Source organism: Tachysurus fulvidraco, chromosome 21, assembly GCF_022655615.1.
Source record: "Tachysurus fulvidraco isolate hzauxx_2018 chromosome 21, HZAU_PFXX_2.0, whole genome shotgun sequence".
Lineage (NCBI taxonomy): Eukaryota > Metazoa > Chordata > Actinopteri > Siluriformes > Bagridae > Tachysurus > Tachysurus fulvidraco.
This window is the reverse complement of record NC_062538.1, coordinates 9,740,748-9,865,747: the sequence shown is the minus strand read 5'-3', so window position 1 is coordinate 9,865,747 and position 125,000 is coordinate 9,740,748. Positions and strand designations below refer to the sequence as shown.

The following is a 125,000-nucleotide window of genomic DNA, read 5'->3' as shown; positions in this document are numbered from 1 at the left end:
TACTGAAATTAAATTACACACATTTGCACTCTATTTACTAATTAGGTGACTTCTGAAGGCAGTTGGTTTCACTGGATTTTAGTTAGGGGTATCAGAGTAAAGGGGGCTGAATACAAATGCACACCATGCTTTTCAGATATTTATTTGTAAAAAAAAAAAAATTGGATACCATTTGTAATTTTCATTCCACTTCACAATTATGTGCCACTTTCTTTCGGTCTATTTCATAAAATCCCAATAAAATACATTTTTCTTTGTGGTTGTAACATGTCAAAATGTGTGTGTGTGTGTATATATATATATATATATAAAACCATTCTTACATTCTTAGTATACTAGAGTGGTTTCAAATATATATATATATATATATATATATATATATATATAATGAATAATATTATAATAATATATAATATTATATTTTTTATATATAATTCATTTACAACATGCAATGTGAGCGAGCAGAAGAACCATTAAAATCAAATCAATAATTGGTGTGACTATCCTTTGGCTTCAAACCAGCATCTTGTACACATTGTATACTTACACAAAGTCAGGGATTTTGTGAGATCAGAGTCAGGATTATGATTAACCAGTTTTACCAAGCAGGTGCTAATGATCATCAATTCATAAGAAGTTTGAAACACAGTCATTAAAAAATGGTGAGGGACAGCCAGACTCTGCTACTAAGGTGAAAACTGGGTGAGGAACAGCCAGACTCTGCTACTAAGGTGAAAACTGGGTGAGGAACAGCCAGACTCTGCTACTAAGGTGAAAACTGGGTGAGGAACAGCCAGACTCTGCTACTAAGGTGAAAACTGGGTGAGGAACAGCCAGACTCTGCTACTAAGGTGAGGCTGTGGAAGAGTGATTCATGTCACAGGTCATGGTGTATGACTGAGCATGGCAAGACTGAGCACAGCAACAAGACTCAAGATAGTTATCAGCAAAGTCTGTCAGGTATGGCTAGGACTATTCTCTTCCTGGACACTAGGAGGACATTCTGGAAGGTTTGTCTTGTGCCATGTGCTTTTGTTTTCGTGTATCACGTGTGGTACCCCACCCTATCCTTAATCTGTCCGCCTCTGAACACCTGTTCCTTGTGTTTCTCTAATTGCTTCCACTATTTAATCCTGTGAACTAGCGTCTGTTTTTTTATTGAGTCCTCTATCCTTTTTTTCCCTCTCTCCCTCCCTCCCTCCCTCTCTCTCTCTCTCTCTCTCTCTCTCTCTCTCCCCCTCCCCCTCCCTCCCTCTCCTCTCCCCCCCTCTCCCTCCCTCCCCCCCTCTCCCCCCCTCTCCTCCCCCCCCCTCTCCCGCCCCCTCCCCCCCCCCTCCCTCTCCCCCCCCTCTCTCTCTGTGTGTGTGTGTGTGTGTGTGTGTGTGTGTGGGTGTGTGTGTGTGTGTCTGTGTCTGTGTGGCGCTAGATAAAGGACATCCCTCAGATCACAGCGCACGCTCTCCAGTATTTTGTGTTTCCAGCTCTTTGTTATTTTTCCTAATAAACCCCCCTTTTTATGTTATCCATATATTTGGGTTTGAAATTTTAGTCACCAAGGCCTCTTTCAGGCAAAAGAAAGCAGACTTGGTTTTCAAGATGTGTTTTGAAAAAGTGCAAAAACTTAATGCAACATTTGAAATACACCATGCTTGCTTCCCTTCAACATAGAAAAATGTATTGGGGCTGTCAGTGAAGAACTGGCATAAACCCAGGTACAGCCATCTACTGTCTGGAGAGGTCTGGCCAGAAGTAGATTTCATGGAAGCCAAAAAGACTAACATCTGATATGGGAACAAGCTAAGCTACTCTACAATGCACAAAAACAGAAACTGAGGTGCAGAAAAGTGGTGATCTGGACTGATGAGACAAAATATAAAATATTTGGCTGTTGCAGGAGGCAGGTGGTTTGCACGCAATAGTAAAGCATGGTTGAGGTTCCTTGTGAGCTTGCAGCTGCATTTCTGCAAATGGAGTTGGAGATTTGGTCTGGATTAATGGTGTCCTTATTCCTGAGATATACAGGCAGGTACTTATCCATCATGCAGTACCGTCAAGGAGGTGTCTGATTGGCCCCAAATTTATTCTACAGCAGAACAATGATCCCAAACATACAGCCAATGTCATTAACAACTATCTTCAGTGTAGACAAGAACAAGGAGACCTGAAAGTGGTGGCTACATTTACAGATGATCTGTGGTTAGTTCTCCAAGAGTTTTGTGTACAAAAATGTGTGCAAGCGTTTTGCAGGCAAATTGTGGTCAGTCTAAAATGTAATTATTTGAACAGTGCATGTAAGAAACCACTCAAACATCACAAAGCTGAAAGAATTCTGCATTGAAGATTAGCAGAAACTTTCTTCCAGTTGATGTCAGAAACTGGTAGACGGCTATAAGAAATGACTCGAGGTTATTTTAGCCAAAGGGGAAATCACTATTAATCACTATTATCACTGCTAGCTATTAGGGCATAGGGTGTCCTAACTTTTTCCTCAGTCATTTTGTTGATTTCTTTTGTTTGTTTAGTGAAAACATAGTGAATTTTTTTTGTTGCTTAGATGTACAGTAATTGCATCACTTTTATCTACAGATTACAAATACAAATTAAAACAAGATCAGAAATCGACATGTTGACATTTCTTAATAAAGAACTGAATATTTGATGGGGTGTCAATTTTTTCACATGACTATATACTGTGTTTTGCTTTTGTTTTTTTGCTAAATTTATATTGATATTTTAAAAAATCATGCACATACAGGTCAGCAGTTCCAGGTAATGTTCATCAGAATGTGAGAATAATGTGATCTCAGTGATTTTGAGCCAGGCATGATTTTTTTGGTGCGAGCTTAGCAGGTTGGATTATTTTTATAACTGCTAATCTCCTGGGATTTTCATGCACAACAGAGTAATCAGAATGATGCAATAAAGAAAAGTTATCCCAGTAATCAGAATGGTGCAATAAATTAAAAACATCCAGTGAGCTGCAGTCAGAAATGCCCTGTTGATGTGGGAGGTCATAGAAGAATAGCCAGACTGGTTTGAAGTGACAGTAAGTCAAGCCTTGAGGCGGGTGGGCTACAACAGCAGATGATCTCGTCAGGGTTCTGCAGTGGGCACAGGCTCACCAAAACTGGGCACTGTCATGACTAGAAAAATGTAGCCTTATCTGATGATTCTCAGTTTCTGCAGCAAATAATCCATGCTGTCAACAGTCCAGGCAGGTGGAGGTGGTGTAATGGTGTGGCAAAATTTCTGACTCATTTTGGGCTTGTTAATACAATTATCATGTAGCTGATCATGTACATCACTCCATGGGCACAATAAAATTATTAGCCAACATCTTAGAATGATTAAACACTGTCATTTACATTTATGGCATTTGGCAGATGCCCTTATCCACAGCGATGTACAAAAGTGCTTTTAAGTCTCTATTAATGAATACATTAACACTGGTTCACTAGGTTATAGCCTTAGGATACCATCAACCTAAAACTCTGTTCAGGGTTTATTTTTAAATTTATTATTATTATTTTTTTTTTAATAAAATCTACACATACAACAAACAGGGAAAAAGTGCTAGTCTAGTGTTTCTTCACACATTGTTTGGAGATCGCCAGACATCTAGGAGAAGTTCATTCCACCACAGTGCGCCAATTACTGCCTGATGCACAGTCATAGACAAAGCACTCTATGATTGGTTGAGGTGAAAACTACGATCTTATTGGCTGAACAGAACCTTCTTTAAAAGAAACACAAATGTGTGACCTGGAGCCTGGCAGGAAAGTCTCATTATAAACAAACAAACAAATCCAAAGCCATATGCACACACATGATGATTTGCACATGCAGATTCCACAATTCATAAATGTAAATGCATTTACACATGTGTGTATTTATGAATTGTGTTTTGCATTTTTGAATTTTACTTTGCGAATTTAAATGTATTGATACACGGCAAATTGTATTTTTGAATAAGAAACAGGAAGGTTAGGAATGTGTGGATTGCTGTTTGCAAATATATTCCCTTTTTTATGAGTGAGTTTTGTGAATGTGAATTAGCTTAGGATTTTTTTTCACATTCACATATACCATCACAAATATCCACATTCATACTGAGATGATTCTATTTCCATATTCTTAGCTTCCTTAAAAGATCTAGATGAACTCTATCTGAGAGGGAAACACTCTGTTGTAGGGTAGACAATAGAACCTTTAAAGGTTCCCCCTGAGGGACAACTGAAAAATCCATTAATATGAATAGTGTAGGAAACTGGATATTTTAAAAGAATTCTGAACCTGTGAAAAAGGAAAACTTGCAGCTTATCCACCTGGAAAACATGAAAACTGGATTTTCTCCCTTTTCACTGTCCAACTTTGACGTGAAGGACAATATGCTTTCTGCTTTTCTGTTCTCAGTGTAGTTAAACAATAACCTTAACACCGTTATAAATCAGGAGCTGTTCTGAGATCAGTGTTCAAGCACACCAACCTCTCTGTCGGATTTTTATTATTAATATTCTGTCTGTTTTACGTGGCAGCGACGAGACATCAGAGCCTCAGAAGATAATAAAAAAGGAGAAGAAGGAGCTATTAATCCGAGGAAGATTTCCAGCACAGATTCTTTTATCCTGTTGGAATAAGAGCAGCACGTGAACATTTATTTACACTGAAAAACCTCCTTTATACAAAAACCAGACAAACACACCAGGGCTGTTTGTATGTACGTGTGAGTGTGTGTATGTGTAATTTAATACAAGGTTCTCAAAAGGTAAAAATCTGGATTTTTAAAGAGGAAAGGGTAAGAACCATTTAAGCCTATATCTAAATTGACCAGTTAGCTTCTAACTTTAGTTAGGCATGAAGGATGGGGCTAGGAATACCATAGCATTTACAGCTGCCAAATATAAAATACTAGCTTTTTTTCATGTAGAGTACTTTATGTTTTGTAACAATTTTGGAAAATATTATACCTACTGTATAGACTGATATGCTGATAGGCTGGTGCTGGGACTAAATTTAGGGCTTGCCATGTACTGAACAGGGGCTGGAAATAAGGGTTACAGGAAGTGGAGCATCTTCCAGATAACATGCGCAAATAGATGTAGAAGACAATTTTTTTTACATAGCCTACTTTATTGTACTTTTTAATGTAGCCACTGTAACAAGACACTTAGTAACAGGGGCTCGGGGTACAGAAACCAGAGCAGGTAAACGTCCAAGCTTCCAAAGATAATATTCTAGCAGATAAAAAGTAATGATTCTGCAACAGATTTTTTCATAAATTTCTTCTGTGTAGAGTTAATATGCAGTATAAATAGGTTTGGATGACTGGTTTTTCCACAGACTTTTATGATTGAACAAAATAATTGCCTTTTATTCCACTTTAAGGGGCTGGAGTTTGGGTTAGGCTTATGGTTCTAAAAAAACTGCCATGTACAGCTACAATACTTTAGATTGTAACAGGTAACAGTGCAAATGGTTTGCAATTGTCAGCACAGGCTTTTTCAGTAGTAGACTGAAACCCAGCCAGGTTTCCTTTACTTTAAGCTGAGAGAAAAAGAAGAAAAAAACTGATAAAATGGTAGCACAGTTACAATGGGGAAACATTGCATGCTATTGCCTATTCTGTGAGTTTTCCTGCGCTCTAAAGCCCGGCTGAATGATAGGCATGTCTGTTTTTGACAGGTTGGAGATAAGAAAGTGCCCTCAGGTATTAGATGTCATTCCTTTTTTTATTTATTTTAATTTTTTTCTCAGTCAGGAGGAAGCGGTTAGAGGAGCTCCTGCAGAAGAAAAGAGAATTTCGCAACAACAAAAGCCCTTCGTTTCTCATTAATTCGCTCCGGAGAGCGGCGTATCTTAGACGCGTAAATCCCTCCTGCTCAAACCTCGCACTGCGGCAGAATTTCAAATGTCCATAATAAGCCAAGTTCAAAATGAAGGGCACACCGTCTCACTCACTCACTCAGACACACACATACTCAAACACAAACAAGGACTAGAGATGTAATAGTAATACATTTCTAGTATGATAATCATTCTATGCAAAAAAGCATTTTTCAGAATTTTTCAGAATTGTGATATTTTGGCAATTTCCCATTTTTTAAAAAGAAAAATAAATGATTTTCAAAAAGTTACAGCTTTTTATTGAATTTATAAACAATAAATAAAACAAAACTGTTTTGTTTGTTTTTAACCTCAAATGCATTCATCTGACTGCATTATCACCAAACAATGAACGCCTCTCCTCTTGCTCTGACACATTAAATAAATATAATTTAATTTGTTTCACAAAAGCCCAAGCAATAGAATACAACCAAGCCTTCAGTTTACAATATAACAAATGGGATGATAAATCACTTCACAAAACTTCAATGTGAAGTAAAATCTTTTTAATTATGCTAGATTATTCCTTTTAATTATCTAACATGCAATAAATACACTATATTGCCAAAGGTATGTGGGTAGACCTTCACACCCGTATGACCTTTCTGAATATCTCTTCTAGGAAGGTTTTCCAATAGATTTTGTAGTGTAGCTTTGTGGATTTGTGTTCATTTAGCTACAAGAACATTAATAAGACCAGCCACTGATGTAAATGAGGGTGAGGAGGTCTGGGGTTCAGTCAGAATTCCAGTTCATCCCAAAACATGTTTAGTATGGTTCAGGGCTCTGTGCAGGAACCTTGACAGACTGTGTTTATGATTGACTGATGATTGTGAAATACAGTCCAAAAGTATCTTTTTCCCCTTATTCACTAAAAATATTTGGGGAAGTTAAATATGAGACAATAGATTAGAATATAAGCTTTTATTCCCTTTTAACCTAGATGCATTAGATAATGTAGAACAAGGCACTTTCAGCTGTTGTGTGTTTTGGGGTTTTTCCCTTCAGTCTTCAGGAGGTGAAATGTTGCTCAATTGGGTTAAGGTCTGGTGATTTACACAGGAAGTGTAAAACCTTTCAGTTTTTCCTTTGTTATCTTGGCAGTGTGTTTTGGATCACTGTCTTGCTGCAAGATGAAGTTCCTCACAAGTTCTTAATTAGATTGGAAACATTTCTCTGTAAATTAGCAGACAGAATGTTTCTAAAGACTTCTGTATTTATTCTGTTGCTACATTCCTGGCTTACATCATCAATAAAGATTAGTGACTCTGCCCCAGAAGCAGCCGTGCAAGCCATGACACTACCTCCACCATGCTTGACTGATTAGTCTTTTTTTTTTATTATTGCACACATTGGCCTTTTCAGCAGCCTGGTTCCAGAGTTTGGTTGCAGAGGTTTTGTAAATCAACTCTGTATTTCTTTGTGAACTACAATCTGACTTTCAGATTCTTATTGCTGATTTGCATTTTGTGGTTTGGTGGGAGGTGGGTTGTTGGTTATTGTTAACATGCCTCTGTGCCTTGTTTGGTCTTAATATGGGCCTGCTGAATGCACAGATACACCTCCAGATTACACAGTGATTAATTTGACTTCTTTGTATTCAGCCCTTTTTAAAACACAAAACACTACCAACAGTAGCTCCAGTGTGATTTGGTTATGTTCAGAAGCTGAGTTTGTGGGATGAGTCGCAGGAAGAGATTCTTTAGTACTCCTTAACAGCCTGTTGTTATGGAAACAGAAAAAAATGCATTTTTATTTGTTTATTTGTATTTTTAATACCCATATTTTATGCTGATCAACAGTCATCTTATTTTTTTGTTTTTTCTTTCATTGTGATAGATAATAAAGTGCTTTTAATTATGTGCAGCTGATTTATATTGTAAGACAAAATAGCAATAAGAATTAGGCAATAGGCAATAACAGGAAGCATTTATTTTAGTATTAAATGTTTAGTATAAATTTACAATATTATTTCAATCATTAATATGTTTGTGAGAGCAATAGAAATAGTATTAAAGAATTAATAGAAATAGTATTAAAGTATTAAGAAATAGTATGTAAAAAGTATTTTTTCCAGTTGTGTAAGTAAAAAATTAGAATGAGTGGGTTTTGACCATTCTTTTGTAAGGTGCCAATAATTTTACTCAGTGTGTGGAGAAAAGAACTGAAATAAAGATTGCACTGTAGGATTGACCTTGTGTGATGTTTCGTTTCATCATGCCAGCGCCTGTCAAACCCTCCACTGAATCTACAGCATTAGAGTGTGTGCATGTGTGTGTGTGTGTGTGTGTGTGTGTGTGTGTGTGTGTGTGTGTGTGTGTGTGTGTGTTTGAGGAAGTGTGTGAAGCACATGATGAGAGAGGGATGATGAATAAGAAGAAGAGATGAAGGGAGGGGGAGGAAGAGAGCAACAATGTCCTTGAGGTGAAGGTTCCTCTTGAGTGTGTGTGGTCTTCAGGATTTTTTGAGCGCTTCTACAGGAAAGAACTCCTTTCTGTGTTGTTTTGGAACAGTTCATGTTTAGGGAAAAATTCAAATTCTCCATGAAGGTACCTCATAAAAAAACATAATTTTTATCATCAGATCTGGTAGTAAAACCTCCACTATTTCCCTGGTTGTCACTATAATATCTCTGTGCTCAGAGAGCAATAATATTCTGTTAAGTCAGTCAGGGCGGTGTTCAATTTATTCTTAATTCTCACAAATCTTGAAAATATTTCTGTCTATATGAGTGCCATATATAAGAAATTTTGTTTCACTACGTTAGTGAAACAATCCTCCATTATTTCTGTATTGATTTAAATTTAAGCAGATCAGAATATGATTTCTTTCTGCTTCTTTTGAAGTGACACTGTAAAGAAATAAAAGAAAAATGAATTATATTTATCTGCCCTTAGAATTTTTTGAAATATGAAATGTGATTTGACTTTTTGCAGAAATTACAGACTCCAGATGTCACAGATGAGTCACTCTGAGCTTTTCCTGTTTTTATTTTGACATTTTCTTTCATTCCTCAACACAAGTCTTCTCCAGCTCTGTCTAATTAGATGGAGAATGGTGGTGGACAACAGCTACTTCAAAACCCAAACTTTTTTAGCTACTCCATTGTAGTTTTGGCTGACTGGAGTAGATTATCCTTTGCAATATGCTTATATTTCACTCAATCCATGATTTAGGGTCTATTTCATTTGCACCAAACTAAATTCCAGACCAGATTTTTTCTTTTTCTAAAATTGTTGAGAGTTTCTTACACAGTCTTTCTTAGAAATCGCTTTTGGCTGCTCTCTCACAGAGGCTGGTTCTGTGAAGAGCTGCTGATATTGTAAAGGTTTGCACAGTTTTAGACAGTCATCTCTGTAACTTCTTCAGTGTTGTAGCTGGACTCTACTCCACACTTGTCTTTCAATTGCTCTTCTTGCTCTTCTATTGTCTGGATTGTAGCATATTTTTCTACTTTGACCTAATGGATTTCAGAGTGGGAAAAGACAAAAGCTTCAAAGCTTTGTTGATATTTTATAGTTTTTTCAGTCAACTATTTTTTTCTTGAAGCATCATGGGTACTTCCTTGACCTTCATTAAAACAGGACTGATCTGATCAACCATTTTAGCTATGAGAGCACACAAAATTAGAGATATTTATAGTGCACACATACAACTATATGTGTACACTGTATAACAAATTTAGTGTGAACTCTTGAAATACTAGACCTAATTAGATTACAAAAAAAAAATGACAAAGGCTGTAATAAGCCCCACTGGCACTATTAATGCATACTCTGTACTACTAGTTCCATACAGATAACCTATCCGTAACACTTCACAAACCTATCCATCTAATACAACCAGAACCATACAGGTTTCTTCAGTGAATAAGGAAAAGCCCCCTGGCATAGAATTCACTGTTAAAGGCAGGGTCTCCGATTTTTGAAAGCCAATCACCAAAACAAACACGCCCCTAACCCAAATGGGTCCCACCCCTATATTATAGCTCCACCTACACATACATACTTAACCCAGGCAAATAATGGAAAGAAATGTGTCTTTAGCTGAAGGGAAGAACAATATTCATTCATTCATTTATTTTCTACCGCTTTTATCCGAACTTCTCGGGTCACGGGGAGCCTGTGCCTATCCCAGGTGTCATCGGGCATCAAGGCAGGATACACCCTGGACGGAGTGCCAACCCATCGCAGGGCACACACACACTCTCATTCACTCACGCATTCACACACTACGGACAATTTTCCAGAGATGCCAATTAACCTACCATGCATGTCTTTGGACCGGGGGAGGAAACCGGAGTACCCGGAGGAAACCCCCGAGGCACGGGGAGAACATGCAAACTCCGCACACACAAGGCGGAGGCGGGAATCGAACCCCGACCCTGGAGGTGTGAGGCGAACGTGCTACCCACTAAGCCACCGTGCCCCCGGAAGAACAATACGATTGCAGATAAACAAACAAGCAAAAATGACACACAAGCATAATCATGTAAAGGACAGCATATATTAGTTCTGTTTAACAAAGCAAAACCAACGTTACTCACCTATCGAGAAGGAAAAAAGCACCTCGGCGTCTTAAGTAAAGTTGAATTTCCCGAGTCAATAACTCCTGAGCTAAATGCAGTTACTAGCAAAACGCAGTTGTAGCTGCCTTTCTACATTACTACGATAGAAAAGAGGTGTTATTTGTGTAGTAACAGCGTTTAGCTCAGGAGTTATTGACTCGGGAAACTCCAATCTGTGAATATGCTGCCAACTTCCCGCTCCTTCAGTTCTCTCCAGCGCTGGAAAGCTGATCATATATTAACACGGATCCTGCTTCTTGCCTTATCGTAAGCCTTTCTTCGCTTTCTTTCTTTGTTTTTACTCCCCATGTCAATGTTAAAACCGCTTTCTGCTGATGTCACACATGCGCACTGAACACTCTCTCCGCCACATATTGACAAGCCCCGCACTTTTCTGCTCATTGGCTACACGTTTGTTTTGATTTTTGTTTTGATTTTTGTTTATTATCGGCACGACTCAGTTTTCTGAAGCATTTCTCAAAAATCAGAGACCCTGCCTTTAAGCTTTGCCTTAGCTTCTTTATGCTAGTTAGATTTTTTTCTATCACTCTTCTCTCCACAGCCACCTGGTTGCTGTTTCAGCCTGCTTACTGATCTATGCTACCAATTTCTTCCAAGCTGGAGAGTGATTGAATGATTGCCCTGGAAAACCTATGTGGCCCACTCACAATGTTGTCTCTCAAAGATCAGGGGCTGGTATTTCCTGAGCTTTTGCTCATGAACCCTCTTCCATCCGCTCTCCAAAGGCATTGTCAACTCAGTTAAAATCACCTTTTTTGGCCTTTCAAGCAGGGGACAGTGTCTGTTTGGAAGTAAGTAACCACAGGTTCCTCTGAGAATGTGAGCTTCTCAAGTCCACCTGCATCTCCCAGTCACCCAAATTGGCCAAGACCCATGGTTAATTAAATGCTTTTCAGATACTGTAGGTTTTAGAAACTGCATAAAGTATCACACATTCAATTGATGTTTTGTTCTAACCCAACAGCCAGTTGGGGCAGCACCTTGAAATGCCAACCCTAGAACCTCCCATCTCTCATGCTTCCCCATCTTCTAAAGAAGCAGTCTGTTTTATTAAACTGTACACTCATGTGCTTTGACTGTGTAACAAGCCACTTCATAGATTAGTAGTGGCCACAGGAGCCTGGGTAGGACCCCGCATTTATAGCCCTAAGCCTTGAACCTACTAGGTAACCTACTCTTCCCCAGAGCTCTCATTTAAGAATCTGCCTGGACCATCATTCTTTGCACTCTATCTATCATTGGTCTAAGTAATATATCAGTTCCCAAGACTCTTTACAAGCTTTTCAAAGACAATGGGGATGTCCTTACCAATTTTGAATCAGATCCACTCTTGAACATGGCCCCTTTTCAGGACAAGACTTTTAAACTTCAATAGTTTAAACTAAATTCTCATCACTTTGGTGATTTCTTCCAGAACTCCTAATAGACACATACATTCCAGGCCTTGTTATTGTCAGGTAATCCATAAAAAAAAACCCTGCTTGTAGCATCTTGGTTTCTCAACCAAATTGACCAAACTATTTATTGCTGTATAAAACAGAATCATTTAGATTTTGCTGGCACTGACAATTCTCCAGCCTCTGCCAGTCTGTGATAAAGTTGTCTGTAAGTGAAGTGCATCAAAGTAGGCCTGGAGAAGCTGTTAAAATTTGTCAGGTACATGTGGGCTCCACAAGCTTGACGCCTATTTTTTGGATTGAAGTGTTAATGTAACCTTAAGCCAGCAGGAAGGTGATTAGTATCTTTGCCAAGATTTCAAGTAAGATTTTCCCCTTCACATTTAGCAGAGAGAAGATTTAAAATGATGTGATTAGAGTCTTCTTCCTTAGTAATGAAGCAACCATCTTCATATAGTCAGTATAAAGATTATTTTTCCTTCATGCCACCTTCAATAGCTTCCACAGACATCTTCTTGAATGAATCACAACTCATATACACCCTGTATGGAGTCAAGTTAGGTCCCTGCACTGATATTACCTGGTTTTGTTAACAAATTCATTTACTTTTTACCTGGGCTTGTCTGCATTAAAGAGGGTTAGTGATTCGAGCTCTCAGAGTTCTAGTGTGAGTGCTTCTTCATTCTGGGCCTACCTGATCAATCCTGACCCCCTACAGTCTGGTTGTCAGGACTCAGCCCGGACTTCAGCCCGGACTTTGTTTATGTTTTGTGTCACGTGTCTGCCCCGCCCTTGTCTCTTCCTCCCTGCCTCTGCACACCTGTTCCTCGTGTGTCTAATTGTGATTAGTATTTAGTCGAACCGCGTTGCCTTAAGCAGCTCGGAATCCTCTGTTGTCGTGATGTTGTCATGTCTCTAGTCTGTGTACGTGTTTCGTGTTTTTTTAGTTATTAAATAATGTTCATTTTATGCTATACTACATTTGGGTCTATTTTATCCCTGAGTCCCTGACACTGGTTGGAGTCTCGTCGCTTGGTGGTGCACTCTGCTGGCAATAGATCTGCATGGACAGCCTCATGACCCATGGGATAAAACCACTAACATGCCATCTTTGAACTGCTGTTGCGTCAGTCAGCTTGTGAATATTTGAGGACTTTGACAGCAAGGAATTAGTGTGAAGTCTTTAATAAACTCAGAAAATACGCTTGACCTAAGTTCCTCATTGTTAAAAGCACTATACATATAAATTTAAATGAATTGAATTGAATAGAATTGTATTGGTTCATTAGGGTTGAATTGCTTCACTGCCACTTCTAGCACCTATTGCCTTGGGTCACTGTGGTCTTCACAGGAGTTTCTGGTTTCAGTAGATTTTGGTGCCTCCTTTGTCTGCCTCCTAACTTCCCGACAGTGGCACTCTGCCTGAAAATTTTTTTTTTCTGGTTTTCCTTCTCACTTACTTGAGTATAGGCCTTTCTAAGCCTGCTCAGTTCAGTCTGTAGTTTTCTGATTTCTTTCAGATGTAAGTGATCTTAACTCCATGTTCCAAATGATTTCCCTTTATTTTTCCACTAATAACTCAGCAATATTGATATCACTGCCCATTACATCATCAGCCCAAGATTCTTGGTACTGTCGTTAGACACCAGCTCCAGCCTCTCCTTTGTCTCATCACTTAACCACACTTTTACCCCCTGCGTCTTTTGTGGACTGGTTGGAACAACTGGTTGTTGCCTCAATTTCTTTGTCCGAGCATTCCCTTTCATGGAGTGTTGCAGATCAGGCCTAGTGGTTTCTTTTCATTTTCAAATAGCACCTGTCCTCACTGGGGTTTTGCCAGTTGAAGCCCAATGGAAACACAGCTCTGAGCTCAAGCAGGACTCCTTAAACACACAGACTGATTAACTGAACAAGAAAGGAATGAATCTCAGTCTTGGCTGAAATCATTCACTGACCTATGAGGATCATGTTACATACAACATGACAACATGTACAGATTAAAACAAATCAGGTTCATCAGACCAACAGTTAAATGATCTGATAATCATTGGGGGTTAAAAAAAGTCAGAATTTGTTACTGGCATCAGACAATTTCCTTTCTGATATCTAAAACATTTTATCTCCTTCTGCTTCATGGAGAAAACTCAAGCCAGAAGCAAGTGAAAGCAATTACATCACCTATTGTTAAACACACACACACACACACACACACACACACACACACACACACACACACACACACACACACAGGGTGCTGAAGGGGGAGAATACATTAACTCAAGAGCCAGGATGAGAGAGAAAAAGAGCACAATGTTGAAACCCAATGTGACGGAAAGAAGAAACTGCCCACCATCATGGCAGCAAACAGATGAAAGAAAGAAAGACAGGAACGCAGCATAAAAGAGAAGGAGTGAAACCTCAGACATGTCAGGGGGGCCTCTTTTCTCTGCGGCTGTTCATTCATTTAAATAAAATGTGAAAAAGGAGAAACACTCTTCAAAACTGTGCAGTTTGTAGACTATGGGTGTGATGACATACCATGATTTGAGGTCCCATGAAATCAGAAGTACAGAAGTATATAGCTATTCATTATCTACAGCTGGCCAGAATCCACCTTTCAGAAACATATCTAGTAAACCAAAGAATAGATTTCTACAGTGTTCTAAAAAAGAAAGAAAAACTAAGACGCTCCTCATCATTGAGGCCTTGAAACTGTAATATGAATAAGATATACGTTTATTCGTCCCACAATACAGTATAACTGACAGTATAACTACATTTTTACTCTATTATATTAATACCAAACAATATAGCAAGCTATGCATCAGACAGTAGAGCAGGTTATTTTATTTTTCTCCATGATGGCACCTTCTTGAAAAGAACATTAATAAGATCTGCCAATCTTTTCCTCAGACCACTATTTTTACCCTTCATTCCCCCAATCTCATCACTGTAACACATTTTCTTTTCTTTCTACAAAAGGGTTTCTGCAGATTCTCCTCTCCAGCAATCCTATAACATGTCCTTTAGATCTCATCTCTTCCACAGAGCTTAAGACCATCTCTCAAGACCTCCTGCCCTTCATCACTTCTATCATAAATAACTCCAGAACATCTGGTCACTCGTTATGCCCTGGGGTGGCTCAGCTTCCCCTGTCTTTTAAAGATTAAAAAACATCTGTATAAGTTTTCATTTTTGGGATCAACATCAGCTTATTTTTCTGTGAACAAACATCTTAAAGTTGATTGTTTTAAACGACTCAATGCTTGAGACGATTTCTTTCTAGCCCAGACTACAAATTCATGCAGATGATTAATGAAAATCATGTCAGGTGATTGCACAGAGTGACACACCCCTCAGATCTGATCTCCATTTCCCCATTTTATTTTATTGGACACATCTGTAATGGATCATTAGCAGTGAATGACAAGTGCATGTGAAATAAAGTTGTAGTGTGTATGTGAATGAGGTGGAAATTTGAAGTGGATTAGACTATGCACACATTGTCCAACTAAAAACAATTATACAAAAAGACAGAACCATAGTGAGAGTGTGAATTGGTTGCTGCTTTTTTGCTGTAGTCTACCATGTTTCATATTTGGAGGAAAATGTCATAAAGGCTGTAGAATCACTGATTTATTTATATGTAAGGAACATTTTGAAAATTAAAGCTCGATAAAATGATGCTCTTCCTCACACATTGGCAGACCACCCAATTTTTAGATGAGCAAAACTGTTGGAACTTCTTATTTTGGTTGTTGTTTGTTTCGGTAGTTCTCATCAATAGTATCTTCAGGAAGTGAAATGAGGCTACATTTGGTGTAACATATGGTGATTGAATTGGCCAATCTAAAAACTTCTTTTCCCTGAAATCCTTTTTTGTGTTGGAGTGTGTTTTAGGTCATTGTCCTGCTGCTTGGACTATGATGAAGTTCCTCCCAATTGGATTGGAAGCATTTCTTAGTAAATTGGCAGACAAAATGTTTGCACTTCGGAACTAATTTTTCTGAAAAAAAATCATGAATTATATAAACATTAATGAGCCCATTTCAGAAGCAACTATGCAAGCCCAAGCCACAACACTATCTCCATCAAGCTTAACTGCCTAGCTTGTATGTTTTCGATCAGCACTATCAGAACAGATCGTTGCAGATGGACTTTCCATCACTTTGGTAGAGGTTAATCATGATACCAGACGTTTTGTAAATCTCTGTATTTCATTGTATTCCAAATTCCAATCTGGTCTTCAGACCCCTGAACTGTTATTGGTTATCTTACTGTTATTTTAGGGTTTTGCTCCAGTGTTCTCACAATGAATCTGTCATCAACTGCTGTTTTTTCTTTTCCTTTTGCAAACCTAAGAAATGTCTGATTGTTAGAATTCTAGTTGTTTGTTTATTTTTCATGATATTACAAACTCTTCATCTACAAAATAACTTACATTTCTCACATAGACCGCTCTATAGTCTTTATGTTGGTTAATCCTTTTAAACAACAAATGCAGTCTTCACAGGTAAAACCCAAGGCTCAATCCAAGAACAGACATAGCTACTACTGTAAATGTTTTGGTAATCAATATAACAGAGCACATCTGCAAAAAGGAAAATATGTCAGTAATATGTTCTCATATTTTAATTGCTTGAAAAATGGGGGTGTTTAAATGAAAGGTGTCATGTTGTTTAATACATCTTGGGTGTAAATATCAGGAAATGAATGCTTAAATTCTGTTCTTGGTTAAAAGCTCAGGTTAAAAGATTTACATTTACGAGTTTGTGTTTGTTTGTTCTCATATCAGTCACATTTTCTTCATGCATTTGAATTGAGAATCCAGTGTCTATAGAGCCATGTCAGACAGAAGTGTGTCTCTGTGGGTCTGTGGGAGTCTCGCCTGGGGTTGTATTGTGTGTTTATGCGTTTGTGTGAGTGTGTGTGTGTGTGTGTGTGTGTGTGTGTGTGTGTGTGTGTGTGTGTGTGTGTGTGTGTGTGTGTGTGTGTGTGTGTGTGTGTGGCACGGAGGGGAGTTCTAGAGTCCCCCAAATGCTGGCCATAGGTTTCTGGAGAGATGTCAGTTTTAATGCCTGCTTCAGTTCATTGAAGTTGTCAGCCTTTGCTTTATCGATTGCTCTGCATTCAGTACAGGCTGATGGTGGATCTGGAGAATGTTACGGAGAAGCAGGGTGTGAAGTTTCAGAGCTACTGAAACACACCAAGCTGAGCGAAAATGCACATAAAACCTATTCACACCAAGACTCAAACAATGCTAGGTTCATGGATAAGTATGTAACATGCACCACATCCCCAATAATTTAAATGTGTCTGTATATGTCTGTATTGTCTGTGTGGCATGTTGAGCTGGGAAGTGTACTGATTAACGTTGAGAATTTCGATGAGACTTGAACACTCAACTCAAATCTTAGTGCTGCTGTGGATGGTCCCACATGGATGCCTTAATGATTTGCACTTTCAAAAATCCATCTGTGCTCAAGTCTTTCTTTTGCTTCTACGGATAATCTCAGCTAGATAGTGCAGACTTGTACCTTAGTCTGCCTGCTGTAATGATATGTCTGTCCTGTACTCATCCCAGGACAGTTCACAATTTACTCACACTGTACATCTTTTCCAGACATAATAATTAATACTTACAAACATAATAATTAATAAATATTATGTACCTTTATGCATAGTACACACACACACATACAGCCATGTACAAATTTCATTTTCAATGTCAATGTCAATGTTCATTTTATCTTTTTAATTTAAACCTGTAGATAAAAGTGATGTAATTGATTGTAAACAAATCCTTTTATTTATTAAACAAAATTATTTCAACAGAGGAAAAATTTAGGAAACCCTATGCCCTAATAGCTAGTGTGAAATAACCTTAATGAGACCTTTCTTGTAGCCATATTCCAGTTTCTGACATCAACTGGAAGAAAGTTTCCCCCAATCTTCAATGCAAAATTCTTTCAGCCGTGTGATTTTTTAGGGGTTTCTTGCATGCACGATGTCTGTTTCAAATCAACACACAGGATCTCAAAAGGATTTAGATCTGGGCTTTGACTTGACCATTTCAGAATTCTCTGTTTTTTTACTTCAGCCAGCCCTTGGTGGATTTACTGGTATGTTTATGTCATGTTGCTAGGTCCAGTTCCACATCAGCTTCAATTTTTTGACAGATGGCCTTACATGTTCCTCAGGCACCTTCTGAAACAATGTAGAACTCATAGTAGATTCTATGATGATGAGCTGCTCAGGTCATGATGCAGCAAAGCATCCATTGATATACATCCATTGCATATATATAAACTTCTATGTCTGAAACATCTATTTCAGAACAGGACGTCATAATCAGATTATGTGATGTACTGGGAACCATTAAACTGAATCAGTGAGTACTCTTTGGTAAATACTGTATGTGTATAATTATATGTATGCTAAATAGTGAGAGACACTATGAAGGCACAGAATGCAGATGAGAAAAACAACAGAAAAAGAAATCTTGATACAAAATAAACAAAAGTTTATTGCTATAAAGTAGTGACTTGAAAATTGAAAATATACATGTGCAACTGATTCATTAATAATTACAAGCCACAGGAATATTGATCTTTACGTTTCAGTGTTTGTGTTTTTACACAGAGCTGTGAGTCATTAACATTCTGCACTGATGCTGTGTGAGAGACAGAGATAGAGGAAAAGTCAATAATCACTTTTTCCCTCTGTACAGTGGCTGAGATGCTGAGATTTGGGGACTATTTATGAGATGGTGAATTATTGAGCTCAAATTAAAATGAAACAGCTGAGTGACCTAATTCTCAATATCCTGACTCTTTGTCTCTCCTTATTGACAAATTATAACTGTGCCTATGCCTTGCTCCCTGCGGAGGGTCCCTATGTAGGGTTCAATGTTTTGGCCCCTGGGAATGCACTTTAATGATGTGCTTTGAGGCTGAAACTGATCTGCTCTTTCAGCCTTATTCAGGGTCTATGCCTTAGGTCCAAAAACTATGTTACTTTTTATATCGATGTAACTGAGACAGATTCCAACTCTCTAAAAGCTTCTGAACAGCACTTAATTTTATGGTGACGTCTGAGGTATGAATACTGCTCCACTTTAACCCAACTCTGAATACAGCCATAGTGTCTGATTCTCTAAAGCAGGATGCTTCACAAACTGGTCAGAGTTCTCCCACTTGCACTCAGTGGCCATCTTGGTGAAGCTCCTGGATGGTTATTATTTCCAGTCCAACAAAACCTGACTTGTAGTGTATACATCCATAAACCAGAAATAGATCAAAAAGATAAAGAATTGAGATCACTGTTAATATATTATTATATCCTTTTATATAATTCTTTAAATTTAATTATACAAAAACATGTTTTTCTGAAAACGATTCTGAAATAATAATCCTTTGCTGTTTCTATGGCAATGTTGCAAGTATAATATTTACTTTTAGTGCTAATTTTATTCGATTCTCCTTTGCAGAAATGCCCAAGAACTATCAAATTGGAAGGGGATCACCTGTACACAGCCCTCTTCAAGTCATTCCACAGCATTTTGATAGGATTTAGATCTGGGCTCTGACTCGGCCAATTCAACACTTTGATCTTCTTTTTCCGAAGCCAATTCTTTGTTAACTTGGGTTTGTGCTTTGGGTTGTTATTGTGCTGGAAGGTGAATTTTTTCGTCATCTTCAGCTGTCTAGCACACGCCTGTAGGTTTTGTGCCAAAACAAATTGATATTTGGAGAAATCCATGACTTTCTGTAGTTTTTCTCTCTCTCACTGACTAATCCCCTGTCCCAGCTGAAGAAAAGTATACCCATAGCATGATGCTGTCATATCTCTACCAAACTGTACTACTTTGGTCTGATCAGATCACACTTTGCTACATACTTTGGGGTGATTGTATGTACAGTATGTTATTTCAAACTCAAAGTTTGACTCAACTCAAAAATTGAACTGTATTTTGATTTTTGATTTATTTTTTTTGTGAAAAAAACATCTATCCACTGTACCTCTTAGCTTAGACATAAAGAATATGAGAGATTGTTGTTACATGCAGGGAGGGCCAGAACTTCCTTGCAGACCCTTTAATGTTGCTGTAGATCTCTTGGCAGCTTCCTTGATCGCCCTGTTTTATAATTGCCTTTATCAATTTTGAGGTATGTTCTCTTATGGGGAACATCACTGCAATGCCTAATTTCCTTCACTTGTTGATGGCCTTCACAGTCTTCCATGGTACAGATAATGCAATGGGAATTCTTTTGTGCTCCTATCCTGATCGGTATCTTTAGACACTGAGGTCAAGTACATGCTGTGTAAGCTCTTCAGCAGCATATGGCTTCAGCAGTCAAATGAAACAAAAACCAAGACAAAAATCTTGAGAAAGCTTAGAAAAACAGCTGATCTTTATTTTGGTTAATCTGAATCACTTCATTGATGACAGGTGTATGATAATTAATTCCATAGTGTATTACTAAAACATCCATGTTCCCCAAAACAATACAATCAACCCAAACTATGAGGTAAAATTTGTGATGATAGCAAGGTTGAAGATCAGATTATCGCTAAAAGAACATCATATCTACATCGCCTGCATCAGGCCGTGGGGCTGCTGCACTTCACCTGGGACTGGGCCTCTGTAGTCAGGTTAGGAGGAGTCACTGATAGCTCCAAATACTGATGTATTTTGGCACAAATCCTGCAGTTTTAGAATGGCCCATTCAGAGCCCAGATCTAAAACCTGTGGAATGACATAAAGAGGCCTCTATATGGGAGATCCCATGCAAAGGTGAAAAAAGCTGACAAGATTCATTTTGGTTTCATTTTTTTACATCACAAAACCATGAAATTTTAACAAATTCATGTGGACTTTTTGTATGTACTGCCTGAGGTCAATTCTATTGCTCATTTGCTAAAAAATACAAATATGATGTAAGCTTTCCAGGCAGGTACACATGCAGGGACTAAAATCACAAGGATACTCTGGAAATAATTACATTCCTCACCTCTTCAGGCATAACTAATCCATGACTTTAATAGAAGTGTGTTGTATAAAGTGCTAAATAGAGTGTATGTTGTGGAATATGGTGCTGCTTTGTTTTTACATATATTGTATGTCAAGGTAATGACAGCGTCTTTATGTCTCTATCTGTCTCCTCGCTCTCTGTATCTTTCTCCAAGGCCCCCTTGAGGACGTAAAAAGTGCTGACATCACCTTCAACCCACCGTGTTCTAGGACGGTGGCATTTATTGCTGACACACTGTTGTGTCTCAAAAATCCAACAAAGTGCTGAAATTACAGCTAGCTCCCCCCCAACCCAATATCACTATCTCTATATCTCCTCTACATATCTTTGTATATCTTATTCAATACACAGTACATTCTTCTCAGAAAGTATTAAATATATATTGTTTGGCTTTCTCTGGAAATACAGTATTTGGGTTTGAGATCAAAAGATAAATATAAGATGAAATATGAGAATTTCATTTTCTGATATTTCTGATATTTAATTTCTAGCTGTGTTAAGCAACTTAAAACATAGACGTTTTTGTTTGAGCCCACTCATTTTTTTTAAGTGTTAAAGAATATTGAATTACATGTGTTTCTTTTTGCTCAGGTGTGCTCTGTCAAATTGATTATTTAAACAATTAACAGCTCTGAATGTCTACTCTTGGTTTAAACACTGGGTTTCTCATGTAAAGAATGTATTTGTTGTTAAAAAGGATAAACCAACATGAAGACCAGAGAGCTGTCTATGGGAGAAAAGCAAGCTACTTTTAAGCTGAGAAAATAAGAGACAAGCACTGCACATAGCTAAAAGAAGAAGCTGGAATGTCCTACAAAAAAAAGAGAGAGAGAGAAAGAGATGCACTGAATATGTCAGCCAAGGAAAACACCAGCAGTTGATGACAGGAATATTATAAGAGCTCTGAAGAAAACAGTCCTTTTCCTCTCCAGCTGTCCTTTTCCTCTCATGTTGCTAATGTGACTCGCTTATGTCGGTTTCTTCACTACAACATTGGAAGGATTCGGCCATTTTTGTCCACACAGGCTACTCAGGTACTTGTTCAGTCTCTTGCCATTTCAAGACTGGATTACTGCAATGCACTGCTGGCAGGTCTACCTATAAACGCAATTCGTCCTCTGCAAATGATCCAAAACTGCTGCGATCCCTCCACTGGCTTCTGGTAGCTGCACGCATCAGATTCAAAACAGTGATGCTGGCCTACAAAGCCAAAAATGGACCAGGACCCTCTTACCTCAAAGCCCTCATCACTTCTCGCACTGCACCTCACACCCTCAGAGCTACCAGCACTGCTCGACTGGTCCCACCATCTCTCAGGGTAAGAGGCAAGTATACAACAAGACTCTTATCTGTTCTGGCACCAAGGTGGTGGAATGTACTTCCCCTAGAGGTCCGGACAGCTGAGTCACTGGCTATTTTCAAGCGGCGGTTGAAGACCTACTTATTCAGGAAACACTTCAACTAGCACTTCTATCCCTATCTTTTGCATTAAAAAAAAACAACACAACATTTTAAACTCATGGTATCTTAAGTTTGTAACCTAGTGAGCCAGCATTAATGATTCAATGTTAGAGATTTAAGCACTTATGTACGTTGCTCTGGATAAGGGCGTCTGCCAAATGTAAGTAAAACCCCCAAAACAACCTTCCCGGCACAGAGGTTATCACAATCCACTGTTTAAAGATGACTTTGAGATCAGAAATACAGAGGCTGTAACACTAGATGCAAAACATTTATCAGCAGTAAGAATTAGAGACCAGATTGGAATTTACAAAAAAAGTACAAAAATCAACCACACAAGTTCTGGAATCAAGATCAACTTTGGAAAAGCCAAAGTGTAGAGAAAGAATGGATCTGCTTATGGTCCAAAAGACACAAGCTTCTCAGACAAGGAGGATGGAGGTAGTGTCATGGCTCAGCCTTGCATGGCTGCTTCTGGAATATACTCATTATTCTTTATTGATGATGTAACTCATGATGGTAGCAGAATGAATTCAGAAATCTACAGAAACCTTCTGTCTTCCAGTTTACAGAGAAATGCATCTAATAGAAGTGGGAGAACTTCATCATACAGCAAGACAATGACTCAAACACACTCTCAACATAGCAATGGACTTCAGGGGAAAGAAGTGGAAAGTTTGAGACTGGCCAAATCAATCACCAGATTATAACCCAATGGAGCAGCATTTTACTTCCTAAAGATGAGACTGAAGGAAGAAACCACAAAACCCACAAGTGAAAGAAGCTGCAGTTTAAACCTGGAAACGCAACACAAAGAAAAATGCATAATTCCACATGAAGATGGTGGAGTTACTTACAGGCCACATCAAAAACAAACATTAACAACCATATTCAACTCAGAGCTGAATAGCTCTGTGTGTGTGTGTGTGTGTGTGTGTGTGTGTGTGTGTGTGTGTGTGTGTGTGTGTGTGTGTGTGTGTGTGTGTGCATGTGTGTGTGTGTGTGTGAGTGAGAGTGTGTGTGTGTGCACGCATATGCAACCATTTTTCTTTTTCATTTTCTAATGTGTGTTTATCTGAAATTGTCACTCTTTTCAGGACAATCACATGCACACACACATACATACACACACACACACACACACATGCACGCACGCACGCACACACACACACACACACACACACACACACACACACACACACACACACACACACACACACACACACACACACAATTTATCCAGATGTGTCTAAAAGCTTTTCTGCATTTTCCTTTCCCGTCGTTTCTGACAGCAAAATGGATTAAATGTGAATCTCAGACGGCATTCATAACAAATCTGCAGAGTGACTGAACCTCCTGTCTGTTTGTCTGTCTGTCCTTCTGTCTGTCTGTCTCTCTCTGTCTGTGTGTCTCTGTTTCTTGTTTCTCTCTCTCTCTCTTTCTCTCTCTCCTAGTGAGTCACCTTGTAAATATATGAATATGAAATGTGGAGAGAAGAAAATGTAATCTGCCACTACATCGCCGTGATTTGCATATCTGCCAGCCGCTGTTGTTTTTTTTCCCCTGATGTTGTTCTTTCTTTTTCTTTTCTCTCCTTTTTTGGTCAATGATGGAGGGATGACAGCCAATACGATCTTGCCCTAACGTGCCCTCCTCCTCATTTTCCTTCCTTTTCATCCTTTCAATCTTTTTTCTTTCTTTTGCTGTGATGAAAGTTGGATTAATGTGAGCAGGTGGAAAACTAAACTAAACAAATGTGCCCTCATTCACCTTCTGTTTCCCCCCCTTCTTTCCATCCATGTTTTTTATTCCTTTACATTCTATTGTCTATGGATAGAGGGATGACAGGCGATGATGATCTAGTCCCTAATACCCTCGTCCTTTCTTTTTACGTACATCTTTCTCCCCATCTTCTCCTTTTCTCCATCCTTCCTTTTAATGCTGTTCCTGTCCCTGCTTATTTCTCTCGGTTTTTCAGGATAGAGGGATGATGGATGAGTTACTTGAAAGACAGATGAATAACATTGACATGTCCATTTTCAAATGATCTCCTCCCTTTCTTTTTCTTTATTTGGTGAAGGATTGAGGTGAGCACACAGAAAGCTAATGACATGACATTGACTTGTGTCCTACTTTTCCGCCTTCTCTTTTTCAATATTTTTTTTGTCTTTGTCCCCCTTTCTTCTTACCATCCCTGCACCCCCATCTGAACCCTCTCCACCTGTTCTCTTCCTCTCTTTCCCCCCACGGTGCCCCTAGTCCCCCTGTCCAGACCCTCTGCTGCATTCATATTCAAATCCACTGAGTGCTCTGAAAAAGAAAGAAAAGAAAGAGAGGAATGAAGATTTGAATCGACACTGCAAGTTTATGCCTCTTAATTTTTTTATTTGAGAAAATATTTTCTATTTTGATCAAATAAAAAAATGACGGCACAAACGTTCTTGGTTATATATTAAATATTACATATAAACAAAATATAGTATATATTTTCTGAAAGAACAAGCTGCTTCCTTTGCAGAAGAAGAATTTGCTTGGGAAACAATCTTCTAAAAAAAATCTTATATAAAATAGATTGGTGGCAGGAAATATTTTATTTACTTTGTAAGGATCTTCAACTACATGCATTTTTTCCCCTCTTAATTAGAATGTATTCAGTTATTTGGATCTATGGCTTGATGGCTCCATGCCCCCTCCATGTAGCCTCCATGCAGTCTTTATTACACTCTTATATATCATTATGTCATGTCACTAATAATGTGCTATAGAAATGACATTTAGTAAAGAATTTAGATGTCCTCAGGATTATTTGGGGAAAAAAAAAATCTAAAAACTGTTTAACTGATACTGTAAGTATTCACCTTTTAAATTGTATTTCCTATGGTATTTCTTCCCATTCCTCAATGCAAATTTCTCCAGCATTTTTTGCCACAGATTACCCATTGGGTTCAATTCTGGATTAAAACAGAAACTCTACAAACCTCATTGTCTTGTAGGAACAATTTTTGCAATAAAAGCATATGTTTTGCTGAGTAAAAGAGGTTCTTCTCAGTAATTTGCTTAGATTTAGCTCAGACCATGTTGCTTGTGATGACAGCAGACTTTCCATTCATTACGCTTTGGCTTTAGAAATGTCTCAACTACGTATCAACTTGTCAGACCACAAAGTCTTATTCCAAAAGCTCTCAGATTTTCTAACATAGACATAATTCTGGCCACTTTCCTATAGAGTGGATGATATTGTTGAGGTCTGCAGAGGTTCTGCTGTTACAGCTAGTCTTCTCTGCAATGCCTTCAGTGTTGCTGTACTCTTAGACACTTTTCTTTCTTACAATTGCAATTGCTGTGTCTGGGGTGTGCCATCATTTTCTTTCTTTAATATAATAGACTTCACAGTGCTCCTAATAAGGATAAAAGCTTGGCTGATATTTTAATAACCTTCTCCATCTTTTTTTCCCTTTTAACTTCACCTTGAAGGTTCAGTGGCACTTCCTTGGTCTTCTTCACAGCAATAGCTGATTTGATCTGCCATTTTAGCTGCAAGGCCTAACAATATGAGAGATATTTTGCAAGTGTACATGGATTTTAAATGAAAAGAGGTGTACCTGGTTAACATATTTAGTGTGAGCCAGCAAAAAATGAAATACTTAATTTTGATTTTTCTATAAAGAAATGATCACACTGGAGGCACTATGCAAAATGGAAAGACCAAATGTTTTGTTTTTGATATACAGTGAATACATTTGGGTTTGAAATCAAAGGATGAGTTGAAAGAGGTGAAATGCTGACCTAATTGGTTCAGATCTGCTGATTGACTTGGCCAGTCCAAAACATTCTACTTTTCTTGTGTGAGGGTTTGGGTCATTGTCCTGCAGCATGATGAAGTTTGGATGCATTTCTCTGTATACTGGCAGACAGAATGTTTCTGTACTTCTGAATTCATTCTGCTGCTACCATTATGAGTTACGTCATCAATAAAGATTAGTGAGCCTGCTCAAAAAGCAGCCATGCAAGCCTGAGCCATGACACAACCTCCAGGGGTGTAACCCTGATTTTTTGGTCAGTGTGTGGGACCTTTTTTTAATATTTTGAGCACGATCCACACAATCTGTCTATATGTCTACAATGTTCAGACATCGTTTTTATATTGTTTTTCATATTTTGTTGCCTTAGGTTTGCACACTTTACATGTTATTAAAAGGTTTAGAGTGAGAAAAGAAGGTTAATCACTGGCTTTTCTAACATATTGTTTCTCCTATAAGCCATACATATACAGGTAGGAACATGCAGACAACCACATGCACTAGCACTCATGATGTTACACACTACACAACATCGTCACCATGTTCTCAGCTGCTCTCTTAGGAAAACACTTGTGAGAAATTGTTTTCCTTTATTTTTCTCTCTTTTTTGGTTACATAATGTCATTGTGCATGTTGTGTCGGGCTCAATTTGAAAAAAACACACTTGATCGCTAGCTCCTCTCTGAGTCCATTCTCTGGCGCTCCATCAGTCACAACCAATTAGCATTTGGCATCGTTCCTATACAACCAATCAAATGATCCAAATTTGTGTGCATGCTGTTCCTTTGGGGAGGTGTCGACACAGACTTGTGGGTGTGCCGAAGCTTGTTAAAACAGCAAGAATCGGAATATTATGTGCAGGTACCTGCACTGTATACACTCATTTTCACAAGAATAATACAATAATAATAATAATAATAATATTTCAATCTATCACACTTCCCCCCCACTTAGGATGCCCCTGACTAACTCCAGCGTGCTTGACTGATATGCTTGTGTTTTGGAACATGAGTAGTTCATTTTTTTCTCCACACTTTGTCCTTTCCATTTCTTTAGCAGAGGTAAATCTTGATTCATTACTCTGATTCTTTCTGCTGTTGTTGTTCTTCTATATTTCTTCAAAGTCTTCTTCAGTGGTGAATTGTGCGACCCTAACTTCTGCACTGTGAAGGTAGTTGGTGATATCCCTGTTGTTGTTGTTTTTTCTTTACAACTCTCACAATGTTTCTGTCATCAACTGCTGTTTATATTCTTTTATTTTCCAAGGACATTGCACTGGCTGTGTCCAGTGGTTGTGTAGTGGCTCTGTTAAAGTCCCCCTCTTTTTGCACCTTCAAAATGTCTGGCTTTTATTATAGACAGCTCTCTAGTCTTCATGTTGTTTTGTCCTTTTCAACAAAAAGTGCATTCATCACAGGGCTCAAACCAAGATAAGACATTCAGAGCTATTAATTGTTTACACAATCAATCTAACAGAGCACACCTAAGAAACAAGAAACCATATTCATCTTTTGAGCAAGTGTCTTCAGAGTACAGCACCAACATAAAAATTTACCTTGCTGTTCCAATAGATTTGGTTGGGACCGTATATAAATTATATGGCATCGTATAGTGATAAATCAAATAACATAATCATAGAGAATTAGATTGAATAGAAGTGAAGCTGAATGGACATAAAAAGCTGATGGAAGAATACCTTTATACACGTCCTCCTTTTCTCCTCCTATTCATCCTTTTTTGCTGCTGAAGAGCGTGACCTACATCACGAGGAGTATTCAATCTGAGGTAAATTGCTTCTCCAGACATTGGCTAGTTCATTGATGTCTTCAGAAATGAGGCATGTCAAAAACGATGCTTTTTACTGACAAGAGATAAGAAATTTAACATCAAACATGCAGCCAGCTGATGTTATAAATGCTGAAGCCTCTGATTCTGTATTGCTGTTGCATTGTTAGCATTTTTTACTACATACTGCAGCAAGATCGATTGTTTAGTGAAGACATAAATTCTACATCATGCTTCTCTCAATCACATCAGCATTTACACTATTTATGCTAGTTTTTGGTTATTGTGTTTACTATAAAACTTGTTATTTTAAATGTGTAGCCTCTCAGGGACATATTTAGAGTCGGATTTTAGCATGTGTTGTGGGGATTCACTAACAAAATGTCTTAGTTATGTGTGTAAATTAAGCCCGGTTTTACTGCCAGATAAACTTAAGCAAGAAGCAGTGATAGTTCCAGCACCACTGTATTATCACAGTTTGATATACCCACAACATGTCGTACTGAAATGTATGTTTTGGTAGCAAACAAACACAAAACATATGGAATGCCAATTGGGCCATATTTCGAATATATAAATATGACTATTTATTAATTATGATCGGTGACATTGTCATGTTCTGCGCAAAATTTCTTCCTCATGTCGTCTCAGGGAGTTTTTCCTTGCCGCCATCACCTCTGGCTTTTGTTAGGAATAAATTCAAATATACTATTCTCAATTTTAAATATCCAGTATTTATATATTTAACGTAATGCTCCATTATGCCAATGTCTGTTGTTAAAGGTTCTATTCAAATCAATTGTTTCATTCATTTTATTTGTCATATTTCCTGTAGTTTTGGTTTTATTTTTAATGTTTATATTCTATATTGTACAGTATATTGTTTTTATTCTAGGTTTTACAAAACAAAAAGGAAACCACACTACTGTCATGACGTGGGGCAGGAAGCAGACCCAGACGCAGGATAGCAAAAACAACGATAATTTAATAACGAAAAAACACTAAACAGGACACGAACTGAAGACAGGACAAGACAACAGTAGATTCCGCGCTGCCATCGGCAACGCGGCACACTTAAATACAAAACAATGATGACACAATGAGGAGCAGGTGTGGTGACAGGGAGGAGCAAACGGAGGCGGGGCAGACACGTGACGAGAACAACTGCACGTGGCCAAAGTCCGGGCTGAATCATGACACTACGTCCTTCTTCAGTCTGCATTTTCTATCCCTGATTTTTTCAGGCTTAAATAAAAAAATATTCAAAATATTAAACTAACGCCTTTAGTAAACAATTTATGCTAGTTATTTAGCAAGTGCCATGTTGTCACCTCTGCTATGCTAGTTGACTTTAGTTGATACATGTTTTAGTTGCTGTAAATTACCAGGCCTTTTATGTTTCTCTTTGTGAAAGTGTTGAAAACACACATGACAGCAGAAACAAAAACATTCCTAATATTTTCTAAGAGAAAGTATGACCTGTTTCTTCAGACAGATTTTCTTTCCAATTGTCAAAATAAATCAGGTGGAAAGTAATAGTTTTCTCCTCAAAGCCTGAATGTGAAATTGCATTTAAATTACACAGCAGGAATCATTTTTTGTTGCTGATGTAATTTATTTATGATTTGTCCCTCAGAATGTTTTCAAGATTCTTGTTCTCTGCTTTGGAAATTCATCAGAAAAAGAGAACAAAACAACATGAACATCTGATTGATATTGAGTAAAAAACGTTTTTCAGACATTCATTTAAAATAAATAATTCTTGTTCTTTAAATATGTAAATAGTGATTTTTCTATTAAGTTGTTCACAGCAGTGGAGTTTAAACACCAAATGCAGTGAGAGCTTGGCTATTGTTCACCTTTCAAATATTTAATTTTGTATCACATTATAATACAGACATTTTTTAAATTTATTTTTCATTCACTTTTGCAATGAATAAACTGACACAACGTTCCGCATCCTGTAACACACATGTGGATTGGTCATGGATTTCATGCTTTATATTTTATTCAACACATATCAATTCAGTTACTAAAACCTACATATTTTCAGTGTAGCACTAAAATATATATCCCGACACCACATGTACGAAGTATTTTGTAAAAATTTCTGAAATGTTAATGCATTTCTAATTAAATGTTGTCTGAAAAAAAATGATTTCTGTGATTTGAAAATCAATTAAATATTAATCTTCGAATGTTGATGTTCTTGTAATATTACAATAAAGAATTGTGTTCTTAAAATATCTATTTCAAATATGTTGTTCTATTAATATTAATATCCATTTATCGATATCACTAAATATGAGATAAAACCAAGTTTCAGAAAAGATTCCATGGAGAAACCTTTTAAAACTCAGGACCCATTAACCCAGAAACCCTAAAGACATTCTTATATCAGCGGTATGGAACATTGACCTGGATGTTAATATTATAATCCATATAATCTACAATGCACACACACACACACACACACACACACACACACACACACACACACACACACACACACACACACACACACACACACACACACACACACAGCTTCCTGCAGATATATAATGCTGTTTTTGTCAGTTTTATTGCAATAATTGTTAAAATTAATATTAAATTTAATGAATGTTTTATTGTTTAGAAGAACAAATCTCTGCTTTGCAATGATATTAAGATAAACTGGGGTTTACTCTACAACAGTGTGATTATTTAGTGTACATTATTATGGGTATTATGAACTCAGTAACTCAAAATTATTAGAATTTTATTTGTGTGTGAAATTTTAAGTCATTTTAAGTTTTAATTTCTCGGCCAGTATTAGAATAAACCAGGATCAATCATTCTTCTTTCAAATTTCTCAACACTTTTTAGAACTAATCCTTGGTTTGTTCGTTCATGTAATTTTATATAAAGCAATATAGGTGTTCATTTAAACTGGCTAAAGGTCCAGGTTCAAAAAACTCTTTCAAAGGCCAGAAGTGTCTCAAATGACCGAATGGCCATTTATTAGTAGTTCATGGCCATTAATAACAGTAAAATAATAAAATAAGAAATATACATGACATACATTAAATATATTTTAGATTTATTTGTTTTGACATTACGTGTCTGCCTGTGTTGAGTGTTGCACCCAGCAGTGGATTGATTCAAGAAAAAAAAATCTAACAAAACAAAACTGGCCATAGTTCTGGCCATGACTCCAATTTTATAAATGTGAACCTAAAATTTTCTGCAGCAGATCTTCTGCAATGGCCAATTATTTGTTACAATCACTGAAAATGAAAACACATTGGTTAAAGATGTACGGACAAAGACATATGAATTTATACTCATCTTCTCATCTGAGACTGCTACAGTACTGTATATCTCATCTGTTGAGACTCTGTGGAATGAGTTGCAACATAAAGCAAAAAAATGTTGAAACAAAACATAACTAATCACTAATTATTATTATCATTCTCTATGGGATACAAAGAAGATGCCTCATTTTATATAAGTCTTACTTTCTCCAGCATTTTGAAACATATTAATTAAGGTACGGTAATATAAGAAAGTACGCCATCCTTCAGTTCATCTGAGATGAAACAATGTTGTAAAGAAGAGTGGGTCAGAATTTCTCCAAAACAATGTAAGAGGCTGATAAACACCTACAGAATACATGTAGTTCATGTTACTGGTGCTAAAGGTGTTTCTGAATTACATGTATAGGGTGTATTTACAGTACATTTTCTTGGTTTACATCTGGTTACCTTTTTGGGAACATACAGTATGACTATGAATTTAAATCTTTTGTTGTCAGCTGAGGTTGGCCCTGATGAATAAAGCCTAAAATTAAAGGATTGTGTACTTTCTTTTTCCATCAATTGTAGACCAAGAGGTGCTTGTCCTCCTGTTCAAAACTGATCAAAAATCGCTGTAGGTCCACACAGATAACTATAGTGATATTTGCATTGTAGGTCATGGCTGATGACAAGAGAAATTCTGTTGAACTGCTTCATTATTTTCTAGTAGGCAAATAAATATTTCAGGAATCTAGGAATAAGTAAGTGTTTAATTCTAGTGTTTAGTAATGAAAGGTGTGTGTGTGTGTGTGTGTGTGTGTGTGTGTGTGTGTGTGTGTGTGTGTGTGTGTGTGTGTGTGTGTGTGTGTGTGTGTGTGTGTGTGTTTGTGTGTGTGTGTGTAGTTCAGTATTGCAGTTCAGCAGTTTGATTCAGCACTTTTGAGTAAAACCGCCTCTCGCCTGCATAAAGTGCTTCACAATACACTTCATACTGCATTGGGAATTTATTAAAAATCAAATCAGTAGGTCAGCTCTTTACTCAACTACTGAGAAATAAAACAGAATTATATGACATTGAAAGTAGGAATTAAACATATTTTATAAATGTACCATATGTGCCTTATAAATAATCGTATAATAATAATAATAATAATAATAATAATAATAATAATAATAATAATAATAATAATAATATCACAAAAATAATTCTGCTTATTAATGTTTCATAAATAATTATATAGACTTTTACAAATTGCCTGACCCCATCCTGATTACATTCACTTGTATGTATGGTCTCCCAATCCTGAACATCTACACGTTTAGAGTCTAAATGACCTTTCTTTAAAACTCACTGTCACTTCTCCATCACTTCCAGACCACTCATCACTCATCTCAATGCTGCATGATTTTTCATTAGCAAATTTATTGGATATTAATAACATTCTGTTCCATTATATCATGTGACATGTATGTTTTTTATCCAGAGGGGTCAAGGAGATGGTTGGATTTTCCTGTAGCAGATTAATCAGCTTTCCCTCAGTGACCATATGCCATAACAGCATGAGTCTGAACTCACTTCTCTACTGATCCAGACTCAGCTTTATGTGACTGAATGGTAACAGAATGGGCAGTACTACTGATCTTGGATCAGCTTTCTGTGACTGAACAGTAACAGGAAGTACAGCACAACTGATCCTGGATAAGCTGTGTATGACAACCCTAACTGTGAGCATCACCAGTGATCAAAAATCATAAAAGTAAAGCACACCTGAGGAAAAATACTATCTGCCACTTTAATCATTGTTTTGTTCATGAATAATAATAATAATAATAATAATAATAATAATAATAATAATAATAATAATAATAATAATAATAATAATAATAATACAGTACCCACAAAGGTTTTGAACAATAGACTTATTTTATTTTATTTTATTTTTTTAGTATTTTTTAAGTTGTCATATTTAAAGTTGTTCAATGCATCTGGAAGCCATTGACCTGACAGAATGAATATGACCTGTTATTTCACCATCTTTTCTTACATACCTTAAAATGCATATACCTTTTTTGTAGTCATTAAAAAAAAAGTAATGTTTGTAACAATGCAAAAGAAAGAAAACCTAAGATCTCAGAGTAATAATATCTAATAAAGATAATTAAGCTGAGTAGAAATTTGTAAGTGGTAAACATTTGTTGTATTACACAAAGTTTCCTGTGAAACAGAATATTTCAGATACAATTTCTTGTAAATCTACATTCAGAGCTCAGTGTTACAAACAAACATTCAGATTCTACAGTATGTTACTTTCGCTTCACTTTTCTTTGATTTCATATTTCTTATTTCAAGCTTTATTTCTTTAGTTTTCTGTTCCTCTATATTCATGACAGAACCAAAAGCATGAAACGCAATACATTTTCAGGGCACCTGCAACAAACACACAAGCTGGAAATCAACAGAACTCATGGCAGCTAGCTAAACACAAATTTCAATTCTTTCTATTTAAACCTGCCAGCTAATCTTCAAGCTCCAAAAGCCTGTTGAACAAACATGCTATACGTTATTTTACTAAACATTCTCACCTTTTTTAAGTGAGGTTTCTCTGGGCCTTGTTCCATCAACTCTCACTTTTTATTGCCTTTACTCAAATCCTAATTTGTGGGCTTTTTTTTTTCAGACATTTTTTTGTCGAGTGGCAAAAAACAAAACAAAACAAAAAAACGTATTTATTTTTTATTTATTTTAATTTATTTTTGGAAAAATTAAACATTAATATTTCAGCAAAATTGCGTAATCATCACCACATTTCACCTACTAGTGATAGAGCTGGCCACAGTTTTGATGCTGATGTTTAAGAGAAAACTAAAAATGTGATACATCACTCTTTCACTTTCACTTTAGCGGGACTTTTTTTCATTTGCTTAAATATTTATATTTATTATTGGAGAGCCTGTCATTAAAAAGACAAACATTTTGTATCTTCTCCATGACACTAATCCTTATCTTATTCTCTCTGGCACTCAGCATATCCCAACAGGACATCCTATTTCCTTTTTATTCTGTCACTTCCTGTTTTCTAAGCCTCTCTCTCTCTTGTTTTTTTATTTTATTTTATTTTTTTTTACTTTTTTACCCTGCAGAATTATTGCCACCCTTCATAAAAATGTACAAAAATGGCGGTATAAACTTAACATTAATCATAAATTTTTTAAGTATATTTTATATATCTCTGTCAGATCAAAGGATATTTTTTTTTATAGTTTTATCATATTTTATCACATTGTTCATAACATTTTTAATATGTTTGCTAAAATTGTTGATAGACTACAGGTATATTTAAAATGATATATATAAATTATCACTCTTGAAAAAGCTCATCAAGAATAATTATCTTGCACTCGATGTCCAGAAAAAGTTGCCTGTAGTAATGTTCTGTTTCCCTGTGGTATAAAAAAGAAGCTGCACATATCTAAAATCCCTCTGGTGTCCACTACCATGGGACTGTCAGACATGTTTGATCCATCCTGATGCTCTACTCTACTTGAAGCTTCCTGCACCTGAGAATCACTAGCTGCTGACTCCCTAAAGATTGCTGTGGATGGTCTCACTTGGATGGCCTAATGATTGCACTTACTGAAAACAATCTAATCTCAGATCTCATGTATTATTCAGTAAATAACTTTTCCTGGATACTATGACTTACAAAAAAAATCTAAATGTTTATACACTGATGCCAATCCTGAGGAACCTTTTCAACACTCAGTAGTGTTTAAATTTATAATATTATTATATTATTATATATATTATTTTGGAGGATTATAGATTCCAAATCGCAATATCCTTTGTGAATCAGACGATGATTGGTTCCCTTTTGAGTCTGGTTCTTCTCCATTTATTTGTTGCTGTTGTTTGTATTTTTACTTGATTTTCCTAGACACTGTAATCCCTGGATTGCTCATTAGTAATCTAATCCATATCTGAATTTCAGTTAACTTGGTTTGAGACGATATCCATTGTATAAAGAACTACAGCGAAGGAGCACAAAGAGTTCAATGTTTTAGAATCGTAAAGTTTAGTTGATTCAAGTTTCTTCATTGAATGTTGAACACAATTACCTTTATAAACACTACCATATCCATATCATTGCTACTAAAGTTAAACCTCCACTCAAATAAGATCTATGATAAGTTCACAGCTGGGTGCCAATAATTTACAAAAGAACAAATTAAACCTACTTTCAGTAATCAAACAAGTATAGTGTCCTGAATAAAGAAGGAGCTGTATGAAGTGCCAAATGAGTGTTGACTACAATATATTATAACAGTTTATGAAAGAATAGCGGTAATAAATGAATAACAACTAGTAACTGTTTGTATATTCGAACATTCATATGCAACAGTAAGTGAAAATTTGCATTATGATATATTGTTATTTTATATTATGTTTTATATTATATGTTGTGGTCATTGTGAAGATTTCTTACATTACTGGATACTATATGCTGCTGTGTATTTACTGTAATAACCTTGATATAACCTTTTTTTCCCCAAGAAGATGTTTCTGCAGTTGTATGAACTGATTATATGCGGCTTATTATCTTAACTGGTTATATACTGGACAGCAATGAATAAAAATTAAATGCTTAAACAGCAAACTCTGTGTATAGACTTAGGTCTAATAACATATGTTAAATCCAACCTTACAGTAATATGGTTATAAAACACACTACAGGCAGGAACATGCTTTCAATAAGACGTTTTTATGTAAATTATTGATCTCTTGTTCATGCCCTGTGGCCTTTCATTGCAGTCACTGGTGTTTGTGTTAGTAAGAGTAACATTGTTGTTCAAACCAAACCCGTTTATGCCTCCAAATAAATAATACTATGAGTGTGTGAGTGTGTGTGTGTGTGTGTGTGTGTGTGTGTGTGTGTGTGTGTGTGTGTGTGTGTGTGTGTGTGTGTGTGTGTGTGTGTGTGATTGTGTGTGTGTGTGTGTGTGTGTGTGTGTGTGTGTGTGTGTGTGTGTGTGTGTGTGTGTGTGTGTGTGTGTGTGTGTGAGTGTGTGTGTGTGTGTATAAAAACCTTTTATGTTTTGAGATACATCTGCATTTTAAAAAGTGAATTTGAGTGAAAAAGGTTCAGAGTGATAGAACTGAACATATTTGCCAAATAGTCTTAGGCAGAAACATGCTTCTGAGAGATAAAAGTTAATTGTTCCTGAGAACATATAACAGGAAATGAGAGCTTTGAAAGTTTCTCATCTTGTTGTTTATCTGTTATTGTTAATCAAGATGTTCGTTGCAAACTGGTAAAAATAATTAATATTTACATATGATGAATTAACTTTCATGTTCACAAATTAATATCACATGTAACCTGTGTGTGTGTGTGTGTGTGTGTGTGTGTGTGTGTGTGTGTGTGTGTGTGTGTGTGTGTGTGTGTGTGTGTGTGTGTGTTTCCTGACACAGCAGTGAGCTAAGTAAACCACAGTTCCACTGCAGGAAATATTTCAGAAATAAAAGTGTGTTTCTGTTTGAGGAAGTATAATGCAAATTTCTGTTTCTTATTCTTTTTAGACCAGAAACTACTGAAGGTGGAGCTTATTATACTGAACAGAAAAAAGCTTCTGAAAGTCTTAAGCATGTCTTGTGCTACAGTAATTTAATAGTTTTATAAAACAAAAAAAGACTGTCATTTAGTTTAAGACACAGGAAAATTCAACTGTACGGTTTTACATAAACCCTTTATCTAGCTTTGTTAAACAACTCAGAACATGGTACTGTTCATTTTTCCAGTGATCCTAAATATTGGAACACGTGAATGACGGGTGTTTCTTGTTGCTCACGTATGCCCTGTTAGCACATTTGATTCTTCAATCAGTTAATAGCTATAAATGACTACTCTTGATTGGAGTCCTGAGTTTTGCCTGTGAAGATGGCATTTGAGAAAAGAGGGCACAGCCAATACAATCTCTAAAGCACTGGTAAACAACCAGACTAGTGAGCTGTTAAGATAAACTCCAAATGCAGTCAACGACATCATCAACTTCCACCACAGAGCAGAGGTAAAGGTATCAAAATTCATCATTTGGAGAAAACTTTGAGAGCAGAAAAATAGAGGTCATAGATGCAAACCACTACAAAATAAATAAAATGAGTACAGAATCAAGTAGTGTTTCTCCTCAGGTGTGCTAAACTTAACTTCTGAGATTAAGAGTGATGGGAAGTCCAAACTGTGGAGAAAGAACTGTTCTGGGCATGATCCAAAACATACTGTATGAGCTCATCAGTCAAGCATGGTGGAGATGGACTTGGGCTTACATGGCTGCTTCTGGTAAGATTACTCACCAATCTTTATTTATAAATGCTTATTGTCATAGTACAAGTACTTGTCATTACATAACTAGCCATAACCTTAAAACCACTAACAAGCAAAGTGTATAATGTTGATTCTCTTGATACAGTGGCAAAGATTAGTGGTTAGTACCCACCCAAAATGGTCCAAAGAATGACAAATGGTGTTCCAGTGATGGGGTTATGGGCACCAAAAGCTCAATACTGATTTGCGTAGGGAGTTAAGGTTAGCCTGTTTGGTGCAATCTCACAGAAAAGCTACTATAGCACAAATTGCTGAAAAAGTTCATTCTGGCTATGACAGAAAGTTGTCACAACACGCAGTGCATTAAAGCTTAAACGTCTATCCAATCACATGGCAGCAATGCAATGCATAAATCATGCAGGTACAGACCGGCAGCTTCAGGTAATATTCACACCAACCATCAAATATGTGATCTCAGTTATTTTGACTGTGGCATGATTGTTGGTGCCAGGGGGCTTGTTTGAGTATTTCTATAATGGCTGATCTCCTGGGATTTCCACACACAACAGTTTAAAGTGTGCAATAAAGGAAAAACATCCAGTGAGCTGCAGTTCTGCAGACTGAAACGCCTAGGAGATGAGAGAGGACAATGGAGAATGGACAAACTGGTTGGAGCTGACAGAAAGGCTACAGTAACTCAGTTACGCACTCTGTACAATTTCAGTGAGCAGAAACGCATCAACGCATCGATGGGCTACAACAGCAAAAGGCAACGTCAGGTTCCACTTCTGTCAGACATGAACAGAAAGCTGAGGCTGCACTGGACACAGACTCACCAAAACTGGACAGTTTATGACTCGAAAAATGTAGCATGATCTGATGAATCTCAATTTATGCTGAGGCACACAGATGGTAGGGTCAGATTTTGCCACCAATAGCATAAATGAAAAATCCAAGTGCCTGACCTGAAAAATCTGCAGGAACTGAGCGATGCGATCATGTCAACATGGACCAGAATCTCAAAAGATCCTTTCAGCATCTTGTGGAATCCATGCCACAAAGAATAAAACCTGGTTTAAAATCAACCATATAATAAAGTGTTCAGCTAATGTAGGTACATTGTGGATGATTTATCTTGATTTCATTTTTTTCCAAAAATAAAAAATGTAGGGGTTTGTGTTATTTTATTTTATTTTTTTAAAGAAATAATTATTTTTTTTTCTGCAAAAGATAAAATAAATAATAAAATTATTTGTCATTCATAAGCTGTTGGCTTTTCACCACTGTTGTTGAAATAAATAAATAAATAAATAAATACATAAAATAAACCCATTTTATATTTCATATTAAATCTGTCATATTCACTTGTAGGAGTGAAAGAATTCAGAATTCAGCTGATGTTTCTTCTACCACAATAAAGTGTCTTTGGTATATATAATATAATATGATATAAAATAATATAATATAACATAACATAGCATAATATAATATAATATAATATAATATAATATAATATAACATAATATAACATAATAATACACACATTATTACTTTTGATAATTAATCTTATTCCCATTAATAACTTGTACAATGTCTGCTGAATCTCGCGCGCTCCCTCTGCTGCCTGCTGCTGTCCAAAAACTTCGTCTGCTCTTCCTGCTTCTTCTCCTCCTTCTTCTTCTGTGTGTGTGTTCGTGTGTGTGTGTGTGCGCGCGTGTGTGTGTGTGTGTGTGTGTGTGTGTACTGGGAACCGGACGGACGGATCTCGGGTCATCTGCAGCTGCGGCGCGCGCACGCGGAGGGCGCAGGAGGAGGCGGAGGGAAAAAATGGCGGCCATCAACTAGACCAGGACACACGGGGACAAGTCGGAGCAGAAGATCCGAAATAGTGAGTAAAGCGGAATAACCGGGTCTTAAACGCGGCAGTGTGGAGAAAGCCACGGTGTGTTCGGTGGACCGTGACGCGCTGACTCTGTGTCTGTGTGTGTGTGTGTGTGTGTGTGTGTGTGTGTGTGTGTGTGTGTGTGTGTGTGTGTGTGTGCTTTATTTGGAAATTGAAGCTCGACGTGAAAGACCTGCGATGAAGCTTCTGTATCTCGCTGTCTGTCTCTGCTTATGTTTATTTTTTTTGGCCAAATGGTGGAGGTTAGACTCGTGCTGGTGTTAGCTGAAGATCTGGAGAAGGTTGAGATGATCAGAGTATAATTAAAGTGAAACACACGGAGAGCTTCCTGCTCAGTTCTTCTTCCAACCCTCTATTTATAAACCTTCTTAATGTGTGTTTGTTTAGATCATCTAATGGACAAATGCTTGATGTGTTTGGAGAGGGGATTGGTCCAAAAGAGCTTTATTTGACGTGTGTGTGTGTGTGTGTGTGTGTGTGTGTGTGTGTGTGTGTGTGTGTGTGTGTGAGGAAGAGAAGAAGGAGAAGCCATTGCGCTTCTTTTCTGCTCTTTCTCTCCTGTGGGATCGTCCATTAAGCGACAGTCAGTGTGGCTGGCATTGCTGCAGCTCCTCTCCACGTCCACACACAGACACACTCTCTCTCTCTCTCTCTCTCTCTCTCTCTCTCTCTCTCTCTCTCTCTCTCTCTCTCTCTCTCTCTCACACACACACACACACACACACACACACACACACACACACACACATACTGAGTACAAAAAAGCCAATGTTCCTGCTCTCTGACGTTCAGCTTGAACACGATCTGGATGTTTTTCATGCACTCGCTCATGTGGATGGATGGAAGTGTAGGTGAAAAGTGAAGTGTTTGGACTTCTCCTCCTCCTTCTTCTTCTTTTTCTTCTTCTTCCTCGTCTTCATCTCTGTCCGTCTCTGGCGTCTTTTTGGACGTGCTGTCAGGTACGGCATTATTCTCCATAAAATGGAGGGAGGCGGATGAGTCTCCGAGGAGAGAAAGAAAGAAAGGAAGGAGGAGGAGTGAGACAGGAGAACAAAGGTTGACTTCTCTTCTCTGGCTTCTACTCTTGCTTGGACGAGGAACCTCACATAGTGAGCTGTTAGAGTAAATATTATCTTTTTCTGTTTTTATCAGGGGTTTATGGTTCATTTGAGGTTTAGGATGAACTCAGGTTGTTGTTGTTCTCGATGGATTTGTTCTTGTCTGTGTGTGTTGGAGTTGTAGTTCCCTTTTTTGTGAGATTTTTTTTGGGTGAATAGAAGCAGCGACGGAGGTTGTCACATTCAGCTGTGGATGAGAGGAGAATGTTAATGCAGCCACATTCATGCTAATGTTCTACCAGTAGTGGCCTTCACAAGTTTTCAAAGTTCCTCTTTGTACTTTTGGAGATTTTAAACCTCGTTTTGGTGATTTTGAGGTTTCTCCATGATAATAAAAACTGTTTTCAGAAGTGTTGGTGAATATTAACGATCCACCTCAGGTTCCTGTTGTGTTCTTCATGTCATTTTAACAGATTAGCCTGGCTGTTAGAATGGCTTTTATTGCCCTTTTTATTTCCTGTCACATGTTGTATAGGTTTAAGAAGATTTGAGCATTTATTAAGATTTTCATTGTCATTTAAATCTTCCAGTATTATATTTTTTTAATTGTCATTTAAATCTTTCGGTATTATTTTTTCTGTTCTCCCTACAGATTAAACGCTTTTATTGAGTTTTTGTTAATCCACGTGATAATTTTGACATATTAGCATTAAGGTTAACATACATTACAGTGATTCTTTATTGAGTGAAAAGTTTTGAAAATTCCTGCTTGTTTTTTGACAGGTATTTAAAAACTAAAAATTAAGATTTATTATTATTTTTTAAACGGCTCGAAACCTAATGGAGTTTTTGTTGATAGGTTTCATCCTCAGGTTTTCATTATGTTCTTAGTGGTAATTGTAACATATAAGAAATGGTTTTCATGGTTCTTTAACCTTTTTTGAGAGTTTTGAGTTGAGTTTCAGATATGTTTAATAGTCTATAAGAATTTTAAATATCGAAATATATTTCTTATTTGCTTTCTAGAATTAAAAAAGACATTGAGCTGGTTGTGATCTGTGATCTGGTTGATTTTAATACAGCTTGCATCTGTTGCACATTATGAACGCTCTGCTTTTTGAAAGGAAATAACAAATTCATACTTCTACTATTAATTATTAATTATCAAAGAAATGAAACAATTATGTGTATTAATCGAATAATTGAATAGAGTTGTTTCACAGCATCTTAATTTTTTTCTTTATTTTTATCTTTTATCTTGTCATACTCCTGTTTTGGCAGATAATGTGAATGAATGAAGGGGTGTGTTGTGTGTGTGTGTGTGTGTGTGTGTGCGTGTGTGTGTGTGTGTGTGCATTTGCTTGCTTGCTTCTGCAATAACTCCGGTCAGTGTAGAAACCTGCTGACACTGAGATCACTGCGACAACTGAGGAGGACGAGCTTTTAAAATTCAAAATGGAGGATGTCTGTGTGTGTGTGTGGAAGCTAAAACTGAATTTTTCTAATGAAACTTGATGCATGAGCTCAACTCAGACATTGAAAAACACTTTTTAGATCAAGGAGTGTAGGGGTTCTGAATTGTCAAATTTAGGATTTAGATCTTTCTGTTGCTGCTCTATAGTAGAGCTGAGTGGAAACCCAGTGATACAAACAGCATGGGTGTTTATTATGAATAATTTTGTCGTCTGTTGTCTGTCTTAATCGAACCTTTCAGCATTTACAAACACTACACTCTTTAGTATGGTGTGTGGGTGTGTGTATGTGTGTCTCGTCAGCATAGGTTCATTCTGCCAACCTGCCAGTCCAGTTTGAACATGTTCTCCTGCAGCGTCTTCATGTCCCTCACCTGTGTTTATGCAAAAGTTGGAATTTCACCAAAGGAGTTAGCTGAATGGAGACATTAGAACAAAATCTAATGAGTGAGTGCTCTTCCTAGGTGAGGTGGAAAAATAGATCCACAGGAATTTAGATGTGTGTATAAAAGCGTGTGCGTTTAGCAGATATCACACTTTTTCTAATCTTTTTATTTTTTGAAGAGCTTTCCAGACCTGAGAAATATCTTTGGGCCCCCTTGCCTGAACTGCTTGTTTACATCGACACACAAATTCTCAATGATGTTCGAGTCAGGGTTCTGTTAGGGCCATTCCAAAAATTTCATCTTGCATGTCTTGAAGTCATGGTCATGGTGGACTTTGAGGTTTATTTTGGATCATTTTCCTTTTGTAGAAACCAGTCTCTTTTCAACTTTGGTTACTGACCGTGTTCCATTGGCTTCCATACTTTGCTGATTACATCCTTTTATACAGTATGTACTCTTCCATCTGCCCATGCAGTGTTTGCTTAATTGTTGGCAAGGTGTTCTTTTTTCAAATGCTCCTCCTATTTCCTTCTTATCTAAGTTTTCCATTATCATCAGGCCTCAGCACTTTTTCCCCCCGAAATGTTTCTGGTTTTAAATATATGACAAGAGTTTTGTGATTAAGTTATTGCAAATGCAAGCCGTGTTGGAAGGTAGAATGGTTCATCACCACTGATGTCAGTAAACCATCCTGCAGGTCTTTGGAGTCATTAGAGGGTTTTGCTTTCCTTTTCTGTCCAGCATATGTCTAGTTCTGTCTGAGAGTCTTCTTGGTCTTGTAGATCTTGTCTTGGCTTCCACAGCTGCCTTTAATTAATTTCTTAGTGACGTTTCAGACAGTGGAAACGGCAAGTTGAACATGATTTGATATCTTTTGCTAGCCTTCCTTGTGCTTTGTAAGCATCAATTACCTTTGTTTTCAGATCCTCAGTCAGCTGATTAGAAAAGCCAATGGTTGTTGAGTATTTGGTTCAACGAGTTAGAGAGTTTATTACACTTTAGAGTTGTAATGAGCAGACAGTTCGTAATGACGATGCTTGAACTGAATGAGAGTTTTAACAGGGACATTTTGTTAAACAATGTATAATTTTGTTTCAGATATTGTGTGTGGGATCTAAATTATCTTGTACAGAGCATGTTTGTACCCCAGTCTCTGTCGCTCTTTGATGACATCATCACTCTGCTCAGCTTCTGGATGTTAAACAGAGACAGGAGGTGATGGAAACACATGACTGTTCTTTTGTGTGTGTGTGTGTGTGTGTGAGAGAGAGAGAGAGAGAGAGAGAGAGAGAGAGAGAGAGAGAGAGAGAGGGGCCTGGAAAAGCTAAAAGCTGTGTTATGTAACTGAATGATAGCCAAAGGTTCACTTTCAGTGCTGACCCACATGTTCACTAATCCTTAAACAACCACAGAAAGATAGTAGATCTATAGAATATGCATTTTTTAATAAATCATTACTATTACTTCTTAATTTGCAGTATTTGTAGCATCATGCTAACACACTAACCCTACAGTTATCGTTGCAGTTCTGTTTGGGGTTTGCTTCAAAAGGAAGGATAAGTTGTGTAGTACTGAAGTGATTTCCCACAATGCAACACGACTTGCAGCCAGTCGACCATTTCGATCGGCTTTTGTGTCGCACTTCTCAGAGGTTCTTTAGATCTTCATTGTGTGTGTGCACACGAGTGTGTGTAAGTGGTGTATGAGTGAAAGAGTATGTGCTTCTTCATAACCTTAACATCACCACACCCTGATTACCAGAAATGACACTAAATATACTTTTACACATTTCTACTACTAACATTATATAGTAATTTGTTTTACTGTTAAATTAATCGGTGTGAAAATGACCATGTAAATTAAGACACCCTACTTTTCTAGATAATTTGATCTAGTTTACTGGCAGTTAGCTAACCACCTAGGTACACCATATGACAAAATGTCTGTGGACATCTGACCATCAAAGAGCCGTATGCGGTTCTTCTCCAAACTCTTGTCACAAAATTGAAAGCACACAATTGTATAGTGTCTCTATGGTGTAGCTTTACAAATATTCCTTCACTTGAACTAATTTCACCTGTACCAGCATGACAATGCTCCTGTGCAAAAAGTCAGCTCCATGAAGACATAGTTTGTCAAAGCTGTAATAGAAGTGTCCTTCAGTGTCCTTCAGTCTGACTCAACCCACTGAACACCTCTAGGATGAACTGGAACACTGACTGTGCACCCCAGACCTCCTCACCAAACGTCAGTGCCCGATTTCACTAATTCTGAATAAGAACAAATCCCGAAGCCAGACTTGTGGGAAACTTGTGAATTAAAATCTGGAATGAAATGTTCAAAAAGGATCTGTAAGTGTTATGGTAATGTGCCCACATAGTTTTGGCCATAGAGTATAAGTTTGTAATGATATTTATATATGACTATTTGAGATGACCAGACAATACTGTGGACTTTAAAAGTCTTTGCCCAAATCTGTGGTAATTAAAAAAAAATTAACATGAATGCTTCTTACCGTCAAGCCGCTTTGTGACAGTGTCGTGGATTCGATGACAGCACGTCCCTAAATGATTTACTCCTTAAATAATAATGCATTGTTTCATACAGATTATTTAAAATCACAAATTATTACAGTGTAATTACAGTATACTGAAACCTTTGCAGTCGTGTGAACTTTTTGGAAAGATGAAAGTGAAAGACTGACTGTGGAACAGGGAGAACATGTAAGAGAACATTCTCCAGACAATCAGATCCATGATCTTTAACACAACGATGCAGGATGTTGAGAGTAAGGGGTGAAAAGGAAAGTTATAACTGCCTGCAAAGTCTGGATATCTGTTTACTGGTCTGTTAACATTAGCGGGCCCCTGATTCATAAAATGTGAAGGTGAGAGGAGAGACAGACAAGCTGAGGTGTGTGCGTGAGAGAGAGAGAGAGAGAGAGAGAGAGAGAGAGAGATGAACCTCCTAATATAGGAGTATGTGTGAGTTGAATGTACAGTGCCTTGCAATTGTATTCATACCCACTGAACATTTTCACATTTTGACATGTTTCACGTTACAACCACAAAGAAAAATGTATTTTATTGGGATTTTCTGCAAGTGGCACATAATTGTGAAGTGGACTAAAAATTTTAAATGGTGACTACATTTTTTTTTACAAATAAATATCTGAAAAGCATGGTGTGCATTTGTATTTAGCCCCCTTAACTCTGATACCCCTAACTAAAATCCAGTGAAACCAACTGCCTTCAGAAGTCACCTAATTAGTAAATAGAGTGCACCTGTGTATAATTTATATACAGCTGTTCTGTGAAAAACATTAGTGAACAAACAGCATCATGTGGAAGAAGGTGCTCTGGTCAGATGAGACCAAAATGAACTTTTTGGCCAAAATTGTAAATGTTATGTGTGGCGGAAACCTAACACTGCACATCACCCTGAACACACCATCCCCACCATGAAACATGGTGGTGGCAGCATCCTGTTGTGGGGATGCTTTTCTTCAGCAGGGACAGGGAAGCTGGTCAGAGTTGATGGGAAGATGGATAGAGCCAAATACAGGGCAATCTGAGATGAAAACCTGTTAGAGTCTGCAAAAGGCTCGAGACTGGGGCGGAGATTCATCTTCCAGCAAGACAATGACCCTAAACATACAGCCATAGCTACAATGGAGTTTTTTAGATCATTTCATGTGTTAGAATGGCCCATTCAAAGTCCAGACCTAAATCCAATTGAGAATCTGTGGTGAGACTTGAAAATCGCTGTTCACAGATGCTCACCATCCAATCTGACTGAGCTTGAGCTATTTTGCAATGAAGAATCAACAAAAATTTCACTCTGTAGATGTGTAAAGCTGGTAGAGACATACCCCAAAAGACTTGCAGCTGTAATTGCAGCAAAAGGTGGCACTCAGTGGGGCTAAATACAAATGCATGCCACACTTTTCAGATATTTATTTGCAAAAAAAAAAAAAATTGGACACCATTTTATTTTGTATTTGTAACATGTCAAAATGTGGAAAAGTTCAGTGGGTATGAATACTTTTGCAAGGCACTGTATATTTCATTCTATTATTTTGCTTTTATCTATGTATTTACAGTAAACTCCAGAAGTGTTGGCACCCGTGGGGTAAATGACTCATGATAAGGGAGGTTACACATGCACAAATGGAGGGGCACCAATAATCATCACCTAGTTTTGTTAAATCTTATATTATAGTATATTATATTCATTTTCTTAAAATAGATTTGTTCCAGTTATAGGTTAGATGAAGGTTTGACCCATTGATCAGTGTGGGTTTAAATTTTTTAAACACAATGACTTTTTCCCCATTCCTAATAATTTTACTCAGGTTTCAGGATTATAAAAGCCTACAGATACATAGGCATAAAGAATAAAAGAGACAGACAGATGTATCCCCCCCCCACACACACACACAGATTTCCATCATTACTGTAAATGTCTGCTGTATTGTTCAATACACATTTTATTAGATAGTAAATAGTGGAAAATACATTTTTTGACAAAAAAAGATGTGTTTATTTGGCGCCATGTGATAATCAATATCTCAGTTTCTACAAGCATGCAGGCTACATGCAGTTTATGCTAAATTTAAGGGTATAGGTTTAAATTGCCCGTTAGCTACACTAGCCACATTGTGAGAAGCAAAATAGAAGAAATGGTAAAAATAAGATCAGGCTTTTTTAGATAAAACGCAGGCAAGATGCTGTGTGTGAAATTCTTTGCGCTTCTTGGTGTCGGTGAATGGAGAAGTGGTGAGAAAACAAGTCGTCCTTTCAGAGAGAACAGCAGCGTTCTGTAGGAGAGGAACCTTCACCTCTCTCACTTCCTCTACACCGCCAAAAGACCTGCTGATCTCCAAACTGATTAAACATTGAACAAGTTCACTCGCCGCTTTAGCATTAATGAATTCACTCTGCCTTCAGCTGGAAAAGGAACAGCTCTGATAATAAATAATTAGAAGCATTACTAATGTAGCACCTTTAATTTCCAATACAATGTCAAAGCATAAAAATCAATCATGGCTTTAACAGATGGACAGACTATTTAAATGCAGAATGTAAGTAAGTGATTGGGTAGAAATGACTGGTGGGTGTGTGAATAGAAGCGTATTTTTTGGCTTGTTAACACCAAAAATTTCTGTTGGTGAAAGTCTTACTGTCAGCTAGTAAGAGCTAAGAGTTTTCCCCACTCATTCATTACTACTCATTTCCAGTGCACACAGTTTCTGTTCTCACATAGCTTGTGAGGAGTGTCTCGAGGTTCATTTTCTGCACTGTTGTTTTTGAAACTACACGCTGTCACTGAGCCTAATCACACACATCAAAAACATGCAAAAACTGCAACAAAATGCATTGTATTTCCACAGACAACACGTCAAACTGCACTCCCACAGACTCACTGTGTAAAAGCATAAAGCCTACTGTATAAAGTATAGATGCAGAAACCTTCCAATAAAAACAAAGACAGCATGGCATTGATTGACTGAATAGAAAATCTAGAAGTTCAGAAAATCTGGAAGTATTCTGATTTGAATATTAACCGTGGTAACGTTTAGTAACCAAAATTAATCTAGAATTATTACAATAAAGCGAAATATAGAGGTCATTCTACAGCACTTCAAGCTCAGAGCAAAACTTCTCGTATCTCAGATCATAAATTCTGAAAGCTTTAAACTATTACTGAAAACATTTCTGTTTAAATCCCTACACACTTTATTTTAAACATTTCCTCTTTTCTCTCTCTAGAGTTATACATCGATGAGCCCGAACATTTATCCCAGTGACAGCTGATGTACATAACATTATCTTGTTCCATTGGGACTTGTCATGGAGGGGGCGATATATAAGGCAGCAAATGAACAGTCAGATTTCAAAGTTGATGTGTTGGAATCAGGAAAATGGGCAAGTGAAAGGACTTTGACAGGTGCCAATTTGTGATGGCTAGACGAGATGGTTAGAGCATCTCTTAAACCAGCTGGTCTTGTGGAGTGTTTCTGGTATGCAGTGGTTAGTACCTACCATAAGGGGTCCAAGGAAGGACGATTTGTGAACCAGCGACAGAGTCGTGTGTCCACCTTTAAAAGTGCATCAGAGCAAGACCATAAAGTAATGGGAGAAGGTGGTGTAGTCTGAAGAATCACATCATCTTGTTGACGGCCAAGTGTGTGCATGACGTACCTGGGGTATAGATGGCATTACAATTTACTGCCAAGCCAGCAAAGGCAGTGTGATGTTCTGGGAAACCTCAGAACCTGACATTCATGCCGATGTTACTTTGACATGTACCAACTACCTAAACATTGTTGTAGACCAATTAAAACATTTCATAACAGTTGTGCTTCAGGAAGAAGCTCTGCCACACTGCAAAAATTGTTGAGCTCTATTTGAGGAACCTGACAAAGAGTTCATGGTGTTGACTTGGACTCCAAATTCTCCAGATCTCAGTCTGATGTAGCATCTGTGTGATGTGCTGGACAAACAAGTTCGATCCCCCCCTCACAACTTAGAGGACTGAAAGGATCTGCTTCTAATGTGTTTGTGCAAGATTCCACAGCACACCTTCAGAGGTCTTGTGGAGTCCATAACTGGAAGGGTCAGAGCTGTTTATGCAACACAAATTGGACCTACACAGTATTAGGCAGGTTTTAATGTCAGGTCTGTACAGTGTGTATAGTATTTGTTTTTAATATATGTGTGCCTCTAGGATTTAGATTTGATTTATTATGAAAATGAAGTTTTGTGTTTTGAAATAGTGTCTTTGAACTTGAACTTGAAGTTGAACTTTACTGATCTCTTGTGAATGTACCATAAATGTGTCTCAGGTTTAAAATGTATTCTAAAATAGTGCAAAAAATTATATCTAATATAATAAAAAGAAAATGATCTATTAGTTAATAAAAAACTTCCACTGACACGCAGTGGGGGTAAAATAAAAACCGCTCAGCATGCAGATGTAAGAAACATGAACCTTTTTCCATAGTGTCTGGTTAGTATATGACTGAAACACACACACACATGCACACGCACACACACACCCCTGCAGTTCTTGAGAAGGATCTGGTGTGGTGAGACGTCTTACCAGCTGTTGTGGTTTCTTTAACACCGTCCTGAACCTCAGAGCTTTCTTTCCTTCTCTCCTCACTCATTGTTTTCTCTTTGTCCCTTATAAATTGGAGTTTTATGAATGTATGAAACTCTAAATCCAAACCAGAAAAAAACGCACACAGAATTGTTCAGATTGATGTAGTACACTAAGGTTTGTGTATAGTGATTTGTAATTAGACCGCACAAATTTGCTAAAGTTTGGTGGTTTGGGACACGGCCAGTGGGAGTGACCTGTTGTCACTGTAATGGAGCATCACTGTGGCTTTGCTAAAGACTTAGCTTACTAACTAACTAGGTCAACCTGGGTCATAGTGTGTGTGTGTATGTGTGTGTGTGTGTGTGTGTGTGTGTGTGTGTGTGTGTGTGTGTGCGTGTGCGTGTGCGTGTGCGTGTGCGTGTGCGTGTGCATATGCGTGTGCGTGTGCGTGTGTGTGTGTGTGTGTGTGTGTGTGTGTGTGTGTGTGTGCAGGAAACGGTTTCATTGCAACTGTGTGTTTTGAGGTGTGTGTCTTTTTGTTGATGTCATCTTAATGCTAACCTGGTGAGGAACGTATAGACACCAGTAGAGCACGGTGCTCTAAATGTGAGCTTGTAAATCATCACACTGTTGTATCACATTTATTTCTAAAGTAGTAATTGATCCACAAATCAAATTTTTCTTTATCCAAATCACTTCTAACGTACAAACTCCACCTTTTAGTAATGCAAAATGACAAACAAGTAAAGTTAATCCTTAAACCAGAGTTAGCAATGCATCTTCCTTTCAATTCCTTTGTCTTGAATCTCAGTAATGGAAACATGACTTTAAGTTCCTCTCGCCGTTCTTGAGAAGAACATTTTGGAGAACTGAGCTTTGCTTCTTCTCTGCTGCTGTCTGTTTAAAACAGATCCTCTGTGAAGGAAGAGGTTGAATCAACACCATTTCTGCTTTCACAAGCACCAACGTGAAGGGAAAAAAACACAGGCGGATCCGAAGATCTTTGCTGAGGTTACTCCATGCCATGTGTGTAATAGGATAGCGAGCTTCAGGGAGGGTGTGTGGAGGAACAAAAAAAAGGAACAAGGCCCTCTTCATAGCCTTGAGGAGCACAAAATGGTGGACAGATGAATGTTAGCGGTACTGAAATGGACTCGCTCTGAAGCGGAACAGGCTGAGGGTCACCTCCACTCCTGTTATACAGATCTGTTTAAAGCAGTGTTCCTGTCAGGAGAAAGCGCTGTGTGGAGATGGAAATCATTCTGAGCAGATTAAACAAATTACATTCACCAGGAAGGAATAAGGACAGCTGTCTTCTAAAGAGCTTTATTTTTTGAACAAATCTGAAGGCTCGTCTGTTACCAGCACGCACTGGATGAAAGCACAATTAATGTTTTACCACAGATAGTGTGACACTACCATTAAAAAACTGCTGTATGTCTGCATCAATACATTCAGCACACTTCCTGGTGGAGATGTTGACAGCGAAGAAACTGGTTTTTGCTTGAGGGTAATTGTTTTAGAAATGGGAAGATTTTTTTTTGTCAGCTGATAAATGGATAGATCGATGTATGGGTTAATGAGCCTGTGAATTTAATCAAATTATTATAGCTTGTACCCAAGACAAGTTGAATTCTCAAATTTGATTGGTTGGGAGGTGTGCTTTATTTTTTAATTTTTTTATTACAGCACAGCTCTGATAGTACCATGCTGTACCATGGCATAGTACCCGCTGTACCATAACCAGTAAGTTCATTTATTCGTTTATGTATGACAGACATGACACATGATCTAAAAAAAAAAATTTATTTAAAAATACATGTTTACAAAATGCATTGTTAGAGTCTCAGGAAGGCTTTGCAGAATTTCCCAGAATGAGAAGAATGTGTTTGACACATACACATGGAGAGAGACAGAGCAAGAGAGAGATGTAAATGAAAAGAGGACTTGTCTCTTAGATGTTCCACATCATGAAATTGTAGTGTGTTAATCAATTAACGCTGTGTTTGGTGTAGTATAAGCAGAATAACACTCTCTCCAGACTGTGTGGTTATATGAAAATGATCCCCCCTCAAGGTGATAAACAGCACGACACCGACATGGAGTTTTTCTTAAATAATTGTATGATCTTATTGCTATATAAGACTGTATGCTCATGTTATTCCCTGAAGTTGATTAATTTAATGTAGCACCAAATCCCCAAGTTCCCCTTTTTATCTATTATAGTTACTATAATACAGTTATATATAGTACAGTTAATATAGTTACAATACTATTATTGCGGTGAAACATCCACAAAACAGGCACGATCGTGTTCTTACTTGCATTCTGAAAGCCATAAAAAAAGTAGAGCTCTTCTATTTTGTAGACAATTCCTGTGCCTGAAAAATTGACAGTTAAAGCTTTGACTGTTACAAACTTCTGATAGTGGAGACTCCTTCCATACAGGATAAATAGACCGTGTTCCTGGGGTTAATGAGCATGATTTTTCCGAGTGAAAAGAAAGCATAGTCCAGGTGCCCAAGGTCACAATGCTGGGAAATTTAAACAGGAAGTGTTTTTCCACAGAGAAGATTCTTTCAGGAAATGCTGCAAGAGGATGTCATCAAACTGCACGCACACTCATCACATTAATCTCGCCACTCAACCCTTTTTCAACCTCAGAGAGAATTTTTTTTTTGTACTTAGTTTTTATTAGCAGAAGTAGAACTGATACATTCTTTTAATGTGTGTGTTGGTGCTTCATTCAGATGTTGTAACTGGTTAATGGTTGACCCAGTTCAGGTCTGCTGCCATCTGCTCTGAAAGGGATTTGCTGGGGGAAGCAGAAGATTACAGCAGATACAGCAGGAGGGCCAGAACACTGGCTTACGAATATTAGAAGATCTTGAATGATCTTGAATTCTTTTCCACTCATTTCCTGATTCATCAAAGCACTTTTAACAATGATATTTTTGCTATGTTATGCTTTATCTGAGATATAAATGGTGTTATCGTATTCATGAAGAAAAAGAAGTTAATACTATTTGTAAATGTGTCTTACAGCTCTGATGGGGTAAAGTTCTGACTCTTGGTTGGTCCCAATGTTTAGGTTTCTAAGTCTTGGTAAGTCTCAGACTCCTCTTCATTCCAAGTCTATTTAAGACTTAGGGTAACGTTAGGGTATTACCCTTAATTAATTCCATATGCATTTTTAGATCAATTCTATGATCTATGAGGACGTCATTGACTTTGCCTGACAGGATCTTGGATTTAATGATGCAAAGGCTTTAGTTTGCATGGGTAAATCACACTATGCAAAATCTGTGTGGTTTTACTGGTAGCCATGTGCAGTACGCACTTATCCTAGGTCAAATTTTATTTCTTTTTTGGATTTTGTAGGACATAATTTTAGTAAATCTGGTTTAGACGATTTCTCCGAATGCACCGGAGAAAAAAGGGCATCTGTAAGTAAGTGAAGTAAAGGTCAATCTTAAAGAATCGTCAAAAGAATTTCAAAACCGTTGTTTGTTGAGAAATCTTTGCGATTTAGTTTGTAGAAACAAAACAAAAAAGTTCTTCGCAGTCACAATTTCCTACATAATTTCCACAGTTACAAACACTTTTTTTATGTCTAGGGGTTTTAGGATCAATGGTTCAAAGAAAGAAATGATCTGGAAGTAAAGAAATAAGGTTCTGAGTTATAAGATGTTCCCAGTGCCAAAACACAGAAACCCTTGATCTTACGAGTCAAATTTTTGTGACAAAACTACTTAGAATAGTGTGTGTGTGTGTGTGTGTGTGTGTGTGTGTGTGTGTGTGTGTGTGTGTGTGTGTGTGTGTGTGTGTGTGTGTGTGTGTGTGTGTTTATCTACTGATAATAGTTACCAAGTCTATGAAGGTTTTTTCAGCCATAGTTTAGTTCTGCTGGAATGCAGCTTTATCACAACTCAAATGAATAGTTCTTTAGTTACTCCTCAATATTAAAAACTTGAAGGTGATTGAATGTGTTCTGCCTCCTCAAACTGATTTAACTGGAAGAAACACAGTTAAAATGTAAATGACTGGACCGTTAGGAATCAAATGGTTTTCTTATGAACTAATATGTCTGGTGACATTTAGGCATAATTGAAGAGACTGGGTCTGGGACATTTCTGTACAAACTTTCTGAAGGTTAAAAAAAAAATCATACTTCAAGGTTATAGCTATTTGAATAACACTACCTGAAGGTGACACACCTTGATAAAGAAGGACATCACATAGAACAAGGTGAACTGGAAGAGTCACAAGATATGTGCTCCAGTGACTCCAAAGTATGATAGAAAATTCATGGTTACGTTCATGAACACGAGCACTTCCTGTGTGAAGAAACTAAAGAACTTCGCTGTAGAAGAAACTCATTTTCTTTTTTGCATTTGCATTTTTAAAGATTATATTGTTTGGGAATAAATGGACAGATATGAATGAGGGTCATGATCTGCCCATGTTCCACACAGAATTTTGTTTCATCAGAATTAGTGATAGATGGATAGAAAATTCTGTTATTCTTCTCAAAGATGATGAAGACTCTGACTCATGTAGAAACTACATGATAGTAAAGAAGATAAAGATTAAGCACTCTGGAAAAAGTATGTGCTGACAAAAAAAACAAAACAAGAAGACACCATGATCTGTAGATGTTTTGCTGGCAATCCTTATGGTTTTAACCAGAATGGCTCAAGTTGCCATGTCTACTAACTACAGCTTGTTGAATCAGCAGCTTGTTGAATAAACCTTCGTTCTTCTCTAAGATAATAATCAAAGCTGACGCACCGGGTTGTGTAAGAACTTGATAAAGAAGTATGTGAAGGACAGTTGACTAGAACAAGCTGAACTGGACGAGTCAGAAGAGTTCCAGTATTTTCCGCATTAACTGCAAAAAAAACCCCAACAAATGATTGGATACTCTGGAACATGCTGGTAATAAATAGTTTTAATCGCTCAAGATCTCCGGTTGCTGTTTTTGTTTGCTTACTCCAAGCACTGTTCTTTGTAATAATAATTTGTAGTCCTGCTTTCATCTTATTGTGTGATGTCGCATGTCTGGTTGAACCACACCAGAACGTTCTCCTTCAGCTGGTGATTATTTTCTTAAGAAGTTGATTAGATGTGTGTTAAAGCTCAGCTCACTGTGACCCCGAATCTCCATCCACATAAAGTAAAATCTGTGTAGTGTGCAACAGAGTGGACTAAAAACCTCTGTGACTTAATCAGCTTAACGTCCTGTTCGTGTTCATGCGTAACAATGTGCTGATCCATCGCCTCATGCCAGCTTGTTACATTTCTATACAACTGCAACGTTTCTTTTTCAAATCATAATTTCAAATTTAATTTTGATTGCCGTCCGCATGTCAAAAGGGACCACAAAAAATATCTTCAGTCTGTTGTTTTAAAATGTTATACTTACAGGTGCATCTCAATAAATTAGAACGTTGTGGAAAAGTTCGTTTATTTAAGTAATTCAACTCAAATAGTGAAACAGTCTTTGGTTCTTTTAATTGATGATTTTGGCTCACATTAACAAACACCCACTAAATCAAATCTCAAAAAATTTGAATATGTTGACATGCCAATCAGCTAATCAACTCAAAACACCTGCAAAGGTTTCCTGAGCCATCAAAATGGTCTCTCAATTTGAAGTGAAGTGAAGTGAAATGACATACGGCTAAGTACGGTGAACCATACTCAGAATTTGTTCTCTGCATTTGACCCATCCAAAGTGCACACACACAGCAGTGAACACACACACCGCGGACACACACCCGGAGCAGTGGGCAGCCATTTATGCTGCGGCGCCCGGGGAGCTCAAGGGCACCTCAGTCGTGGCCGGCCCGAGACTTGAACCCACAACCTTAGGATTACGAGTCAGACTCTCTAATCATTAGGCCACAACTTGCCCAATTTTCGCATATCCCAGGTTATGGGGTCAGAGTGCAGGGTCAAGCCATAGGGACGGCACCCCTGGAGCAGGTGAGTTTAAGGACCTTGCCCAAGGACCCAACGTTGATGCTCAGCAGCTTGTGGACTCGAACCCCGACCTTCTGATCAAGATCCCAGCGCCTTAACCGCTGGATCATCACGTCCTCACACTAGGTTCACTAGGCTACACAGTCAATGGGGAAGACTGCTGATCTGACAGTTGTCCAGAAGACAATCATTGACACCTTTTACAAGGAGTGTAAGCCACAAACATTCATTGCCAAATAAGCTGGCTGTTCACAGAGTGCTGTATCCGAGCATGCTAACAGAAAGTTAAGCGGAAGTAAAAAGTGTAGAAGAAAAAGATGCACAACCAACCAAGAGAACCCCAGTGGTGAGAGGCTTGTCAAGCAAAATCGATTCAAGAATTTGTGTGAACTTTACAAGGAATGGACTGAGGCTGGGGTCAAGGCATCAAGAGCCACCACACACAGACGTGTCAAGGAATCTGGCAACAGTTATCGTATTCCTCTTGTTAAGCCACTCCTGAACCACATAAATGTCAGAGGCGTCTTAGTTAGACTAAGGAGAAGAAGAACTGGACTGTTGCCCAGCGGTCCAAAGTCCTCTTTTCAGATGAGAGCAAGTTTTGTATTTCATTTGGAAACCAAGGTCCTATAGTCTGGAGGAAGGGTGGAGAAGCTCATAGACCAAGTTGCTTAAAGTCCAGTGTTGAGATTCCACAGTCTGTGATTATTTGGGGTGCAATGTCATCTGCTGGTTTTGGTCCACATTGTTTTTGAAAACCAAAGTTACTGTACTGGTTTACCAATAAATTTTAGAGCACGTCTTGCTTTCTTCTGCTGACCAGCTTTTTAAAGATGCTGATTTCATTTTCCAGCAGGATTTGGCACCTGCCCACACTGCCAAAAGCACCAAAAGTTGGTTAAATGACCATGGCCAGCAAACTCACCATACCTAAACCCCGTAGAGATTCTATGGGGTGTTGTCAAGAGGAAAATGAGAAAAAAGGGACCAAAAAATGCACATGAGCTGAAGACCACTGTCGAAGAAACCTGGGCTTCCATACCACCTCAGCAGTGCCACAGACTGATCACCTTTGTGCCACGTCGAATTGAGGCAGTAATTAAATCAAAAGGAGCCAAGTATTGAGTACATATACAGCAAATGAACATACTTTCCAGAAGGCCGACAATTCATTAAAAAAAAATTTTTATTGGTCTTATGAACTATTCTAAATTTTTGAGATGTTGAATTTGTGGGTTTTTGTTAAACGTAAGCCAAAATCATAACGATTAAAAGAACCAACAACTTAAAATACTTTAGTCTGTGTGTACTGAATTTCCATAATACACAAGTCCCACTATTTGAGTTGAATTACTTAAATAAACGAACTTTTCCTCGAAATTCTAATTTTTTAAGATGCACCTATATATATTTTTGCTTTATTTATGTAGAAATGTCATTTTGATTCATTTGGATATGAAGTCCTTGTTCTTATCTTATCTTATTGTGTTCTTATCGCTGTTTAACAACACATCTAATGGTTCTTTATTAAAGTGCTTTTAACGTATCTCTGTTTTTATCTAAAAGCATCTGTGAGACAGGTCTAAGTGTAAAATTTGACCTGGAGTGATTGAGACTGCGATGGCTAGAAGAATGAACCGATGTGGAGAAACTGCTTGGTTGCTTACCACATGGCAAAATTCCAAAACACTTACCGCAACGGTTGGTGCTTACCACAAAACAAAAATACATATATATTTTTTATTGTTACAGCATTTTCTCATTTGACATTGACTAGGAGATGAATGGACAGGTATTAATAAGAGTTAGGGCTGGGCGGTATGACGGTATATTCCGTTTCCGCAGAATAAAATGTCTACCGTTACAGGTTTTTCTATTCCGTGCATACCGTGAAATTTAAATTAGTGGGCGTGGTTAACCTCACGTGTAGCACGCCTGAATCTGAGAACGATTGAGAAGCGGCACATAAGCGTAGATAAGAATAAAAACATGGAGAAAGACATGCATGCTGATAAAGAAATCCCACACAAACCATGCTGATGATGCTGTTGCCATTATGCCTGTAGCCCTGCCCACATACCCCAGTTTGGTTTTGGAGATAATGAGAACATGCATGATGATGGTTAATGTATGAAGCTGTACCATCTAGGTTCTGTCTAAATCTAATGCCTAAGTTGCATCTTTTAAATTTTTCATTTTGGGAGACATTTCCCATTTTAGAAAAGATTTGAAATAGAATCTCTAAGAAAACTGGAACCATTGACCATCCAAAGAACTGCTTAGGAAACCTTGTAGTGAGTTGGTGTAGCGTTACTGAGAGAACCATTTTAGATCTCTTTTTAAAGCAGCCGTTGTAGTGTATCATTACAGTTCTATCTCTCTCTGTCTCGTTGCTCCTCTCCCCAGCGCTGCAGATGTTTTTGAGCTCTGGAGAGAAAAAAGGACGTTTCAGGCATGCTTTGCATTTTTAGACCCTCTCATGGAGCCGAGCTGGCACTTTCCTCCTCCAGCCTGCAGAAGATTTATTATTTTTTTAAAGAAGTGATTGTCCTTGAGAACCTGCTCAGAGACTGTGTTTGTGCACTGTGTTTAATCCTGAGATGGGCTGAGGTTTCGCTCTGACATATAAAATGGCCAAGTCAGGCTGGCAGAAGTGAAGCGTTTCTGCTGAGCTGTGTGTTTGTAGGACACATTTTTTTGTCAGCACTTCTCCAGAGGAACATCATTCTTTATACATACCACATCATTAGCATTTGCATTAGCATCTGTCTTTTCTACGTGTATCGTAGCTGAAAAGACTTCAGGGATATGAGGTTATAACCAATGGACTGAGATTTCACCAGAGACTTTGCACACACACTTGCGCACACACAGAGGACTGACTCTTAAAATGGCTGCTGTCCTTGAATCTCGAAGGACCTGCACTGCTCTTCACTTGTCATAGCAACAAAGACTTGGGAAATTTCTCCCTTATTAGTCATTAGTAGTTAGTTTAGTATGGTATGAGGAAGGTTCTCATGATTATTTTCACCTTCAAGTCCTTTTATTTGTCACACACAGAAAAACACCTTCCTTAACGCCATTTTGGAGCCATAAGATGGACAGTTAAAAATGCTGTGGCTTAGCATTTCAGTTGTAGCTATCAATTTTATTGTTGGAATGATAGGAAACCATCTACACTACATGGCCAAAAGTATGTGGACACCTGATCAACACATCCATATGTGGTTCTTATGCAAACTCTTGGATGTACACAATTGTATATGTCATCTTCAGCTTTACAATTTGCCTTCATTGGCACTAAGAGGCCCAAACCTGTTCCAGCTGTGCACAAAGCAAGCTCCTTGAAGGCATGGCTTACAAAGGTTGGGGTGGAGGATCTCCAGCACAGAGGCCTGACCTCAACCCCACTGAACACCTTTTGGGATAAACTGGAACACTCCCCATACCCTTTGCATCCATCAATGCCTGAACTCATCTTGAGGCTGATTGAACACAAGTCCCCAACATCTATGATCCAAAATCTATTGGAAAGCCTTCCACAATGAGTGGAGATATAATAACAGCAAAGAGAGAATGAATTTGGAATGGGATTTTCAACAATTTTAGCCATAGTGTATAACCAGAAGTTACTGCTAGCTCTTTTGTTTAGTTTCTGATTAGTCCAGGTTTGTAAAAAGCACGTCAACTTTTCAAAATTACATTAGAGTCACAATATCATACCATTTGAGCATGCCGATTTAAGCGTGCTAACAAAAACAGTAAAAAAACACATAAATTGAAATAAGTTAAAGTTGTACAATGTAATAATGTAGTGTGACTCACTGACTGACTGTATATTATTCTATAAAAAGAGCTTTATACACTAGAAGTTTTAAAAGGAAAGAGGGAGCTTAGTCTATGTCACTTGGTTTTAGTTATGAAGGCGTGACCTTGGTGTGTCTGTCCCAGTGAAGGAGGTGTGGCCTTTGTGCCTGTCAGTCCCTGTGAATGGGGTGTGGCTTCTGTGTCTATAAGTTTCACTGAAGACGGCATGGCCCTTGTACCTGTCAATATCAGTGAAGGTGTGTGACCTCATCACCTGTCAGTCACAGTGAAGGAGGTGTAGCCTCTGTGTCTGTCAATCCTAGTCAAAGAGATTTGGCCTTTGTGTTCGTCAGTCCAAGTGAAGGTGGCACGGCTTCTGTGCCTGTCAATTTCAGTGAAGGAGGCGTTGCCTCTGTGTCTGTCAGTCTCAGTGAAGGTGCCATGTCCCGTCACACAGAGAGCAGTATGTAGCGAGTGAAACTTCAGTTTGATAAAGTTTTTTAATAAACTTTTGTAATAAAGTTAATGTTTCTCACACACACCGTTCCGCATGCTGTTTTTATTTTGTTCACAGCTCCACATTTCCTCTGACCTTCACTCATCACTCTTCACTCAGCCTTGGACCACTTGAGCACCGAGTCCTTCATTTGCTGTCCTTGACTATAAGAAATGCTGCACTTCTGTTTATCAGCCGTCAAGTCAGTTTGCCTTCGAGGTCTGGAGTGTGTGAGGTTCTGGAATAAGAATGGATCAGTCTGTTGTTTCTAAAGATTTCAAGGCCTTCTGTGGAATTGTACCCTTGCTCTGAATCATAGCAAGGCTGCACATCACACAAAACATAAAAATACATTTTTTTAAGAGCTGATGTGTGTGTGTTGTGTAGTTCTGTTACCTGTATACGTCTTCATTTATGCTAATACCAATTTATATTAATTTGTGCTCATGATATCTGTGGTATCATATGCCACACATCACACACATTTGAATAATTATCCACAATCACTCCTATTTCATTGTAAAGAGAGCATGGCAGATCTTTATTAAAGCTTGCATAAGATAAACCTGTACAGTACCACTCATAAGGCAGTGACTCACCTTTTTGTTATATTTAGTTAAAATACATGATATACAGTGGTGTGAAAAAGTGTTGGCCCCTTCCTATTTTTTTCTTTTTTTTTGCATGTTTGTCACACTTTCATGTTTCAGATCATCAAACAAATTTAAATATTAGTCAAAAATAACACAAGAAAACACAACATGCAAAACATGCATTTTTAAGTGAAGGTTATTATTAAGGGATAACAACATCCAAACCTACATGGCCATGTGTGAAAAAGTGCTTGCCCCTGAACCTAATAACTGGTTGGGTCACCCTTAACAGCATCCAATTTTTGGATTTTGGATATTGCGATAACTTGCAATGAGTCTGTTACAGCACTGTGGGGGAATTTTGGTCCACTCATATTTGCAGAATTATTGTAAGTCAGCCACATTTGAGGGTTTTCAAGCATGAACCGCCTTTTTAAGGTCATACCACAGCATCTCAATAGGATTCGGGTCAGGACTTTGACTAGGCCACTCCAAAGTCTTCATTTTGTTTTTCTTTAGCAATTCTGAGGTGGACTTGCTGGTGTGTTTTGGATCATTGTCCTGCTGCAGAACCCAAGTTTGCTTCAGCTTGAGGTCACAAACAGATGGCCACACATTGACCTTCAGGATTTTTTGGTAGACAGCAGAATTCATGGTTCCGTTTATCACAGCAAGTCTTCCAGGTCCTGAAAAAGTAGCCCCAGACCATCACACTACCACCACAATATTTTACTGGTGGTATGATGTTCTTTTTTCTGAAATGCAGTGTTACTTTTATGCCAGATGTAATAGGACACACACTTTCTAAAAAGTTCAACTTTTGTCTCTTCAGTCCACAGATTATTTTCCCAAAAATCTTGGGGATCACCAATCTGAGACAAGCCTTTATGTTCTTTTTGCTCATCATGGAACTTTGCCATGCAGACCATTTTTGCCCTGTCTCTTTCTTATGGTGGAGTCATGAACACTGACCTTAAAAGAGGCAAGTGAGGCCTGCAGTTCTTTGGATGTTGTTGTGGGGTCTTTTGTGACATCTTGGATGAGTAGTCGCTGCACACTTGGGGTAATTTTGGTCGGCTGGCCACTCCTGGGAAGGTTCACCACTGTTCCATGTTTTTGCCATTTGTGGATAATGGCTCTGTCTGTGGTTTGCTGGAGTCACAAAACTTTAGAAATGGCTTTATAACCTTTTCCAGACTGACAGATCACAATTACTTTCTTTTTCATTTGTTCCTGAATTTCTTTGGATCTCAGCATGATGTGTAGCTTTTGAGCTTCACTTCATCAGTCAGGTATTATTTAAGTGAACTCAGGTGTGATAAAACATAGTTTAGTTATGTTATGATAAGTTATATTTTTGACTAATATTTAAATTTGTTTGATGATCCGAAACATTAAAGTGTGACAAATGTGAAAAAAATAAAAAACAATAAAGGGGCCAAGACTTTTTCACACAACTGTATAATATATGGCAATAGCAAAGCAAAGCTCTGTTGAGCTTATATGAGGAAGAAACCTTCAGAGGAACCAGACAAAAAGAAATCCATCCTCATTTGGGTGACATCATAGACTGGGATTTATAAATAATTTCCCTTCTATTACAATACTACATAGTCAAAAACACAGTTGTGTAATCAGGAAATGAGGTCTGTTTTGTTGTTCACTGATGGAGACTTGAGGGTAAAATTGTTCATGGCAATAAATTTCCCCTTGGAGTGTGTTACGAAGCACACTGTTGCATGTCACTTCAATTCGTTTAACGAAAAAAAATACATTTGATGGAAATGGAAGAGTGCAAGCAATCCTCCTCTAAAGTATGGGAACACTTTACATTACACTGTGTTGTTTGCCTCATGTAGTTTAAAAGTAAAGCTGAAATGTCTCTGATGCCTTCTAGTGGTCATTTTCTATGTTAGTTAATGGACAAGGAACCAAACCTATATTTTAAATTACATCCAGTTATATCCACAAACTTACATTTTTTCCCCAAACATTTTTGAGCCAATCTTCTATCCCTACAACAAATAAATAAGAGGTGTGGTAGTTGGGGTGATTGATTGACAGTTTTGACAATTCACCTCTTGAACAAACCTGCACCTGATCCTTTTGACAGTTCTGTAGCAAAGCCATGGTTTGTTCTGCTGCATTAGTGTTGATAAATTTAGACTTGTTTAAACACTATTTTGTTTAATTGTCTTGCATATACACAATACACAGTATATTGTATATTATAATAAGTTGCTTTTGGTTCGCACAAAAGTTGAACCCAAGAAAAGTTGATTCAGTGATTCCATGCACTGACAACTAAAAGTCAACCCCAAAGCTTTGGAGTTGATTCCACATGCCAGAATGATTCAACCCATGCACACACATGACAAACAAAATGAATCTAGCATCAGAGACTTTCATTTGGTGAGACAGCTGGTGTATATTTATTTTGCCTTTACTTGCCATTTGTCTGATTAGAATTGAACAGAATTTGAAACAGATAGCTGCAAAAAAATCTTGTGATGCTTATTTAAAAAATGTACAGAATTTCTCCATCATGCTAAGTTGGGGTGCTACATTTGGGTGTTATAAGTACTTGATAATATTCTCATGCATTGCACAGTTGTTAGCATGCACCTCGTGTTAGTGCCTGTGAGGAGTTTTTCACATTCTAACCATCTAATCAATCATCAAAACAACTGTTTCTTGTAGTCGCGGTTTATATTAATATTAATGCCTTCATTATAATATGTGATCATTTCTATAGTAACAGCTTATTCACAGGGACTTGTATGGAACAGACTACATAAACTGATTCATAATGCATATTCATTGATATGTTTTTAAGGAGATATTTATTTAACACTTATGGAAGGAGCCTACAGAGCCAGAACTTTGCAGGAGTAAAGCTGAAACTTTAGGTTTTCTCACAAGGAATGTCTTCAGGACAGAGAAGTTTACACATTCTGTTTTTTTTTTGTTTTGTTTTTTGTGGTTTCTCTTTGACAAAGTAATATATTTTTTGCCTTATTGACAATTAACATATTGCAGTGGTATGAGAAGATTAAAACACTTTTGAAAGTGAAGTGACATACGGCTAAGTATGGTGACCCATACTCAGAATTCGTTCTCTGCATTTAACCCATCCAAAGTGAACACACACACCGTGAACACACACCCGGAGCAGTGGGCAGCCATTTTTATGCCGCGGCGCCCGGGGACCAGTTGGGCAGTTCGGTGCCTTGCTCAAGGGCACCTCAGTCGTGGCCGGCCCGAGACTCAAACCCACAACCTTAGGATTACGAGTCAGGCTCTCTAACCATTAGGTCACGACTTGCCCTTTTAGTGCTCTTCTTGAAAAATAATCTAGCAGAGTGTAGTAACTCTACTTCTGTGTAACAGCAGCACACACAGTTGTATTACTTATTTAATTTATTACATTAATGTATACACATCATCTAAGATTTTCTTTATATTTATTCCTTTGCATCAGTAAACATGTCAGATTTTTTGAAAGCACAGTTCATATTTTAGTGAAGATTTATTGATGTGACGGAGATTCTGTGAGACGGCTATCGATTAACTCTGGGTTCTGGGATAATTATGCCAGCTCTGTTTGATTTTTTATTTTTTTTTCACAATCCTTTTCTTTTTGAACATGGCCATGTAAGGGCTTTCAGCAATCCTCATTGCTTCAGAAGGACCTAATGCAGTGTGCCGAAGACGTGTGAGATGTAAATATGGAGATACGCTGGTGTTCTCCAGCTGCGGCTTTATCCCAAGGTCATGAAGAAAGAGATCGAATCCAGTCGTAATCCCGTCTCAGTGAGCGTTCCTGGAAACACGACATCTTTTGTGTCAGAATATAAGACTCGACGAGCATGAGGAGGGCTTTCAGTGCTGTTTCCATCAGTGTTGTTCATATCGATCGTGATGAGGTTGAAATTAAGATGCGCTGGGGATTTGAAATAGTTGAGATTGCTGTAAACTTGTGCTGAGGTGATCAGACAGGTCACTGCAGGATGGACAACGTCTCTACACATCCCCAAGTCTGTTTAATTAATGAATTCCCTTTTTTCTTCTTCTTCAGGTTTCCCTGATTTTCCAGGGAGTGTTCAGTGATGGAGGTGCTACAGTGCGATGGTTGCGATTTCCGTGCAGAATCCTGTGATGAGCTCAAAGCTCACATTCAGGACGTCCACACCGTTTTCCTGCAGCCTACAGATGTTGTGAACGAATCACCTCAAAGGTCAAGGTCCGATTCCTTAAACTCTTTCAGCCACACAGAGGAGGATGACGAGGATATCGGCAATAATGAATGTGAATTTCCACCCAAGGAAACAGGTACATCTGCACCCCACCCACCTCAGGATTGTATTTTATTAAAATTACTATTATTATTTACACCCGATGTGTCATACGTAAGTGTGGTTAAAACACAAATCCGGATCCTGTACATCATCTATCTTAATCATTCTAAGCAATGTAAAATAATTTTTAGCATGGAGAAGCCTCCTATCTTCCTCCACCTATCAGTTTTATTTTCTCCACCTTTTTTTACTTACTCCACCTTTTTAAACTTCTCTACCTTCTCCAATTTCTCTACCTTATGAACATTCTCCACCCTCTTTACTTTTCCACTTCAGTTTCTCTACATTCTCCAGCTTCTACATTGTTCCTCCTCTCTCACCTTATTCCACCAGCACCTTCCAAATCTTCTGTGTTGTCCACTTTCTCTATTTCCCAATTTTCCCACCTTTCCCAATGTCTGTCTTTGCAGTGTCTTTCTACTCTCTTTACCTCCTCCAGTGTTTATGCTTTCTTCCTTTTCTCTTCAACCCTGTCATTTTTACATTCTCCACTTTCTTTTAAATCCACATTCTCCATCATATAGTTTTTCTTCTTCTTTTTTTCCTTCTTCATCTTTTTTTTTTTTTTTAATTTTCTCTAACCTCTACAGATTCTCCAGCTTCTCCACTCTCTACATTCTTTACAATTTTTATCTTTTCATCTGGCTTCCCTTTCTTTATTGTTTGTCTTTTCTTTACATTCTCCATTTTCTCCACCTCCTCTACTCTACAACCTCTGCTCCACTTTCAGTTTCTCCTTCTCCTCCACTTTCTCCTTCTCAATTTCTGTTGTTCCTGGCTTTGTGTCTGACTATAAATCCCCTCCTCTCATCTTCGATGAAAAAATGAATCATATCGATTGATTAGTGTGACGTTTAAATTGGTGTCTGAAATTAGTAGCAAGCAGAAACGAACGTTGATACAATGGCGTGCGTCAATGTGTAAATAAAATTTAAAGTGCAAATGAAAAGTGATGTTCTCAGAAGCATCACTGGCTATTGGCACAGTTCCATTCGCCTGGCTCTGTAGTTACAGGAATATTGGATCTCACGCTGCTTAAAGTTGCTGCAGTAAACAGAGCCAGCATGAGAGTGATGTGTTAAACATTGGGTGATAATGAGCCGTTTACTTAAATTCAGTAAGGTAAACAGCAACCATTTTAATAACCTTTACATTTCCTGTATTTATCAGAACAAAGAAGGTGTCCCACAGGTTTTTGAGGAACACCAGTTTTGTCTTGTTTTTGAATGTGCCTGTAAATGTGAGCAACTGACTGCAAAAGGTGTTCTGAGCATTTGTACCAGGTATATTGATAAAATTCCTATTGGTAAATCTGTTGCTAAATGTGCATATTGTTTTGTACATGAGGTTGTTAAATTTACATATAAATTATGGCTCATATGACATATACCCATGGTCAGAATCACTTGGAAGTGAGTAATTGCAATTTAATACACAGACTACACTGTGAAGTTGAAATTGTTTATTTATTTCAAGTACACACACCGATTTAACAAACATTTTGTGAAACTTGGTCATAATCATGATATAATAACCTGAACGCAAGCAATCCAAACATAAAATAAAACAAATAAGACTAGATGTTTCAATAGGAAAAATGTAATAGCCCACTATAGAAGGAGGAAGAGACATGCTGCCAAGGCCTGAGCTGCATCATACTGCTGTTTTTATCTAAGCAGACACTGCACACAACTCCAAGCTGAAGTCTGTTCCATGCTACTGCTTCTCAGAATTAATGAATCACCATGGACATCTTTCCATTGTTAGTCAGGCTCATATGTGCATCACCTCATGAATCATGTCAATCTGCATGTCGATGAAATGAAAATTCTTTATTTTAACATCTGTGTATTCATTGCTTTACATGTTCGTTTTTGGTCTGTAAAACCGCAACAAAGAATTACAACTCACATTTATTTTGGTAAGCCATGTTTTAGGTCCCCTTTTTGGTCAGGCTCTAAAGCATTCACAGAAAATTCCCAAGTGGGATTCGTTAAATTAGCCATGAATAAAGGATGGCACATGGACATCAAAATCAGTTCATAAGACAGGCATTATTGCGCAATAAAAAAATAAATACGTACTCTGTCCTAATTCTGCCATTTGTTGTATCTTCTAACAGTGTTGATATCTTTCATGCATGCTTTAATTTCTAAATATTGTGGTTACACTTTCAATTATTAAATATTTAAACATAGTCCCATTTTCCACATGAAGTTAATTATTATGTCCATTGGAACAGATTTTAGATAATGAGAGAACAACAATAAAATATAGAATTTTGTTGGTTTGGGATAGAAAATGTGTGCATGCAGTGTTAACACTCAGCTCCAGGTCTTTTGCCATGCATGGAATCATTGCTTGTTTTTAATCACCTTGTTGTTAATGTTTGTTGTAATCTTATTCTTGCTTATGATACTTTTACGCAATGTAGTAAATAGTAAAATATATCCCATTTGTCAGAATTGGTCCTTATATAGATTCCAGATGAAAGGACTCTGCCTTTTCTGCTTTGAGCGCATATGCAAATAAACAGTGTGCCGAAAAAATAAATGCTGTATTTTTATGTTTGTTTCAGGCCTCAACTCTGTCACCACAGATTCAGGGCACTTCTCCAGTTCAAACCAAACGATTTACAATCCCTCAGCTGACAAGACAACAAACCCGTTTTTTCAGTGTAAATTTTGTGTGCGTTACTTCAGATCAAAATCCCTCCTCAATGAGCATGCTAAGAAGGTCCATGGGATTGAAGGAGGAGCTTATTCAAATGATCATTCAAATTCACTCGACACATCCAAGTCAGGCTTCAATGTTACAGCACACCATAGTGTAGAAAAGCTGTACTCCTGTCAGTATTGTACATATAAATCTCCTCGCCGAGCGAGAATACTGAAGCATCAAAACATGCACCACAAAGATAATTTTCTTGCCCATTCAGATTCTCCTGTTGAAGCAGAAGCTGAAACAGAGGTTCTGGATATGGACTCAGATGCCATGTCTTCGGAAGAACAGTGTGAGGAATCGCAGGATCTTACTGAACGCAATGTTTTGGAATCCATGGTCAAAGCTCGGTCCAGAGGTGGATTCAGCTGTGAATGGTGTGGCTTCCAGACCTTGCAAAGACAGCAGTTATGTAATCACATGATGAAGAAGCATCGGAACATGGTTAAGATTATGATATCACTGCAAAAGCCCAAAGCAGACGGAAGTGCAGGATCTTCCAAATCAAATTCTCCTTCATCACCAAGAAGCACTCCAACATCCAACTTGATGTTGACTGATCTAAGTGGAAACGAAGGCTCCGCAGCATCTGTGAAAGGCAGTGCCTCAGTGAAGTCCCTATCAGGGCTGTCACGTTTTCAGTATTCCCACATTGCAGGAAAGATTCCCAACAGTACAGGATCTTCCATACTGTCAGAGAGGTCGACTTTTGCCATGTCAGACATGTCACAGTCAAGGGTAGATTTGGAAACCAGTGTGCTGAATGATTCACAGAGCAGCTCTGATGATGAACTCTGTGACGTTGATGATCCAGCTTACAACGACTCATTGTTCACTGAGGATTCTGCTAAGCTGCTTCTGTCAGAGGAGGATAATAAACTGCTGGAGACGGAAGGCATTCCAATTGGAAGGCATTTGAACAGGTTCCAGTGCCCATTCTGCTCTTTTTTGGCTAAACACCATAGCAGCATCTTTCAACATATAGAAAACATACATTTAGCCAGCCAAACCACCTTGTACAAGTGTAACGAGTGTACATTTCTTTGTACAAGTTCAGTAAAACTTGCCACACATAAGCAATGTCACAGTGGCTCCACTTCTGAATGGGACATCATGGACCTAACCAATGAAAGCCAAGATGGCCAAATTGAAGACTCAGTCAATGGAGGAAATGGCAGCTCTACCATGAATGGCCAGAAATCCACTGATGTAGAAGAGGAAAATTCTCATCACTGTTCACTCTGTAATTTTTCTACAATGTCACTGAAAGGTTTACGTGTCCACCAGCAACATAAGCACTCATACTGTGATGGGATGCAACCCACAAGTCAAGATGATTCGTTAAATGAGCAGCAGGATTCTGAATCTGAATCATACGGCACATCAAATTTTGTGCAAAAAACTCAAACATCAATCCTTGGATATTCTTCCAGAAAGCACCTTATTGGAAAGACCGCAAGAAAATCCATAAATGACTTGCCTCTGGATCTGTCCCCTGTGAAGAAACGGACAAGAATTGATGAAATTGCAAATAACCTTCAAAGTAAAATTAGTCAGAGTCAGCAGCAAGAGGATGTTATCAATCTTGATGATATGGAGGATGAGGATGAAGAAAATGAAAATCATGTCGATGAGAAAAGAGAGAATGAGAACTCTGAGATTCAAAGTCAGCGCTTCACCTATAATACGCAGCATTTGTACATCAGGAAACCTGGTTTTGTTCAGACAGAGCATGGTGTTGGCAAAAGGAAGCGTAGCTTGCAGTCTAAGTTAACGTCAAGAACCATTCCTATCCAAGTCACCGTCTCTGATGATGAGGATAGTTTTGGTGCAGACTCTAGAGATATCCAGGATCATAGCAGTCAAGACAGCAGAGAGACGTATCAGGACAGCACCGACTACACAGAGGAACCTGGTAACCTTTTCTACTGTAAACACTGTGAGTACCAAAACAAGTCTGCTCGCAGCGTTAGCACCCATTACCAGCGTATGCATCCCTATATTAAGTTTAGCTTTAAATACATTCTTGATCCAGAGGATCAGAGTGCTGTCTTCCGTTGCCTAGAGTGTTTCATAGAATACAACAATTTCAGTGACTTACACCAGCACTACATGGATCACCATCCAGAAGCTAGCAATGTTCTTAACTTTAACCAGCCCGATTTGGTGTACACATGTCGCTTCTGCTCATACACCAGCCCAAATGTGAGGAGCCTGATGCCTCATTACCAAAGAATGCACCCCTCAGTTAAAATAAACAACGCCATGATCTTCTCAAGCTATGTGGTTGATCAGCCTCAGAAAGGAACTACAGAGTCACAGACACTGAGAGAAATCTTGAATTCGGGGCCCAAGAGCTTCACCACCTCTGCCTCAAGGTCTTCCTCCAGTCCCGCCCTTAAAAGCCCGATCAAAACACCTGACTCAAAAATGGACTCTGAAGCTTTTAGGGAAATTGTCGATGGTAACGTTGTGGTGTACGATTGTGACATGTGCTCATTTGCAAGCCCCAATATGCACTCAGTACTGGTTCACTATCAGAAAAAGCATCCTGAACAGAAGGCATCATACTTTCGCATACAGAAGACCATGCGGGTCATATCAGTAGATCGAGCGCAATCATCAGCCAACTCCACATTTACCCTGTCAAGTACTCCAAAGCCCTCAAATGCTATGTCCTCTACTCTAGATGATGAGCTTTACTACTGCAAACACTGTGTTTATAACAACCGATCTGTGGTGGGCGTTCTAGTTCATTACCAAAAACGCCATCCAGAAATCAAGGTGACTGCTAAATACATAAAGCATGCACCTCCTACACTTGGGTTGATGAAGCTTATGGATGAATTGCAGATTGCACCTCCTAAACAGTTTCTGAAACAGTTAAGCACCAATGCAACTGATGGATCCAATCATTTGCATCCAAAAGGAACTACAGACAAAGGGGAGGGTGAGATGTTGTTTTTCTGCCAGCACTGCGACTACGGGAACCGCACTGTGAAAGGGGTGTTGATCCATTACCAGAAGAAGCACAGAGATGTAAAGGCAAATGCAGATTTGGTTCGAAGACATACCGCTGTGGTACGCAGTCAAAGGGAAAGGGCTCAGATGATACAAACAGGAAGTTCCACATCCACTGCAACCTCAGCCACTGATGCAGAGAAATCCAAAGCACTTAGATCTTTAAAGTGCAGACACTGTGCCCACACATCTCCTTATGTGTATGCCTTGAAGAAGCATCTTAAGAAGGATCACCCCACTGTGAAGGCCACAGCCATGACCATCTTGCGCTGGGCTTATCAAGATGGGATCTTGGAGGCTGGTTATCACTGTGAATGGTGTATTTATTCCCATGCTGAGCCCAGTGGGCTGCTCATGCATTACCAAAGACGACACCCAGAGCACAGTGTTGATTATGCTTATATGGCAAGCAAATTGTGGGCTGGTCCTGATACATCCACCTCCAAGCAGTTGGGCAACCCTGAAATAAAGCATTACCAATGCAGAGATTGTGCCTTTGAGGCTTGTTCTGTTTGGGACATCACCAATCATTACCAAGCTGTTCATCCGTGGGCTATCAAAGATGACGAGTCTGTTCTCATTGAAATCATTAAAGGAAACCAAACATCGGATAAACTTATGTCTCCAGTTGGAAAGGGAAACGTCTTAACATCCAGCCCATTCAACAGTCACCAGTCTGATGAAGGCACATTGGAGATTAGCAGGTCGGCACCTGAGCATCATCCCCACCTTTCCTTCTCCACCAGCTCCTCTATCTCAAACAATCCCTACCAGTGCACTGTGTGCCTGTCTGAGTACAATAGCCTCCATGGACTTCTGACTCACTATGGCAAGAAACACCCAGGCATGAAAGTGAAGGCTGCAGACTTTGCACAGGAAGCAGATATTAATCCCAGTGCGGTTTACAAGTGCAGGCACTGTCCATATGTAAACTCGCGTATCCACGGGGTTCTTACACATTACCAGAAACGCCATCCCCTGGTCAAAGTAACTGCAGAAGACTTTGCTGATGATATTGAGGAAGTCAAAGATTTGGTGCCAGATGGAGATGAAAGATCAAAAAACCAGAGGCAGGGTTACGGTGCCTACAGATGTAAGATGTGCCCTTATACTCATGGAACACTTGAAAAACTGAAGATTCATTATGAGAAATATCACAACCAGTCAGTTTCAGATATATTTACGCCAACACATTTGCAATCCTTGGTTAGAAAAGAGGACACTGTTGCTGAATGCACTGCTAGCAGTATGACTGAAGCATCCGAAAGATGTGAGTTTGACCTTGCCCTCTCAGAATTTGCAAAGGGAGAGAAACATACCGTGTTCAGATGTCAGCTCTGCAAATACTTCTGCTCAACCAGGAAGGGTATTGCTCGCCACTACCGCATCAAGCACAACAATGTACGAGCTCAGCCCGAAGGCAAGAACAATGTCTTTAAATGTGCCCTCTGCTCCTACACCAACCCCATCCGGAAAGGTCTGGCTGCACACTATCAGAAACGGCATGACATTGATGCTTACTACACACACTGTCTTGCTGCTTCTAAAACCTTGAGTGAGAAACCAAATAAAGTGACCGTACCACTGGCCTCAGAAGAAGATAAGTCAATGATGAGTGAGGAGCTGAGGCAAGCAGTTGACCGAAGAAAGTGTTCATTGTGCTCTTTCCAGGCATTCAGCAGGAAAAGCATTATCTCGCACTATGTCAAGCGACACCCCGGGGTTTTTCCAAAAAAGCAGTCCTCCAGCAAACTCGGTCGTTACTTCACTGTGATTTACCCCAAGGATCCAGAGACACCAGCCATTATAGAGGATGTGGAACTGGTTGAAGTAAAATCAGAGATTGATGGAGAACACATGGAAAATGACTTGGAATGGCCACAATTCAAGTGCATGATGTGTTCTAAGCTGACATTTGACACCACAGACCTTCTCGTCTCACATTACAACGATTACCACAGCAACGAGCTCAAGCGGGACTTTGTCACTATACAGAGCCCAGTGGAGGAAGGTGCTGAGCTCTACCAGTGTGCTCACTGTGAAATCAAGTTCCTTACACTTCCTGAACTCAGCATCCACCTTAGGAAGCACAATGAGAAGTTTGAGAAAAAGAACATGCGCCATGAACAGAGGAAGGAGCTCCAGATCAGGCGGAAATCCACAGTGACACTTGAGACACAACCAGAAAACAAGGTGAGCTGTAATAAGTGTTTTTTTTTTAATTATTGTTGTAAAAGCTTTATACTAAATCTAACAAAAACAATGCCTCTTGACTTATTTTACAGATGGATGGCTCAGCTGAAAAATCACCTATTGGCTACCGATGCAACTTTTGTGTTGAAATTCACCCGACACTTAGAGCTATTTGCAACCATCTGAGGAAGCATATTCAGTACGGTGAAGTCAAAGAAGGACATGTAGAGGTAATAAGGAGACACTATTCATGTTTCACTTTCTCACAATTGAATTGTCTGAAAACTGCATCATGCTGTGATTTTATTCATAACTTCTTTATGTGATATAAGATATAACCTTCACTATAGATATGTTTGTTGCTATTTTCCAGGCTTATGGTCAGACGTATTTTTTATTGAAATAGAGGGAATTGCAATGACATTTAGATATTAAATTAAAATTATAATAGCTAAAATAAATATCTTTAAAGCAGTTATGAATTCCCTCTGACAGCAGGGAGTGGTGGAAATTTCTGATGGTGTCACCAATGGTAGCATGGAGGATACGGTCACTACAGACACTATTCCCACCGAGACAGGGGACGGCGTGTTGCTCACCATGGAAACGGGAATCACAGAGAGGGTTCCGGAACACCGGTGCGATATGTGTGATCGAGTTTTCATGTCCATGCAGGGACTCCGATCTCATGAGCGAAGTCATTCAGCTACAGCGATGATCAACAGAGACGACAAGTACAGTTGCCAGTACTGTCAGTTCCAATCGGCTTTCAGGCACAAGTACGGCGAAAAATAGAAAAAATAACAACCTCTTAATACTTTATCATGCCAAATAAATGTTAGCATATAGCCAACTTCTGTTCATCTGCAACTTTCTAATTCTTTCCCCCCCTAAGCCTGGACCGCCACATTCAGTCTCATCACGGACATCACAAACCGTTCCGCTGTAAACTATGTCCCTTTAAATCAGCCTACCTGAGCCGCCTGAAGAGTCACCTGCACAAATCACATGCAGGTATACACACACATGCACCTGCACAAACCACATGCAGGTGTACACAGATTAAACACAGATAGGCACATGCACACAAATATTCACAATTCTCTACAAATGTGATACAGGTCAACACAGACACAAATCACACACACATTCACAAAACACATACACAATCTGCTTAATTGTGTTCTATCTATCTGTGATGCATTTCTAGGTCTTAATTATTGTTGGCTGTTATTGTGGTCTTTGCTGTTGTTGATATATTTGTATGTTTGTTTGTTTGCTTCAGGTGAGAACACATATAAGTGCATCTCATGTCCATTCTCAACAATGACGATCAGTCAGCTTAAGGATCACTCGCTGCGAGAACATGGACAAACTCTCACACTGCCCCGACTGAGAGCCCGAGCTGCCCTGCGCACCACACACACAATCACAAACAACGACTCCCAACACACACCTACCGATGCCACCACCACCAGTACGTACCAGCACTGTGCTAGAGTTAAAAAAACAAAAAAGTCACACATTTAAACTAATAATGGCACACTCACAGTCATGTGTTTTCCTCACAAAGGGTGTGTTAATGAGCTAAAGAGGTGTGCGAAGTTTGTTGGAACGGGAAAACACAATAGATCGTATAATAGATTATGACACAATAGATTATGGTACTCGTCACCCAAGACTAAATTGCTACACCCCTTGATAAACTGTTAGTAATTCGGACAGTAAAACAGCATTTCAGGCTGCTATCAGACCAGCATTCCACCTCCAAAATCACAGTGGAGCAACTTTATTATGGACTAAAACAAATACTTATACATACACTAAAACACCCTCATCAACACAACCATAATTTTCATTTGTCTCTATCATTTTAATTAAAACTTTATAGTTTTGAATACATGTTCTCTAACTCTATTTGTCTCTCTCGCTCGCTCTCTCTCTCTCTCTCTACATTCTCTCACTATTTCTCTGCCTCTGTCTATCTTTCTCTCAGACTCTATGGCATATTTGGAGCCACCAGATGTTCAGCAGCAGTTAAGTCATTACCAGCTGGCATCACGAAATCAGGCCCCACCCACCCTCTTGTCAGTTTCCCCTGGCCCCTCACCATCGACAGGGGCAGAGACATTGGGAGCACTGACCCGCCCGGACGCCACCCTAACCTGTGAATTCTGTGAGTTCAGTTCAGGTTACATGCAGAGTCTGAGGAGACATTACCGAGACCGCCATGGAGGAAAGAAACTCTTCAAGTGCAAAGACTGTTCCTTTTTCACATGCTACAAGTAACTACTCATCCTTGTGTCCATAATAGTCAGTGTGTGTTTGCTTTGGTATTTGTTTTTGTGTTTGCTTTGAAGTTTCAGTGTTTTCTTTGTCTGTGTTTTTGATGTTCAGTTTGGTGTTTGATCGGGTTTGCTTTTAGCGCTTTGTTTGATATTCATTTTAGCATGTCTTGTTTTTTTGCTGTTTTACATCATAGGTTGTTTGGTGTTTATCATAGGTTCATTTGGTGTTTCTGTTTGCTCTTGTCTTTATTTTGGTATTTATTTGCTGTTTAATTGCTGTTTGTCTTCCAGGTCCACTTTCACCCTGCATGTGGAGGCTGGACACAGTCCTCCATCTGATGATGGACTAAGAGAACTGCGCTGTCCTTTCTGTCTCTATCATACCAAGTCTAAGAGTCATATGATTGACCACGTCCTCCTTCACAGAGGTATGGACACATCACAATATATCCGCATCCACTACACAATTGTCTACAACACCACAGGAAATGGTATCTCGGTGGTTAAGAGGGTGGAACACGAATTTGAAGGTGAATTTATATCCCAGAGGCCCCAAACTGCTCAGTTGAATAAATGAGATAAATGTCGATCTGGATAAGGGCATATGCTGTAAATGTAAATGTGCACCACCTTCTTCTATACCACCATGCACCATCTGTCCACTGCAACACCCCATTTCGCCAACATCCACCACATCACATTCCATTGCACCACCAACCACTACATCATGCACTCTAGGCAGAATCCCCAACACCAAGATCCTATACACCACTGACCTCTTTACCATAAATCATTCTGATCATTTTTCTCTGTTGCCTCAGAAGAGCGAGTGATCCCTCTGGAAGTATCTCGATCCAAACTGTCTCGTCACCTGGATGGTTTGATCTTCCGCTGTCATAAGTGCACGTTCACATGTTCGAGTGGCGACAGTTTGCAGCAGCACATCGACAAACACGAAGAGCCCAAACCATACGAGTGTCGACTGTGTTACTATGACACAAAACACCAAGAGCACCTTGAGGATCACCTCCGTGACGAACACAAGGTCAGTCTCTGTCACCTTTTCCAAAAGTATTCTTATGAATAGTATATATGATTACTTAAAACATTTGCTTTAACTTAAAATAAGCATTTTAGGGCTCATCCTTGAAACTCTAGAACACAAAGATGCTATTCTAATGACAAAGTTTGATGAGTTTCTGCTCTGCATCACCATGGTATGTTGGTTCCGTATGTACTGCTTTTGCTATCAGGTGATCCGTAACTTTGAGCTCATGGGTCGTGTGAATCTGGACCAGCTGGATGTTCTGAAGGACAAAATAAACAGTGAAGAGGAAGAGGATTTGAAGGAGGAAGAGGAAGAAAAGGAGGAACCGGTGGCCATTGAGGAAGATGAGCAAACTGAGGAGACAGGAAGAATAGAAGAGGAAGAGATGGAGGAGGAAGTGACAGCCACACAGGAAGAGAGTAATTTGGAAGAAGAGATGCCGGGTAAACAATAAACTACATTAATGTTTAAAAATTAGTTCTTGTAATAAGGTATGAGAATTATATATTTAACTGTCATTTGAAATCTACATTTATTTAATTTTAATACTTTAAACACTATTTAACTCAATCTGGTCTCTCTCTCTCTCTCTCTCTCTCTCTCTCTCTCTCTCTCTCTCTCTCTCTCTCTCTCATCGGGTTGGTGTGCTGTTACAGAAATGATGATGCCGTGTTCTCCAAGTGTAGGGAAAAAGTTTCCATGTGAGTTTTGTGGCCGAACTTTTTCTCTTAGTTTGGAATGGGAACGTCATGTTCTCCGCCACGGCATGTGAGTGTCCTACATTTAGTCATATATATATACGTATATATATGTATATATACGTATATATATGTGTGTGTGTGTGTGTGTGTGTGTTTGCATACAGTACCTCTGCAAAAGTTTCAGGGAGTTGTGAAAGTGCTGCAGAGTAAGAATGCTTACTTTTAAAGTGTTTGTAAATTAATTATCAGTTATCAAAATGGAAAGTAAATGAACAGAAGAGAAACTCAAATCAAATCAATATTTGGTGTGACCACTGTTTGCCTGAAAAAAAGCATCAATTCTTCTAGGTACACTCGCACTCTGTGGGGCCCAAACCATCACTTTCAGGTCTCCTTGTTCTTGTATATACTGAAGATAGTTTGTATGTTTTGGGTCTTTGTTCTGCTGCAGAATAAATTTGGGACCGATCAGATGCCTCCTTGACGGTATTGCGCGATGGATAAATATCTGCCTGTATATCTCAAGATTGAGGACACCATTAACCCAGACCAAATCTCCAACTCCATTTGCAGAAATGCAGCTGCAAACTTGCAAGGAACCTCAACCATGCTTTACTGTTGCCTGCCTCCCTCCTGCTAAACCAAATATTTTATATTTTACTCATCAGTGCAGATCACAGCTTTTCTGCACCACAGTTTCTATGTTTTTGTGCAATGGTGTATGACCTGTGACATGAATCACTCTTCCACAGCCTCAAGTTAGTAGCAGAGTCTGGCTGTTCCTCACCCAGTTTCAAGCCTCCTACACAGCTGTGTCTGTTTCAGATAATGACTGTCTTTCAACCTTCTTATGAATTGATGATCATTAGCACCTGCTTGGTAAAACTGGTTAATCATATTTCTGACTCTGATCATACAAAATCCCTGACTTTGTGTAAGTATACAACGTGTGCAAGATGCTGGTTTGAAGCCAAAGGATAGTCACACCAAATAATGATTTGATTTTCACTAACCTTCCATTTTGTAAATTGATAAACTATTAAAATATATATTTTTGAAAGTATTCTTACTTTACAGCATGTGTTCACACCTGCCAAAACTTTTGCACAGTAAGAAGTATTATATATATATATATAACAATTAAGTTATTAAATAAGCTTATTTTACCAAAATAAAATCTTATCATGCCTTCATTTTTAATTATTTTATTAGGAAAGAAAGGTCTTTGCTTAGACAGAAGTCTTGTCACATCTTTAAAGGATTCAACCAATCACAGATTAGAGCGTCACTTGTGAGAAATACTGTAAAAAAAACACACACACATTCACAGGTGTGTAGAAGAAGAACCCCAGCACACCCAAAAATCATGGTTTGGGGTTACATTCAGTATAGGGGTGTGCGAGAGATCTGCAGAATGGATGGCAACATCAACAGCCTGGGGTATCAAGACATTCTTATTGCCCATTACATACCACAGGAGAGGGCAAATTCTTCAGCAGGATGGTGCTCCTTCTCATACTTCAGCCTCCACATCAAAGTTCCTGAAAGCAAAGAAGGTCAAGGTGCTCCAGAGTTGGCCAGCCCAGTCACCAGACATGAACATTATTGAGCATGTCTGGGGTAAGATGAAGGAGGAGGCATTGAAGATGAAACCAAAGAATATTGATGAACTCTGGGAGTCCAGCAAGAATGCTTTCTTTGCCAATCCAGATGACTTTATTAATGTTATTTGGCATTGGCGAGATGTATGGATGCAGTCCTCCAAGCTCATGGGAGTCATACACAATATTAATTCTTTTTCCACTGCACCAAGACTTTGTTCTGTACTGTACATTATTTCTGTTAAGTGACAAGACTTTTGTCTAGGCAAAGTCTGACCTTTCTGTCCTAATTAAATAATAAAAAAATCAAGGCATGATAAGATTTTATTTTGGTAAGATAAGCATAATCTAGAGGCCTTTGCCTTAAGCCACTTCTGATTCCAAATGATCAACTTGAAGTCAAGTTATTATTTGCTGTTCCTACAACTTGGATAGGTGACAAGACTTTTGTCAAGGAGTGTATATGTACAGAGTATGTGTGTGTGTGTGTGTGTGTATATATATATATATATATATATATATATTGTGTGTGTATATATATATATATATATATATATATATATATATATATATATATATATATATATATATATATATATATATATATATATATATATATATATATAAAAAGCTTCACACATGGCTTGAGAGTTTTCTTTCCTTTTCAGGACTGTTAACAGCAACATGAGCGCTATGAGTCCAGTTGCCTCAGTAACAATAACAGATGAGGGCAACGACCAATCAGCTAACACTACGGAAGTGGAGAGAGCGTATCAGTCCAGCCACTCGGAGCAACAGAGTTCGGTTCAGAACGAGGACAATTGAGAGACCAAAAATGACATATAGAAATGTACTGTGTTATAATGGTGTATGGTTTGTTGTTGGGGGAAAAAAAAAACTAGGCTGCTTCATGGACACTTGATTTAAAAAAGTGAGGAAAAAAGCAAAACTTCATGGTTTTGAAGCATTGTTAGATTTTAAGTGTTAAACATGGGTTCTATAGGTTGTGTTACATCCTAGCTGTGTGTTAAATCGCTGATCCTTTAAAAAGTGTGACTTGGTCCCATAGGACAGATGCTAATAATATATTGGTAACCAATAGTGACGAATCTGTAAGAACTCTGTTCAGGTTAAATAAACACTTCGTGTAAGGTGATGGGTTAAAAATGTCCCCAATTTTACTTTTGGTTAAAATTTTAAATATATTTAATGAATATGATAAACAAGACCAATGATTGATTCTACTGGATATGTATTAAAGGAATTGTGTGTGTTTCAGCACATCCCAACACCACGTGTTAGATTCATATCAGTGAAATTGTGAGGATTGTCAAGGATTGGACATTACGATTGTGACATTTTTATTTATATTATGGATATATTGGGCTCTAATTTTCTCACAAATAAATAAATAATATTTACATTTTTTTTATTATTATATTGCAAATATTTATTGGATTGGATTTTTATTAGGCAGAAATTAATATTATCAAAAAACAAATTACTTCATTTTTTTAAAAATTACATTTAATGTAATTCACTGTATTTTATTCTATTATTAAAATATAGCAAGAAATTACCGGTTCTGTTAAACACCAAAAAGCATGGATGATATCTTTTAATTTATATATTTGGCACTTTGATCAAGGTAAAAAAGAAAATTCACAATTGTTAAAAATGTTCATAACACTAAATAACGAATCTTATTTTAGGCAATTAAATATGTTGATATCACAGCTCAATTTCTGTGAGCTGAATTTCATGTGTATACCTTTTGTTAGAGCTCTTTTATAAACAGCTACATTTCTGACCCGGTGGAATAATTTCGACTAAAATGGTGAACATTCCTCAGTTTAAATAGGAAGCTATGATGTTTGTGGAACACCTGACACAGATCGTGTGATTTGACCTGAACGCTGACTTACAGATTCAATATTTTTTACATTTTTAGCCTTGTGTTAATCTTTAATCCTGTAGCTGAATTCCTTCAGGAATAGTCGCCATCTTATTTGTATCAGACGTTTGTTGATTTTGTTTTTATTTAATTTTTTTAGTATACGGACAAACACTGGGCCCCAAAGTTTTGTAGCAAATTGCTACTGTAGTTTTATTCTATTTTTAATTCTTTTTTTTTCTTTTTTTCCGTTTCAGCTGCTTTTAAGGCATGTTCCTGTACTCCGTCGTGTATGAAAACAAAACTTTACGAAAAAAAAAAAGATTATGGGACAACTTAAAGCACCTTCCATGCAAACTCCATGGCTCCATTTTTTTTTGTGCATGATTACAGGAAACAAGAACTGAAGAAGAGTAGCATTTTGGGTTTAGCTATTTTATATCGAGCAGCTCGTCCCGTATCAAGCAACTACAACAGTAAAATTGTTTTCTTTAAATAATTGTTTTTATGCTTCTCTTTAAAGGAACAATGAATAGATTGTATGCGATGAAAGTTGCTGCTCAAAAACCCTGAAGCCTTATTATTATTATTATTATTACATTTATTTTGCTCCATTTTTTTTTCCAGACACAATTTGGTGCAGTTACAGTATGATACACTCACTATGATCCTTTTTTGAGCAGTGTGCTCTACTGCAATCCCATAATTCTCAGAGAAATCTTGGAATAATTCAGTCAATTTTCTTGAAACAGAATATTGTAATAACTTACTGTATTATCTTGGAATTCATGACATTTTTGATAATGAAACAGAAATCAGCAGGAGCTGTGACATCACTGATGAAAAAAAAACCTCTGTCTGCCTTGTCTGTTTAACAAGGAAGGCGACTCCAGCTGTATTCTGGGTAATATTTTATTTCTGTTTCTTTCTTTCTTTTTTGTTAACAGAAGCTTCATGTCAAGTGTTTGGGAATGTGGTGGGGGTTTTTGTGGTGTCGTCCATATTTAACAAAAAAAAAAGTCATTTTGTGTGGTTATAGGAAATACTTTTCTTTTTCTACCTTTAAAAAAAAGAAAATAAAAAAATAGTTTCTTTCTTTATAAGCCTAAACGTTTGTAAAAGACAGAAACCCGTTAAATTCTGAACACACTGGATTGTTGTAAATATGATTTAGAGTTTTGTTTGTTTGTTTGGTTTGTTTGGAGTTAGTTGGACAGTAGCCCCTCCATCTCGCCTTCTTCCTGTGAAACCCGTGACGTTGACTAGAAGTTTGTTGTTTACACTTTGATTTCTGGATATTCTGTAAATATTGTAATTCATCGGTTTTTTTTTAACTTGTTAATAAAGTTATCAGATAACGAGACGTGTTATTTGCTTCCACACAAACATGGGTTTTAATCCATTTAAAATCAATTTAAAATCAATTTAAAAAATTGAGAATCTGCAGGATAAATCACATTAGACATTAATCTGGGCTGAAACTGGTATGAACACCATCTAGATCAGTCACACATCTGCACAGTTTTCTTTAAGACTTTGCATGTGAAAGTTAAAGAGCAAATGAAAGTGAACTAGCCAGTTACATTTAGCTCAATTATACAGCTGTGCAAATGAGGCCTTGCTCAGGAGTGGCGGCTTGGTGGCCCTCGGGATTGAACTCATTCAAATTAAAAGTCCAACACCTTAACCACTGAGCTACCACTTCCCAATTTTATTTCCCATCTATACTGAATAGAGTGATAATTCCATATAATTACCACAAACATTCAACCACCAGATCTTGAGCTATCGCTGGCAGAGTTTCACATGGACAATCTGAAAACAATGCCACCTCATGGTGCAGGTAATTGTGGGCGGTGCAGGCATTCTAATAACATTTTGCCAACAAATGTCAATGTATACGTACTTTAAATTTGATCAATTTTAATAAATAGGAAAAGGTGCCGTGCAAAAGATCGGACGCCTCATTAAGTCAGTGTTTAATAACCCACGTTGGCAGATGTTACGTTTTGCAAAGGTTTTTTGATAGCCAGCTAGCTGCTAGACTTTTCTGGTATTTACTGGAATCTTTTATATTACTTTTCCATCTACTCCTGCATTTTTTGCTGTGCCACTGGCTGCCACAGTAAATCCACCCCCATGCTTAATATTTTGCAAGGTGTTCTTCAAATTATACACCTTGTTTCTCCAAATATGCCTTTGATGATTGTGGCCAAAGAGTTATTTATTTTTCATCATTTCATAGCACTTTTTTCCAAGATCCTTCTGGCTTAAAGTACATGTTGCTCTGCACACTTCTAATGTTTTTGTGATAAGGTCAGAGATAAGGCTTACTTCTTTTTATTTTGACTTCATTTTTATTATCCAAACTTTTGCACATAACATTTTGTTTTACTTAAAGTTCACAAGAGACGCATTACATTATTTAAAAAAAAGGAACAAAATAAAAACTAAACAATCGGTTTGAATATGTATCTCCGATAACTCTTCAATGCTGATCATGTTTGAACAGGTAACAGTGCAGAGTAGACAACAGTAACTGCTACTGAGATCTTTACTTTATTTCACTTCAAAAAAAGGTGACTTGTAAAGAACCCAAGCATTTGCAAACAAATGTACACTTCATAATTTGGGCCCTAGTTATCATACCTAATGTGATTGTTATTAGCACTTGGAGCGGTTTGGCATTATAATGGGTGTATCGGCTTCCTGGGGACACAGTGACGTGTTTGGGGGAATTTTTATCTGGGAAACCATTCTGTTCCTGCAGGCCATCACCACCCATTGCCTCTGCATCTGCCACCTTGTTAATCTGTCTTCCTGCTATACTCACAAACACACAGCAATGAGAGAAATAATAAGCAGGAACAGGATACACTGTACAATTTCACAGTGTAAACTAAAAAAAATCTAATTAAAAATAAAATTTAAAGTTACTAGTAAGTATAACTTTTAAACAAACTATTTCCATAAATCATGGTTCATTCATTCATTCGTTCATTTTCTACCGCTTATCTGAACTCTTGGGTCACGGGGAGCCTGTGCCTATCTCAGGCATCATCGGGCATAAAGGCAGGATACACCCTGGACGTGAGTGAATGAGAGTGTGTGTGTGCAAAGGGCAAAGGGCACACACACACTCTCATTCACTCACGCAATCACACACTACGGACAATTTTCTAGAGATGCCAATCAACCTACCATGCATGTCTTTGGAGAAACCGGAAACCGGAGTACCCGGAGGAAACCCCCGAGGCATGTGGAGAACATGCAAACTCCACACACACACAAGGCGGAGGTGGGAATCAAACCCCCAACCCTGGAAGTGTGGGGCAAACAAGCTAACCGCTAAGCCACCGTGCCCCCTTAAATCATGGTTTATTCAGCTAAATACTACAAACAAAAATGTATTTTATTAGGATTTTATGATAGACCAACACAAAGTGGCACATAATTGTGAAGTGGAAGGAAAATGATAAATGGTGTCCAAATGTTTTTTTTTACAAATAAATATCTGAAAAGTGTGGCGTTCATTTGTATTCGGCCCCACTGCGTCAATACTGCAACAATAGAACCACCATTTGCTGCAATTACAGCTGCAAGTCTTTTAGGTTATGTCTCTACCAGCTTTGCACATCTAGAGAGTGAAATTTTTGCTGATTCTTCATTGCAAAATAGCTCAAGCTCAGTCAGATTGGATGGTGAGCATCTGTGAATAGCGATTTTCAAGTCTCACCACAGATTGGATTTGGGTCTGGACTTTGACTGGGCCATTCTAACACATGAATATGCTTTGATCTAAACCACTCCAGTGTAGCTCTGGCTGTATGTTTAGGGTTATTGTCTTGCTGGAAGGTGAATCTCTGCCCCAGCCTCTAGTCTTTTGCAGACTCTAACAGGTTTTCATCTCAGATTGCCCTGTATTTGGCTCTATCCATCTTCCCATCAACTCTAACCAGCTTCCCTGTCCCTGCTGAAGAAAAGCATCCCCACAACATGATGCTGCCACCACCATGTTTCATGGTGGGGATGGTGTGTTCAGGGTGATGTGCAGTGTTAGGTTTCCACAACACATAATGTTTAGAATTTTGGCTAAAAAGTTCAATTTTGGTCTCAGAGCACCTTCATCCCCATGCATGCTGTGTCCCTCACATGGCTTGTCGCAAACTGCAAACGGGATTTCTTATGGCTTTCTTTCAGCCATTCTTCCATAAAGACCAGACTTGTGAAGTGCACGGCTAATAGTTGTCCTGTGGACAGATTCTCCCACCTGAGCTGTGGATCTCTGCAGCTCCTCCAGAGTTGCCATGGGCCTATTAGCTGCTTCTCTGATTAATGCTCTCCTTGCACAGCCTGTCAGTTTAGGTGGGCAGAAATGTCTTGGTAGGCTTGCAGTTGTGCCATACTCTTTCAATTTCCGGAGGATGGATTGTACAGTGCTCCGTGAGCTGTTCAAGGCTTGGGATATTAATTTATAACCTAACCCTGCTTTAAACTCCACAACTTTATCCCTGACCTGTCTGGTGTGTTCTTTGGTCTTCATGATGCTGTTTGTTCACTAATGTTCTCTAACACACTTCTGAGGGCTTCACAGAATAGCTGTATTTATACACAAGTGCACTCACTCATTTTTTTTTTCTACTGCTTTATCCGAACTTCTCGGGTCACGGGGAGCCTGTGCCTATCTCAGGCGTCATTGGGCATCAAGGCAGGATACACCCTGGACGGAGTGCCAACCCATCGCAGGGCACATACTCTCATTCACTCACACACTCTGAGTTGTGAGGCGAACATGCTACCCACTAAGCCAACACAGGTGCACTCTATTTACTAATTAGGTGACTTCTGAAGGCAGTTGGTTTCACTGGATTTTAGTTAGGGGTATCAGAGTTAAGGGGGCTGAATACGAATGCACACCACACTTTTCAGATATTTATTTTGTAAAAATACAAATTTTTATATACCATTTATAGTTTCATTCCAATTCACAATTATGTGCCACTTTCTTTCGGTCTATTTCATAAAATCCCAATCCCATTTTTTTGTAACGTGTAAAAAAAATGTGAAAAAGTTCAGTGGGTATAAATACTTTTGCAAGGCACTGTATCTTTAAGAACATGTGTTAATTGTAAACAAATTAAACTGGTGTATCTGAGCTTTTTTTTTGGCAATATTCTTGTAATTTTATAGTTCATCAATTTCAGAATATTTTCTGATATCTCTTCTGTACTACACTTGAATTTGTCAAATTAAATATATAAAATATACAGCCATGGCCAAAAAAATCAGAATGACACAAATATTTCTTGTTTAGTTTGTATAGTATAGTGTTATTTATGTCTGTACTTTTGAGAGTCTCAAACTGCTGAAACCAAATTCTTTGTGTGTGTCAACACACTTGGCCAATAAATCTGATTCTGATTCTGATCAACAACCTCTGATCAACCTCTAAATATTAATTTTCACAAAGTCTGCTGCTTCAGTGTTTTTAGATCTTTTGTCATATGTTACTATGGTACACTGAGGTATCATTACAAGCATTTCATACAAGTAAAAGTGTCAAATGCCTTTATTGACAATTACATTAAGTTTATGGAAAGAGTATATATTTGCAGTGTTGACCCTTCTTTTTCAAGACCTCTGCAATTCACTCTGGCATGCTGTCAATCAATTTCTGGGCCACATCCTGACTGATGGCAGCCCATTCTTGCATAAGTAATGCTTGGGGTTTGTCAGAATTTGTGGGTTTTCATTTGTCCACCTGCCTCTTTAGGATTGACCACAAGTTCTCTATGGGATTAAAGTCTGGGAAGTTTCCTGGCAATGGACCCAAAAATTCAACGTTTTTTTCACCGAGCCACTTAGTTATCACTTTTACCTTATGGTTAAGGTGCTCCATCATGCAGGAAAAGGCATTGTTCATCACCAAACTATTCTTAGATGTTTGGGAGAAGTTGCTCTAGGAGGATGTTTTTGTACCATTCTTTATTCATGGCTGTGTTTTTAGGCAATATTGTGAGTGAGCCCACACATGAATGGTCTCAGGGCTGATTGCTGTGCTCACCTTTTCTTCTCTGGACAAGCTTTTTCTGGATGCCCCAAACAACTGGAAAGAAGATTCATCAGGGAAAATGACTTTAACCCAGTCCTCAGCAGTCCAATCAGTCTGTCCTTTTGCAGAAAATCAGTCTGTCTCTGATGTTTTTCCTGGAGAAACATGGCTTCTTTGCTGCCCTTCTTGACACCCGGCCATCCTCCAAATGTCTTCGCATCACTGTGCTTACAGATGTGCTCACACCTGCATGCTGCCATTCTTGAGCAAACTGCACTTTAGGAGACAGTTCTGGTGCTTGTTGGAGTTTCTTGGGCATCCTGAAACTTTCTTCACAACAATTAATCATCTCTCCAAGAGAAGTGAACATGTTGTCAGATGGTGCTTTTGTGAAGGGGCTGAAATGCAGTGGAAATGTATTTTTTTTTGGGATTAAGTTCATTTTCATGGCAAAGAGGGACTTTCCAATTAATTACAATTCATCTGATCACTGTTCATAACATTCTAGAGTATATGCAAATTGTAGTCATAAAAACCGAGACAGCAGACTCTGTGAAAATTAACATTTGTGACATTTAGGGTCACATCATAATCTAGGATGTCATCTGGGTTACGTAGACAAATTTATCCTCTGCAGTTGAAAAAAAGGCTTATATTATATAGTATTCACTCTAAGCATGGCTTTCAGTCATAAGAATTTTAAATTTGTAACTTTAATCTACTTAATTAAATCAGGCACTTATTTTCTATGATGCAAAAATAAAATAAATATTTTTTTCCATCTAACCATTTTGAATATTTAAAGCATTAAAAAAAAAAAAAAAAGCTTAAATCATACTGGATTTTTTTTACTTACTTATTTTTTCACTGTCTGGAATGTAATTAAATTGTAATTGCACTTAAACGTCACCAGAATTACAGCTCGAGACCTCTAGTTTAATGAGGACTGGATGCCAGTCTCTGAAACCACAGTCAATTATAGAAAGAGGGGGCGTTCCCATGTGCTGAAATTAAAACGCCCATATACAATTGTACTGCGCATGCGTCTAAAGTGTTGTAACGTCAACGCATGCGCGTGTTTGTACTGGTTTGTTTATGCGCTGCAAAAAAAAAAAAAAAAAGGCTAGAGCGTAATGGCGGCGAGCAGGCTGTGATGAGCTAGCGAAAATAGCCTGGACTCACTGTCACACCCTGGGAAAGATAACAGTCTCTCCTCACACACGCGCGGTAACTGCTCAAAATGCAAATCACACTGAAAACCCTGCAGCAGCAGACGTTTAAAATCGACATCGACGCGGAGGAGACGGTGAGACATATTCACTCGGTGGAGAGGCTCGAGACACGGGGCCGCGAAAGTTGTCTTGTAGCTTAGCTTAGCTATGCTATGCTATGCTATGGCTACACACACTCACGTAGACCATGTTTGTGACCATTATAAGATGCTTAACCTCACCATGGGTGTAAATTAAATAGTATTTTTTTAATTATGAATATTTACAGAGAGCGGATGAACTGTGTGCTAGTTTGGTTCTGAGAGAAAAGTTAACGCCAGCACAAGCGCTACATGCTAATTTATCCAGCTAAGCTATCTAGCCGGCTAACTTAGCTTTTTAGTTTAAGACGGCTAACGAGCATATTTGACGTTAGTGTTAGTTAGAGATCGTCGTGTGAGCGTACTAACATATTCTAAGTCCCAATATTTTGATATAGTATTTTTTTTGTTTACGTTGTTAGTATTAAAAAGCTGAACTAAGTTTAAATTAGTTAGCTAGTTTTCCTGCCCTGCATCCAATTGTATAGTTAACCCGAGTTGACGTTTACGGATAAACTGCGGTCATTTGTTGTTCAGTTAAGGCGTTGATCAACATTTGTTTATTTATTCACTCTGTATAACGCAATCATGTTCGGCGCCTTTTGAACTTGTAATTACAAACACAGCGCTGGTTGTGCTACCAGGCTAACATGCTAAAGCGAGCTAGCAGTGCGTGGCCTGCTGAATCACACGCCGAATCAGAATCACACGGCAGTGAACTGGTTAATTATCGAACTTAAATCCGATTATTCCTTTCGATTTGTGTTTTTACTCAGTCTAGCGCTGTGGGTTATTTTGTATACTGTCACTTACTCTTCCTAAGTTATGAATCACCTTTGTCGTTTTTATGAAACTTGGAAAAAAACGGTAAGAAGTTGTTGAACTCGGGCCTGAACCCGTGCAGCTGTAGTGTTTATAAATCATTTTCACACCTCCATCAGCACTTTGAGATATGAAGTGTGACTGCATTGCGGCCCCCACATAGTAAATAAAGATTTTCTATAACCTTAACTCTGAAAGAGCTGCTCCAAATCAAAGGTTTATTTCGCTATAAGGACCTGAATTCTATTGGCTCCACGTGGTTTTTAACATTCATTTATGGTCTTCAGGGTTATAACAGTCATATGCCAAGCTGTGAATGTTCTCAGATATGGTAGAGTCTTCAGGACAGAAGACTTTACACTTATACAGCCGTTTATAGTTTTTATAAACTATGCAATGACAGTTCTAGGAATATATTTATCCTTCCTTATAGTGAGTCGGTCTATTTCATCATCCCACCCTGTCACTCAGTATTTTACTATGACAGTACACCTCTGTGTTCTAAAGGTATGCAAGCTTGTGTATTATAATTTCCTTGTAATTCAAACGGGTGATAAATCATTAGGGACTTTTAGTGGCAAAATGTAACTTATCAAGCAAAATGATGACTAAAGTACCCGTGGATCAAATCAGGCCTTTTGCTTTGTCATTCTGTAGGGGTGGGTGTCATACGGAAACTTGAGCTGTGTTTCTGACTGAGTTGTAAGTGCAGTCGTGTGGTCACTCAGTGAGGTGCACTAGCAATAGCCGGATGATGTGGTAAAACCTGTGAGAAATTAGTTTTGGTACTGCCCTAAACAGCTATCTTCCCTATGTTCAGCATTGTAGTGTATAGCGTTAGACTCACTGTGTAGTGTTGGACACCTCTTACAAAATGGAATATGTTCATGATGGCAATATTGTATGATGAGTACTTTTTTTTTTTTGGTTTTGTATGCATACAGCACACTGCATCTCTGAACTCTGACTATTTTATTTTCCAGGTAAAGGCGTTAAAGGAGAAAATTGAGAATGAAAAGGGGAAGGAGAGTTTTCCTGTCGCCGGACAGAAGTTGATCTATGCAGGTGTGTCTTTGTCTCTGTGTTTATGTTCTGAGAGAAACAGTGTTTGAAATGAGTGATGTAGGTGTTTTTGAGTTAGAGAAATGGAGAGACATGGAGACTGACAGGACATACGAAAGGGAGAGACAAGCCTGTAGACTGAAAAATTGTATCCTACAATAGACATTCTGTCAGTTTATTTATGATGCATGTTACTAGTAATCTGACCCAAAGTTATGCTTGTGTGTGAAGTGAGGTTTTGTGCCAGTGCTCCCAAAGCAACATGCATCGCATGTGTTCATTTGTTTGTGTAACTAAAACAATCCTTTAGAATGCATATACTCACACAATCATTGTGTTCATGCTTGTTATACTTTTATTCTTCTAATGGATTATAAAGTGATCACACATTTTTCCACTTTAGTCAGTTTTCATCAATTGGACTGATGTAACTACACAATTGTTTATTTTGATCTATTCTGGTTGTAATGGTATCAGTCTGGTTAACAGATTCTTAGGTCCATGTAAACTGAGAGACAGGGTAACCAGCAGTGTGAGAAATGTGCAAGGAGAATGAGGTAGACAGGAGAGAAAGAAATGAGACAGGCAGGGATGAAGATGTGGCTGATGAACTGTTTAATTGTTTTGCTGATTGGCTTTACAGGTAAAATCCTAAATGATGACACAGCACTGAAGGAGTATAAGATAGATGAGAAGAACTTTGTGGTTGTCATGGTAGCAAAGGTAAAAAAAAATTTCTAACTTGTTTTTTATTCGGTCTAGAGTTGTGTTCCTCATACCTAAAGCAACACATCCACGAATAATTGAATGTCCACAGTATCTCCTTATTCCAAACACATTGGAGCAGATTCTGTACAAAAGCCATCAGTGTTACATAGATGTTTACAGGTTAATATTATCTTAGAATTTTAGTCTTAAGTAATAATGTGCAAATGCCGCTGTTACCATAGCTACTGCTGTTTCAGATGCTTTGCAGAACTGCGCAGTTTGTGTGGACTGATTATTTTAAATTATCTCCAGCCTAAAGCTGCCCCAGCAGCCGCTCAATCTTCAACCACAGCAGCAACTTCGAGTAGTCCCACTTCTAGCACTACAACTCCCACAATCCCCCCTGCTGCTGCTGCCGCCGCTGCCGCCACTACCACCACGACCACCACCACCACCACCATCACTGACACCAAATCCGAAAGCAGCAAAGAGGAGAAAGCAGCCGAGGAAAAACCACCATCTTCTACACCTGCCAGGTAGATCACACGCCTCGCAGTTGAGGTTGCTCTAACCTTGAAGTAAATTTTATTTCTGTAATGCATGACTATAAATTGGGGTACACTAACTTGGGAATTACTGACTAATACATCTTCTGTCTTTATCCTGCAGTTCTGGTATCCTGACAAATGTCAACATATTCGAAGAGGCGACTTCTGCTCTGGGTAAAGGAAACTGCACTACAAGTCTGAAGTCTTTATCAACACAAGGCTCGCAAAATGTTAAAATCCCTGGTAGCCCTTCGGGCAGGCACGTTTTGGTAGCTCGAAATAAATTTATGTAAACAACACTTTAATCAAAAATTTTATAATTCTCTCATAATTTTTAGTTTTTATAATTCTCTCCTCTGTAAATGTAATCTTTATAATGTTTACGATTGCTGAACAAGAGTTTAGTTCAGCAGTCCAAAACAGTTATGCAAAACCAACCAACCATAACCAACCATGCAAAAGTTTATTTCAAGAATGAGGAAAGTGGTGCCAATGAGTTTGAAAAAAAAAAAACTGCAAACCAAAAGAGAAAGCATCATCTGTGTTGTTGTTGTTATTATTATTATTATTATTATTATTATTATAGCTCTTATACAAAACATTTTACTTCATTCCATTCACAGAAAGATAAATGTTTTATTAAGGCAAAGTTGTTATGCATATATTTTATGTACCCTAACAACAATTAAAACATTAATTCATTTAATAACAAAATATACTGTAATTTAACTGAAGGCCACGTGAGAGGTGCGGGCGGATTTTGAACTGTAACGCATGTTGAGTGGCGCCGCCTGCGTCCGTATTCTCAATTTTCAGTCGTGATGCTGCACTTTGTGTACGGTGTGCAACCCTATTGTCTCTTCTGCTATAAATTAACCCACTGCTTCAACGAGAACCTGCAGCCATTGCGGGGATAATTATCGTTGTGTCTTGCCACGGCAGAATGAATTTAGCGGAAGCACATTCCCTATGAGAGATCTTCCTCTGCCCATGTCGGTAGCCAATAGAAAGTCACAATAGCCCTGGGATATCAGGCTAGCAATTTTGCTCTTTTTGAACATTTCAGTTACATTCCTTTGATCAAGTTGAACATACTCATAGAGTTTTTATTTCGTATTTACATGTGTAGAAAGCAAGTCAGTCATACTGGCTGTGATCAAGTGAGCTTGAGAGAAAGGGGTGGGGTGATGGTTCTGGCGATCTAATAAAATTAGCAAGAAACATCACTGGATATCATGATAATGTAATATTGTGCAAGCCTGATTCTTTCCTTTCAAAATGTTTTCATTAACCGATAGCAGATACATGCATAATACACAGAGGAGCATCCTGAGCAGAGACTCATGAAAACTGTATATGTTTAATCATTTACTGTAATAAGGATGATGGATCTGTGTAATGGGTCGATTCTGTGTATTTGCATAGTGACGGGACAGTCGTATGAGAACATGGTGACCGAGATCATGTTAATGGGCTATGAGAGGGAGCAGGTGGTGGCAGCGCTGCGTGCCAGTTTCAACAACCCAGACCGAGCTGTTGAGTATCTGCTCACGGTGAGTTGGGTGGGGCAGAAAGTGGGATTTATGAGAGGTTTTTGGAGATGAACAGATTACAGAAGATAAAGGGGGATCACTTACGAATGAGTGCTGATGGAGGAATTAAGAATGAAATTGTGTGATTAAAAACAAGATGGTATGAACAGATTAGGGATAAAGGAGGATTTATATTGAGATTAGGAATGAGGGGGTATGGAATGATTATGTATAAAGATATTATGGTATGTTTAGGAATGAGAGTGAATATATTAATGGAATAGAAATTATGCTGGCATGAAGGGATTAGAAATAAGTGAACTACGTAAGGACAGGGAATGATGGATTGTGGAGATTTTTTTTAAATGGTGGCATGATTATGTATAGATTAAAAATAAGGAATGAGGAACAGATTATATACATAGTTTAGGAGTGAGGTAGCAATCGGACATTAGGAATGAGGTAGGGATTATAGCAGGATTAAAATTGAGGGGTGTTTATGGATGGATTAAGAATATAAGAGATTACATGAGGATAAGGAATGTATGAGGGATTAAAGCAGGATTATCTTGCGGGAGGGCTTATGGTCATATTAAGAAAGAGAATTGTAAGGGATTGGGTATGAGGTTGGGGTCATGGAAATGTTTTGAATGATGGTGAATGTTGATAAAAGGAAGAATATTCGTGGGATTTGGAGTAAAATGGTTGAGTTTAGGATAAATAGGACTAGGATTAAGAATGATGGACAAATTGATAAAGAGATTAGGAATAATGGAGGATAAAATTTTCAAGTGTCTCTTAAAATTATATTTGCTCGCATGTTGAAGGTTTACTTGTCTAAATTTCTGTGTAGGGAATTCCAGCAGAGAGTGAGGGGAACGTGGGGGGCTCTGATCCTGCAGCTCCAGTAGGGGGCACCCCGGTTGCTCCCACAGGACTCTCATCTCCGTCCAGCACAACACCTACACAACCCAGTGCTGGATCAGCAGGTATGCACACACTCGTGTGTTCAATCAAGTATACACACACCGACAGCAATAGTATCAACATTGTATTGTTTTACTCAAGGACAGCAAAGCACTGTTCAGCCTTTTTTCCACAGTGTTGGATGATGCAACATTGCACATTTTACCCCTTAACTTGAGAACTCTGAGTACTAGAGACTAATTAAATGTGTCTGTTGCCTGGGCTAATCTGCAATGTGGACAATTAAACTTTTAGATTGTGAGCTAAATTACGGAAGCTACTTTAGCAAACTAGTTCCAGTATTATTTTCCTGGGTTTCAACTGAACTGGTGTTTAAAATGTGTTGCTCTACTGTGAACTAGTTCTGAGCTTGAGTGTAATGTTTTGGGTGTGGTCATGTACAAAGGGCAGAGCCCAGTTCTGATAGGTGGTAATAAGCTTACACAATTTCATCCATCCATCCATCCATCCATCCATCCATCTTCTACCACTTATTCGGGGCCGGGTCGCGGGGGCAGCAGTCTAAGCAGGGATGCCCAGACTTCCCTCTCCCTAGAAACTTCCTCCAGCTCTTCCGGGGGAATACCGAGGCGTTCCCAGGCCAGCCGAGAGACACAGTCCCTCCAGCGTGTCCTAGGTCTTCCCCGGGGCCTTCCGGTTGGACATGCCCGGAACACCTCCCCCCAGGAGGCATCCGAAACAGATGCCTGAGCCACCTCAGCTGACTCCTCTCGATGTCGAGGAGCAGCGGCTCTACTCTGAGCTCCTCTCGAGTGACCGAGCTCCTCACCCTATCTCTAAGGCAGCGCCCAGCCACCCTGCGGAGGAAACTCATTTCGGCCGCCTGTATCCGGGATCTCGTCCTTTCGGTCATGACCCAAAGCTCATGACCATAGGTGAGGGTAGGAACGTAGATCGACCGGTAAATAGAGAGCTTCGCCTTGTGGCTCAGCTCTTTCTTCACCACAACAGATCGGTATATCGACCGCATCACTGCAGAAGATACACCAATCTGCCTGTCGATCTCCATCCTTCCCTCACTCGTGAACGACACCCCAATATACTTAAACTTGAGGCAGGAGCTCTCCTCCAACCTGAAGGGAGCAAGCCACCCTTTTCCGACTGAGAACCATGGCCTCGGACTTGGAGGTGCTGATTCTCATCCCCACCGCTTCACGCTCGGCTGCAAACCGTCCCAGTGCACGCTGAAGGTCCTGGTTTGAGGAAGCCAACAGGACAACATCATCTGCAAAAAGCAGAGACGAAATCCTGTGGTCCCAAAACAGGACTCCCTCTGCCCCCATACTGTGCCTAGAAATCCTGTCCATATAAGTAATGAACAGGACCGGTGACAAAGGGCAGCCCTGCCGGAGTCCAACATGCACTGGGAACAAGCCTGACTTACTGCCGGCAATGCGAACCAAACTCCTGCTCCAGTCATATAGGGACTGGACAGCCCTTAACAGAGGGCCCCGGACCCCATACTCCCAGAGCACCCCCCACAGGTCACCACGAAGGACAAAAGTCGAAAGCCTTCTCCAGATCCACAAAACACATGTGAACTGGTTGGGGAATCTCCCATGAACCCTCCAGCAACCTGGCGAGGGTATAGAGAGGGTCCAGTGTTCCACGACCGGGACGAAACCCGCATTGTTCCTCCTGAATTCGAGGTTCGACTATCGGCCGAATTCTCCTCTCCAGTACCCTGGCATAGACTTTTCTGAGGAGGCTGAGGAGTGTGATCCCCCTGTAGTTGGAACACACCCTCCGGTCCCCCTTCTTAAACAGAGGGACCACCACCCCAGTCTGCCAGTCCAGAGGCACTGTCCCCAACCTCCACGACAACGTCAACCAAGACAGCCCCACAACATCCAGAGACTTGAGGTACTCAGGGCGGCTCTCGTCCACCCCCGGTGCCTTGCCACTGCGGAGCTTCTCAACTACCTCAGTGACCTCAGCTTGGGGAATCGACGAGTCCACAACTGAGCCCCCGCCCTCTGCTTCCTCAGTGGAAGACATGTCGGTGGGGTTGAGGAGAACCTCGAAGTATTCCTTCCACCGTCTGAGGATGTCCCCAGTCGAAGTCAGCAGATTCCCACTCCCACTGTAAACAGTGTGGGCAGGGCACTGCTTCCCCCTCCTGAGGTGCCGGACGGTTTGCCAGAATTTCTTCGAGGCCAACCGATAGTCCTTCTCCATGGCCTCACCGAACTCCTCCCAGACCCGAGTTTTTGCCTCCGTAACCACCCCGGCTGAAGCTTGCTTGGCCCTTCGGTACCTATCAGCTGCCTCCGGAGTCCCCCGAGCCAACCAGGCTCAATAGGACTCCTTCTTCAGCTTGACGGCATCCCTTACTTCCGGGGTCCACCACCGGGTTCGGGGATTGCCACCATGACAGGCACCGGAGACCTTACGGCCACAGCTACGAGCGGCCGCGTCGACAATGGAGGTGGAGAACATGGTCCACTCGGACTCAATGTCTCCAACCTCAATCGGGATCTGGTTGAAGCTCTACCGGAGGTGGGCGTTGAAGATCTCTCTGACCGGAGACTCTGTCAAACGTTCCCAGCAGACCCTCACAGTACGTTTGGGTCTGTCCAACTTCCTCCCCTGCCATCGGATCCAACTCACCACCAGGTGGTGATCAGTTGACAGCTCCGCCCCTCTCTTCACCCGAGTGTCCAAGACGTACGGCCGGAGGTCAGATGAAACAACCACAAAGTCGATCATCGACTTCCGACCTAGGGTGTCCTGGTGCCATGTGTACTGATGGACACCCTTATGCTACACAATTTCAATCAAATTGAAATTTGTTCTTTTCTCTGCTAGTCTATAAGTGGATTTCTGATGACTACCTTACTTAGAAAGGCATGGCAGTCATCAGCCAGTAAGATTTCAGCAGGCAATTGACAGGGTTGCCAGTGAGGTAAAATAAAAAAAAAATGTGAAAGTTAAGCAATCTTTCTGTAGATATGGGATTTTACTCTATCTTTTACTTTCACTCTCATCTTGGTGCTTATTAGAGCGTGGATTAAAGTCAAAACATCTCTCAATTGGAAGCCACACTGCCATGCAAATAACAATTATAATAAAGAACTGCTTTTTATGGGTCCACAAAAAACTTTAAATGTATGTGAGAGTATTCAATGTATCATTAATAGTTTGGTTTTAATTTCTGTATTCATTGTGTGTGTGTAGCCAATCCTCTGGATTTTCTGAGGAATCAGCCTCAGTTCCTGCAGATGAGGCAGATCATCCAACAGAACCCCTCTCTGCTGCCTGCCCTACTGCAACAGATTGGTCGAGAGAACCCCCAATTACTGCAGGTACACACACACACACACAAAACCCCCAATAACTGTGTGTATACTTGTGACTATATTGAGTGGGGATTGTTTGTGATCGATAATAATGGAGTCATTTGTAGGTTACAGATGTAAACATCTGACACAGCACAGAAATGATATAATTTTTCACTATGATATTTCTGCGCTGTGTCAAAGATCTAATTTGTAGCATTTTATTTAAATATTTAATAATGAAATTTTGAATTTATTTTCTCTCGTCACCTTTCTGCCATTTTCTCTTCTAAAGAAACTCTTAAGACTCTAAAGTACTCCTAAGAATTTTTGACCTTAAGAGTTCTTTTAAGGGTTAAGATGCTTTGCAAATAACTTTACGAGGAGCTTCTGTTTAATTTTAAGGGGAAATGCACACATTTCTAAGAATTTTCATAGTCTCTCGTCATTAGGAGCAACTTTTTTTCATGAGCTAGGAGCAAACAATTTTTATGAACATGGGCCCAAGTCATCATCCAATTGCCTTTTTTCATCGTGTATGTGGCTTTTTTTTTTCTATCAGCAAATCAGCAGCCACCAGGAGCAGTTTATTCAGATGCTGAACGAACCAGCACAGGAATCAGGGCAAGGAGGGGGTGGGAGTGTGTCCGAGGCTGGTGGTGGGCACATGAACTACATCCAGGTCACACCCCAGGAAAAGGAAGCAATTGAGAGGGTGAGTCACAATTTGTTATACAGCATTTTCACTACATAGTGCACATAGGAACAGCCTTTGGGGTCTGAGACTCACTACATACTGAAGTTGTAGTCCGAGTACAGGATGTTTCTTTTCATGGCAACTGAGGAAAACCTTTACTAAAGAGAGCCTGTGAAATACCATGGTGTGTGAGAAATCTGATTTCAGTTTATTTCCAAACGCTGCCTTTTGTTTCCCTGTAGAGCCTTAAATATTAACCTGTGCCTTAAGTTTAGGGTTTTTCATTGTTTACTATAAACATTTTTCCTTTTTTTGGGCCGCAGTGGGTTTACATTTATTAAAAATAAGGATAAAAAGACACTTATTTATAGTTCAAATACACATTGTCATTGTTTACAGCCTTTGTGTCTGTCTGGACCACTGATGAAATGCTCCTCACAACTCTTCTGTCTCTTGTCTGTAGCTAAAGGCGCTTGGATTCCCAGAAGGACTTGTTATTCAGGCCTACTTCGCTTGTGAGAAGAATGAGAACCTGGCTGCCAATTTCCTTTTACAACAGAACTTCGATGATGACTAAAAGATTTTTTTTTTTTTTTGTTCCTCTCCCAGTTTACCCATGCTTAATTTTTTATTTTTTTCCCCCCAGTTAATCAAACTGCAAAAAAAACCAGATAAAATGAAATTCATACATAAAACCCCTCCACAGGCAGTCTTGGTCTATTTTTCTTTACACACTGGATAACTCGTCTGTTTTATCTGCTTCTGCTTTGTGAAGGCGAGCAATTGGGAATTGTTCATTTGCTCAATTGGGAAATTAAGTAAAAAACATAATCAATGACCACCTCCTCTGATCTGGATTATTTTATAGTTGGCCTGTATTCATGATTTTATTTTTGTTCAATAGAGGTTTAAAGGGTGTATCCCAATTTGTTCTCCAATGTCAGCATTTGAGGCTGAAATGCGCATTCATTTATGTTCATTGTTTAATTATTTTTATTTTCTTCCATCTTTTGCTCGTGTTCATGCCTTCTTTCACAGTTGAACGGTATAGGGACCCGAAACACAATTTTAAACATTAAAAAGATTTTTAAAGCAACCCAGTTGCCGTATATATTTTTTATTTTAGTTAAAATACAATCAGCTTTTCTGTGTAGTGCATGAAATGCAGAGATGGTTCTGTACAAAACTCATGAACCTTTTTTTTAAAGGTTTAAAGGCATGTCCACATGTGATTAGTGTGCACAGTTCCACATTCTGCACATTTACTGTCCTTTTTACAGGATAAATAAAAGTTTTCAACATAAACTCACAATTGTCTGTAAGCTTGTTAAGCATGTCCGTTAGTCAGCAGTGAGCTGTAAATCGAAAAATGTGAGAATCAGTGTAATGGAGGGATAAACAAAAAATAAGGATACATTTAAAAATTGTTTTAATCTTACAGAAGTCTAATTGTTTAAAATGTTTCCCTTTTTTAATGAAGGTTAAGGGACTGAATTGAATAGATGAGGAAAAATTACACGGGTGCTGTTACTGAGAGGACCAGGAACAAGGTGGACAGAATAAAAGGAAAATGATATGAAGGGCTGTCTTTTGTTCACTGAATATCTGCTTAAGAATTATAGGGTTGAAATATGATTTCTTTACATATTTGAAATCAGGTTACATTCGGATCAAAGTTGCTTATATAAAGACATTGCTTTTGGATGAAAGGGGAAAGAAAGCAGTGTGGTATTACAGTGAATGTGCAGCTTGTGTGTCAGCTGAAGTGAAACTGGTCAGATGCTGTAACTCAGTATTGGGGTAAATTATGTCAGTGTGTTTCAATGGAAGAGTTCAATCTGAATATATTTAAATTGTTTATAAAAAAGCAAGTCAGGAACAGAATTAGGATATGTCTAATGATCATGTAGACAGAGAGGAGAACCAGAGGATCAACAGCATGAGCCACACACCATATAAACCTGGACTCAGTTTTCCAGAATGTTTGCATAATGTTCAACATTAATGAAAAAAGTAAGGAATTGCTGATATATCATGCCACCAGTTTTAAAATCCACTCCTCCAGCTGCTGCATGGTTCTGTTTGTTGTATTTCTGCAACTGCTGTGACACTCATCACAGCGGGCTAAGTGTTAAAAGTGTGGATGTAGTGTACAACCCTTAGGCAAAAAATATGGAATCAACACACGGAAGAAATTCACTTCCATTTTTTTTACTTTATAGCAAACACACATCACTGATATGGCACAAAAAAAGTATTTGTTCAATAGCTCAATATCATGGCTCTATGAAACATGCCTCAGAAAAATTCACAAAACTTTTGGAATCACTCAATGATGAAAAAATGATGTAATCATGTTTTGATTTCCATTTCTAAAACAAATACCGGATAAGTCTAAAAATATGAATTATTCATCAGTTAAAAGGGAGTGCTTACACACCTTAAAGAACTGTTGGCTAATTGAAAGGAAACATGGCTCAACAAAAATGTCAGTTGAAACAGTGGAAAGGATTATATAACTCATTCAACAAGGAATTTCAACACAAAGCATCACCAAAGATGTTAGTTGCAGTCAGCTGTGTATAAAATTTGGTGCAAGTATAAACTGAATGGAAAGATTATAAAAGGCAAATGTAGAAGTAGACCAAGGAAGACATCAAAGTACCAGGATAGAAAACTGAAAGCAATTAAGCAATCAAAAGAAAATGCACAAAAAAAAAAAGGGTGGAAATAGGAGTCTGTTCGACTCCTGCTCGACTGAATGACACAGGATTCAAAATATATAAACGTATAAAGATGTAATATGGGGTTGCATGTGAGGTAAAGGACCTAGGGAGGTGGAAATCATTACCTCAACAGTCAATGCACAGGTGTACATTGAAATTTTGGACACTTTTCTCATCCCATGAATAGAAAATAAATTTGAAACGTCGTTATTTCAGGATGATGATGATGCATCTTGTTACAGAGCAAAGAGCGTTAAAGCCTTTTTTCATGGAAGGCAAATCAATTCACTGACAATGCCAGCAAACAGTTTGGATCCAATTGATATTTATGGTGGAAACTGGAAAAACGGTCCATGATAAGGCTCCATCCTGCAAAGCTGATCTGACAACTGCTATTCGAGAAAGTTGGAACCAGATTGATGGGGAATATTGTTTTTCATTGGTGAAGTCATAAAAGCCAGAGAAAGAGCAACAAAGTACTGATTGTACTTTCATGAAGCCATAATCTATTGAACAAAACCTTTTTTGTGCCATATCGATGATTTGTGTGTTTGCTATAAAGTAAAAAATCGAAGTGAATTTCTTCCAAATGTGTTGATTCCATATTTGTTTGCCAAGGGGTTGTAAAATGGTGTGTATTTATACCTTATTTCCTGTGTTCCCAGGACAAAGAGGTGTTACTGAAGATCTTGATTTCTGTTAGTAACTAGTGCGTCCTACAGATGGCGCTGTTCACTGCACTTCTTTACATTAGATTCTCTTTATAATCTTCTACAGTAAAAAATAATTTATATAATCAATAGAATCAATTTTGTCACATATAAATAATGTGGATCAGTGAAAAAGAATGATAAATGTGGTTCATTAATTAGGATTTTATGTGAACCGATGAACACCAAAAATGAAGTGATCAATAAATAAACATGTAGAATAAATAATTAATGATTCAAGTTCATTTGAAATGTTTTATATTTTATTTATACAGTAGTGTCCATACGTAAAATACAAAAAATATATATTTACATGTTTACAAAATGAAAGATTATATTACATTTATTTTAGTTAATAAAAATATAAAAATATCCAGAGTGTTAAGAGGTTTTTCTTTTAAACAAAATGTTTATTGCACCACTGTAGACACAACGCACCAAAAAGTAACCTGTACCAGAAATGACCACTAATATCTGTGTGTGTGAGTGTGTGTGTGTGTGTGTGTGTGTGTGTGTGTGTGTGTGTGTGTGTGTGTGTGTGTGTGTGTGAGTGTAGGTTATTGAATATAATCCCATAATGTCCCTGATATTCTATATATTTATTTTTTCCATACTTTCATTAGGTTTAAATCCTGAAGCTTATTTTGTAAGCGTATATCTCTCTCTCTCTCTCTCTCTGTGTGTGTGTGTGTGTGTGTGTGTGTGTGTGTGTGTGTGTGTGTGTGTGTGTGTGTGTGTGTGTGTGTGTGTGTGTGTGTGTGTGTGCATATACATATATATTTTTTTTATTCCAGTTTGGTATCACTTTCCCGTATTTATCTGGTAACTTAAAAAACACCACTGAATATTTATAAATGGATACATTTCCAGTTCTATACAATAACTAAAATCATAGTAATTTCCACCTAGCTTTTCTTGTGTTTGATGCTTTGCAGAAATATATTCATTTAAATATTATTGTATACAAAAATACCTTTTTAAAAGACAGCAACATATTATAGTAATATAATTACAGTTTTATATTCATGTATTTCCAAAATGATCTGCTTTATTGTTCTGTTTTTGGCACCCTGTGCTTTAATTGTTGCTTACTGATTTTATTTAAAAAAAAAAAAAAAAAAAAAAAACAGATCAGTGAACTCATCAGAGTCACTGATGTGCTGGAAGACAAGAACACTAAATCAACCGTATATCCTGTGTGCTTCCGTTTCCTGGGCTGTGTTCCAAATACCACCGTACTCCCAAGTCCCTATTGTGGCAATTAATCTCCTTCACGTGTTTTCTCTCTTATACAGAGAAATGTTCATTCTGATCCATGTGGTTCTGCGGTTCTGTCTCGTGAGGTGAAACTCGAGGCAGAATATCACAACTTAGTGCACACTACAGGAGGCTTTATTAGAATTAGTGTTATCCTTAGCCGTTGTTGCTGGATGTTCATCATACTGTAGTATGGTGGGATGTTCGCTCTGAGACGTAAAGCTCTTCAGTGAACAGCCAGGTGTAGTGAAGACATGAAATGGCAGTAATGTTGATGTACAATAATAATAAAGTTTAATAAATAAAATTGTCAGTACAGTTTGCTGAATTGCCCAATTCATGAGTCATCAGCGTTTCTATATAAAGTAAAAATAAAGAGATAATAGTGAACTTTGTTTTGCCGTGAACGTCACAGCGTGTCTCGGGTCATTTTCTTTCGTTGTCTTTTATTTAAAAAGGCAACTCGTGGAGATTTGATGGACATCATGTGCACTGAGTTTATGGACGTGCATGGTTTAGGATTAAAGGTTATAGATGCCGCTTCATGTGCAGTGCCAGATGATCAGAGCGGGAAAAAGCACGGTCACACTTCTGACACTGAAACGGCCGGTGACCAGTGTGTTTGCGGTAATGACGAGTCAGTTCATCAGAGCGGGCAAATTTCCATCCACAGCCTTCCCAGTCACAGTGATATGGCTTCTCCCCTACACACAATAAGCCATTTATTACAGAATTCCAATAATCCTTGAAAAGTGATGATGGTGATGAGGAGGAGGAGGAGAAGGAGGAAGATAATGTCTCTTACCTGTGTGTGTTCTTTGATGTGCTTTAAGGTGTGAGCTCTTCGTATATGTTTTCCCACAGCCGACATAATCACATGTGTGCGTGGCCATTCTCTTCCTTGGCCATGAGCGTCGCCCACGTTTGGGTTTGGGCTCCTCCGCTGCAGGAGGAACCATTTCTGTGTAGACGAGGAAAAGAGGAAGATAAACAGATAAGAAGAGAATTAACCATCAAACACTCAGACAAATTGATAAGTTGATGACTAAGATCATGTGATAAGACTTAATCATATCAACAAAAAACGATCATTAGCAAAGCAGCAATAAGAGTAATAAGTGAAGCCAAAACCCTGTGAATTAGAACCAGCATTAATAAAAATAAACAGTTTGTTTAAGTTTGTTACTGATATGATAGAAATATTAAACACACTGATCCTGTCCTAAAGACCTAAGACATCTCTCTTAACAAAAAGAATTGTAAAATATTGTCTGGCTCTTTTCTCTGAAACCTTTAAACTGGAAGCACAAACACTTCAATAATGAAATGTACATGCTCAGGAAAGAAGCACTCTTCAAAGGAATAATAAACAGTTCTTAGTTTCCAAAAAAAAAAGGGTTCTAACTGGAGCATGTTCTTTATAGCAGTGAAAAAATATTGTGATTTTTCATATGTGCTGTATTTTTTTTAAACAAAAGAACCCTAAAGGAACCCATCCAGTTTCCGATGTGGCTTACAGTCCTGTATGTGATGTTTATCTCCTGCATTGATGTGTCTCAGAATACATATATATTTATATATGTTTGTGTATATGTGTGTGTGTGTGTGTGTGTGCATGGCATGTATATACAACCACACACTAACTAGACTGGTACGTTGAATAGAGTAGGGTACAGCAGAGGGCAGAGCTTTCTCTTACAAAGCCCCACAGTTATGGAACAGTCTTCCAATTAGAGTTTAGGACTCAGACACAGTCTCAGTGTTTAAGTCCAGGCTGAACACATATTTGTGTAGTCATAGCTTAGCTTTTGTGAAAAGATTTATTTCTTAGGTAAAAGGAGCAGTGTTTTGGTGAGCTGGGATGTTGAGATGTTGTCTCTTTACACACTCACATGTTTGCTAAGGTTCAGCCACACTGGTTTTACCTTCTGACTCTCCCATTTAGTTATGCTAGTGCTTGCTCTGACTCTGCACACATTGTCCTTAACCATTACATGACAATAAGCATAGCTAATAATCTCTCTCTCTCTCTCTCTCTCTCTCTCTCTCTCTCTCTCTCTCTCTCTCTCTCTCTCTCTCTCTCTCTCTCTCTCTCTCTCTCTCTCTCTCTCTCTCTCGCTCTCTCTCTCGCTCTCTCTCTCTCTCTCTCTCTCTCTCTCTCTATCTCTCCCACACACACACACACACACACACACACACACCCACACACACACACACCCACACACACACTCTCGGCCTTGGACTGCAATTGATATGAATACTGTACTTTAGCCATGATGGCTTAGTACTACAATTTCTATGACAGCTTGAGGACTACAGATGCCACAAACAAGTTTGTACATAATTGAAGTTTACGTAATTGCACTTTGTTTGACAACATAGACCACAGGTATAGAAGAGGAATGAATTTATTTTAGCACTCTCTGGTACAGATTAATTTCTAAATTTAATATGAATATCCCGAAATGTATATCCTTTATAATATATTAGAATATATTTCTGTAAAACTGCTGTGACAATGTCCATTCTTAAAAGCACTATACAAATAAAATAGAATCAAATTGAATAGAAATCAGTGTATTTTTTAAATAGTTTTTCTGTAGCAAAAAAAGTTCTCTTTGTAGATTATGAACGATGTCATTTTACACGATCATAGATAATTGAGTTAATGATGTAGAAGTTTTAATTCCAACAACATCAGAAATTTCAAGTGCAAAAAATACTAATAAAGATTGTCAGCAATCCGCTAGCAAAAATCACTTGTTTAATCTATTGTCAGTGTTAAACACTCGAAGGAAAGCACCATCTACTTTATTCAGCGTGCATGACTGCACAGATGCTAATGGCTGACGGGAGAGTGAGAGTATTCCATCACTTCCAACCAGAGAACACATAATATCTCTGACTAAAACTATTTCATCCACAATTTACTTTTCCCTCACAGAGTAAAACCAACCTGTACATAATCACGATAAATGGCTTAGAGAATCAGAACAACTTTTCATTAAAACCTATAAGTGAGACAGCTGATGTGAGACAGGTGACATGACTGACCCGAGTACTGCACTGACGCTGCATCAAACTGGGGATAACTGAGAGATGGAATTCCAGAGATCGAGGGATGAGCCAACACCTGACAAAGAGACAGAGAAATAGAGTGAGACGGGTATTAACACAGACTCATATCCTGAATTTCACTCAGAAATTATTAATAATGTTAAATTATGAATAGTGTAATTTCATATATGGCTATAAAGTCAGCTGGCAGTTCACAGCTACAGTGCTTTATATTTCCTCTAATAGAAATGCACTTGACAAACAGACGATCACAGATCTATAAAAAATAAAAGAGAGAGAGAGAGAGAGAGAGAGAGAGAGAGAGAGAGAGAGAAACACTCCTAACCAAACAGACTGAAATGAGGAGTCCTACTGGGTGTGTTTACATGCCGAGATTTTTCCCGAACCATAGAAATTACTTCGGAATGATCTGTAGAGAACGCTCTTATGATCTGCATGTAAAAGGTTTAGTGTCAAGAAGCGTGTGAATCCTGTCAGCATGTTCAGCTTATTAATCACACTGCTTGTGGCTTTAATGAGGTTTAAATGATTTCCATCTCAGCAAAACATCATCCAAATGTGGAGAGTTTGAAGAGAATTTTGTAAAAGCATTGAAGTTGCTCAGCATTTTCAGCATTGCTCAGTTTCAGGAATGAGCACACTCAGATTGTTGAAATATAAGATATACACATTGGGTATAGAAAATGCTGTAATTTATGTCAAATTACCTACACTAAACAGCAGTGTTTGGGAATAACCTTTAAACTCGTTCAAAATGTAAGTTTAACACCAAACTAACCGAACAATTATTTAAAACAGATTAAAACTTGTGCAAATTATGAAAATAATCAGACGTGAAGGTTTACACAGTTATTATAATTTTATTTAACAATTTATTAAAAAGATATCTGATTTGATAATAATTTTATTTGGATTGCCTTCATTCGGTTTTCTCTATTTTGATTGAAGTGTATAAATTAAGGTGTTTTTTTTTTCATTTTTATTCTGATCGAGTTTGTATATTTCATTGTTTTTAACAGACTGTTGTAGTAAAAACAGAATAAAAAACATAAGGTGTATAAATTCAAAAGAATATGAAAACATCTTTAAAATAATATATTTTCTAACTTTATGGCCATCACGTTATCATTTCTTTTGATTACTGCTTTTTTTTAATGTAAATAAGCAGAAATGGGGTAAAGGCTGTGTGTTTACCTGTGCAGGTGTGTGATGTTCTTCTGGTGAGAGGGAGGAAGAGGAAGTGGAGGCCTGGACTTCCTGTTTAATTCTGCGGCACATAAACAAAGTTGATGGTTCTGATCCAGCCATGTTCTCGCTCTCGCCGTACACTGACATGTTGCCTTGAAGGTTGGTTGTTTTCAACAAAAATTTCCCGTGGAGGTTAATGTTAATGTTAGTGTTAGCATTAGCAGGGGCGCTGACTTCAGCAGTAAGTGGCTGAAGGTAGGCGGGGTCCAGATCAGGTCTCATGAGTTCAGCGACAAATCCGCCGCTCGGAGAAACATCATTGATATCTGGAACATATGGCATGTGATAAGACGTATAGGTTGATGATGTCGTCATTTCCTGTGGAGGATGCCGATTCTGCTGTTGCTGTTGCTGCTGCTGCTGCTGCTGCATAATGCTGTTAGAGAGGATGAAGTCGTAGTCGAGCAGCTCAAATTCTTCTGGCTCTTTTTTAGTCATGATGTTGTCAAAGTGCTTCAGATGAGACATTTCGTCCTTCCATCTCTTAGCCCGAACACACAAACACATAGACACACAAAGAAATATAGAGAATAAATAATAATAAGGATCGTATCATGATTAAATGCAAAATGTGAGCATGTGTAAGAGTATGTGTAAGTGTAGTGGAATTGTCAAACTTTTGTTTGAAAGATGAATATATTTAAAAAATAAATGTTAATGGTCCCATATTTAAGATAAGCATGTTTAAATGTTTACTGACTGTTAAACTTGTTTGTGAAAGATTAAAAGCTCTACTTAACTGACAGTTTTTGACTTGCAAATACAGCCATATTTGTGTGTGTGTGTGTGTGTGTGTGTGTGTGTGTGTGTGTGTGTGTGTGTGTGTGTGTGTGTGTGTGTGTGTGTGCGTGTGTGCGTGTGTGTGTGTGTGTGTGCGCGTGTGATTTTGCTTAGTCACACACAATGAGAAATGTATTTTTATACTGTAACTTTATTTAATTCAATTTAAAAAAAATGTAGACAGATATCCATTGTCATTACACTGTTATAAAATCTTGAAATAAGATAAGCTTATGTGATAAATGTATATATTGAGACAGACAGAGAGAGAGAAGAGAGAGGGAGAGAGAGAGAGAGAGAGAGAGGAGAAGGGAAGAGGAAGAGCGAGAGAGGAGATAGTAAATAGAGAGAGAGATATAGATCGATATACTCTATAGCTCTGCTCAATTCTCTCTCATCTCTCTCTCTCTCTCTCTTCTCTCTCTCTCTCTCTCTCTTTCTCTCTCTCTCCTTTTTTCCTCTTCTCTCTCTCTCTCTCTCTCTCTCTCTCTCTCTCCTTTTTCCCTCTCTCTTTCTCTCTCTCTCTCTCCTCTCTCCTCTCTCTATCTCTCTCTCCTCTCTCCAGTCTTCTACCTATCTATACTTACTACCATAGACAGGTGAGTGAGGCAAAACGAAACATTAAGTTATAACTGATCATTTACTGAAATTGACTTTAACTCAAACCTCACAAAGCTGCGACATCTTACTTAGTCATATTGCTTGTAAATGTATATATGTTTTAAAGTTAATAATTAAAATAAAAGAGTGCAGTTAGTGCAGACAATATAGTGTAAAGCAGTAACTTAACATTATTCTTTTTATAGCTCTTTAAACACAACAGTGTCACTGCTGACCATTAAACTGGACTGTCCTCCAACAGCCAATCAGAAATCAAGCCTTTCTCTCAGCTTCAGCTTTTGTCTTATTTTATTTCATCTTTCATCACTATGTCATGTGCTGTGTGTGGAATCACGTGATGTAATGAGCTGCTGCTGTTCATTAATATTAACAATTAATTTCATTTAATATAGTGTATTGTTATATACTACAACCTGCCTTTGCTGAATTCTGGATTCTGATTGGCCAGATGGTGTTGTGTAAAATTCTACAGCAAGAGCTCTAACAGTAATGCAAAGACGTTTATTATTAAACATTATTATTTTCTAGTAATGTCTCAAACACAGGGAAGCTCCGCTCACACTAATTAAAACACATGCAGTCATTGATGGAAAGAATCCTCAGTGTAACTTTACGCTTTCTGACACTGGGAAGTCTTCAGGACAGACAAGTTTACACATTTTCATAGTAACATGACAAGCTGTCTTTTTTGTATTATTCATTTAAAAAGAGAAAATCTGAGGCTGGTGAAGGAATGACTAACGTTTAACTAAGTTGCTTTAGCATTTATGATGTTCCACAACACAACAATAACACGTAATATATTCATATGTAATTGTTAGTTTTATATGATTTTATCACTTTATATGAACATTTATTACTCCACAACATTAACACAACAGACGAGTCTTGAAGTGTGGGATGCTACAGATGGAGTGCTAAAAAAAAAACACTTGCATATTTTGACCATTTCCTAAAAATACTTTACAGCAAATTGATCATTTAACACAAAACTGATGAGTCGGTGATAAAGCCATCAGTAACAAATACATTTAATAATAATAATAAAAACAATAATAAGAAAAGCAACAACAACAACAACAATAATAATAATAATAATCATCATCATCATCATCATATTTAATTGAATAAATATTAACGGTAAATTCAATATGTACAATCTTGACAATAAATATTGTCCAGAAATGATATTATGTTTTCACATTACTAGCTGGTGTGAATGAGTTTATAACAGCATAATAACACAATATCAGTAGTTTAAGAGAAGGTAGTAATCATCTAGAGACTGTGATGAACAAGAGTGTACTCTGTTCATGCACATACACAAACACACACACACACACATAATGTGAGCGTGGCTGACACAAAATGTATATAAAGTTATTTTTAGGATATTTTGTATATTAAATGATCGGGATTTTATCCTGAGGAACAAAAACCTGGCAGTGTTTAAGATTCAAATTCCCTTCCTTAATACTATTTGCTGTTTTATTTACTTTAACAAAAAATCCACCCTGATAGACATATTAATTGTCATAATTAACATGCGGCTTTCAGTGCAGCACATGGTTTATTCTGCAGTGAAATTGTGAGTTATTAGTTTGAACTTCTTTCATAGACATTTTTCTTGTTTTTCTAATAGTTTCTTACATCACTATGACTTGCAGCTCTCTCACCCCTTCATCTTCCATGCTTATACCACCATCAGCTCCATCATGTTCATCATCTGATACTAGCCAAACTGGGTTTCTACCATAACTCAGCTCAGCTGTGTTGTATAGCTGTTTTGCATTTGGTGTCTACTACTTATACACTGCAGTTCAGTTTAATATGATGTTGGAATATGATGTCCAAAACGCTGGAAATGACGAGTTTTTTGTTTTTAACAGTAAAGAGTGAAACCTGACTGTTTTCCCTGATGTTTGAGATCACTGAACATTTCTCTCCTAGTAAAAATAACACTGTGAATGAAACATCCCGTCTCTAATGGTTAGTGATGAAAATACCTCTACAAATCACAAATTAACAACAAAATCATTAAACACAACAGAAAGATGCCAATATGAACAAATTTAATGTTTCAACATAGAGGTTTACTTTTTAACGTCAGCACGTACTAAATCGTGCTAAAATGAACCAGATATACCAAATAATTTTTCTCTCATCCGTGAATCTCAAGACATCCACATAAACCCATATGAACACTGTAATTAATATGGTTGTGGGTGGTATCTTGTACAATTAGTACAACTAGTACTAAGTGTGACTGTAGTACCTAGAACATTAGTACATGCTCTGCTGTACTTTTAGGAAACTCATATGGATTTAAACAAAGGTGATATAGTCTAAATCATTCGATTTTGAATAAATTAAGTTGTAAGCAAAGGCACATCACCTATCCCCACCCCAACTCTGCCCTGCCTCCACCCTGCCTCTTCCAAAACCACACCTAGATTCTGCCTTCATCCTGCCCTAAACTCTTCATCTAAAATTTTTCCTACAATTTTAAGTGTCCGAATTGCTAGCCATAGAAATTTAGACTGTAAGAATAATGAATGGAGGGCACCAGTACTGACTCACATTGGCTTAATTTCAGTTCGTAACCATCAACATTTAGTAACATACAGTACTCTTTTCAGTCATGAATCCATTAACGATTGCATTCTTATAGAAAAGGTTTAAAACTCTAAAGGGTTTCCCTGTTTGTCCCTTTGGGGAACCCTGAGAATGCTATGTCAGAGGATTGCCCTAGCAGAAAGTGTTCAACGTACAAACCCATTAGGAAGCTGAGAACTCTGAACTGTACAAAGACACACAAACATGGCTGCTCATTACTGTCACCTATATAATAAATAATAAATGATTATTAATGATTACACTCTCAGCAAAAAGGTAAACTGTACCATTCCTTGTCAGTAACCTGTAAACATATGTCGTTTGCAACTGTATTGTCTAGCTGTTATGGAAAGCCAGTGTATTTTTGAATCTTTATTCTGAAAGCTAATAATTATTTATGAATGTTCTGTTATGATTAGTTCTGATATTTTATTGTAGATAAATTTCTTTGTGAATTATACACAATAAAAGTACAAAATAATAAGGGTGTAATAAGTGTAATGATTACCAGACAAAAAATAAATAAACATAATTTTTACTGTATATACAGTATCATGAAGAAATTGTTTATACACTGACCATATATGATAAACAAAGAAGTTAAGAAAACAAATACAATGAAGCTGTGATAAATATTATAGTGTAGAATAAATACAGAGTTGATTCTAGTTTACTGACCGGCTCAGTGGCTCCGGTGGTGAAAGTGGAGATGGAGGGCAGGAGCGCGCGCCTCAGCGCCATACCGTCCACATCTGCTGGAGGCTGCCTATAACACACAAGGGATTAAATAAGGAAACAAAATCCCAAACAAAAACACTTTAGAAAAGGAAAATCCACCCATTTCTCTCTCTTACTCTCTAACTTTCTCTCTCTCTCTCTCTCTCTCTCTCTCTCTCTCTCTCTCTCTCTCTCTCTGTGTGTGTGTGTGTGTGTGTGTGTGTGTGTGTGTGTGTGTGTGTGTGTGTGTGTGTGTGTGTGTGTGTGTGTGTGTGTAAAAGTGCCTGTGTTTGTGTCTAAGTGAGAAAAAGTAAAACGGAATATTCAGAATACTAACCTCATTAATGGAAAAGTACAGGTGTTCACACTCTAGAGAAATCCCAAAAGATAATTCCTGGTTTATAAAATCCACACACGGGGCTCGGTTCAGTCCCAAGTGCGGTTTAAACTCCAGTACGCTTCATACCGCGCGCGTGTGTATGCGTCTGTGTGTGAACTCAGTGGACGTCTGTACAGGGAGATTAACGGGTCCCTGTCTGTACCGGTAAAGTGTCATTAAACTCCTCCGCTCGCTCGCGCTCTCTGAGGCTCTCCGCTTTTCTTCCGCTTCTTAAAGCCCGGACACGCCCCTCGTCGCGCGGCAACGGGACCGAAAAAAATAGAAAACAACACACCACGAGCGCGCGTGCGAGCGTGAGCGTGTGTGTGACGTCAAAAGGGAGAAGCCCGGGCATCAGGCCAACGAGGAGGCAGAGCGTGCGCGGTGTGTGTGTGTGTGTGTGTGTGTGTGTGTGTGTGTGTGTGTGTGTGTGTGTGTGTGTGTGTGTGTGTGTGTGTGTGTGTGTGTGTGTGTGTGTGGGATAGCAACAAGACAGTGAATTGTGAAAGTTTTTTTTAATGTGTGTAAAATAATGCTACAACATTTACAACCATGATTATTTACAATCCATATTTTAAACAACACCCCCAACACACCCCACACACACACATACACCCCCAGGAAATTATACAAGCAAAATGAATAGCGACTTTTCATGAGTTCATAGAGTTCGTTTTCATTCTTAAAGCAGGGGCGTTCTGTACATTTAAATCTATATATTTCTTACAAACGAAATGAAAACTAAATGCTTTCCTAAGATTTTTTTTTTTCAACAAAATTGCCAAATTAATGGCACCCCTACAGATTTATCAGACTCAAACCTTTCCTGGCACTGATTTTTAGAGACAAATATAAAAGATGACTTTCCACTTGTCCATGGTGAACATTTTTAAACCTTCTAGGTAAATTGGGCTCACAATTCCAGGTAAAAGATATAAGGTACAAAATAAGAGGTTATCATCCTTATGACATGGTAAAGTTAAGGTCCTTGTTTCTGAGAGTGTAAGGATTACAGTATATAATAAATAATATACTATCTATAGTATAATATACTAATATATAATATACTTATCATATATTTTCCCTGATTAGACTTTAATAAAGTCTAATCAGGGAAAATATATGATATATAATATACTTATCATATATTTTCCCTGATTAGACTTTATTAAAGGAGATTCAGATCCTAAATCATTGCTAGTACACTAAATTCAGCTCCTTACTCCACATGTACTCATGGCTCATACATCCTGCATAGAGCAGCTTATTTTCACGGTTTACAACAGTAAAGACAATAACTCATTTTAGTAATTTATCTGCACTGCATAAGGTATCAATAATATTTCCTATATCCTATGTAACACACAGTACATATGTCAGACAGGGAGCCGAAACACCTGGACACAGTTGAACTTTTCAGGTTTGGGCATGTAGATGTCCTATTCACATAGAACCTTCAATTCACAGGTTTAACAGGGTTAATCACTTCTGTGATTTTACTATATGTTTGGAATTAGCCAAGTTTTGAACTTCTAATACTGCACACCGTTCTTGTGGAATTTAAGTTGTTTTTACACCAAGCATGTTGGTGTCCATGTGCTGTTGTTCTCATCTGACCACAAAAAGACAAATAGTTTTGTATCTTTAGTGCAACTTAGAAAAGCTCCAAAGTTGTGTTTGTATCTACGGAAGAGCTTATTAAGTGCAACTTTTCCAGTCGGCTTGTTATTCTTATATATTCTTGACTACAAACTGTTTTTCTGTCAGAAAAGTGGCATAATAATGATGAACTATTTCCAAATGATTGCTTATTATTGCCCATAATCTCTATAACCTGTCAAAAGCTAGCATTTAAGGGTTAACTGGATAATTAATGGTTTCTAAATGGTTCTTCTTGAAAGCTTGAAATGACCCATTTCAGATTTTACCTTTTAATTATTTGTGTTTAATTCTATTTTAACTTTATTTATTTTTCATTTTTTATATCAATTTCACTTATTTGTTTCTGACATGCTTTACTTTCCCTCAGTGATGGATGAAGACATTTTACATTTACATTTACATTTACATTTACAGCATTTGGCATTTTATTGGTCAACGTTTGATTATTTGTATGCGTTTTTATATCATTTCAGTATCTATGATATTTTAGGATGACAATACTCATGAATTGTACTAAACAATAAGCTTGTATGAGATTCTTCATACGTTTGGGCAGAAAATTTGGATAATTGTAGGTTGTGCTTATTTCATGCAGTCTTTTTTTGTCTGTTCTTTTTAAGGCTGCTAATATTTCTGATCTGACTGTATATCTACGCATGTGGCTCTCAGGTGTGTGAACAAAGGCGTACAGCAGCCTCACCTTTACACTCTACCGTTTATTCACTTGTTCACTTTGTTCCGTTGCTTTATTCATTCATACCATGAGCAGGTCATTGACTTGCTCTAAGACTGAGGAGAAACCGGTTAGTCCGGCTTGTTACCGCGGCGATAAGTCATCACATACTGAGGCGGGCTGAGTGTTAGATGTGATGACAGTTAACATTGCGTTAAGACTTGAAGGCCTCAATAAAGGATATGACGTCACACTGTCCAGGGTTTACAGCAGACAGCATGGGAAATGAGTAAGTACTGAATTAACAACATAGTGAATTAGTACCTGCAAACCGGGAAAAAACCTGTGAACAATAAAACAAGGGGACATTTCAGCACGAAGGGAAACTAGGTACACCTGAGAACTTGTGAGACTAGACATTTGGGAGAAATCATAAACTTTATATCTCATCAAAAATTTAATTCAATTAAATGCTATATGCTAAGTGTGGGATTACCTAAGTTGCAGAAAACACACTTACACATACACATGCACGCACACACACATACAAACTACACAAGGCAGTACTGTATGATTGGCTTTATTTATTTGTTAAAAAATAACTTAATTTGTTGCAGTAAAAAACAAAAGGAGCAGAGTTTATAACCCTTAATGAGTTATACACACTGCTATTTACACATTTACATCACGCACACTTTTTAAACATCAAGTAGAAAATGGTTAAAGAATGAACTTAATGAACATCTATTCTAAATCACAGCATAGTGAACACTTTCTTTGGTGTTTGGTGTTGAGTTAGAGCTGAAGATTCTGCCCTGATGTCAGTGTCTTTCAAAAGTGATTCATAATTGCTAACTGATTTATAACCACAAACACTACACTTCATTAAGGTTAATGGTTTTTAAACACGCTTACACACATTTGTCACACATATTTACACACAGCACAAAGACATTAGCACACACTAACATTTAAACAGCAGAAGAAGGAACTGAGAAACAGAGTGTACTGAATGAGTGTTCTGTTTGATTGTGATGTTATTTTAGTCAGATGCTAAACACAAAAACACAATAAGAAGTGCTTATTTTCTTTTTGGTCAATGAGACACAGTTTTATTAAAACTAAGCTAGAAGCTAAAAATTGGAATGTAAAAATGTTAATGTTTTAGGTAAAAGGGTGGGTCATGGGACCAACCAGGAACATTTAGTATTTAAAACTCCACCCCCAATAGTTCCTGGTCTGTTTAAAAAAATCAACAGGAACATCATATTATTATTTTAATGAAGTATTATTTTTGTTATTAGTGTATGTGTGTATTAGACTTGAAATTGATCTATTCTAGATTACACTCTTTTATGGTTTATGATTTGTGATACAGCTGAAGATTCTGTCCTGATATGTCTGAGTCTTCCAAAAGTGATGCAAAAGGTTTTAGGTTACCAGGACATTTTTTGATCATTAGGCTTTAAGGGATTATTGGTTCTGGAACACCGACTAGAACAATATCACAGTGTGGGTTATAGGAAATATAGGCAATCTTGGTATGGCATCCAACCAATCAAATTAATGGAGCAGAACTGTTGTATGAGAATGTTTTTATGTAACCTTTTTTTAATGTTTTATTATTGGCTGTAAAAACAACACAGGTGTTTCCTAAACGTTAGTTTATGTGTTAATGGAAATACTGCATGAGTGACGGCACTTTAGAACGTTGCATGAACGTAATTGTGGAACTTTACAGCTTAACTGCTTACTGAAACTTTTCTGAACTGATGACTGAACGCATCAGTAAACGGATGTACTGTATGACACTAAACATGCTCCTTTATTCTCAGCAAACATACTCTTTAAATATTAACACACACACACACACACACACACACACACACACACACACACATGCACACACACACACACACACATACACACACACAGAGACAACATCTGCTAAGTTGTAAAAATGTTGTGTAGAGACTTGCACATCTTCAAAATTTATGAAACGGGCCAAGTAATATTTTGTGAACAAATTAAACACCAACAAATGGTTTGTGTGTGTGTGTTGTATGAAGAGCAAACATGGCTCCATGATGATCCTGTTGCTTCAGGATCTTGTCTGTTAGAGTCAATATAAATGACTTTTGCTTACACGCACACAACCGCACTCACACAAATATGTTATATTCTGGGGTTTGTTTATCACTATGATTATTTGCTTATTAAAATAACTGACATCTTTCTAATTCTTCTTAAACATACAATTTGTATTGCACTATGAAGCATGGAGTTTCATATCAAATAGGTCCCTATTTATTTACAGTATATGCAGTTTGTCATTTATATCATATTTATATCAGTATTTAGGAGAAATATTTAAATAAAATTCCATTGATATTGTGCTGGTTCTGTTTCGTTTTAGAGTGTCTTTTGTTTTGTTATAATTTATTATTCATTTTATTTTTATATTCTGTATTTTATTTTTATATTCAGTCTCTGGTTTAGAGTGTCACTGAATAATATGTTATTTTTAGCTTTAGCAGTTTAAGGGGAAAAAGCCAAACATCATCAGTGGCCATCTCTGGCATTTAGGGAGTATTATTACCACAACAAAAAAAATTATCACATGTGCATAAAGCAAAAGTCAGAGTTTCCAATGAACACCAACATCAACACCACCCAAGTCTTAGTGTACTAACTAGGCCTCTTTTATTCTATCAGTTCTCACACACACTTGTTCACCCTCTTAACAAACTGGCATTTCTAATAGTAATAAAACCAAAAATGCTAGAATTACTAATACAAATAAAAGAATAAAGGACTAAAGGTGTGTGTGTGTGTGTGTTTGTGTGTGTGTGTGCGTGTGTGTGTGAGAGAGAGAGAGAGAGAGAGAGAGAGAGAGAGAGAGAGAGAGAGAGAGAGACAGAGAGAGAGAGAGAGAGAGAGAGAGAGAGAGAGAGAGAGAGAGAGAGAGAGAGAGAGAGAGAGAGAAAATGAGGAGTCCCAGTTCCAGGAAGAAATATGCAAAGCATATGCAAATGAGCAGGTGATTCCTCGTTTGATTTGCTCCCCATTTATTTGCATGTAGTTGCATGGAGTGTTTTAGGTATCAAGTGTGTGTGTCTATGTGTCTGTGTCCTGTCAAAGAAATGATACGGTAAAAGTGGGGTTTTTGTGGCCTATGTAGTGATTAGGGTGTATGGATTGGAACAGGTCCTCAGTGTAGTTTTGTGATGGTGGGATGGTGTGTGGGAATAAAAGAAGAAAGACATCACTGTAATGATTCTAAATGTGTGTGTGTGTGAGTGTGTGTGTGTGCATGTTTGTGTATGGACCGCACCTCTTGTTTTTGGCTTGTTTACACAGAGCAAGCTGAGTGTGGCTCCGTCGTTTACATCATTCCATCCGATCTGGAATGAAAGTATGTGTGTATGTGCGAGAGAGTCGTGAGGCAGCCTGTGACTCCTCTGTGCGCCCGGGATTCCTACACAGCCTTAAATATGGCAGTTATTTTTAACCCACCATGTAAGAGCCGCCCACCGTGTTCCCTCAGCCAGGAGGGGAAATGGAACAGAGCCACACTTCCTGGTCACATGACCCATCTGGCCAATTAGAGTGAGACAGGCACAGGGAATGAGGGAGGAAGAAAGGGGGGATCCAGGCATATTGCCCAGACCTCAGTGCCTCAATCCGGCCCCTGTGTGTGTGTGTGTGTGTGTGTGTGTGTGTGTGTGTGTGTGTGTGTGTGTGTGTGTGTGTGTGTGTGTGTGTGTGTGTGTGTGTGTGTGTGTGTGTGTGTGTGTGTGTGTGTGTGTGTGTGTGTGTGTGTGTGTGTGTCTGTGTCTGTGTCTGTGTCTGTGTGTCTGTGTGTCTGTGGTTGTGTGTCCTGTCAAAGACAGTACAGAGAATACACTGCATCCCAAACCACACCCTGTTCACTACAGGTGAATAATGGTAGCCCAGGCCTACCTGTAAAGACAGTATGTAGACTATATAATAAGTATGGCATGTGGATTGGGACACACTTACAGTGGAGTGATGATGGCCTTTATGTGGTCTATATAGTAAATAGGGTGTGTGTTTTGGGACACATCCACATTAGATAGTAGCGGCGCTTCAGTAAGTGCCTTATCCTGGACATGGTTACAGTGGATCCAGACCTATCCTATAGAAACACTAGCCACAATAAAGGGCAATTTCACCCTAAATGGGACTCCAGTCCATTGCAGCTCACCATTCATACAGTCAGTCACATATAGGGCCAATTTCCCATAGCCAGTCTAGCTATATGCATATTTTTGGGCAGTGAGGGGAAAACAGAGAATGCAGTAGAAACCCACAGTAAAGTGAGGACAACATACAAAACTGGAATGTGTTACAAATGTTGCAAAAAAGTGTGTTTGATTGGGTATTTGTCTACAGTAGAGTGTTCTATATAGTGAGCAAGGCATGTGTGCATCTTCCTACACACACACACACACACACACACACATACACATAGGAATGACTTGCTGTGATGTCACATCGTCCTTCCAGGATTAGAAACCTCGAAAATTCTGGCTTGCATTTATACACATATACACACACACCTTAATGTGATATCCGGTTATTATCTGATTTCAGAAGGTTATTTATGTACTTGAGTAAACATCACACTGTGATATCTATTTTAAAATCAGACTCCTGTAGCTGGTTGCACCAGTAGAATGTAAGCTTTAGGGTATCATATTTAATGTGTAAATGGCCACTGTGTTTGCCTTAAAAGACATAGTTTTGTCAAGTAGGAGTTTCATCGTAGGTTTATTTGATGATTTATAGTACAGAGAGAAAATATGATAACTGGAACCCTCACATAGACCCAGCTCCTGAAAGGTTATTGTTATTATATTTCCTTTGTACACATAGCTTTATAAATACACTAGAGTTCACAGTGTGGAGAAAACGTTACTAGTGATTCAAGCCAGTTTCACAAGAAATAGCAGAGAAAGCAAGTAAAGATAGGTTTGTGCAGTATTATTAACTCTATTTTCTGATTATGGAAACTCTTAAAAATGTATTTTAATTATAAAACACAAGTTGAATGTGAGGATACAGGTGGCTCATTTTTACAAATAACATATTGTGTAAACAAGTAGCCAAGTTTCCTTTCAGCAGCATTCAACCACAGGACTCTTTGGTCCATTCTTGAGATTCTTGAAATTTGTGACACGTCATGGCAATGGTTTGCTTTCTACCTGGAGAAACAGCCGTATGATTTGATATGGAAAGGATCAACATCGCTTCATGCTTCTGCAGTGGTGTCCCTCAAGGCTTGGTACTTGGTCCTGTTCTACTTACAGTCTAAGCAATTTCTTGGTGAGGTCAAGCTATGCAGATGGCACTCACTTATTCTCTCCTTTCCACTCTCAGACACGATATTTCATCACGAATGCAGACATTTCATCATAGATAGCAGCTCTGAACTGCTGATAAACTGAACTGCTTTTCATTCCAGAAGATGCATTCACATATCAGGATCCTGTGATCTTGTGATCTCTCTGGGCAATCTCACCATCTATTAGTGCACATGAAAACCTTGGACAAATCGACTGTATAAGGGACTGGTAAAAAACTGGAGTGGTATGTGTATAGAAATGTACAAATCCTTCTGATGCTGTAAAGGAGACACTGGCATGAGCATGTCAGTTTAGCTCTGTGGGATTAGAAGGGAGATACAGTAGTTGACACATATCAGGTCTTGGTCTTCCTCTGAGCAACACAAAGTCACAAAGTTCTCTTACACCACTCATTGCTACACTCCCTCCACTGGCTTCCTGTAGCTGTCCATAGCAGATTTAATACACTCAAGGAATGATCTTTTCCTAGATGTCTGCACAGATTAGTCACTGACTGTCTTCAAACAACAACAATGACCTGCCATTTCATGTAGCACTTAAACTAACATTTTGTTATTTTTTTTCCTACTATACTAACCTGACCAACAGTGTTTTTTTAAACTGATAGTGATCATGATTATGTGATTCACTGATCATGGGGTTTAGCATGAAGATGTATTTACTGATAGAGGCTTCAAATCACTTCTGTAAGTCTTTCATAAGGGTATTTGCCAAATGCCACGAATGTATATATTAAATACCAGCATTGATTCGCAAGTAATCACAGCACACATTTTAGTATAACAGCACAACTGCTAGGGTTATATTTAAGGTAGTGACAAAAGTATTTTGTTTATTTTTTGCTCTGTCAACAAAAATAGCTGGATAGAGTGTTAGTTTAGGGCTAGGCAACATGATATGATATCGGTATTGTGTACAATTATGCCCCAGTATACTTTTCTGTGATATCGCATTTATCATAAGATCTTTTAACAGTTTCTTTTTTTAAGTTTCAACAAACTTTGGAAGCAATTTTGTACTGACTTATTTCGTAAAAATGTATTTAAATGATTTTTTTTATCATTTTCATAAGATTTTAAGTAATTTCTTTTTGTAGAAATTTCAAAGTTAGTTACTAAATCGATATCATGATGCATGTTGTTTATCATACAGTAGAAAGGACTGTAAATATCATGATTTGATATGATGTTTTGTCATATTTACCAGGCCTATGTTGTGTTTTGCCATAAAATGTAGATGATAAACCCACAGCCCATGGTAAAAATGGTAAAATTGACAAACTATAGCTAGATTTCAAATTTTATGTAAAGAACATAAACAAGCATTAAATTGTACATACAGTACAGTAAATTGTTACAGTACTGTTAATATAGCAGTGCTCGTGTCCAATCAAATGAATAAACCAGAACTAACTCTTCCAATGTATTCAACAAGTCAAATCATTTTTCTACTGTGATTGTAGACACTGTTGAAATAATGGCATTGTAAACCCATAGAGACAAGAAAAACATTTTGGTTTGAAAGCAGCAACATTTAGTTACATTCAACTGATGTAAGAGTCTGCTGGATTTCAGGCATGTGATATCATGTAGTTTCTACATCTGTGTAAACAAGTGGAAAGAAAAAAAAACACTCTGTTTTATGTCACATCTTTTCTCCTTCTTCTGGTTAGTGTTGGCTTATGCAGCAAGTGGAGTGCAACATCACAGGTTTAACTGAATGTGATCACTGATACTAACTGATAGTCAAGAGTCAAGTCAAGTCAAGTCAAGAAGCTTTTATTGTCATTTCAACCATTTTTAGCTGTTGCAGTAAAATGAGACAAGGTTTCTCCAGGACCATGTTGCTACATAGAACAAAACAAAAACACTGTCATAGTGACAGTGCAGTAAATGTTCTGGATTTAACCTGTCAGGAATAATATCTTACACTTTCAATTTAAGTATATATTCATCTGCCCATGTCTGTCTGGTCAACTCAATTCAGTCTGTCTGTCTGTCCGTCCACTCATCGCACCCTAATGTGAGCTCAGACACAGCTCACAGTGTTGAAGAGTGATGAAACAGTGTGAGAACCACTGCAACATCACAGATGGAAGAGTACAAATGAATGAGGAATGCAAACCTCTCCTGTCTATCTCTCTCTCTTACTTTCTCTCTGTCTGTATATCACTTTTTGGTCTGACTCTCTCACTCTTTCTGTCTGTTTGTCTGTTTGTCTGTCTCTCTTTCACTCACTCACTCACTCACTCACTCACTCACTCACTCACTCACTCACTCACTCACTCACTCACTCACTCACTCACTCACTCTGTCTCACTCTCTGGTGGGATTCCCCCAAATCCCCCTGTTACAACCACTACTACGTCTACAAGTTGAAATTAAATAAGGAGGTACCATGTTTTCTTTGGATTGTGTGTGTGTGTGTGTGTGTGTGTGTGTGTGTGTGTGTGTGTGTGTGTGTGTGTGTGTGTGTGTGTGTGCGTGTGTGTGTGTGTGTCCTTATTGTGGCAAATTTTCCAGTTTTGCTGATGACTAAGTGACGTCTGAAATTCTTCAGCAGAAATCTTGTTCTTGCTTTCTGTCTTGACTTTGATCTTCATGTCTTTGAATTTTTCCTTTTATCACTTTTACTTTTAGTAAAACTGCTGTTTTTTTACTTCAGTGTGTAAACCACACCATGGTCTCATTCTCGTTGCTTTAATAAAATTATTTATTCTTGATGACAAACACAGACATGGCAGGCGATACTGCACACGTTAAAACAGCAGGTTCTGGGATTTGTATAAACGTCAAACCACATTTTTACAGTTTCAGCCTCATTTCTCCACACAGATGAAGAGTGGAGGCGAATTTAAACTGCTCTTTAAAATTTTCACTGAGATTAAACTTTGGGAGCTGTGTTAAGACTAAAAGCAGTTCCTAACAAAAGAAAAACAAATCGGTGTTATTACCAGAGAATCTCTTGGATTTTAGCCGCATCTGAATCTGTCATATTAGTAATTTTTTACATTTCATGTGATCTATCAGTCTGGAAAAGGTTATAAAGCCATTTCTAAAGCTTTGGGAATCCAGTGAACCACAGTGAGAGCCATTATCCACAAATGTCGAAATTTGGAACAGTGTTGAACCTTCCGACTCATCCATGATGTCACAAAAGACCTCACAACAACATCCAAAGAACTGCAGGCCACACTTGCCTCAGTTAAGGTCAGTGTTCATGACCCCACCATAAGAAAGAGACTGGGCAAAAATGGCCTGCAAGGCAGAGTTCTAAGATGAAAACCGCTGCTGAGCAAAAAGAGCATAAAGGCTTATCTCAGATTTGCCAGAAAACAACCTGATGATCCTCAAGATTTTTGGGAAAATACTCTGTGGTCTGAAAAGACAAAAGTTGAACTTTTTAGAAGGTGTGTGTCCTATTACATCTGGCATTAAAGTAACACTGCATTTCAGAAAAAGAACATCATACCAACAGTAAAATATGGTGGTGGTAGTGTGATGGTCTGGAGCTATTTTGCTGCTTCGGGACCTCGAAGAATTGCTGTGATAAATGGAACCATGAATTCTGCTGTCTACCAAAAAATCCTGAAGGACAATGTGCAGCCATCTGTTCGTGACCTCAAGCTGAAGTTAACTTGGGTTCTGAAGCAGGACAATGATCCAAAACACACCAGCAAATCCACCTCTGAATGGCTAAAGAAAAACAAAATGAAGACTTTAGTGGCCTAGTCAAAGTCCTGACCCGAATCCTATTGAGATGCTGTGGCATGACCATAAAAAAGGCGGATTCATGCTCGAAAACCCTCCAATGTAGCTGAATTACAATAATTCTGCAAAGATGAGTGGACCAAAATTCCTCCATAGTGTTATAACAGACTCATTGCAAGTTATCGCAAACGCTTGATTGCAGTTCTTGCTGCTAAGGGTGGCCCAAGCAGTTATAAGGTTCAGGGGAAACACTTTTTCTCACATTTAACGTTAAATTGTTTGTAAATACTGCCCCTGTCCCCAAATATAATCCAATACTACTATCCAAAGGATTAGAGCGACAGTGCCGGTGAAGTCGTCGTATCTTTCTAGCATAAGCAATTAGCATTGTAAGCATTGTTAGTCAGCACATCGTGAACTCTCATAGAGTAGAGTTATGGCTCTGTGTTTTACTCATTTTATCTTATTACTAATCTTGTTACTATTATGCTAACTGGTCCCCATTCCTATTTGCTTATTAGCATAAATTTAGCAGTTTTTCTTTTATGTTTCTGTTGATACTCATAATAAACTGAACATTTCTGTTTATTCAACAAATGAGGAGCATGAGGAACATTTTTGCTCTTGAATCTCTCAATTGAGCTCCAGCTCTGGGACAAAATCATCTATTTACACCATAATTGCAGCAATCAGAGATATTTTGGAGTGCTACGGCTGAGAGAACATCGCTGGTTCTTTACTGAGTATGGATTTTGGCTGTGTAATATACAACAGTTTCAGTGTGTAATTACTTTCAGGGGATTTAGAGATTGTGTTCCTGCAAAGGTGTTCTACTTTTCTCGGTTTTTTCCCTTTTTCACATTCAAGAAAAATAGAAACATGTGTGTGACTTTTTCATGACTGAAACATTCACTTTTTTTTAGATAAACTCATTACAGAAAACATTTTATAGGAATTAATTATTTCCATTAAAGCTACGCTATGTGGCCAAATGTACATGCACACCTGACTACACCATCCCCGAACTGATGTATTTGTAGGCTGTACCTTTACAATTTCCCTTCTCTGGAACTAAGAGACTTAAACATATGTTTATTCATATGGTGTAGTTACAGCTATACTTAGCTAAATATCCAACATCTAAAGCTTTATCATGTTATTTGGCATGTGGAATTTCTAACATTACATACATTTTCTTTTTGTGCACTTCAACATTACATACAGTTTACACTAAATTGTCTACATTTAGCTAAAAACACACTTTGGCAATTTTAGCTGTTGCCTTGCTAAGGTTTTGTAAGATTCCATTGTTTATGCTAACACAAGTATGTTTGGTTATTGTGCTGTGGTAACTAGTGAGCTAGTTTTGGAATTATGTGATTGGCTATCCAGCTGTGCTGCTAATGTACTGTACAGTGTTTCTGTATAGATTGAAGCTTTTAAAATATATTTTACTTCTCCATCAGACTGTTTCCTTTCACAAAGACTTAAAAAAAAACTTTTCAGAAGCTATGAATTCTTAGTTATCTGATAAACCCTTAAAGAGCTGTTTATGTTGTGAATGTACCGATCTGTAATGAGATCTTAAACGTTAAATAACTGAAAGGTGATGAGTATTAAGAGCAAAATAATAAGCAACAATATAGATGACATTTAAAGATGATTAGCTTGCAAAAATGGTTCTATTTGGAACATATTAGCTTCTGGATATAGACATCAAACTTCACAAAGAGTTCTTCTTTAATCTGTCAGTGTCTGTCTGTATGATTCTCTGATTATTTCTTCCATTATTCTTTCTGTCTTACATACACATGTCTTTTAAGACTCATACCTGCATGTGCATGCACACACACATACACACACACAAAATTCTTTAGACAAACAAGTTTATTATTGTACTGTGAGTCGTGGTGCCGTGTATAAAAATAAACCACTCTGTTTTCTTCTCTTTTATGCTTCTCTGCTTTAAAGTGTGTTTGAGGGGGAAAAAAGGCACTGAAATAAATGTGTGTGTGTTTTGCTGATGTCAGCAAGTGTAGTGTGGCATTGTGGGTAAAACGTCCCTCATGTCTTTAATAAATAGATTCATGTGAAGCTACTCATTTAGAGGTTTTGGGCTCTTTTATGTTTCTATACATGTGTGTGTGTGTGTGTGTGTGTGTGTGTGTGTGTGTGTGTGTGTGTGTGTGTGTGTGTGTGTGTGTGTGTGTGTGTGTGTGTGTGTGTGATGTTTGTGCGTGAGAGAGAAATTCAGAATGT

General features: G+C 38.2%; 3 protein-coding genes across 7 annotated transcripts; 2 read left to right on the top strand and 1 right to left on the bottom strand.

Moving 5' to 3' along the window:
• The first annotated feature begins 39,246 nt into the window (after nucleotides 1-39,246).
• On the top strand, nucleotides 39,247-81,539 carry znf462 (zinc finger protein 462). Of its 4 annotated transcripts, none has more exons than XM_027139858.2 (13): nucleotides 39,247-39,432; nucleotides 64,430-64,683; nucleotides 67,288-72,644; nucleotides 72,737-72,874; nucleotides 73,140-73,423; nucleotides 73,540-73,658; nucleotides 73,930-74,121; nucleotides 74,641-74,929; nucleotides 75,224-75,360; nucleotides 75,754-75,977; nucleotides 76,186-76,423; nucleotides 76,637-76,681; nucleotides 78,951-79,082. In XM_027139858.2, coding segments are annotated over exons 2-13 (7,248 nt in total). In that variant the 5' UTR covers nucleotides 39,247-39,432; nucleotides 64,430-64,460; the 3' UTR covers nucleotides 78,953-79,082. The 4 variants fall into 4 exon arrangements, with proteins under 4 accessions (XP_026995659.2, XP_047661341.1, XP_026995656.2 ...); XM_047805385.1 differs by having other exon boundaries at nucleotides 39,251-39,432; nucleotides 67,648-72,644; nucleotides 76,637-76,748; nucleotides 78,951-81,539; XM_027139855.2 differs by having other exon boundaries at nucleotides 39,251-39,432; nucleotides 76,637-76,748; nucleotides 78,951-81,539.
• A 5,778-nt stretch (nucleotides 81,540-87,317) lies between these two features.
• On the top strand, nucleotides 87,318-98,270 carry rad23b (RAD23 homolog B, nucleotide excision repair protein). 2 transcript variants are annotated; one of them, XM_027139921.2, is made up of 10 exons: nucleotides 87,318-87,534; nucleotides 89,346-89,427; nucleotides 90,068-90,147; nucleotides 90,445-90,668; nucleotides 90,802-90,854; nucleotides 92,106-92,233; nucleotides 93,066-93,201; nucleotides 96,377-96,504; nucleotides 97,040-97,192; nucleotides 97,638-98,270. In XM_027139921.2, the coding sequence occupies exons 1-10, from the start codon at nucleotides 87,469-87,471 to the stop codon at nucleotides 97,749-97,751; spliced, it is 1,164 nt and encodes a 387-aa protein (XP_026995722.1). In that variant the 5' UTR covers nucleotides 87,318-87,468; the 3' UTR covers nucleotides 97,752-98,270. The 2 variants fall into 2 exon arrangements, with proteins under 2 accessions (XP_026995722.1, XP_047661527.1); XM_047805571.1 differs by lacking the exon at nucleotides 90,068-90,147 and having other exon boundaries at nucleotides 87,466-87,534.
• A 3,443-nt stretch (nucleotides 98,271-101,713) lies between these two features.
• Nucleotides 101,714-111,533, bottom strand: klf4 (Kruppel-like factor 4). Its single transcript, XM_027139922.2, has 6 exons — nucleotides 111,265-111,533; nucleotides 110,889-110,976; nucleotides 106,140-106,676; nucleotides 104,922-105,000; nucleotides 102,673-102,828; nucleotides 101,714-102,571 (listed from the first exon to the last, which is right to left on the bottom strand). The coding sequence occupies exons 1-6, from the start codon at nucleotides 111,267-111,269 to the stop codon at nucleotides 102,396-102,398; spliced, it is 1,041 nt and encodes a 346-aa protein (XP_026995723.2). The 5' UTR covers nucleotides 111,270-111,533; the 3' UTR covers nucleotides 101,714-102,395.
• Between the last annotated feature and the right edge of the window lie 13,467 nt (nucleotides 111,534-125,000).

Coding starts and splice junctions, on each gene's coding strand:
- znf462 (XM_027139855.2), top strand. CDS start 64,461: ATGGAGGTGCTACAGTGCGATGGTTGCGATTTCCGTGCAGAATCCTGT. Junction 72,645..72,736: donor AGACACAACCAGAAAACAAG/GTGAGCTGTAAT, acceptor CTTATTTTACAG/ATGGATGGCTCAGCTGAAAA. Junction 76,424..76,636: donor TTTGGAAGAAGAGATGCCGG/GTAAACAATAAA, acceptor GTGCTGTTACAG/AAATGATGATGCCGTGTTCT.
- rad23b (XM_027139921.2), top strand. CDS start 87,469: ATGCAAATCACACTGAAAACCCTGCAGCAGCAGACGTTTAAAATCGAC. Junction 90,148..90,444: donor TGGTTGTCATGGTAGCAAAG/GTAAAAAAAAAT, acceptor AATTATCTCCAG/CCTAAAGCTGCCCCAGCAGC. Junction 96,505..97,039: donor AGAACCCCCAATTACTGCAG/GTACACACACAC, acceptor TTTTTCTATCAG/CAAATCAGCAGCCACCAGGA.
- klf4 (XM_027139922.2), bottom strand. Junction 105,001..106,139: donor AACATCACACACCTGCACAG/GTAAACACACAG, acceptor TCTCTTTGTCAG/GTGTTGGCTCATCCCTCGAT. Junction 102,829..104,921: donor AGCGTCAGTGCAGTACTCGG/GTCAGTCATGTC, acceptor TCGTCTACACAG/AAATGGTTCCTCCTGCAGCG.